Source organism: Rhinopithecus roxellana, chromosome 12 (assembly GCF_007565055.1).
Source record: "Rhinopithecus roxellana isolate Shanxi Qingling chromosome 12, ASM756505v1, whole genome shotgun sequence".
Classification (NCBI taxonomy): domain Eukaryota; kingdom Metazoa; phylum Chordata; class Mammalia; order Primates; family Cercopithecidae; genus Rhinopithecus; species Rhinopithecus roxellana.
In genome coordinates, this window is record NC_044560.1 from 1,832,446 (window position 1) to 1,936,490 (window position 104,045).

At 47.2% G+C, this 104,045-nt stretch overlaps 2 protein-coding genes and 2 long non-coding RNA genes across 6 annotated transcripts; 2 read left to right on the plus strand and 2 right to left on the minus strand.

The window, feature by feature from the left end:
• Positions 1 to 41,466: 41,466 nt before the first annotated feature.
• Positions 41,467 to 69,450, plus strand: LOC104663465 (neuroblastoma breakpoint family member 3-like). 2 transcript variants are annotated; one of them, XM_030912899.1, is made up of 24 exons: positions 41,467 to 41,608; positions 41,711 to 41,920; positions 43,145 to 43,247; positions 44,080 to 44,294; positions 45,359 to 45,431; positions 45,894 to 46,105; positions 47,158 to 47,367; positions 49,115 to 49,217; positions 50,045 to 50,259; positions 51,300 to 51,345; positions 51,834 to 52,045; positions 53,101 to 53,310; positions 55,059 to 55,161; positions 55,994 to 56,208; positions 57,268 to 57,340; positions 57,805 to 58,010; positions 59,308 to 59,359; positions 62,866 to 63,029; positions 63,809 to 63,860; positions 64,516 to 64,688; positions 65,396 to 65,447; positions 66,065 to 66,237; positions 66,943 to 66,994; positions 67,577 to 69,450. In XM_030912899.1, the coding sequence occupies exons 2-24, from the start codon at positions 41,746 to 41,748 to the stop codon at positions 67,818 to 67,820; spliced, it is 3,333 nt and encodes a 1,110-aa protein (XP_030768759.1). In that variant the 5' UTR covers positions 41,467 to 41,608; positions 41,711 to 41,745; the 3' UTR covers positions 67,821 to 69,450. The 2 variants fall into 2 exon arrangements, with proteins under 2 accessions (XP_030768759.1, XP_030768758.1); XM_030912898.1 differs by lacking the exon at positions 41,467 to 41,608 and having other exon boundaries at positions 41,660 to 41,920.
• Positions 41,713 to 44,085, minus strand: LOC115892162. Its single transcript, XR_004052043.1, has 3 exons — positions 43,568 to 44,085; positions 41,940 to 42,028; positions 41,713 to 41,850 (listed from the first exon to the last, which is right to left on the minus strand). It is a non-coding gene; the product is annotated as an uncharacterized LOC115892162 (long non-coding RNA).
• LOC115892161 lies at positions 52,688 to 82,976 on the minus strand. 2 transcript variants are annotated; one of them, XR_004052041.1, is made up of 3 exons: positions 81,740 to 82,976; positions 53,330 to 53,416; positions 52,688 to 53,186 (listed from the first exon to the last, which is right to left on the minus strand). It is a non-coding gene; the product is annotated as an uncharacterized LOC115892161 (long non-coding RNA). The 2 variants fall into 2 exon arrangements; XR_004052042.1 differs by lacking the exon at positions 81,740 to 82,976 and adding an exon at positions 55,488 to 55,998.
• A 16,278-nt stretch (positions 82,977 to 99,254) lies between these two features.
• Positions 99,255 to 102,707, plus strand: LOC104668916 (PRAME family member 18). The gene is made up of 3 exons (XM_010371716.2): positions 99,255 to 99,587; positions 99,974 to 100,552; positions 101,498 to 102,707. The coding sequence occupies exons 1-3, from the start codon at positions 99,301 to 99,303 to the stop codon at positions 102,069 to 102,071; spliced, it is 1,440 nt and encodes a 479-aa protein (XP_010370018.1). The 5' UTR covers positions 99,255 to 99,300; the 3' UTR covers positions 102,072 to 102,707.
• Positions 102,708 to 104,045: the final 1,338 nt, after the last annotated feature.

Sequence of the window (104,045 nt, forward strand, 5' to 3'; positions counted from 1 at the left end):
GGACTCCTAGGGACATGAGATTCAGAGCCAAAAGGCTTACAGCCAATTAAAGCATCCTAGGCCAGATTAGCATGGTGGTGGGCAGGCATGCATCAACCCTTAAAACCTTTTAAGCAACATAAGCCTAAAACCAAAGCCAAAAAGCAAGGTTACAAAACTGACTTATCTGTAAGTTCTATGCATTGAGCTACTGCAACCTTGGTTTTAGTTAGACTTGTAGCGATTAGCTATACAAAACATACTTTTTTTTTTTATAGTGTCTCGCTCTGTCACCAGGCTGGCGTGCAGTGGCCTGATCTCGTAATCTCGGCTCACTGCAACCTCTGCCTCCCGGGTTCAAGGAATCTCCTGCCTCAGCCTCCCAAGTAGCTGGAACTATAGGCACCCCCCCCCGGCCCACCACACCCAGCTAAGTTTTGTATTTTTAGTGGAGACAGGGTTTCACCATGTGGGCCAGGAGGGTCTTGATCTCTCGACCTCTTGATCTGCCCACCTCGGCTTCCCAAAGTGTTAGGATTACAGGTGTGAGCTACGGCGCCCGGCTGTGCCCATTCTTGAGTTGGAGAATTTGAAATAATTCTGTCCCTCAAAACCAGCCCTTACAATTTCATGCATCCACGTCTTCCACAATAATCCCTTGGCCTGGGGGGTGGGGCACTTCTGTAGTTTTAGAATCAGTACATTGGCAATGCAAAACAGATCGGGCCCAGTGGGATTCTAAAACAGGGAGAGTCCCAGGCTTTGTTAAATCATTTCTAGTTTTCAGAATAACGTGATTCTGGTTTTCTCAGAGGAAATGAAAGAATGAGAGGTAAATAACATTAATAATTTGAGGATCAAAAGTAAATTGGTGTGTCACAATGAAAAAGAAATCTATTTCATTAAAGAGCCAATTAAAAACAACATGAAGAAAATTATCACTCGGTTCTTCTTTAGAGACGTATTGCAGCCAGAAAATAATTCGGGATTTAGCCCAACTTGTAGGCAAATAATAAAAACTCAAAAACGAAAGTCAAGGTTGAAATCTAGGAACAAGTGTATTATAGTTTTCCTATGAAACATGTTTTTTTCCTCTCTAGCCTCCATTCCTGCCAAAGGAAAATTACAGTAAAAACAATTTGTGGGCCAGGCACGGTGGCTTATGCCTGTAATCCCAGCACTTTGGGAGGCCGAAGTGAGCGGATCACCTCCTGAGTTCGGGAGTTTGATACCAGCCTGGCCAACACACTGAAACCCCGTCTCTACTAATAATACAAAAATTAGACTGGGCACAGTGGCTCACACCTGTAATTCCAGCACTCTGGGAGGCCGTGGTGGGCAGATCATGCAGGGGCGTGAGCCACTATGCCGGGCCCCAATTAAACTCTTTCTTTACTGTGATGCCATGGTGTCAGTGAGCTGGTTTAGTCTGTGCAGTGGGCAGGAAGAATGTGTCCAGCAATGACAGCAGTAGACATTGTTGGGAGATGGTCACAGGCTTTTGTCATGAGGCCCAGTAGATGCTCCACAGGGAACTATTGAGTGGAGAATGTGTTTCTACCAGCACCTTAGCTTCCATTCTACAATCTGTAGTCTTGGGCAACATTACTGGTTCCCATTTAGCACATCCAGTTAATATTGCTTGAAGGGTGAATGTACATGCCTTGTGTTTCACAGTACTAGGTAGGAAAAAACTCTGCAGTCAGATACAATTTTTGGCTGGGTGTGGTGGCTCACACCTGTAATCCTAACATTTTGGGAGGCCGAGGAAGGCAGGTCACCTGAGGTCAGGAGATCCAGACCAGCCCGGCCAACATGGGGAAACCCTGTCTCTATTAAAAAAAAAAATACAAAACTTAGCTGAGCGTGGTGGTGGGTGCCAATCATCCCAGCCACTGGGGAGGCTGAGGCAGGAGAATCACCTCAACCCAGGAGGCGGAGGCTGCAGGGAGCCAAAATTGCACCACTGCACTCCAGCCTGGGCAACAGGAGCGAGACTACATCTCAAAAAATAATAATAATAATAAATAAATAAATTAGCCAGGTGTGGTGGTAGGTGCCTGTAATTGGGAGGCTGAGGCAGGAGAATTGCTTGAACCCAGGAGGCAGAAGTTGCAGTGAAAAGAGATCGTGCCACTGCACTCCAGCCTGGGTGACAGAGTGAGACTCCGTCTTAAAAAAAAAATATATATATATATATATATGTATATATATATATATATATATATATATATATATATATATCAACTCCTTTATTTTAACGTAATGGTCTCAGGAATCTTTTTTCTTCCTTACCCCCAGACCATGTTGCCCTTTCTAGTGAAAAAGGATTTGGGATCCCTGCAGGGGGTTGAGTCCAGGGACTGGAATCCTTTGTCAATCTTTTCTTATTTATCTATCTCAACATTGCCCCAGGTGATTGCGGTCAACTTCCTTCCTTCCTTCCTTCCTTCCTTCCTTCCTTCCTTCCTTCCTTCCTTCCTCCTTCCTTCCTTCCTTCTTTCCTCTCTCTCTTTTTTTTTTTTTTTTTTTTGAGAGGATCTCTTTTGCCCAGGCTGGAGTGCAGTGGCAAGGTCAGCTCACTGCAGCCTCAACCTCTTGGGCTCAGGCAATCCTTCGACCTCAGCCTCCTGATTAGCTGGGTCTACAGGCGTGTACCACCACGGCCATCTTGGTCAGCTTTCTCATTGTGATCTTTGCCTCCTCCTTTCTAAGAAATTTCAGGCCGGGCATGGTGGCTCACCCCTGTACCCCAGCACTTTGGAAATGTGAAGTGGGAAGACTGCTTGAGCTTGGGAGGTTGGGACGTCAATGTCATAGTGAGCCAAGATCTCGCCATTGTATTCCAGCGTAGGCATCAGAGTAAGACCCTGTCTCAAAAAAAAAAAAAAAAAAAAAAAGTAAAGAAGAGTAATTTCTCCAATGTTGGGTAAATACAGAAAACTGGATTGGGCTCCTTTGATGTTGAGGAACCATTAGGGGCTCCCTTTGGTCTGCTCAACCTTTAGGAGTGTTAAGACCTATGCTTTAATCTTATCAGTTTCCATTTTATTTATTTATGTTGTTGTTGTTGTTGTTGTTGTTTTTGAGACGGAGTCTCGCTCTGTCGCCCAGGCTGGAGTGCAGTGGCCGGATCTCAGCTCACTGCAAGCTCCACCTCCGGGGTTCACGCCATTCTCCTGCCTCAGCCTCCCGAGTAGCTGGGACTACAGGCGCCCGCCACCTCGCCCGGCTAGTTTTTTTGTATTTTTTTTAGTAGAGATGGGGTTTCACCGTGTTAGCCAGGATGGTCTCGATCTCCTGACCTCATGATCCGCCCGTCTCAGCCTCCCAAAGTGCTGGGATTACAGGCTTGAGCCACCGCGCCCGGCCATTTATGTTGTTTTTTAATCATGAGGGTTAAACTCGATTTTTTTTTTGTCTTGTCCAAATTCCTATCTAAGGGGTCTGGGGAGTCATGCCCTACATACAAATCATAAATTCTCATCAGATGGGTTTTATTTAACCCTATATATCATGAGTTACGCTGGGTGCGGTGGCTCACATCTGCAATCCCAGCACTTTGGGAGGCTGAGGAGGGTGGATCACCTGAGGTTGGGAGCTCGAGACCAGCCTGGGCAATATGGAGAAACCCTGTCTCTACTAAAAGTACAAAATTAGCCAGGTGTGGTGGCGCATGCCTGTAATCCCAGCTACTCGGGGGGCTGAGGCAGGAGAATTACTTGAACCTGGGAGGCGGAGGTTGTGGTGAGCCAAGATCACACCATTGCACTCCAGCCTGGGCAAGACAGAGCCAATTTATCAAGATGGGGGAACTACAATAGAGAAAAAGTTAATTAACATAGACCAGCTGTGTGGGAGAGCGAAATTTTATTACTCAAATCCGTCTCCCGGAGCATACAGGGATCAGAGCTTTTAAGGACAACTTGGTGGGTTAGGGAAAGCCAGTCATCGAGGAGTGCTTATTGATTGGGTCAGAAATGAAATCTTCGGGAGTCAAAACTGTCCTCTTGCACTGAGTCAGTTCCTGGGTGGGGGCCATAGGATCAGATGAGCCATTTTAGTGACGTGGGTGATGCCAGCTGATCCGTCAAGTGCAGGGTCTGCAAAATATCTCAAGCACCAATGTTAGGCTTTACAATGGTGATGTTATCCCCATGAGCACTTTGAGGAGGGCCAGAATCTAGTAGCCTCCAGCTGCGTGACTCCTAAACCATAATTATACCAGGCGCAGTGGCTCATGCCTGTAATCCCAGCCCTTTCGGAAGGCCAAGGTGGTTGGATTACCTGAGATCAGGAGTTTGAGATCAGCCTGGCCAGCTTGGTGAAACCCCATCTCTACTAAACATACAAAAAGTAGGTGGGCATGGTGGTGGGTGCCTGTAATCCCAGCTACTTGGGAGGCTGAGGCAGGAGAATCACTTGAGCGAGATCGTGCCACTCCAGCCTGGACAGCAGAGTCAGACTGTGTCTCTAAAAACAAACAAACAAACACCAAACAAATTATTGTGTTTCTTTTTTTTTTTCTTTTTTTTTTTCTTTTTGAGACAGAGTCTTGCTCTGTCTCCCAGGCTGGAGTGCAGTGGCACAATCTCAGCTCACTGCAACCTCTGTCTCCTGGCTTCAAGTGATTCTCCTGACTCAGCCTCCTGAGTAGGTGGGACATACCCTGCCTAGGCTGGGGTGCACTGGCACAATCTTGGGTCACTGCAACCTCCGCCTCCTGGCTTCAAGTGATTCTTATGCCTCAGCCTCCCGAGTACCTGAGATTACAGAAGTGTACCACCACACCTGGCTAATTTTTGTATTTTTAGTAGAGACGGGGCTTCACCATGTTGGCCAGGCTGGTCTTGAACTCCTGACCTCAAGTAATCCGCCCGCCTCGGCCCCCCTAAATGCTGGAATTACAGGTGTGAGCCGCCTCCCTCGGCCTAAAAAGCACAATTTCTTTGACCCATTTTCTTCTCCACTGTTTCTCGCCTTCCATTCACAAGAAAATTCCTCAAAATTTTTCCTTCACTTGTCTGCCATTCCTCTCCTTCTTCCGGCTCATAACCCAACTCCAATCAGCCTCTGCCCTCACCACTCCGTGGGAGGTGCACTTGCCAAGGTCGCCGTCACCTCTTTGTTGCTAGGTCCAGCGGTGCCCGTCGTATCATGGCAACAGAGGTGCTGCCTGCGGTTTCCCCAGCTCCCAGGAATCCACGCCCCCTCCCATCCCTCCAGCCACTCCTTTTCGGTCTCCTGGGCTTCTTCCGGCTCATCTCTGTCCTCCAGTGGCTGCCCTTGCTCAGGCCTTGAACCTTTTCTTTTTCCCTCCCCAGGACACCCCTCAGCTGCTAGGCTCCCCTCTTGGGTCCGGTGGGTTGGCAGACGGTTTCTGAAGCCTGTTCTCCCCAGTCCCGGAGGTGTCAGGGACCCCGGAGCCACCCAGCTTAGCCGTGCCTGTGTCCCTCTGCACTGAACCAGATTTCTGCCCATCTCGTAGCTCTGAACCGCGTCGCTATGCTGCAGACCCCACTCCCTCTACCTCTCCGCTGAACCCCGGAGCTGTTTATTCCCTGCCTGTGGGGCTCCACTACCAGGGTGGGGAACGTGTGCCTCAGATTCCCGGGTCAGACACTGAGCTTCCGGCTGCCCTCACCCCCAGCCCAGCTCTTCCCAGAGTGGCCCCCCACCCTCACAGGTGTCAGTCCCACTCCCCGGAGTCACACCAACTCCTCCCTTCCTCCCACGACCTGCCTCCCACATCCCGTCCATTACTGGGCCAGGGGCCCCATGCCTCTCCCTCTCCTCCCGGGCCCAGGCTCTTGTGCTGCTCCTCACAGCGTTCCCTGCGCCCACCTCGACCCCTGCCGGCAGACTCTATGTGGCCAGGGTGATCCTCCCAGAACATAAGTTCGATTATGTGATTGCTTTGCTCCAAACCTTCCTACGGCTTCCATTCCATTGAGAGCCAAAGTCCGATCTCAACAGTGGGTCCACAACCTTTCTAGCCACATCCCCCCGCCGAGCCCCTCACACACTGGCCCCTGCCACACTGTATCCCTGGGGGTCTGTGAACTCAGCAAACAGACTCACTCCCATCTCAGGGCTTCATGCATTCCCCTTCTCCTGCCCAAATTCAACTTCTGACCACCACGGTCTGCCTGAGCCCCCTCCCACGTTTGCCTCTTTATGCCAAGGTCACCTTCTCGTGGAGGTCTTCCCTGGACACCTCCCTTACATCGCAATTCCTGTCTCCCCCACGCTCCCTGGTCCCGCCCCTGGGCTGTTTCTCCCCAGCGCCTGTCACCTGCTCACACGCCTCCTCCTCCACCTACTCATCTCGCTTATGCTGTCTGCCCACCAAGATGCCGGCTCCGGGAAAGCAGGGAGATTTGTCTGCTGATTCCCAGCTGTGCCTGGCACCTAGTAGACACGGAACAGGTATTTGTTGAGTGAATGAATGAGTGGTTGGATGCCTCTGCGACCCAGCCTGCTGAAGGCGGGAGGAGAGAGAGCACTGGAGAGGCAGCCCGGGCTCCTGGTCTGCATTACTGCAGGTAGCACCGCCCAGGGCGCTGGAAACGGGGCTCGCACGTGGAACAAGGGCAGCTTTCTCCGGAGGGTGCAATGACCGCTGTGTCCAGTGGGGGTGCTCAGGGCAGCTACAGGTGCAGGGACAAGTGGCACCGCTGGCCACTCCCCTCCCTGGGAGGCCACCTGTCCCACTCCCCACCCTCTGGACTCCGAGTAGTGTTGAGCCGAGGTCAGGCTGTGTCTGTGCTAGCCGCCAGCTCTCCAGCCCGCAGCCACAGGCGGGAACTGTACACCGTTTGCTGAGCACCTTACAAGGAACTGCGGGCCACCAACACAGCCTCTGTGTCATTCCTCCCCAGGGGCCCAGCAGCACATCCCACCACCTTTGCCACCTCCCAGGGGAGGAGGGGTTGGTGAGGTTTCCCCACAGCCCCTGCTTTGCTTTTCAGGATGCGAGACACACAGGCAGAGCCAAATGGCCCAAAGTCCACCTTCTCCAGCTGCAGATGCCACTGTCCAATCAGGAGCGACTGCACATGCAATGCACACACACGCACACATATGCACACATGCACATGCACACACAGGCACACACACATGCACACCCACATGCACACATGTGCACACACCCACATGCACACACACACTTTTCCCTGAACTGTTCGAAAGTGCATTGCAGTCCCCCGAGCTCCACCCCTCAATACCTCAGCACTTATCTGAGAGTTTTGTCTGAACCACACCACCAGCATTGTACCTAAGATACTTAGCTCAGTATCACCGGATCCTCTATTAGGTGTTCCCAATCATTCCAAAATAACTCCTACAGCTTTACAAAAATCTGGGATCCATTCAAGGCTCACAAATGGCATTGGTTATTTCTCTCTCCTCTCTCTCAATCTAGAAGCAACCCCTCATATTTTATATTTTTGTTTTTTATGACACAGACCTTTTTTGAAAAGTTCAGGTCATCTGTCCTGCAGACAGTCCCTCGGTTTGGATTGGTCTGATTGTAGCTTTGGGATTCAATTTAGCTGAACCTTTTTGGGGAGCTCTTGTCCTTCCCATGCATCCAGGCAGGGGCAAAGAAGCAAGTTCGCCCATCGAGGGCAAGACCAGGTCTGGCCATTTTGTTAAGGTGGTGTCTGCCAGGGCACAGCTCTTTCTTTCTTTTCTTTTTCTTTTCTTTTCTTTTCTTTTTTTTTTTTTTTTTTGAGAAAGTCTCACTCTGTCACCAGGCTGGACTGCAACGGCATGATCTGGGCTCACTGCAACCTCTGCCTCCCGGGTTCAAATGATTCTCCTGCCTCAGCCTCCCGAGTAGCTGGGACTAAAGGTGTGTGCCACCATGCCTAGCTAATTCTTGTAATTTTAGTAGAGACGGGGTTTCACCATGTTGGCCAGGATGGTCTCGATCTCCTGACCTCGTGATCTGCCTGCCTCGGCCTCCCAAAGTGCTGGGATTACAGGCGTGAGCCACCGCACCCGGCTACCGCTCTTTCTTTTTTTCACAATTAACCAGGAATCACAGGGAGGGTTCTTGAAGGCTGTGTGAATACTCGGTTCCCCTATGACTCCCCAGTGGAGGTAAGTTTTCTCAACTGCAGTTTTTCTAGAAAGGCCAAATATGTTGCCAGTTTGGGTTCTGAATGCAGAGTTGGTGAGAGGACAGGAAGCCGAGTTTATTTAAACACAGAAAGGAATCCTGGGGGTCTTGAACTGTCATCAAAGCCACAGCCTCAGGAAGGCATCGCTGGTGAGACTCTTTCAGGGACTGATAGAAGGTCCACAGCACCCCTTTATGGGACTCTGGCTCTTCGGACAAGCCTGCGTCATGAGATTTAGGGCGGGCAGTTTCCTCCCCATGCTGCCCCATGCCCCTCTTCCTCTCTTTCTTTCCTTCTTTCTTTCCTTCCCTTTCTTCCCTTTCTTTCCTTCCTTTCCTTTCCTTTCCTTTCCTTTCCTTTCCTTTCCTTTCCTTTCCTTTCCTTTCCTTTCCTTTGTTTCCTTTCCTTTCTTCTCTCTCTCTCTCTCTCTCTCTCTCTCTCTTTCTTTCTTTCCTTTTTTGAGACAGGGTCTTGCTTTGTTGCTGGAGTGCAGTGGTGTGATCCCTGCTCACTGCAGCCCTGATCCATGGGGCTCAAGGGAGTCTTCGACCTCAGCCTCCCAATGAGCTGGGATCACAGATGTGCACCACCGCGCCTGGCTAATTTTTTTTTTTTTTTTTTTTTTTTTTTTGGAGGCGGAGTCTTGCTCTGTCACCCAGGCTGGAGTGCAGTGGCCGGATCTCAGCTCACTGCAAGCTCCGCCTCCCGGGTTCCCGCCATTCTCCTGCCTCAGCCTCCCGAGTAGCTGGGACTACAGGCGCCCGCCACCTCGCCCGGCTAGTTTTTTTTGTATTTTTAGTAGAGACAGGGTTTCACTGTGTTCGCCAGGATGGTCTCGATCTCCTGACCTTGTGATCCGCCCGTCTCGGCCTCCCAAAGTGCTGGGATTACAGGCTTGAGCCACCGCGCCCGGCCTTTTTTTTTTTCTTTAAATAGAGATGAGGACTTACTCTGCAGCCCAGGCTGGTCTCAAACTCCTGGGCTGAAGCCATCCTCCTGCCTCAGTCACCAAAAGGGTTGGGATTACAGGCTTGAGCCACTGCACTCGGCCAGGGCTGGCCGCGTTTTGAAAAAGGTGGACCCGTTCATGATTCTAGGCAAGGATACACAAGGAAGAACAGCCCCAGACTAAATGGAGAAATGTAGCAAAACTCCCTGGGGCACAGCCAACCAAGGCGCGGCCTCTCTTGGAGCCTCAGTTTCCTCATCTGCAGAATGGGGGGCCCAGGACCAAAATTTCTCTGCTGGAGCTAATGGTAAATGACTGTTATTTTGGGGGCAAATGTGCCCTGGGGGGTCTGAGTAGGAGCTTTGGGGGCACTGTCTCTGATTCCTTCAACCTCAGCATCAAAGATGGAATCTGGACCCTGTCAGAGCTACCTGCGCTGCTTGCATGAGCTGGGAAGAAGTCAGTGCACCCAGGTGAGAGCAGGAAATAAATGAATGGCTTAAGCCAAGAAACCACTAGGGAAGGTCAGGACTGAGCCTAGGAGTCAAGGACAGAGACACAAAAATAATAGAAGACACTTTCTGCTTTGACCTGGTGTGGGGACAACCTGTTATGGCTACCCACATGTTCTGGTTGATGGAGCTGGCACCTCATTTGCATACGGAGGGCATGAGGGTATGGGAGGTGGAGTTACTGACCCCCAATGCCTCACTTCTCCCAGCATCCATGTCCTTTGCTGTGTGACTTTGCTGCCTCTCCCAATACACACACACACACACTCCTACACATACACACAAACATATCTACTCACATACATACACATACACACACACACACCTACACACACGCCTACACAGACACATATACACACATAAACACACACACACCCCTACACACATATACACACATACACAAACATACACACACACCTACACAGATCCACACATATATGCACACATACACAAGCATACACAGCTATACACATACATACATATACACGCATACACACAAACACACTTGCATACACACACACCTATACACATTTGTACATATACACATACCTACACACACATACACACATTCCTACACACACACATACACACATACCTACACACACACACATACACACCTACCTAGACATGTACACACAGACATACATACACATACACACATACCTACACACGCACACACATATAGACATACACACATACATACACACATATACGCACATATGCAAAAAGACACACATACAGACGCACATACACACACACAGGCACACACACGTCGGGGGGTGAACTCCTGGTCTTGCCCTCCTGTGCAGCCATGTGACTTGCTTTGGCCACCGGATGGTGAGCAGATGCCTCAGTCACAGGAGACTTGCCCCTGGGCCTCTGCCATCATCATGGGACATGCACGCCCCAGTCCACCCTGCTACATATGGAAGAGCCACCCCACCTAGACCGGCAACCCCAGCTTCTCTGTGATGTGAACCCCATGAGTGTGTGATAAATACATGCTCGCTGTAGCCGCCAACAGCATCGTTATACAGAATTCGCCCTAGCACTTAACCCCAGGGCTCCAGGGAGCAAGTTCTGCCTTGATTTAATCTCCAGGGTCATACTTATAAACACTGAATTATAAGTCCAGTAGGTACCTGGAAACCTACTTCCAGTTCCTGCAAAAGGCATTAACTGTCTCTTTATTGTAGATTCTGGAGTACAAAACATTTGAGCTGGCCGGAACCTTCCTTTAGTGAGAAGTCTTGATCCAAAGTAAGTTATTTGAGGCTGGAGAGGATCTCTCTTTAAGCTGAAATTTTGCCAGTGCTGACTGCACATGCTCCTATCTTCTTTGGGAGCTGGTTGATGACGTTATTCCTTCCTCTTTGGGTGACCTGAGGTGATCATTCTGGGTTCCTAGGAAGGAGGTCAGGCCCAGTCAGTGGTTCGGATCTGGGCTTTGGATTTGGCGTTGGTGGGAGTCCTAACTCTGCCATGTGCTGGTCTATGACCTAGGGCAATTCTCTCAGTCTTCCCCTCGTTAGATTCTCCATCTGTAAAATGGGATGATGACGAGGGAGGACTCAGTGTGCTAACAGGTAGGGGTGTGCCACGGGGGCTTCAGGAGCTGGGACTAGCTTGTGCCCCGCCCTGGTGTCACATCAGGCACAGGTGCAGGGCAGGCTGTGGCCCCAGGTCCAGGTGTGCCTCCTGGGGAGTCACTGACCACAGCTGCTTCCTGGACATCTGTGCCATCTGCATGATGGCAGGTGAAGCTGCTCTTGTGTGGTGCGCCCCGGGCAGCGGTCTTACCAGGAAAATCAGGGTTTGAGGGTCAGCCCAGCCTTGCTACACCTGCTCTTCTGGCTGCTGGTCTCCTTGGCTGTCAGGAGGCTTCTCTGTCTTTTCCAGTTTCCCAGAAAAGGCTCATCTTTTTTTCTTTTTTTTTTTTGAGATGGAGTCTCTTCAGTCACCCAGGCTGGAGTGCAATGGTGTGATCTCGGCTCACTGCAGCCTCTGACTCCTGGGTTCAAGCAATTCTCCTGCCTCAGCCTCCCGAGTAGCTGGGACTACAGGTGTGCATTGCCACACCCAGCCAATTTTTTTGTATTTTTAGTACATGTTTTTGTATTTTTAGTACATGTTTTAGTCCATGTTGGCAAGGATAGTCTTGATCTCCTGACCTCGTGATCCGCTCGCTTTGGCCTCCCAAAGTGAAGGCTCATCTTCTAGAGATGTGACTAGCCACGCCCAAGTGTGAAGCCATGCCTCAGGATGTCATGGTGGGACCTGTGGCGCTTAGGCTTTCTGTGGCTGCATCCAAGTTCTGAATCATCCTGGAAGCTCTAACATTCTAAAAGGCTGGTCTGCAGATCCCCGAGGTCTTAAGAATGATCACCTTGTATTCCTTATCTATTTGGCAGGTGACTCAGACTCACAGCTTTCAAAAGGCCAACCCTAATACGATGGGGACCGTGGATACCAGGAGTCGGGATCCCTGAAGGCCATCCTGGAGGTCAGTGGCGCAATACCAACAATGGACTCTCCCCCAGATCACCTCTGTACCCATATCCCACAAGACTGCTGGGAGGTCAGCTCCTCCGGGCAGGGAGCTTCATCTCTTTCCTTCATGGATATGCTCCCGCACCCAGAGTGGCCACCAGCATGTGGTGATGAATAGTGAACATCATGGAAGGAATGGAGAGAGTGAGGCTGTTCTGGGCTGGGTGTGACGTCCTGGGTGTCTTCCGGAAGGCCTCGGGTCGAGGACTCCAGCACCTGCTTGTTGAACTGATGTTATTTTGCATGTTGCTTCTGGAACCCTGGAAGTCCCCCCAGCGAGTTAGGGCTGCCGCAGGCTGCTCACTCAGTAGCTGGCTGGGCCTGTCCCCTGCGGAGGCAGCAGGAGCCCACACATGCGTGCACACAAACACACACACACACACACACACACACACACACACACACACACACACTAATGTGTCCCCCAGTAGGCTTACGGCCTCCTCCCTCCATGAACACACGCTGTACCCATATCCTGCCCAGGGGAAGTGGAGGAGGCAAGTGAGAGGGGATGCAAGAAGCCATCACCAGGGAGCCCCTTGCCCTCCCCTCTGGGACAGTGACCTCAGGGTTGTGCAAGGGGTTGCAGGGTGGGCAAGGGGTCTGAGGGGTCTTTATCCCTCACCACTGCCCTGTGCTCAGCCCCAAGGATGAGGGGAAAGAGGAGGGACTGGGGACCCACGCCCTCCATGTTCAAGGCAGTAGCCTTCGCGCCTTCCACTCAGAGACGGGAATCCCCAGGCCAGGGCTTCCGGAAGAGAGCAGACAAGATGGGCAGGGCTCTCCCCAGGAGCTGCCAGCCCTGCCCCCTGCAGAGGGACAGAGGTGGCCCCACAGGGCTCTCCATCTGCTGGTGTCTCCCTCAACATCGCCCCAGGGATGGAAGCAGAAGCCAGTGGAGAATGTGCGGCAGTCAGACATCTCTGCTGGGTGCCAGGCCCACTCTGCCCAGCAGCAGCAACAGGAAGCAGTGAAGGGCAGGGCTGCATTGGGCAGAGTGTCTTTGGGGTCAGCTCACCCCAGGCTGAGGCCAATCCCTAGGGGGCACGTGGGGCTCAGAGCTCAGGGGCTCCGGCTGGCACAGTTAACTCTGGACATTACGGGGGCACCTAAGCTCTGCTCAGGGAGCTGGGGCTGCCCACCCATCAGACAGAAAACCCATCCTGGAAAACGTGATCCCTGAAGCACCCCTGGTACCTGCTCTTGAAGGGGAATGACCGGAGACAAGGCCATTTTCTGACCACTGCGGGGAACGGCAAGTCACACATCTGCTGCAAAGCACGCGCCTTGGGACCACAGCACCCAATAGGAAGTTGGTGCAGCTCATGCCCGAGCCAGGCACTGCTGCTGCAGGGCCCAGAAGCCTGGTTTGCCGGGACCAGGGCCCCGTGGGGTGCCGGGGCGTGGCCTCTGCTCTCAGGCAGGCCTAGCACGTGACCCAGGAGGGAGGTCCCGACACCTCTGACCTTCCTGGATGAGCAGCGGCCAGATGAGGCAGGAGGCAGGCGGAGGACAGGGAGCAGGTGGCTGTGAGGAGACAGCCCGGGCCTATCCCCATGCGGCCCCTCCAGAGTAGGAGGCAGACCTTCCCTGTCGGCCCAGGAGCCCCTTTCTCAGGGCAGGGTGTTCTGGTGATGTTGAAGAGTTTCCCTCACTGCTGCCCACTGTGTGCCGAGATCAGCTGGGTGCCGGGATGGGCTGTGTGCCGGGATGGGCTGTGTGCCGGGATCCGCTGTGTGCCGGGATCCGCTGTGTGCCGGGATGGGCTGGGTGCCGAGATTGGCTGTGTGCCTGGATTCGCTGGGTGCCGGGATAGGCTGTGTGCAGAGGTGGGCTGACACCTTTTTACCTGAGCTCCTTCATCTGATCTTCCCTGCCGGCCTGGGAAAGGGTACTGCTGCCTCCTATGCCACAGGTGACAACACGGAGGGTCCATGAGCCCTGCATTCAGGGCTGGCTGATTCCGAAGTGCGCTCTGCTGTGCACTGCTGAGAAGCCCAGGGCAGGCTCTGCCACTCCATCACATCATCTGTGTGCCAGGACACAGAGGGGGAAACCGCCTTGAGGGGACAGGTGGCCCTGGGGAGGACAGGCCAGAGGTAAGAGCACCCTCTGTGGGGGTTTTTCTCCCTCTCTGTGGCCTCTCCCTGCTCTGCCATTCCTTCTTGGGGAGGCCCCTCCTCTCTTTCACACCAGCTGCTGAGCCTGGGGCCAGGCTCTCTGGTGACTCACTCGGGGGACAGCCCAAGCTCTTCAGGGTTCCAGGCAAAGGGAGGACTCGGGTGGAACATTCCATCTCCCGTGGTGCCAGCCACCTGCACTGTGTTGAGTCCCTGGTCCCAGGCCACCCCCGTGTGATTCCAGGAGGGAGGCTGGCACCCCCTCTCCTGGCGTGGGGACACAGCTCTGAAGCCTACACCAGGGGTGCTGCTGTGTGTTCCTGGCAGGATAAAGATTAAGACCGTGGTTAGGGGAGGTAGAAAGAGGAAAAGGAAGGGAAAATAACATAGTTTGGGTGCTCAGTAAGAAAGCAGAGGTGTCCAGAGACAAACAGGAGGGAGAAAGGGGAAGGAGGAAGGCAAACAAATGGGAAAATGAAAAGAAAGAGAGAGGCGCCATGAGGGAGAGCTGGGGGACAGCGACCCGCGTTGAGCCAGCTCTGGGCCTCGCCCCCAGCCCTGGCAGTGACATGCTTTTTACAGATGGGGAAGTCGAGGTCCAAGAATGTTAAATAACATCCAAGGTCGCTTGGTGAAATTAGTGGCAAAGCTGGAACCAGAACCTGGGCGTATCCAGCTCCAAATCGGGGTTCTTTCCTCACACAGACCTTGACCTCCCACCCTGGAGCCCCCCATGGACCTCTGGCTCTGGACAGGTGACTGCTACTGCCTCCCAGAGCCAGAGAACAGCCATTATCCTCCTGGCCCTCAGCACGGAGACGTTGCCCTGACTTTGTGGGTCTCCAAACACAGACTGTATTCACGACTGTCACAGACCACAGCTGCGGATGCTGAACCTCACAAGCAGAGGTAAAAGCTGGAGGCTGCGGAAGTAACCTCACTGGCTGCCTTTGCAGTTTCAGACACACTGAACCAGCCCTCAAACCTCAGCTTCATTCCTGGCTCTTAAAAACAAATTGTGTTTTCAGATATTTGCCAACTCTTTTTTTTGTTGTTTTTAAAGTTTCTTTGGACCAGGAAGGCAGGTGACTGGTAAATGCTGAGTGGCAAAGTTAAAGATACTTTATTTAAAAGACACTATTGACTAGGTGCAGTGGCTCACACCTGTAACTCAGCACTTTGGGAGGTCAAGGTGAGAGGATTGCTTGAGGCCAGGAGTTAAGAGACCAGTCTGGGAAACATAGTGAGACCCAATCCCTAAAAAAATTTAAAAATTAGCCAGACGTGGTGTCTCATGTCTGCAATTCAAGAACTTTGGGACGCCGAGGCGGGTGGATCACCTGAGGTCAGGAGTTCGAGAGCAGCCTGACCAACATGGTGAAACCCTGTCTCTACTAAAAATACAAAAATTAGCTGGGCATGGTGGTGGGCACCTATAATCCCAGCTACTCAAGAGGCTGAGGCAGGAGAATCACTTGAACCCGAGAGGTGGAGGTTGCAGTGAGCTTAGATTGTGCCATTGCACTCCAGCCTGTGCGACAAGAGAGAAACTCACCATCTAAAAAAAAAAAAAAAAAAAAAGTTAGGCACGGCGGTGCATGCCAGTGGTCCCAACTATTTAGGAGGCTGAGGTGGGAGGATTCCTTGAGCCCAGGAGTTTGAGGTTACAGTGAGCTATGATCATGCTACTGGACTCCAGCCTGGGCAACAAAACAAGACCCAACTCTATAAATAAATAGATAGGTAGATAAAAATAGAAGGCACTTGCAACAGTAATAAGGCAACCCAGAGTGAGTGAAAATACTTGCAAATCACATATCTGATAAGGAATTAATATCCAGAATACACGGAGAACTAAAATTCAACAGAAAACCAAACAGCCCTATTACATAAATGGCAAAGGACTTGAATAGATACTTCTGCAAAAACAACACACAAATGGCTAATAAACACATTAAAAGATGCTCAACATCAGTACCCATTAGGGAAATGCAAATCAAAACCACAATGAGACACTACCTCGCAGCCATTAGGATGGCCGCTATAAAAAAGCCCAGAATAATAAGGGTTGGCAAGATGTGGAGAAATGGGGACCCTGTGCACTGTTGGTGGGGATGTAACATGGTACAGCCACTGTGGAAAACAGTATGGTTGTTCTTTGAAAACTAAATATCGAGTTACTATATGATCTAACAATTCCACTTCTGGGGATATACCCTAAATAATTGCAAACAGGGTCTCAAAGGGATATTTGTACCCGTGTGTTCATAGCAGCATGATTTGCTATAGCTAAACCATGGAAACAACCCATGTCCACTGATGGATAAAAAGATGCGCAAAGGCTGAACATGGTGGCTCATGTCTGTCATCCCAGCACTTTGGGAGGCTGAGGCGGGCAGATCACTTGAGGTCAGGAGTTTGAGACCAGCCTGGCCAACAAGGCAAAACCCCATCTCTACTAAAAATACAAAATTAGCTGGGTGTCATGGCAGGCACCTGTAATCCCAGCTGCTCAGGAGGCTGAGGCATGGGAATCACTTGAACTCAGGAGGCAGGGGTTGCAGTGAGCCAAGATTGCACCACTGCACTCCAGCCTGGGTGACAGAGCGAGACCCTGTCTCAAAAAAAAAAAAAAAAAAGAGAGAGAGATAAACAAATGTGGCACACACATGCAATGGAACATCCTTCAGTCATGCAAAGGAAGAAAATGCTGACATACGGTACCACATGGATGAGTCTCGAGAACATTCTGCTAGGTGAAATAAGCCAGTCACAAAATGATAAATACTGTACAATTCCAACTATCGGAGGTCCCTAGAGTAGTCACGCGCACAGAGACAGAAAGTAGAATGGTGGCTCCTGGGGGCAGGGGAGCGGGAATGGGGAGTTCCAGTTTAATGGGGACAGAATTGCAGTTTGGGAGAATAAAAAGGTTCTGGAGATGGATGGTGGTGATGGTAGTACATATATTATGAATGTACTTAATACCACTGAACTATACACTGAATACCGCTGAACTGTACAATCAATACTACCGAACTACACACTCAGTACCACCGAGCTACACACTCAATACACCCAGTGGCAACCTTCTTAACTGTGGTCCTGACCACATCCCTCCCTGCTTAAAACCACTCAATGCCCACTCAGTGCACGCTCAATGCCCAAGCTCCTGAGCACAGCCTGCAGTCCCCCCCACCCCCAGCCCCTGGCCTCTGCCGCACTCTGCACCCTTTCCACCTGTTGTAATCCCCACTCCCCAGAGCTTGCTGCCTCTCTGCCTGCCCCTCTCCCTGCCTCTGCCTGCTCACCCCACCTGTCCCTCAGCACTCAGCCTCTCCACAGGCCCTCCCACCACCCAGCTGGGCCTTCACACTCCTGGGCCCTGGCCTCCTCCAGCCCCCACAGGGGAGATGTCAGCCTCCCACTCTTCATCAGGGGGGGCCTCCTGAGCCTCTTCAAAATGCTGCCGAGCCCCAGGAGGCGTGGGGAAACGGCGCGGCTGCCCTTGGGAAGCGCCAGGACGCGTGGGGAAACGGCGCGGCTGCCCTTGGGAAGCGCCAGGACGCGTGGGGAAACGGCGAGGCTGCCCTTGGGAAGCGCCAGGACGCGTGGGGAAACGGCGCGGCTGCCCTTGGGAAGCGCCAGGACGCGTGGGGAAACGGCGCGGCTGCCCTTGGGAAGCGCCAGGACGCGTGGGGAAACGGCGAGGCTGCCTTTGGGAAGCGCCAGGACGCGTGGGGAAACGGCGCGGCTGCCCTTGGGAAGCGCCAGGACGCGTGGGGAAACGGCGCGGCTGCCCTTGGGAAGCGCCAGGACGCCTGGGGAAACGGCGAGGCTGCCTTTGGGAAGCGCTCCGGCTCACTGCACAGCGCTGGGCATGCGCAGGGCCCTGGAAATAGCCCTGGAATGGTGGAGGGAAGGGACCTACCCAGGGGCCTGAGCAGTGGACAGAAGCTGCAGTGTCCTGGCTCTGGGAGCCGAGGCTGCTCAGTGGCACCTTCCCAAGGGCAGGCCAGAGGCTAGGAGTCTGGGGCACCAGTGCTGGGGGCCCTGCTGTCAGACCCGCCTGCCCGCCCTTCCTACTCAGTACCTATAGGGCACCTCATTATGCAGGGCTGGCACCGGACACTGGGTCCTGCCTAGACCCCGCCCAGGGGCCTTACTCATACTTTCTCCGCCGCAGGGCCTCAGCTGGGCCAGCGCGATGACTCTGCTGACCAGGAGCTCTGGTGCCCCCTGGCAAGGGCGGTAGAAAGAGTCAGGGCTGCTGAGTCAGGAGGCGGGTGCTCATCCTGGCTTCATGGCTGCCCCTCTATGCGGCCCTGGGCCAATGCTCCACCCTCTCTGCACCCCAGTACCCCTTCTATAAAGGGGCAGCAAGAATCCAGCAGCCTGTGCCCTAAGACAGCACTTCCAGCCAGCTCAGGGTGCCAAGCTCAGCTCCTGGACCCCTGTGCACCCTGTCCAAGGGGCTGAAGCTGTCAGCTAGTCCCATTTCCTGGGAGGTGGAGTCACTCCAGGGGGCTCATCTTTGTCCAGCACAAGCTGCCATGGCTGAGTGCACTCCAGGGCTGGAGGAAGTGGCCTGGAACCTCCTTTCTGGATCTTAGTCAATGCTTTCAAATAAGGGGCCTAAGGACTTTTGCCTTGAAAGGGTGACCAGGGTCCAGGTGCTTCTGGAGCTCCTCCCACCCCTCAGTGTTCACCTTTAGAAGGGAGTTCTTGCTCAAAACAAGTCTTCAGTCAGGAGGAGGAGTTGCCTTCCTGGCCTTTCTCAGCCTTCTGTCTGCTTCTTCTTAGCTCACTAGAAGGAGTTCCTCTTGTCAGATTCCACTGGAAAATTAGGGCCCCTTTGCTGGACAAAGGCCCCCATCCACATGGCCGGGGAGCAGCCCCAACCCCACTGGGCCGCAGTAAAAGTTCTGAGAGATTGTGTGAGCCAGAGATTAGCCAAGGGGCTGCTCCCAAGGGAAAAGATGCCTTTCAAGGTGACTCCTACAGTCAGAGGCTGCTGGCCTGGGCCCTCCCAAATTCTTCTCCACACACACGGACAGCCCTTCTCCTTCAGCCGTACGCTCCCCATCTTCCCTGGAGCTGCCCATCCATCAGACAGGAATGCCTCCTCCAGGCTGGCTGGGAGGAATTAGGCTTTATGAACTCCAGGGGGTGGAAACCAGGCCGCAGCCAGCCTCCAATGCTGAACTGGAGGGAACTGCGAATGCCTGCTCAAAAATCTGCAGTGCATCAGAAATTATGTAAAACTACAACAAACTCCCCATAAATCTAGTAACACTCAGCTCTCTGGTGTTTCGGGGTTGGGGGTGGTGGAAGCAGAGCCACACACAATTACTCATTGTGCGCGTGCATTACTAGAACACTGATTCTGGGGTTATATTGCCTGGGTTTGAATCTAATCTTGGTCACTTACTGGTGATGTTACTCAAGGTGTCTGTGCCTTCATTTCCCCACCTGTAGAAATAGGGACAGGATAGTGGAAGGTACTGAGATTGAGCTGGGACCATCCCCATAGAGCTGCATGAGAGCCAGGAGGGCCGGGAAGTGCAGTGCCAGGAGGCAGGCGAGCTGAGGTGCAGCCTGGGCAAGGGCGCCAAGGAGTGCGAGGCCCTGTGGCGCTCCAAGGAGGAGCTTCGGGCCGCTGTGAAAAAGGCAGAGTGAGCACATCAGGTGGGGCGTCATGGGGGGACCAGCCCTGAGTCCCCATGGAATCCCATCCCTGAAATCTAACTTCAACCCCAAGGTTCTGGGGAAATTGCCCAGATACGGATCCTCTGTCTCCTAAGCAGAGCCTGGCAACTGGCTCATTTTAGGAAGGTTTCCTCCCTGTTGATTGGGGAAAGGGGCAGAGGGGCAGCGGGCAGGGTTGGGTCCAGACTCAGACCCACCCGCCTCATCACCCTGGAAACCAGGTCCCCTCCTGGAGTCACTGGTCTACCCCTCCCAGCCCAGGGCCTGGGCCCCAGCCCTGGAGGGCTCAGCTCTTGGGAGAGGCCGCATAGGCGGGCAGTGCCTGACCCTCTCCAGGAACTGGAGGAGGCAGCTTTTGTGTAGAGCCACTGACTACTGCCAGGACCCAGGACTGACCTCTGCCCTCTCCAGCCTGAAGCTTGCCAGTGAGGACAAGGAGCAGAAGCTGGCACTCCTAGAGGAGGCACGGACAGCCGTGGTCAAGGAGGCCGGGGAGCTGTGAACTGGGCTGCAGGAGCTGGAGCGCTCATGGCTGGAGGCTCGGCAGGAGCTGCAGGAGCTCCAGCATCAGGTACTCTCCCTGCGCCACCCCTTGCCCTGGGGCTTGCTGTGTGTCCTAGGGCCAGTAGCTCCCCCTTTCTGGAATCATGTTTCCCCCTATGTAAAACCAGGGCCTTGAACTCTGACTCGCCCTCTCACCTAACCTTCGTGTGAATGGATGGGCTTTGAGGAGTCCTTGAATCCCTGAAACTGTGCAAAAGTCTGCGTGCATTTGTGTGCACGCTCAGCCTCACGTTTCTCCAAGGAGAGGAGCTGGTGTCCTTGTCCAGTTCTCAAAGGAATCTGCGAACAACAAAAGGTACAGATTTCATGAACTAGGTCAGAGGTTGGCAAATTGTTTTTTGTAAAGAGCCCAAATGGTAAATATTTCCGGCTTTACCGGCCACACAGTCTCTGTTGCAGCTACTTGGCTCTGCCGGGGTAGTGAGAAAGCAGCCCCAAACAGCGCATGAACAGAGGGGTGTGGGTTCCAGTCAAACTTTGTTTAGGGACACTGAAATGTGAATTTTCTGTCACTTTCATGTGTCAAGAAATACTGTTCCTCCTTTAGAAAAGACTATTCAGGGCTTGGTTAGTTAGGAGGTTTCGTCTAAGAGAATGGGAAGGTGTGTAAGTGGTTCAGGCTGGGAAGTGACAGGGTCACATTATATTCTGAAAAAGCCACTCTGCCAGTTGTGTTGAGATTAGAGAGGCGATAAAGGGGATATGGGTAAACCACAAGAAACTAGGTCAGTAGTCCCTCCACCCCCACTCCCCACGTGAAGGTAGCCTAGACTAGGATGCTGATGGAAGAGACAGAAGAGGACACATTGAAGGAAAATTTGGAAGGTAAAAACCAGTAGGACTTGCTGATGGATGGAATATTGGAGGGGAGAGGTAGATTATCAGGGATGTATCTTTATTTGCTTATACAAGATAGATTCAGTTGCAATGAAATTGTTAATTGAAATTGATTTTAAATAATGGCATGACCTAAAGTTATGCAAACATTTGCCTTAGATAAAACACCAAGTTTTCAAAGTTTAGCTGGGTGGATGGCATGGCTTTATTTCCTATTGCTTGGTATTTCCAATTCTTGTTGAAAAAAAGGTTTTTCTTTTTCTCAAAGGCTTATTTCAGTGGAAGCCCATCTGCAAAATCTGTTATAAATTTAAATTTGAAAATGACTACAAGTGCCATTGACACGTTGGATTTCTTTTTTTGCGAGTGACCTAAGGCCACCTGTCGCGGGAGCTGGGGGCTGCCTTCTGAAGCCTGCGCATCTGCACCGCGAGCTCGGGCCTGGAAGTCAGACTCCGGGCTGTGCGGCAGCGCCAGGCCTGCAGTGCTAAGCACGGGGTCGCTTGGGGCCTCCCAGGGGGTGTGTCTCCTGCCTCTTCAACCTGGCAGGGGCTGTTCAAGTGGACCCGAAAAGCAGCGATTTGCAGAGTGGAGGGCTGGTGCTTTGAAAGAGAGGCGGAGGGGAGAGAGGGATTTCCCCATTCCCTGTGCACTGGGCCAATGCCCTCGGTTTCTCCTTTTCTCGGCCCGCGAGCCCCCTAACCGGCTGGAACCGTTATGCAGTAGAGAGGGCTGGGTCCCTTTAAAACCCCCCCACCCCCTCCGCCACCGAGCTGCGCCTTGGGTTCTGACGCCATCCTGAGGCGCCAGGCGCGGGCTGGCACCGGCGTGCTGGGCTGGCTGGCGGTTGAGACCGCTGCGATACTGGGAGGGGTAGGTGAGGGTCGCGAGGCTGCCTGAGCTTCTGAGTGAGCATGGCGCTTTTGGAACGTGGGACGGGCTACCTGCTGCGCCAGGAGCTGGGCGCGGCGGCACCGCTACCGGCTGCCCTCTGGTTGGGAAGTTACTGCAAAGTCCACCCAGCCTTTTCGAGGTGAGGACGCCCTGCCCGGCTGGGCGGGCGGTGAATCCGGGACCCGCGGGCGCACAGCTGGGTTGAGGCGGGGCCTTGGCAAGTTTTGTTGCGCGAGGCGTGGTGGGTGTGGGGGGTGCACGGCCGGGGCCTGAATTCCCTGAGCTCCATTCTTTCCCTGCGGCTGCCGCCGGCAGCCCACCTCTGGTGCGCGCTGGGGAAGAAACTCGCTGGCGGGTGTTCTGTGGCATCGCAGGCGGTGGAGGGACGGAGCAGCTTTGGGGGCACGTCCTCCTGTATCCCGTAGAGGACACTGACCCCGGACCCCGCCTTTGAGGCCAGAAATCGGTTCCCTCTGCTTGCAAAGTTGGAGTCTTTATTGGCCTCCGGGATTCTGCTCCTGGCGGTGTCTCCAGGCTGGCGATGGGCAAGCCAGGTGTGCCAGGTCCAGGATGCACATGAGGAGCGTTTGTGGCCATCATTGAATCACCTCGTGACTAGCGGGGCAAGCCTCAAATTAACCGTAGGATTTCCTACTGGATTGTGGGGTTGGTGGTTGCACTGCACAGAGTTGCTGTGATTTCCCTGTGTCTGCCTGTCTGTCTGTCTTTCTGGCTTCTTAGATCATCTCATTTGGCGTCCTTTCACTGAAGAGTCAACCCAGACGTTTGGCATGGTTTCCTTGCTTTCCTCCTGTGTTTTGCTGCTAGAGCTGCTTTGGAAAAGAAGTCTTTTCTCAAGTGGTATCTTTTCTTTGGGTTACAGTGTTGTTCATGCTTTCTTTTTGTTTTTAAATTTTATTAGTAAAACTTCACCAGTGAACCTGAAGCTATTTTTTTTCTATTCTGAAATGCTAGCTTTAAGATTTCTGAGAACTTTGTGTCAAAGAAATCTTTGAAAAGGTCCTGAAGTATATAGAAGAAGTTGATTATTTTAAAAGTGCGGGTGGTCCGGGCGCAGTAGAGACACCTGTAATCCCAGCACTTTGGGACCCCAGTGATAAAACTTTAGTATTACATATTGTTGAACATTTTCCCAAAATGGTCGAACCATTTAACAGGGATATTCTTGTTACCCCACGTCCTTGCTGATGCCTGGCAGTTAAAAATTATTTTGCCATTCTTGTAGGGGTGCAGTAATATATCAGTGTGGTTTCATTGAGATTGAGTGTCTTTTATTGGCATTTATATGTCCTGTTTTGTGAAGGGCCTGTTAAATCTTTTTATCTGGTTTTCATGGATATGCTTCTTTTTCTGTTGATTTGTAATACTTTATTCTGGATATGCGTCCTTTCTAGGATATATATGTATTTATTGCGTTTCCCTTTTTTCAATCTGTAGCTTGCCTTTTTACTCTTTTAATGGTGTTTTTTCATGAATGGAGATTCTCTTTTTTTGTTTGTTTTTGAGACAGGCTCTCACTGTGTTGCCCAGGCTGGAGTACAGTGGCACAATCACAGCTCACTGCAACCTTGACCTCCCAAGGCTTTCGTGATGCTCCTGCCTCAGCCCGGAAGTAGCTGGGACCTCCAGGGGAGCATCTCCACACTCAGCTCTTTTCTGTATTTTTAGTAGAGATGGGGTTTTGCCACGTTGCATAGGCTGGTCTGGAATTCCTAGGCTCACATGATACACCTGCCTCGGCCTCCCAAAGTGTTGGGATCATAGGCATGAGCCACTGCACCCGGCCTGAGATTCTTAATTTTAATGAAATTACACTTTATCAGTGTTTTCCTTTATGGTTACTGCTTTTTGTGTCCTGTTTAAGAAATCAACGCCTAACCTAAGAGTATGAACACATTTTTGTGTGTTAACCTTATAACAATTTTATTTTAGTTTTTGCATTTTTTTTTTTTCAGACAAGGCCTCACTCTATTGCCCAGGCTAGAGTGTGGTGGCAGCATCTCAGCTCACTGCAACCTCCACCTCCTGGCTCAAGCGATCCTCCCACCTCAGCCTCCTGAGTAGCTGTGACTGTAGGCGTGCGCCACCATGCCTGGCTAATTTTTGTATTTTTTTGTAGAGATGGGGATTCAACATGTTTCCCAGGTTGGTTTGAAATCTTGGGCTCAAGTAATATGCCCGCTTCAGCCTCCCAGAGTGCTGGGATTACAGGCGTGAGCCACCCCACTTGGCTATGATTCACTGTTTACTACATGGATGTGTCTGCTTGATCCAGCGCCATTTATTGAAAAGACCATCCTTTTCCTTCTGCACCGTGTGGCACTTTTTTTCATAAATCGAATGACTGTATTGTCATCTGATTTCTGAAATTTGTGTGGGTCTGTTTCTGTTTCTGGATCAACCTGGGTAACATAGTGAGATCCCATCTCTACAAAAAATAAAAATAATAAATAAACGAATAACATTTAAAAAATAAGTGCGTAGAGCTGATGGAGTCATAGGTGATAATTTAAAAATGATTGTCTGTTTCTTGGCTACATACGGGTGTTGGTCATTCAGATGTGTTGGGCGTTCGGGCAAAATGTTTTAAGTGAATTATATGGTGTTCAGAATGATTGCTAGATGTTCATTGTGAGTTGAATGAGATATTATTTGAGCCTCACAGAGCTACAGTTTTCACTCTTTTATTTATTTATTTGTGTTTTAAAAATTTTTGCGTCTTCCTGGCAAGGCAGTAACTCTTTCATACTGAATTGTTCTTAGGTGTACTTAGTTCCCAGGAACACTGTATGGATTGCACTGAAATAAGTGTTCAGCCATTGAAAGGGCTCATGTGATGTGATGTAAATAATAGTATTCTACATAATAGTTTGAGGACACATCGAATATATGTATTTTTTTTTTCTTGAGACAGTGTCTCGCTCTGTCACCCGGGCTGGAGTGCAGTGGTGTGATCCCGGCTGTCTACAGCCTTGACCTCTCAGGCTCACGCAGTCCTCCCACCTCAGCCTCCTTAGTAGCTGGGTCTACAGGAATGCACCACTATGCCCGGCTAATTTTCTATTTCTTTGTAGACAGGGTTTTCCTGTAGCGCCCCGACTGGTTTCCAATTCCTGGGCTCAAATGGTCCTCCCACCTTGGCACCCCGAAGTGTTGGGATTACAGGCATCAGCCATCACACCTGGCCATTTTAGTTGTAATAACTTTTATATTTTTCTAATTTAAAAGATTTACTAAAATGTCTTACAGCTATTATTTATGAATACAATATTCGTTGTTGTTATGATGATTGTGTTTAATCTTATTTTCAATATTAGCTTCTAGAAATTAGAGATTTTGTCTCTTTTATTCACCACTGTATTCTCAATACTTGACCTTGCCTGGCATGAAAGAGATACTGAATCAATATTTGTTAAATGAATGAATGAATGAACATACTAATACCATATTCAGCAATCTCCAAGTATCACAGTTTTCACCATCTAACAAATAGAATAGCTTGTATAGAGCAGAGTCACAGTCAACCTGCCATAAAAGGAAATGTCAATGAAAAATAAACCTTTGTATGTGTAGCTGCTAAGATTTTGGGGCTTTTGTTACTGTAGCATAACCTAGCGAAAGCTCAGCGAGACAGCATATAGAATATAGGTGTACAGATAGACCAGATAGAGCAGTAGATGAGATTCCAAAGATAGTTCAGTAAGCATTAACTAACTACACCCACACTCTCTTAATTCCCCAACAGAAATAATGGAATTCTCGTTCACTAAGATGTGCCTCAAATATTACTTACTTTGTGAAAACTTCCCTGGCTACTCAAGTATTTAGTCAGGGTTCTTTATTATTTTCCCCCCAGGCTGGAGTGCAGTGGTGCCATCATAGCTCACTAACCTCTAACTGAAGGCTCAAGGAATCCTCCGGCCTCAGCCTCCTGAGTAGCTGAGACTCCAAGTGTGCACCACCATGCTCGGCTAATATTTCAGTGTTCATTTCCAGAGACGGGGTCTTACTATGTTGCCCAGTCTGGTCAGGACTGTTGATTACATATGACAGAAACCCAACCAACTCGAGTTCTCCACCATCTTTCAAGCTTCTCTTTCCTGGGTCTTCCCAGTCTCCGTAAATGGCAGCTCCATCCTTCAAGCTGCTGAAGCCCCAAATCTCAATGTTAACCTTGATTTCTCTCTTTTATCTCACAGGCAATCTGAAGGCAAATCCTGTTTCGACTCAGGTGAGACCCAGGCTCTCACCAGCCAATTCTCCCTTCCTGTCCTCCTGAGGGTGTCTGGAGCTTCAGTGCTGTGTGCTCTTGGCCTCCATGCTGGGGTGCTACTGACTCCCACTGTCCAGCGCTTCCGGTGGACTCTCCGAGGCACCGATGCAGAAACTTCCCCATTCGGTGCACCAAGAGCAGCCTCACAGGGTGTGGGCCGACATGAAGAGCTGCCAGATCCAACAGGTGAAAATCCCGAGGCATTGCTGGCTCGATGGGGTCAGAGAGTCCTCTTTCTATGATGATTCAGATGTGAAGGGAAGATGCCAAGGTCCCTAAATATCACAGGGCCTTACCTGGCATGAAACAGACATGAAATAAGTATTTGTTAAATGAATGAACAAATATTCACAGCGTGTGCTGCCCACGATCTGCAGTGCCGTGGTCCGGTGGAAGTGATTTTACTTCAGGAGAGGACAGTGTTCTCTCCAGGACTTTTCCTGAGTAGCGAGATCTGCATCCCTCTCCTCGCTCTTCCCCTCTCACCCCCCATTGTCTGCCCCCTTTTCTCGCTGTTTCCACCCTGCTGTCCCCTTTCGCCTGCTTTCTCCTCTTTAGCTTTCTTGGCTCATCCCCTCCCTCTCCCCCTGCATCCCCCAGGCTCAGGCCCCTACTCTCTCCTGGATGGGGAGATGTGTCTGGTTTTAGGCAGTGCCCTCTAGATGTGTCCAGGATGGGGAAACATGGCTCAGTTGACAGTCTAATGGGTTAAAAGAGTGGCCACTTTTGAAGGCTTGTCCCATCTCCCCTTCCAGAATCCTGTAGGACTTAGAATTTATGGGCCACAGTGGAATTCTTGGTTCCCCAGGAGCTTGTGGTGGATGCCTTCTTTCCCTGAGCTTTCATGGGGTGACTATTAGGTAGCAGGCCCTGCTCTGGGCTAGAGGCCCCATAATGAATAAATCTCAGGTCACTACCCCACGGAACCCACCACTGCAGGCATTGAGAGGGGGAGAAAGAAAGGGGCATGGCCTGTTTGTGTCCTTCTCATGGGGCCGCCCACCAGGTCCCGGGGGAGTGGGAGCCAGTGCAAGGAGAGAAGTCCAGTGAGAAAGGCAAATGGATGACATCAGACCCAGGGGCTGAGGCCCCCAAATGCAGCCAGGTAGATTCTGGAGTCTCTGGCAACAGTGGGAGAGAGACAGAATGTGTTTCAGAGGAGGAGGAGGGGGTTGTACCCCATGGAAACAATATATGGTTTTACGGTAGTGCGTCTTTCTCTAATCACCAGTTAGCGTGTTCCTGTTAATGGAAAATATTGGTGGTGTAAGTTCCCCAATGTTCTCATCTTCGTGTAAATTTGTTCCCTCCCTCCCTTCCTTTTCCCTCCCTCCCTTTCTCCCTCCCTTCCTTCTTTCCTTACTTCCTTCCCTTCTCCCCTCCAACTCTTTTTCTCTCTTTATTCTTTCCCTCCCGCCCTCCCTCCCTCTGTCCCTTCCTTCCTCCTTCCCTCCCTCCCTTCTTTCCTTTCTTCCTTTCTTCTTTTCTTTTTCTTTCTCTCTCATGCTCTCTCTTTTTTTTTTTTCTTTTCATTCTCCCTACTTTTTTGAGTTGATCACACTGTATTGAAACCCACATTATTTAGCAGAATCTCTGGAGCTGCTTCTGTCTTGCAGGCGGGGAGCTCGTCCAGTAGCCCTTAGCTCCTCCCAGCCCCTCCTTTGATTTGTGGGTTCCACTGGGGCAGCTGCTGAATCTCAGCGGTTTCTAGTCTTCACCAAGGTCTGCCCACCCAGATGGTTTGTACCTGTCCTTACCACAAACCTGCACTATCTAGATTGCTGAGGCTGCTTCTCCCTAACTGATCTGCTGTTTTCCGGGGCACCCCAGGATTCGAGGTAAATGGCACAGGCCTGGAAATCTCCAACTGCTGTGACTCCAGGTTGGTGCACTTCAATGCCAACTACTAACCACACAATAACAGGATGCCACTAAAACCTTGATATGGGGCTGCTGCAACCTAATTTAAAAAATTAATAGACATTATTATTATTATTTTTTATTATTTTTTTTTTGAGATAGAGTCTCGCTCTGTCCCCCAGGCTGGAGTGCAGTAGCCGGATGTCGGCTCACTGCAAGCTCCGCCTCACGGGTTCACGCCATTCTCCTGTCTCAGCGTCCTGAGTCGCTGGGACTACAGGCATCCGCCACCTCACCTGGCTCGTTTTTTTGTATTTTTTAGTAGAGATGGGGTTTCACCGTGTTAGCCAGGTTGGTCTCAATCTCCTGACCTCATGATCCGCCCGCCTGGGCCTCCCGAAGTGCTGGGATTACAGGCTTGAGCCACTGCACCCGGCCAATAGACATTATTTTTTAGAATAGTTATAAGTTCACAGAAAAACTGAGTGGATAGTACAGAGAGTTCTCCTAGCCTCCCCTGTCCTCCAGCACGCAATTTCCCCTATAAGTATGTTGTATTAGTGTGTCCATTCGTTACAATTGATGAACCACTATTGATACATCATTATCAACTAAAGGCTATAGTTTACATTAGAGTTCATTCTTTGAGTTTCACAGATTATGGGTTTTGGCAATTACATAATGTCCTAAATCCCCAATACAGCATCATGTAAAATAGTTTCACTGCTGAAAATTCCCTGTGCTTCACCATTTCGTGCGTCCTCCTCTCTTCCAGTCCTGACAACCACTCATCATTTTACTACTTCTCTCTTTTTGACTTTCCAAGAATGTCCTAGAGTTGGAATCGTACAGTATGTAGGTTTCCAGACTAACTTCTTTGTAGCATTATGTATTTTAAGTTCCTCCATGTCTTTTCATGGCTTGATAGCTTGCATTTTAAAATCACTGAATCAGATTTCATTGTGGGCTACAACACAGTTTGCTTATTCCTTCACTTGGTGAAAGACATCTTGCGTACTTCCAAGTTTTGGCAATTATGAATAAAATTGCTGTACCTACTTATGTGCAGGATGCTGAGTGAACTTAAGTTTTCCAGAGTGACTGTACCCTTTTGATTTCTACTGGCTATGGAGAGTTCTGGTTGTTCCTCATCTTTGAGAGCATTTGGTGTGTTCACCTTTTTGCATTTTAGCCATTCTAATAGGTTGACACTGATATCTCATTGTTGTTTTAGTGTGCAATTCCCTAACGCCAAATGATTTTGAGCATCTTTTTCATATACTTATTTGCCATCTGTATATCTTATTAATGAGGTGTTCAGATCTTTCACCTATTTTTTTTCTTTTTCTTTTTTTTTTCCTTTCTTTTTTTTGCTTTGTGTTGTTTAGTTCTCAGAATTCTTCATATATTTTGGACAGCAGTTTTTCCATCAGATTATTTTGTAAATATTTTCTGCCAATCTGTGACTTGCTTTTTCCATTCTCTTAACAGTGTCTTTCACAGAGCAGAAGTTTTTCATTTTAACGAGGCTCAACTTCATTTTTTTCATTAGTAGATTGTGCTTTTGATTTTGTATCTAAGAAGCCATCATCAAACCCAAGATCCCCGAGACTTTCTCCGATGTTATCTCCTAGGATTCTTATGGTTTTGCACCTTACGTTTACATGTAAGTTTTATTTTATAAAGGGTATGACATGCATAGCGGGATTTATTTATATATTTTTTGTTTGTGGATATCCAGCTGTTGTAGCACCACTAGCTGGAAAGGGTAACTTCCCTGCTTTAAATTGTCTCCAAACCTTCATGGAAGATCAATGGACTGTAGGTAGGCCTGTTTCTGGGCTCTGTATTCTTTTCCATGGATCTATTTGTGTGTGCATTTTCTCTTTTCACCAACTTCACACTATTTGGGTTACTGTAGCTTAATGTAAGTCCTGAAGTTGGTAGTGCCAAACCTCAGGGGGGTTTTCAGAACTTCATCTTGAGAACCTGGTTGAGATCATTGTAGTAAAACTTGGAAATATGTGAGACTCCCCCTTAGTCTGGTTCTCAAGGAGTTTTTAATGCACTAACCAGGCACCCTCAGCTTCTAGTGATCCGTCAATACCATTTAAGTTCTTCTCCCACTTGCTGTCCCCAGTAGCTTCTCTTCCTGTGAGCTCTGACTCCTTGTGTGTTCGCCTGTCTTTCTCATTTTTAGGGTGGCAGTTTTCCCTGTGACTTCAATTCTCTGGTCCACCCTAGAAGGGTTGACTTTCAGTTCCTTCAGCTTTTAGCTAGCTGTGAGGACAAGTGATGACTGCCTAACTCTTTCCATGTTGGAGTAGAAACCCAAAAGTTCGTTTAAAGAATTACTTGTTAAAAAAGTCACCCATTGTCAACATACGACTCAATGATTTCAGCTGATTTATGGAATTGTGCAGCCATCAGCAGAGTTTCTACTTCAACACATTTTGTCGCTTCCCCAAATTCCCTTGAACCTCTTTGTAGTCATTTCCTAATCCCTGGTCCCCATGACTGGTCTGAATACAATGAGTATTTGGAAAGCAGACTTCATTCTATTTACATTTTCATGTGTTTAGAACCTTATATAGTGGACTATTGTGTTCATTTTGTGACAAGTAGAGAAGACATTGCATTCTAGGGACGGTTTTTTTGGGAAACATAATAGTAGTCCTGTTTATGGCTCTCCTTGAATTGGTTCATCTGTGTTGGTGACCGGTATTTGCTACTAGACCTTGTCTGGTGAGCAAAAGAAAAGCAATTTTTAAAAATCTATTAAAATTGAGATGATACATTTTCACATAATGATATGTGGAGTGAAGTAATGAACCATCTTTATTAATTAATTTACTTATTTTTGAGATGGAGTTTTTGCTCTATTCCTCGGGCTGGAATGCAATGGCGTGATCTCAGCTCACTGCAACCTCCACCTCCTGGGTTCAAGTGATTCTCCTGCCTCAGCCTCCTGAGTAGCTGGGATAACAGGCGCCTGCCACCATGTCTGCCTAATTTTTGTGTTTTTAGTAGAGACAAGCTTTCTCCGTGTTGGCCAGGTTGGTCTCTAACTCTTGACTTCAAGTGATCCACCTGCCTCGGCCTCCCAAAGTGCTAGGATTACAGACATGAGCCACGGCCTGACCTCAACCATTTTTATTCTTTCAGAAATGTGATTGATAACAGTAAAGCCGCGCTCCTCACGTGCCTGAAATACCCCTCATTGTCTTCTTCAGGTGACAAGGACTCTGGAACAGCCACATAAAGGTGAGAGCAATATGTTTTTTCATTGATTAATTGGTTGATTGATTTTTTTCTCTTAGAGGGAATCTATGTATCTGAAATTGAAATTCAAGAGGAGAGACAGACACCTGTACTAGTTTTCTCTTGCTGCCAATTATCACATTACCACAAACCAGTGGTTTGAAACCACAAAAGTCTGGAATGAAGTGGCTGGGTTCTCTGATCAGAGTCATGTGAGGCTAAAATCCAGGAATGGGCTGGCTGTGTTTTTTTCTAGAGCTCAAGCTGTTTTTCAAAGTTCAATACAGATATTGAAAGAGTTCCTATTCTTGTTTGTGGGCAACTGAGGGCCCTTTGTCTTTGCTGACTGTCAACCAGGAGACACTCTGACTCCAGAGGCCACCTGCTTTCTTCCTTACCTGTCTTTTCCATCATCAACCAATAATAACTCATGGAGTCTTTCTCAAGCTCCTACCTTCTCTGACTTCATCTTCTCCAACCAGCCCCAGAAAGTTGTTATGTATGGAGTGATGTATTTAGATCCAGTTCATGCAGGTAACCTCACCAGCTTAAAGTCATATAACTGGCATATAACAACACAATCACAGGAATGGTGTCTCATCACCTTAACGGGCTTTAGAGACAAGGGTGTGGCATGTTTGGGAACCGTTTCAGAAATTCCATCTACTGCAGTATTCACATTCCCCCAATTGCGAAATGCATTCACCCTCTCCCCTAAGGTTTCCGAATTTCATGTCATTAAAGCATTAGTTCAACATGAAAAATGTCATTAAGACCACATCAGATGAAAAGTTTAAAATCCCATTTAAAACATCCACACCAAGTGTGGATGAGGCTTCTGAGGGTGTCCATGAAGTACAGATCCTTGACATAATTCCCTTTCCTCCTTGACCTGTGAAACTGAACGAACAGCTTATCTGCCCCTAATGTGAAATGACGGGACAGACATGGAATAACAACTACAGTGATTCTAGTTCCAAATGAGGGAACAAGGAAGGGATAAAGAAGTCACTGACCCACAGTAGTTTGGAAATGGAGCTGGGCAAAATCCAGCAGGAAGTTTCTTAATTAGGATCCACAGCCTGGGACCAACCCGCTGTCCTGTGAGTCTTTGCCTCTGGGCTCTCTGCTCTGCATTTGTTGAGACCATGATTATTTATCTTTTTTCTCACACTCTTTTGTGTATGGCTCCTATTGCACTCAAAATGTTTTTGAGATTCATCTGTGTTGTTTTGTGTGTCAACAGTTTGTTCCTTTAGCCTTTCCATGGAATGAATGTATCACAGTTTATTGATCCATTCTTGTATTGACAGATGCTTGAATGTTTCCAGTTTTTCCTATTATGAATAAAAGTGCTATGAACATTCTTGTATAAATCGTTTTCTGGACATATGTTTTAATTTCCCTTGGATAAATGCTTAGGAATTACTGAGTCATAGAGTAGTAGGTAGTTGTTTAGTTCTGTAAGAAGATGCCAGACATTTTTCCCCAAAGTGTTTATACTATTGTACATTCCAAGCCTTAATATATGAAGGTGGGAAAGCTTTTGCTACTTTCAAAGAGGCCTGTCTATATACATGTAATTTTTTCTAACTGGAGACAGGCTGATGACTTCAGGGACATGAGCATGGGATACAGGACACCTGTCATCACCACCAGCGTGAAGTTGGGATTGAGGAAGGAGGTTAATCGTATAAGGAATCCTGGGACCAGCATAAGCTTCTGTCAGGGCACAGAGGGCACTGAAGTGAACAGGGCATGGGGGCCCTGGTGTCATAGTAAGAAAGTGTCTCATTGGTAAAACCTTTACCCTTGAGGAGGTAAATAAATTCCTTGTTCCTTCTTGGTTACCCTTGAAGATAAGGATGGCCAAACAAAATAATATCAGGTCTGCAGAAACTCAGATCTTGGTAAGATTTACTAGTAGGGCATCCAATGTTAATGCCAAGAAGCAGCCGCCAGTTGGGATCAAATGTGAGCCTGTGGATCAAGGTGCGTACTCAAACACAGGGAGCTTTTTCAAAGATGCTACCAGTAGTTTTCCAGGGCAGAGATGGGTCCTCTATCTTTCTTTCTAACCTAGCCCATATGCTTAGCTGAGAAGGTTTCTTCATATCACTTTAATTGATGATGTCCCTTGTTCAGCAATTTTCTAAACATTCTTCAGATAGGAATTTTATGGGCATTCTTGATTGCATTAAGCTTAAATTTAAAGCATCTTATGGTTTTATTGCAAAGTGTTGCCTTGTTTCCTTTTTAAGATGATACAATTTATAACATGGAAGTTTGCTGTCTGTCCCCTCCCTTTATGTACATATAAAATGAACAAACACGTGGCCATGAAACAGATGGTCGTAGAATTGGCTTAGTGGTTGTGAGTGCAGCAACTCAAGAGTGTCTTATCTGAAATCCCACCAGGAATGCCTGGACACAGTAGACAAAGTTTGTTCAACTGGATGCCTTAGGATACATGCTTCCAAAAACAAAGTAGCCAAAAAGAAACCAGAATAATAGAATATCAGAGCCAGAGGAACATTTGTTGGTAGTTCAGTACATCCTCCTTTTCAAGCTACAGGGGACACAGTGGAACAGAAGCAGGGATGGGCCTGCCTGCTGTGCCCAAAATTCACTGGAGATTGTTGCGGTGAAGAATTTCATTGATGATGAGGGAGAAATAAACCCCCGTCGGCTTCAATTCAGGCAGGTTTATTGAAAAGGTGAAGAAGCGTCTTGCAAAGCACAGCATGGCTGAGGCTTGTAGGCTCTGTCTGGGAAAATGAGCAGCCGACAGTGGCTGATGCTGCCCCTGACTCTGGGGCCGTGTGGTCTCTTCTTCCCTGAGAGCATCTCTTCTGTTCTCTTGTGTCTTCCCTCAGCCTGGCAGTCTCTGTGTACTCTCCAACACATAACTGGGCAAGGCTGTGCCAAACCCAATGCCACCTGGCACTTTAGGTCAAATTAGAAAGGCATGACATAAACTGGCCCTTTATAATACAGCTGTTGGAACAGCAGTTGAAAATACAGTATCTTGACTCCTGGTTTAGTACTTTATGCTGACTTTCTTTTCTGAATATGGGCACAGACTTTGGAATGTTAGTGTCACCTGGAATTATTAGCTAGTATTCTCCTTTTGTTTCCCCATAACATCCCCTCCTGTTTCCACAGATCCACTCTCCACTCATTTCCATCCTGTCTTATGCCACTTGGTGCTTGTCCCTTCTAGAATGCATCCTTGGCTCCCCTGCGTACACACTTCTAGTTAGGTTTAGCAACAGGGGGCACCTGATGGAGCCTGGAAGTGAGAGGAAGGTGAGGTCTGTGTTTCTTCCCTCTCCCTCCCTGCTCTGGCACTGAGTATCTGGCAATAGCTGCATCTGTCTGTTACTTCAGTGGTCACTCTGCCATAGCCCCAATTCTCAGTGGGTCCCATAGCATTATTTACCTTTGTTCCTTTAGCTCCCATCAAGGAAGATCCAGAGACATTCTCCTCACCAAGGCATTAAGAAATGCACAGATGGCCGGGCGCGGTGGCTCAAGCCTGTAATCCCAGCACTTTGGGAGGCCGAGACGGGCGGATCATGAGGTCAGGAGATCGAGACCATCCCGGCTAACACGGTGAAACCCCGTCTCTACTAAAAAATACAAAAAAAAAAAAAAAAAAAAAAGCACAGATGAGGGGAACAGTGGCGTGACTGTCAAGTTCCTGTGGTACCCACCGTCTGCAAACTGGAGGTCATGGCGGGAGATGCTGCATGGATTTGCCCTCGCTGCTGTCAGGGAAGAACAGGGTTCTGGAAGAGTAGAGGACAGGCCGTGGGACTTGGCCATCTAGAGTTTCTGGGGAAGAACTTGCTCTCTAGTTTCCTCAGGTTGTCAGCTGAGTTCAGTTCCTTGTGACTGTAGAACTGAGATCTGTTTTCTTGCTGACTCTCAGCCAGGGGCCTCTCGCTGCTCCTGGAGGCCTCCCATGTTCCCAATACATGCTTCCTCCAGCCAGAAGAGGAGAATCACCCTGCATGGAAACCCTCCTGCCCTTCACATCTCTCCGGGAAGACCTCAGTCCCTCCAAGGAACTCACCTTCATTAGGTCAAGCTTATAAGATCATCTCTCTGTATTAAATTTGACTGATCTGAGATCTCGATTACATCTGCTAACTTGTTTTTGCCATAAATTGTAACACAATCCCAGGAGTGATATCTCATCACTGGCTTTTGTCTACACTCAGGAAGAAGTGATTATATGAGAACAAAGATCACTCGTGGTCATCTTAGGATTCTACCATAATATTATAAAGACATAGTAATTAAAAGAGTATAATAGATTTCTGCTTGTTTCTGTTAGAATAAATCATATCAGACTAATCCTGCCTCCATAAACAACCATAAAATTGTTTTCAGACAGTGGACAACAGGCAGAACAACAGGAAACTTAAGGGGGAAGCCCTAAGATTTCCTAGTTCTTTAGGGAGAATTTTTCAGCAGCTGCATCGTGGGCTAGAGTCCACTCAGAGCAGGACAGCCCCACTGAGGTGAGAAGGCAGAGATCAGAGTTCCAGTCCACTGAAGCAACTGCAGTCTGTGGGGCAGGGCAGCAATGAGGAGACAGCTGTTCAGAGGGGCAGCTGTCGAAGTCCATGAGGGGTTCCATGTGCATACTTATCAAGGACGGGACTGTACCTGCACAAGGAAAAGACAAACAGATTTAACAGAGGGGTGACTGCTATGAAATTGAGTTTGGACCAGAGGTACTTGAGGTGGAGGAGGGTTGGGGAATGGATGATGGAGTTTGTGCCATCCAGGGTGGGAAGAACTCACGCACACCTCATTAGCACCCGGGTATCCAACTGAGACACTAGAATGACTGTGCTTTAGGAATAAGTGTCACACTTTACAGTAAGGCCTATTCTAGATGGATAAAGGGATTTCATTAAAATAAAAACTTATATGCTTCAAAGGATACTGTCAAGGAAGTGAAAAGATAATCCACATAATGGGAGAACTATTTCCAAATTATGTATTTGACACAGGTCTAGTACCTAGAGTATATAAGGAATTCATATAACTGAGCAAAAAATGACAAACAACCAAATTGAACAGTGGGAAAAAAGCTGTGAGTGGAGGTTTCTCTAAGGAAACACACAAATGGCCAAGAAGCACATGCTCAGATGTTCAGTGTTTTTCATCATTAGGAAAATGTAAATTTAAACCAAAATGAGATACCACTTCACACCCACTACTGTGACTTAGGGAAAAAATAAAGACAATACATGTTTGGAAAGTTATGGAGAATATGGAATTCTCATATATTACTGCTGGGAATGTGAAATGGCAGAGCTCCTGAATTTAGTGAACAGTGTGTGAGTTCCTCAAAAAGTTTAACAAAACAAAAAGTTAAAGTGACATATGATGCAGCAATTGCACTCCTAGGCTTATAACCAAGAAAATGAAAAACAGGTGTTGACTCAAAAACTTGTACAAAGCTGTTCATAGCAGCATTACTCTTAATAGTTAAAATGGAAACATCTTAAATCACCATCAGTTGATGAATAAACAAAATGTGGTGTAACCATATAGTGGCATATTCTTGGGCCATAAAAGTTCATGTACTGATGCAGGTTACGAAGGATGAAACATGAGAACAATATGCTAAGAAACAGATGGAAAAGGCCACAGTTTGTGATTCCATATAGAGGAAGTGCCCAGAGCAAGTACATCTGTATCTAGAGAAAGTAGATTAGTGGTTGTCAGAGACAGCAAGAAGGGGGGAATTGAAGAGTGACTGCCCGTAGGTCAGTCAGGCATGGTTTTTGGCATTATGAAAATATTCTGGAATGAGGTAGTGGTGATGGTTGTGAAACTTTTGGAATATGGTAAAAGACTGAAATGCATGCTTAAAATGGTGAATTTTGTGATATATGAATTATACTATAGAAATAATAACAGTAATAAAGCAAGGTATCTTTCCACATCTCCATGTCCTGTATTTTCATTAAAAAAAAAAAAGGCGGGGAGGGGGGGAAGCATTTCAGGCCAGGCTCAGTGGCTCACTCCTGTTATCCCAGCACTTTTGGAGGCCTTGGTGGGAGGATCACTTGAGGCCAGAAGTTCAAAACCAGCCTGAGCAACATAGCAAGACCTTGTCTCTATGAAAAATAAAAAATTAGCCAGAAATGGTGATGTGTGCCTAGAGTTCCAACTACTTGGAAACCTGAGATAGGAGGATCGCTTGAGCCTAGGATTTCGAGGTTGCAGTGATCTATAATCACCAGTGCACTCCAGCCTGGGTGATAGAACAAGACCCTGTCTCAAAAAGGAAAGAAAAAGAAAAAAAAAAAAAGCATCTCACTTTAGTAGTAAGTGACCAGAATGTGATGCTGGCAACATGTTGTGAGGAAATGTATTAGATGAAAGAAGTTAAATTCCAGAAGTTTTCCTTTTTTCAGAAATGAGGTATGAGGGAGAGAAACACGTACTTGGAAGGAACTGACCCAGCTGGATTGGAAAATGTGAGAAGGGGGTGGGGAAGAGGCTGCTCCACCTGAGGTCTGGCTCCAGGACTTACAGCAAGGGGAACTTGGGCAAGTTACAGACTCTCTGTGCCTCAGTTTCTTCATCAGCAAAACAGAAAGAATCATCTCATCAACTGTAAGGTCAGTGCTATCAGTGGGTCCCCAAATTCAGTGCACATCTGCGTCGTGTTAACAAACACATTCCAGGCCCCACCTGAGCCCTCTGAATCAGAATCCCTGCAAAGAGGACAATGAACTTGTATTTGCACTGAGTTTCCCAGCTGTTTCTTACTTTGATGAAGTTGGGGATAGGACCCATTGAGCTGCATCACATCATTCCAAAGCCAATACACAACAGCAGAACAAGAATATTTTCAATGCAGTCTCTAAAGCAGAGGAGAAACTGTTGAGGGAACCTAGAAGTAAAGGAGAAGGACATCTGGCTTGCTGGGCTCCATTTAAACTTTTATTTTGAGTACAGCAGAGCCACGAGCTCTTCGGGACACATGCCTGAGGCAGTGACAGTCCAACTTTGGAAGAGTGGGAGCCCTAGTTTGAAATTCAAGCATGCTTTGTGTAGAAATTAAGTTGACCTCTTTTTGCACAGCAACATGGCCAATCTTGCCTAAGCTGCTCCCCTTACTAGGAAAGGAATCATACTGCTAGGAATTCAAACTTCAGCAGTCATGGGTAAGTAAGGAAGTCTTATAAATCTATTCTAGCCACCTAACAAGAAACCCGAAATTTAGCAAGCTCTTTCAATTTCAGGACAGTTGTGTTCACTAGATCAGAGGCATGAAGAACAGACCCCTAAAAAGGGAAAGTGTTCCTTTCAGTTTTAGGACATCACTGGAACATTAGGGAAGTGGAAACACAGCTGCCTGCTCTAGAGTATGGGTTGCCTTTGTGTCTGGAATGTGTCTGATGTCCTGATCCCTGTGTCCATTTCAGGGAGCCTTGGGAGGAGCCTGAGTCACTGATGGAATTGGACAGTGCATGGAGATGCTTCAGCAGGACGTGGGTAAGTGCAGGGGCAAGTCCAGGTCATACTGAGAGAGAATGAGTGGTGTTGATGGGGACAGACAAAGGTAAAATCCAAGGTTTGTGCTTCATCTTCAAAAACTCAAACTAATAACAAACTTGGCCTTATGAGAAATCATAAGTGTTTTTCTATTTCCAAGAGAATTTAATCTCAAAACAGGAATCAGAAGAATATTAAGTCCAGGGCATAAAACCTAAACCATTGCTCATATTTATTCTTTCTAAATAGAGCAAAGTGTAAAATCATCTCCATAAAACATACACTGTGGTTATAAAAAGGCAAAAGTCTTAGTGAGAATCATTAGTATTCCATAGCAGAGTGAATTAAACACAGCCAAGGGAAGACCCAAGTCTCATACTTCTCTTGTATATTCCAAACTTTCAGGAAAATTCCAGGTGATAGAGGTTATTTCCCATAATGTTAAAGCAAGGTTTCAGACACTTGAGAATTTTGGTCCCAGTACTCTAGGAGGGGACACTTCTGTCCTGAAAAAATAATCCAGGTATGTTTACTCTTCCTGTGACTCATTCTGGTCATTCTTCCAGCATCACAAAGACCAAAAAATGGAAATATGTCCAAATACATGCTTTGCTATCCCTCTTCTTCAGGTTTCTTACCTGTTACGTATGGATAATAGCATTATCTTAAGGATTATGGTGAAGATACAACGTCCAAATATGAGCAGTTTTGAGCAAAATGCCTTGTACGAATTGGTCAGTGAATATCTACTAAATAATTATGGGAATATTTACTGAATTATATGGATCCTAGGAATAATGACTGAATAATGACTGTGATTGCTTTTATTGGCAGTGCTGAAAACTCATCCCTGTGTGACCTCAAGTAAGCCATGTAACTTTGTGAACCTGCAGTTTTATCATTTTTAAAATGAAGAAACTTGACAGATTTTCATTATGACACAGAACGTCAGGTCTCCCAGACCCCGGAAAATACATTTACTTAAAGCTGTTGATACATCTCAAAGCAGTATCCTTACAGTGTCATTGGAGGACAGTGCGGGCTGCAGTGAGGCACGCCTTCAAATGGGATTGATCCAGTCCTCGTTCCTTCACTTCCACATGAATGCTGAACAGCCCAGGATCACACCCAGTGCACCCACAGCTCAGGCAAGTCCAGCAGCCAATCCTAGGAGACCTGGGCTACAGAACAGTCTCCCAAGTTCCAGGCTCACAAAAGCTTGGTGGGGATGGAAGCTGAGAAAGTGAGGAGGTGGCTCGGGATTGCTCTTTCCTACTAATTCCTCTCATGTCAAACTCCCCTTCTGCTGCACCACTGAGGATCACCAACCAACCCTGACCACAACCTTGATCTTGCCATGTTCTGTTAGTGAAATGAAACCAAAAATGAATGATGTGAGTCCAACTCAACAAAATATATATCAAAACATATTCCATAAGAACCGCTCATGGCCCTGTTCTTTCCTGTATATGGGAAAACAGAAGGGAAACAACCAAACAGCATCAGGTTTAGGAAACTTCCTAAGATAGATGGTCACACAGGCTTTCAGCAGGTCTCTATATACATGAGTTTGATCACTTCATCCCTTGAAAAGAGCCCTTGAGGCACTCGAATGACATCCGCAATTCACAAGTATGAAATGTGGTGCTCAGTGCCATTAAAATACAAATCAACCCACATAGAGGAAGAGTTTTGGACATAGGGATGTCAAACTGGTCTAGAGTGTAGTGAAAAGCCAAGATGGTGCCCCAGTAAGAAAAAAGAAATCAGCGTAACAATGAGATGCAGCAAGAAGAATACTGAGACAGGAAAGAAAACATTTTTAAAAAATGAATTATTCATTCACTTTCTAGTGGATACAGAAAAAACTGCAGAAGATGCAGAGGATATCAGTGCAGGCTAAAAGTTTCATATCTTACAGTTGTAGAAAAGGTTAAGATCTGTTTTAACTTAGAGCAGGTGGGGTGACTTCATGACTATCATTAAGAAAATATAACCTGTTGGGAAACTGTTTCTGCCTTGATGATGATGTGCAGACGAGATAAACAGTGAGGAATGTGCTTAGATGTATTGGGAAAGAGATGGGTCTGTGGCATTGTCACAAAGGTACGTGAATATTGAGAGTGAATGCTGAAGGAATGAGCCCATTGGTGGTGACCCTCAGGTGAGACCAGGGTGCCTGTGTTTCAGTCAAGCCGGGGCAATTGGAATGCAGGCTCCTAAGATTCCATGACACCCCCACCTTCTAATTCTGTTATTGCAACTGCAGACCGTTACCTGGCACGCTGGCCACAATCTTCCTCACTCTTGTGAGACTCTGAGCGACTGGCAGTGCCTTAGCTGTGAACTCAGACACCTGGAACCTTGTTTTTGTGGTTAAGGATCCTAAAGTGCTGTGGGGACTGATCTCGTTTTTCTCAACAGTAAGTTAAGAATTTCAGTTACTGACATCCCTCAGTCCTGATTCAACCTATTTGATTTCACCAGTTTTTAACCCATCATGTGTTTGGGTTTCTTCTCCCCAGTCCCTGACTCCACGTCTTCTGCCACAAACATCAGCATGGTGGTATCTGCGGGCCCTTGGTCCAATAAGAAGGCGGAGATGAACACTCTAGAAATCAACGAGAAATTGCGCTCCCAGCGGACGGAGAACAAACATCAGTTCCTAAACACCAAGGAGAAATATCTTGTAACTCAACTGGCCTACTTTCTGGCCAAGGGGCAGAACACTTACAGTAAGTTCCATAGGCTCACCATCACGAAAGTGATAAATGATGTCCTGTCTTCTCTCTGAGAAACTGAATTCTCTCTCCATCAGAAGTAATGTAATCCTTTCTGTCCTTCTACGAAATTAGAAATGGGTATTTTCACATTTTGTTAAAATTGGAAGACAGAGGTACCAAAGTATTTTGAAACTTTCCATGTTTGCAGTCAGGTGGGGATGGGCCTAGAGTTAAAATCTCAGTTATGGTTTCAGACACAGGCACAGAATGACCTATTTTCTCCAAGAGGCTAAATCATGTTTTCAAGAATCCTCTCTGTACCATATAAGATCCGGCAGACAAATAACATCTATTCTGTTGTTCTAAATGTCTCGGGCTAGTGAACTTTTATTCAAGCTTCTGTTGAGGCCCAATAGGCAAAGCTCTGTTCTAGGGACCCTGAGGGAAATTTGGTGATAGTACACAGTACCCGCTGTGAGGGGCGTCAAGAGGAGTCTGCTCCTAATAGAACCTGTGGTATCTATAACCGACAGCATCAAGAGCAGGGAGTAGGGGCTGTGGAAGGTGGCTCAGTCTTGTTATCCCAGCACTTTGGGAGGCTGAGGCAGCTGGATCACAAGGTCAGGAGATTGAGACCAGCCTGGGCAACATGGAGAAACCCCGTCTCTACGAAAATTATAAAAATTAGCTGAGCGTGGTGGTGGGCACGTGTAATTCCAGCTACTCAGGAGGCTGAGGCAGGAGAATCCTTTGAACCCAGGAGGCAGAGGTTGCAGTGAGCCAAGATCATGCCATTGCACTCCAGCCTGGGCGACAGGACCAGACTCCTCAAAAAATAAACAAACAAACAAAGGCAGAGAGTACCCTGGTGTGAGGGAAGTCTTACTTCCTGGGGAACAGGCTTTTGTTCCTAAAGAGGAAGAAAGTTCGCACCCAAGGATATGTGGAAGTAGCAGTGCAGTGTGCAGAACAGGAACCCTGGGCCTGTCACCTGGGCTCCATCCAAGTAGCTTGTCCTGTCTGTCCCTCAGTTTCTCTTTCTTCGTCTCTAAATTTTAGAGGATGAGATGTCATAAAGTCGGGAGACTAAAGAGTAAAGAGGTGGAATTCCCTGCGTAGAGCCTGATGCTGGGAACAGTTATGTCCTTGGGATGGACCTGGCTCCTGCCCTGTAGGCAGTGACCACCGCTGTGTGTTCAGCTTTTCAGTGAGGCCAGTCTGTCTGTCTTTTCTCAGAGTATGAAGAGTGCAAAGACCTCCTAAAATCTATGCTGCGGGATGAGCTTCAGTTCAAGGAGGAGAAGCTTGCAGAGCAGCTCAGGCAAGCGGAGGAGCTCAGGTGAGGGGGCCCTATGTGGGCAGGTGTGTGAATCTCTGAAGCAGAGCAGCTCGGTGGGTTGAAGTAAGAGCTAAGCTGGGTCTGGGGAAGAGCAGGAATTGCCATGGCAGGCTCACAACACACAAAGATTTATGAAACAGAGAACAAGGATAATAATAAGTTATGGGTTGCAGTTGTTTCTCAGAGCCTTGATTTCTCTTTTTGAAAGAAGTAATTGTTGAGGTGAAATTTGCATAACACAAAATTAACTAAGGGAGTGGGAACCACCCAGCACAGCATTGAGTGTAATCAAAATGGTGCACCATCACCACCCCACTTACCCTTAGTCAGAATCACCTCCTGACTGACTGACTGCGGCTTCTTATCCTTTCACTCAATCAATGTTGCCTTCTGGAACCTGTCATTGTTTTCTTCTTTCATCTTTTCAATTGGCCCCGTCTGCACCGGGCCTCATTTCTGTCCATGGCTTTGTATCTAGTGACTGTGAGACGCACTATGTGTATTTTCACATGGAAATGTCCATGGCCAGAGTGAGGAACTGAAAGGATAGATGTCTTTTTGAAAGCGAATAAGGAAGACACCTACTTTTGTTTACAGAAGGGAAAGATGAATGGAACATCGTGGAGGATCCTACAGGAGTCCTCTCTGATATACAGGAAACCTGTAAACTATATTTTCTTCTTTCTCTTGACCTCAGACATTTCTTTAAACATGTGCTGACCTTCTCCTTGGAGGTCTCCTGAGGACATTGTCTCAGAAATCTCTGTTGCAATATTCGAACTGACCACTCACCCTTTTCCACTGTTAAATTTTCTCTACTATCTCACCTTAGGAAATATAAAGTCCTGGTTCACTCTCAGGAACGAGAGTTGAGCTTGTTAAGGGAGAAGTTGCGGGAAGGGAGAGGTGCCTCCCGCGCATTGAATCAGCATCTCCAGGCCCTCCTCACTCCAGATGAGCCGCTCAACTCTCAGGGCCGGGACCTCCGAGGACAGCTGGCGGAGGGCTGTAGGCTGGCACAGCACCTCGTCCAAAAGCTTACCCCAGGTAAAGTTTCCATAGGACCTGATGACCCAAAACCCCCGACTTATGAGAGATTCCAGACCTCTGTACTTTCACACTGACAGTTGTATCGGTGGTGTTTTTTTCCACTAAATATATGTGGCCATGACATGACCAGGACTTCCTGGGTGAGTTCAGAGATGGGAAACCCTGCAACCCGTGGGGTTGGAGGTCACAGTATTGCGAATGTCCCTCTTTCCTTGATGGAAGATGGTGTTTGGAGCCAGAGGCAACATCTCTATAGTTGTAAAGGAGAGGAAGGAGGCTGTGACAGGAGGGTGCCTATTAGAGTGAAAAGAGTTCTGGACTAAGAATGAAGGTTCCCAGGCTGTGTCTTTGGCAATGTTCTTAGTAACTGTCGGTGATTGAGTGATTTTTCCCTTGTGAGATTCTCTCTCTCCATCTGCAGAGGCAGGCACATTGTCTCTTGCAAGTTTCTGAAGCATCCAAATGTGGGAACACTTACGACTGCTTTTGAAAATGAGATAAAGCCCCTCGGCATGTGGTGTTGGAGAAGACACTTGATGTGGGGGCATTTGGTGGTAGGAAGTGCTTCAGACTGGAGCACTCCCCATGGAAAGCATGTCCGTTATGAATAACACACGAGAGGCCACATAGAGGGCCTGTGAAGTCTCCTGATGCATAGACGACTGTGGGGCAAGTTTGACCTATCCTAAGAGAAAGAATTAGGTTCGAAATGCGAACTGTGACAGGACACCAAGCCTGTACCTGGGAATCAGATTTGTGATGGGATGATGGAGACAGCTGCCAAAGTCCAGAGAGAGGCTGGGCAAGTCCCCCAGTGATATGGGGAGCAAAGTGTCTTTTCAATGTTTGGCCACATCTTGATGGTGGCTCTCCAGATCAGAAATGCATTGCCTGATGGATCAGGAAACCATGGCAGGGCATTTTTTAAAAGATAAAACATGAGAGCTTTTAGTTGAATGGTGACCCATGCCTCGATGTCCATCTCTCTGTGCACATTGGGCTGACTATGCTTGCAGAGTGTGAAGTGGGAAATATCTGAATGAACACTTCTGCATTTACAGAAAATGATGAAGATGAGGATGAAGATGTTAACGTTGAGGAGGCTGAGAAAGTACAGGAATCATGTGCCCCCAGGTAACCGTGAATAATTAGGAGCAAGTAATGGGTTTTGACATATGAAAAAGGTCTAGGAGGCACACCCTGTCTCTGGCATCTATGATGGGCCAAAAGCCTGCATTCCCTTGGCCACAGTATGTGAAATTCAACCCAACTTAGACTCAGGGTGTGGCAGCTGTTGTGTTTTTCTGTGTGTGGCGAGTGTCATGTCTGTACTGTACAGGGATAGCTGAGTCTTCTTCTTTCTCAGATCCTATCTGTCCAGTGCAATGAATACCAGTTGCTCTCTTCCTCTCTGTCTCCCATGGCAGCCATGCTCTGTTGCAGAGAGAAGACGATTGCCTGTTCCCTCTTAAAGGGAGCCTCCTGTTTGCTTTCTGTGACCACTCTCCTAATGCCTCCTGTCAAAACTGGCTAGGACTCCCTGGGGTCCAATCCCTCTGTGTTTAATCTTCTGGCATCTCTATCTCACCTCATCAGGGAGGTGCGGAAGGCAGAAGAAAAGGAAGTCCCTGAGGACTCAGTGGAGGACTGTGCCGGCACTTCTTCAAATAGCTGTGGCCCTTCTGAGTCCAACCAGCCTCACAAGAACTGCAGAGTCACATTTGAGGAAGACCAAGTGGACTCGACTCTGCTTATAGACCGTGAATCGTCTCCTGATGGACGGCAGGATGCTCTAAACCCTGTCCCAGGTAGCCTCTGTTTTCCTTGTGTGTCATACCTTGTCTAGGCTACGGAAGATCCATTCTGAGTACAGGCTGTATAGGTACATATTGGTTTACTCAGAAACTTGGATGGAGCTAGGTGCAGTGACTGACACATATATTCGCAGCACTTTGGGAGGCCCAAGTGGGAGGATCATTTGAGTTCATGAGTTCAAGACCAGGCTGGAGAATATGGTGAAACCCATCTTTACAAGGAATACAAAACATTAGCCAGGCATGTTCCTTTGCCCCTATAGTCCCAACTTCTCAGGAGGCTTCGGTGCGAGGATTGGCTCAGATGATCCTCCCACTGTCATTAACTTTTCGCAGGCTAGACTCTCTCGTTTTCATTGGCTTGTCTTAGCTGTTAATAAGAAGTCTCTGGCCAGGGTCGCTGGCTCACATCTGTAATCCCAGTACTTTGGGAAGGCGAGGTGGGTGGATCACCTGAGGTCAGGAGTTGGAAAGCAGCCTGGCCAACATGGCCAAATTGCATCTCTACGAAAAATTCAAAAAAATAGCTGGCATGGTGGTTGACGCCTGTAATCCCTGCTACTTGGGAGGCTGACGCACGAGAATCACTTGAACCCAGGAGGCAGAGGTTGTAGGGAGCTGAGATGGTGCCACTGCACTCCAGCCTGGGCAACACAGTGAGACTCCCTCTCAAACAAAACATAAGAAACCAAACCAAACCAAACAACCAATCAAACAAAAATTTAATGAAACAAAAAACTGTCTCTTGAGCTACACAGAAACATTGGCCCCTCATGAGGTAAAAAGGTGAGAGCCCATCCTTGCTTTATAGAAACTTGTAAGCAAGAAAATGGTGGAAGTGTTTGTGTCCTGGTTTCAAGGTGACTGCGTAGCTCAGACAAGTTGACTTACAGGAGATCAAGAGTGGAGATGAGAAGAGTGAAAGCAGGGAAACAGCATCTTCAAATCAGTGGACAAGGCTGTCAGTGACATCCCTCAGTCCTGATTCAACCTATTTGATTTCACCAGTTATTAACCCATCATGTGTTTGGGTTTTTTCTCCCCAGTCCCTGGCTCCAGCTCTTCTGCCACAAACGTCAGCATGGTGGTATCTTCGGGCCCTTGCCCCAGTGAGAAGTCAGAGATGAACACTCTAGAAATCAACGAGAAATTGCGCCCCCAGCGGGCAGAGAACAAACGTCAGTTTCTAAACACCAAGGAGAAATGTCTTGTAACTCAATTGGCCTACTTTCTGGCCAAGGGGCAGAACAGTTACAGTAAGTTCCATAGGCTCACCATCACAAAAGTGATGAATGATGTCCTGTCTTCTCTCAGAAACTGAATTCTCTCTCCATCAGAAGTAATTTAATCCTTCCTGTACTTCTAGGAAAATAGAAATGGGTATTTTCACATTTTGTTAAAGTTGGAAGAGAGAGGTACTAAAGTATTTCGAAACATCCATGTTTGCAGTCAATTGGGGATGGGACTAGAGTTAAAATCTCAGTTACGGTTTCAGACACAGGCACAGAATGACCTGTTTTCTCCAAGAGGCTAAATCATGTTTTCAGGAATCCTCTCTGTACCATATAAGATCCGGCAGACAAATAACATCTAGTCTGTTGTTCTAAATGTCTCGGGCTAGTGAACTTTTATTCAGTTCAAGCTTCTGTTGAGGCCCAATAGGCAAAGCTCTGTTCTAGGGACCCTGAGGGAAATTTGGTGATAATACACAGTACCCGCTGTGAGGGGCGTCAAGAGGAGTCTGTTCCTAATAGAACCTGTGGTATCTATAACCGACAGCATCAAGAGCAGGGAGTAGGGGCCGTGCAAGGTGGCTCAGTCCGGTAATCCCAGCACTTTGGGAGGCTGAGGCGGGTGGATCACGAGGTCAGGAGTTTGATTCCATCCTGGGTAACGTGGAGAGACCCCGTATCTACTAAGATTTCAAAAATTAGCTGGGCGTGGTGGCGGAGGCCTGTAATCCCAGCTACTCGGGAGGCTGAGTCTGGAGAATCCTTTGAACCCAGGAGGCAGAGGTTGCAGTGAGCCAAGATCATGCCATTGCACTTCAGCCTGGGCGACAGGGCAAGACTCATCAAAAAAGAAACAAACAAAAAAGGCAGAGAGTAGCCTGGTGGGAGGGAAGTCCTGTTTCTTGGGGCACAGGCTTTTGTTCCTAAAGAGGAAGAAAGATGCATCCAAGAATGTGTGGAAGTAGCAGTGCAGTGTGCAGAGCAGGAACACTGGGCCTGTCTCCTGGGCTCCATCCAAGTTGCTTGTCCTGTGTGTCCCTCCGTTTCTCATCTGTTCATACGGTACTACAGTAGTACCTACCTCTGTAAATTGCTGCAATGGATTACATGAGCTATTTCTTGTCAATCTAGAACATTTATTGGCACAGAGTAAACACTATTTTATTAGTTCTTCATTTTACTGTTTCTAAATTAACACAAACTTTGTTAGTATTTGGGCATATTTCCTTCATAGTCTTGTGGTCTTATGTCTCATACTTTATGTTTCTATTATGATTGTTAAAATCATATCTGCAGATATGATTTAAAAATGAAAGATTTTTAAGATCTTTGACATATTTATCCTTGAAATTCCCATTAAAAAGGAAACCATCAGTCCCATAGTCCTAGGGGCCTTCCCGACTGTCCAAGAAATCTCTACTTCATGCCCCAGTGCAGTGTTTTGGAGAGGCTGCAAGGCTTGGGAAAGTGGCCCCGCATTCAGAGTCAGACCTCAGGGGCTGTGAATTCTGACTCCACTTCATTGTGGTTGAATCATCTTGTCAACTTCCTTGATGTGCCCTTGAGTTTCTCTTTCTTTGTCTGTAAATTTTGAAGGATTAGATGCCAGAAAGTTGGGAGACTGAAGAGTAAAGAGGTGGAAATCCCTGCCTAGAGCCTGGTACTGGGGACAGTTATGTCCTTGGGATGGCCCTGGCTCCTGCCCTGTAGGCAGTGGCCACCGCTGTGTGTCCAGCTTTTCACTGAGGCCGGTGTGTCTGTCTTTTCTCAGACTATGAAGAGTGCAAAGACCTCCTAAAATCTACGCTGCGGGATGAGCTTCAGTTTAAGCAGGAGAAGCTTGCAGAGCAGCTCGGGCAAGCTGAGGAGCTCAGGTGAGGGGGCCCTATGCATGCAGGTGGGCAGGCATGTAAATCTCTGAACTACAGCCACTCGGCAGGGCGAAATAAGGGCTAAGCTGGGTCTGGGGAAGGGTAGGAATTGCCATGGCAGGCTCACAACACACAAAGATTTATGAAACAGAGAACAAGGATAATAATAAGTTATGGGTTGCAGTTGTTTCTGAGAGTCTTGGTTTCTCTTTTTCTAAGAAGTATTTGTTGAGGTGAAATATGCATAACACAAAAATAACTAAAGGAGTGGGAACCACCCAGCAGCAGTGTACTGAAAATGGTGCGCCATCACCACCCCACTCACCCTTAGTCAGAATCACCTCCTGATGGACTGCGGCTTCTCATCCTTTCACTCAATCAATGTTGCCTTCTGGAGCCTGTCATTCTTTTCTTCTTTCATCTTTTCAATTGGCCCCGTCTTCACCTGGCCTCATTTCTGTCCATGGCTTTGCATCTAGTGACTGCGAGATGCACTATGTGTATTTTCACATGGAAATGTCCATGGCCAGAGTGAGGAACTGAAAGGATGAATGTCTTTTTGAAATTGAATAAGGAAGACACCTACTTTTGTTTATAGAAGGGCAAGATGAATGGAACATCGTCGAGGATCTTACAGGAGCCCTCTCTGATATAGAGGAAGCCTGTAAACCATTTTTTGTTCTTTCTCTTGGCCACAGACATTTCTTTAAACATGTGCTGACCTTCTTGGAGTCTCCTTGAGGACATTGTCTCAGAAATCTCTGTCACAATATTCGATCTTATCACTCACCCCTTTCCACTGTTAAATTTTCTCTACTGTCTCACCTTAGGAAATATAAAGTCCTGGTTCACTCTCAGGAACGAGAGCTGAGCCAGTTAAGGGAGAAGTTGCAGGAAGGGAGAGATGCCTCTCGCGCATTGAATCAGCATCTCCAGGCCCTCCTCACTCCGGATGAGCCAGCCAACTCCCAGGGGCGGGACCTCCGAGAACAGCTGGCCGAGGGCTGTAGGCGGGCACAGCACCTCGTCCAAAAGCTCACCCCAGGTAAAGTCTCCATAGGACCTGATGATCCAAAACCCCAGGCTTATGAGAGACTGCCAGACCTCCGTACTTTCACAATAATCATTGTATCGGTGGTGTTTTTTTCCACTAAACATATGTGGCCCTTCCAGGACTTCCTGCATGATATCAGAGATGGGAAACCCATGGGTTTGGAGGTCACAGTATTGCAAATGTCCCTCCTTCCTTGGTGGAGATGGTCTTTGGAGTAAGAGGCAGCATCTCTCTAGTTGTAAAGGAGAGGAAGGAGGCTGTGACAGGAGGGTTCTTGTTAGAGTGAAAAGAGCTGTAGACTTAGAGTGAAGGTTCCCAGGCTGTCTTCTTGGCAATGTTCTTAGTAACTGTCGGTGAGTGAGTAATTTATCCTTTTGAGTATCTCTGTGTCCATCGGAGAAGGCAGGCAAATTGTCTCTTGCAAGGGTCTGAAGCATCTAAATGTGGGAACACTTACGACTGCTTTTGAAAATGAGATAAAGCCCCTCGCCGTGTGGTGTTGAAGAAGGCACTTGACATGGGGGCATTTGGTGGTAGGAAGTGCTTCAGACTGGAGCACTCCCCATGGAGAGCATGTCCCTGAATAACACAGCAGAAGCCACATGGAGGGCCTGTGAAGTCTCCTGAGGCATAGAGGACTGTGGGGCAAGTTTGTCGTCTCCTAAGGGAAAGAATTAGGTTTGAAATGCGAACTGTGACACAACAAGTCTGTGCCTGGGAATCAGATCCGTGGTGGGATGCGGGAGAGAGCTTCCAAAGTCCAGAGAGGCTGCGCAAGTCCCCAGTGATATGGGGAGCAAAGGGTCTTTTCAGTATTTGGTGACATCTTGATGGTGGCCCTCCAGATCAGAAATGCATTGCCTGATGGATCAGGAAACCATGCCTGGGCATTTTGTTAAAGATAAAACATGAGAGCTTTCAGTTGAATGGTGACCCATGCCTAGATGTCCATGTCTCTGTGCACATTGGAGTGACTGTGCCTGCAGAGTGTGAAGTGCGAAATATCTGAACGAACACTTCTGTATTTACAGAAAATGATGAAGCTGAGGATGAAGATGTTAACGTTGAGGACACTGAGTAAGTACAGGAATCAGGTGCCCCAGGTAACACTGAATAATCAGGTGCAAGTAATGGGTTTTAACATATGAAAAAGGTCTAGGAGGCACACCCTGTCTCTGGCATCTACAATGGGCCACAAGCCTGCATTTCCTTGGCCACAGTATGTGAAATTCAACCCAGCTTAGACTCAGGGTGTGGCAGCTGTTGTGTTTCTCTGTGTGTGGTGAGTGTCGTGTCTGTACCGTACAGGGATAGCTGAGTCTTCATCCTCCTCAGCTCCTATCTATCCAGTGAGAAGAACACCGGTTGCTCTCTTCCTCTCTGTCTCCCATGGCAGCCATGCTCTGTTGCAGAGAGAAGACGATTGCCTGTTCCCTCTTAAAGGGAGCCTCCTGTTTGCTTTCTGTGACCACTGTCTTAATGCCTCCTGTCAAAACCTGCTAGGTCTCCCTGGGGTCCAATCCCTCTGTATTTAATCTTCTGGCATCTCTATCTCACCTCATCAGGGAGGTGCGGAAGGCAGAAGAAAAGGAAGTCCCTGAGGACTCAGTGGAGGACTGTGCCGGCACTTCTTCAAATAGCTGTGGCCCTTCTGAGTCCAACCAGCCTCACCAGAACTGCAGAGTCACATTTGAGGAAGACCAAGTGGACTCGACTCTGCTTATAGACCGTGAATCGTCTCCTGATGGACGGCAGGATGCTCTAAACCTTCTCCCAGGTAGCCTCTGTTTTCCTTGTGTCTCATACCTTGTCTAGGCTACGGAAGATCCATTCATTGTGAGGACAGGCTATATACGTACATATTGGTTTACTCAGAAACTACGATGGAGCTAGGGGCGGTGACTCACACATATATTCGCAGCACTTTGGGAGGCCCAAGTGGGAGGATCATTTGAGTTCAGGAGTTCAAGAGCAGGCTGGAGAATATGGTGAAACCCATCTTTACAAAGAATACAAAACATTAGCCAGGCATGTTCCTTTGCCCTTATACTCCCAACTGCTCAGGAGGCTTAGGTGTGAGGATTGGCTCAGATGATCCTCCCACCCTCATTCACTTTTCTCAGGCTAGACTCTGTCTCCTTTTCGTTGGCTTGTCTTAGCTGTTAATAAGAAGTCTCTGGCCAGGGTCGCTGGGCTCACATCTGTAATCCCAGCACTTTGGGAGGGCGAGGTGGGTGGATCACCTGAGGTCAGGAGTTCGAAAGCAGCCTGGCCAACATGGCGAAATTGTATCTCTACTAAAAATTCAAAAAAATAGCTGGCATGGTGGTTGGTGCCTGTAATCCCAGCTATTTGGGAGGCTGACGCACGAGAATCACTTGAACCCAGGAGGCAGAGGTTGCAGTGAGCTGAGATCCTGCCACTGCACTCCAGCCTGGGCAACACAGTGAGACTCCTTCTCAAACAAAACATAAAAAACCAAAACCAACCAACCAATCAAACAAAAAAATTAACGAAACAAAAAACAGTCTCGAGCTACACAGAAACATTGGCCACTCATGGGGTAAAAAGTTCAGAGCCCAGCCTTGCTTTATAGAAACTTGTAAGCAAGAAAAGGGTGGAAGTGTTTGTGTTCTGGTTTCAAGGTGACTGCGTAGCTCAGACAAGTTGACTTACAGGAGATCAAGAGTGGAGATGAGAAGAGTGAAAGCAGGGAAACAGCATCTTCAAATCAGTGGACAAGGCTGTCAGTGACATCCCTCAGTCCTGATTCAACTTATTTGATTTCACCAGCTATTAACCCATCATGTGTTTGGGTTTTTTTCTCCCCAGTCCCTGGCTCCAGCTCTTCTGCCACAAACGTCAGCATGGTGGTATCTTCGGGCCCTTGGTCCAGTGAGAAGTCAGAGATGAACACTCTAGAAATCAAGGAGAAATTGTGCCCCCAGCGGGCAGAGAACAAACGTCAGTTTCTAAACACCAAGGAGAAATTTCTTGTAACTCAACTGGCCTACTTTCTGGCCAAGGGGCAGAACAGTTACAGTAAGTTCCATAGGCTTACCATCACAAAAGTGATGAATGATGTCCTGTCTTCTCTCAGAAACTGAATTCTCTCTCCATCAGAAGTAATTTAATCCTTCCTGTACTTCTAGGAAAATAGAAATGGGTATTTTCACATTTTGTTAAAGTTGGAAGAGAGAGGTACTAAAGTATTTCGAAACATCCATGTTTGCAGTCAATTGGGGATGGGTCTAGAGTTAAAATCTCAGTTACGGTTTCAGACACAGGCACAGAATGACCTATTTTCTCCAAGAGGCTAAATCATGTTTTCAAGAATCCTCTCTGTACCATATAAGATCTGGCAGACAAATAACATCTAGTCTGTTCTAAATGTCTCGGGCTAGTGAACTTTTATTCAGTTCAGGCTTCTGTTGAGGCCCAATAGGCAAAGCTCTGTTCTAGGGACCCTGAGGGAAATTTGGTGATAGTACACAGTACCCGCTGTGAGGGGCGTCAAGAGGAGTCTGCTCCTAATAGAACCTGTGGTATCTATAACCGACAGCATCAAGAGCAGGGAGTAGGGGCCGTGCAAGGTGGCTCAGTCCGGTAATCCCAGCACTTTGGGAGGCTGAGGTGGGTGGATCACGAGGTCAGGAGTTTGATTCCATCCTGGGTAACGTGGAGAGACCCTGTATCTATCAAAATTACAAAAATTAGCTGGGCGTGGTGGCGGGCACGTGTAATCCCAGCTACTCGGGAGGCTGAGGCTGGAGAATCCTTTGAACCCAGGAGGCAGAGGTTGCAGTGAGCCAAGATCATGCCATTGCACTTCAGCCTGGGCGACAGGGCAAGACTCATCAAAAAAGAAACAAACAAAAAAGGCAGAGAGTAGCCTGGTGGGAGGGAAGTCCTGTTTCTTGGGGCACAGGCTTTTGTTCCTAAAGAGGAAGAAAGATGCACCAAGAATGTGTGGAAGTAGCAGTGCAGTGTGCAGAGCAGGAACACTGGGCCTGTCTCCTGGGCTCCATCCAAGTTGCTTGTCCTGTCTGTCCCTCCGTTTCCTCATCTGTTCATAGGGTACTACAGTAATACCTACCTCTGTAAATTGCTGCAGTGAATTATATGAGCTATTTCTTATCAATCTCCTAGAACATTTATGGGCACAGAGTAAACACTACCTATTAGTTCTTCATTCTAGTGTTTCTAAATTAACACAAACTTTGTGAGTATTGGGCGTATTTCCTTCATAGTCTTGTGGGCTTATGTCTCATGCTTTATGTTTCTGTTATGATTGTTAAAATCATATCTGCAGATATGATTTAAAAATCAAAGATTTTTAAGATCTTTGACATATTTGTCCTTGAAATTCCCAGTCAAAGGGAAACCATCAGTCCCATAGTCCTAGGGGCCTTCCCGACTGTCCAAGAAATCTCTACTTCATGCCCCAGTGCAGTGTTTTGGAGGAGAGGCTGCAAGGCTTGGGAAAGTGGCCCCGCATTCAGAGTCAGACCTCAGGGGCTGTGAATTCTGACTCCACTTCATTGTGGTTGAATCATCTTGTCAACTTCCTTGATGTGCCCTTGAGTTTCTCTTTCTTTGTCTGTAAATTTTGAAGGATTAGATGCCAGAAAGTTGGGAGACTGAGGAGTAAAGAGGTGGAAATCCCTGCCTAGAGCCTGGTACTGGGGACAGTTATGTCCTTGGGATGGCCCTGGCTCCTGCCCTGTAGACAGTGGCCACCGCTGTGTGTCCAGCTTTTCACTGAGGCCGGTGTATCTGTCTTTTCTCAGACTATGAAGAGTGCAAAGACCTCCTAAAATCTATGCTGCGGGATGAGCTTCAGTTCAAGGAGGAGAAGCTTGCAGAGCAGCTCGGGCAAGCTGAGGAGCTCAGGTGAGGGGACGCTATGCATGCAGGTGGGCAGGTGTGTAAATCTCTGAAGTACAGCCACTCGGCGGGGCGAAATAAGGGCTAAGCTGGGTCTGGGGAAGGGTAGGAATTGCCATGGCAGGCTCACAACACACAAAGATTTATGAAACAGAGAACAAGGATAACGATAAGTTATGGGTTGCAGTTGTTTCTGAGAGTCCTGGTTTCTCTTTTTCCAAGAAGTAATTGTTGAGGTGAAATATGCATAACACAAAAATAACTAAGGGAGTGGGAACCACCCAGCAGCATTCAGTGTACTGAAAATGGTGCACCATCACCACCCCACTTACCCTTAGTCAGAATCACCTCCTGACTGACTGCAGCTTCTCATCCTTTCACTCAATCAATGTTGCCTTCTGGAGCCTGTCATTCTTTTCTTCTTTCATCTTTTCAATTGGCCCCGTCTGCACCTGGCCTCATTTCTGTCCATGGCTTTGCATCTAGTGACTGTAAGATGCACTATGTGTATTTTCACATGGAAATGTCCATGGCCAGAGTGAGGAACTGAAAGGATGAATGTCTTTTTGAAATTGAATAAGGAAGACACCTACTTTTGTTTATAGAAGGGCAAGATGAATGGAACATCGTCGAGGATCTTACAGGAGCCCTCTCTGATATAGAGGAAGCCTGTAAACCATTTTTTGTTCTTTCTCTTGGCCACAGACATTTCTTTAAACATGTGCTGACCTTCTTGGAGGTCTCCTTGAGGACATTGTCTCAGAAATCTCTGTCACAATATTCGATCTTATCACTCACCCCTTTCCACTGTTAAATTTTCTCTACTATCTCACCGTAGGCAATATAAAGTCCTGGTTCACTCTCAGGAACGAGAGCTGAGCAAGTTAAGGGAGAAGTTGCGGGAAGGGAGAGATGCCTCTCGCGCATTGAATCAGCATCTCCAGGCCCTCCTCACTCCGGATGAGCCGGCCAACTCCCAGGGGCGGGACCTCCGAGAACAGCTGGCCGAGGGCTGTAGGCTGGCACAGCACCTCGTCCGAAAGCTCACCCTAGGTAAGGTTTCCATAGGACGTGATGACCCAAAACCCCAGGCTTATGCGAGACTCCAGACCTCTGTACTTTTACACTGACAGTTGTATCGGTGGTGTTTTTTTCCACTAAACATACGTGGCCATGACATGACCAGGACTTCTTGAGTGAGAACAGAGATGGGAAACCCTGCAACCCATGGGTTTGGAGTTCACAGTATTGCGAATGTCTCTCCTTCCTTGATGGAAGATGGTGTTTGGAGCCAGAGGCAACATCTCTCTAGTTGTAAAGGAGAGGAAGGAGGCTGTGACAGGAGGGTGCTTGTTAGAGTGAGAAGAGCTCTGGACTAAGAATGAAGGTTCCCCGGCTGTCTCTTTGGCAGTGTTCTTAGTAACTGTCGTAGAGTGAGTGATTTTTCCCTCGTGAGATTCTCTCTCTCCATCTGCAAAAGCAGGCAAATGGTCTCTTGCAAGGTTCTGAAGCATCCAAATGTGGGATCACTTATGACTGCTTTTGAAAATGAGATAAAGTCCCTCGCCATGTGGTATTGGAGAAGACACTTGATGTGGGGGCATTTGGTGGTAGGAAGTGCTTCAGACTGGAGCACTCCCCATAGAGAGAATGTCCCTGAATAGCACAGCAGAAGGCACATGGAGGGCCTGTGAAGTCTCCTGATACTTAGAGGACTGTGGGGCAAGTTTGTCCTCTCCTAAGAGAAAGAATTAGGTTCAAAATGCGAACTGTGACAGGACACCAAGCCTGTACCTGGGAATCAGATCTGTGTTGGGTTGATGGAGACAGCTGCCAAAGTCCAGAGAGAGGCTGCACAAGTCCCCAGTGATATGGGGAGCAAAGGTCTTTTCAATATTTGGCCACATCTTGATGGTGGCCCTCCAGATCAGAAATGCATTGCCTGATGGAACAGGAAATCATGCCAGGGCATTTTCTTAAAGATAAACCATGAGAGCTTTCAGTTGAATGGTGTCCCATGCCTAGATGTCTATGTCTCTGTGCACATTGGGCTGACTGTGCTTGCAGAGTGTGAAGTGGGAAATACCTGAACGAACACTTCTGTATTTACAGAAAATGATGAAGCTGAGGATGAAGATGTTAACGTTGAGGAGACTGAGAAAGTACAGGAACCATGTGCCCCCAGGTAACACTGAATAATCAGGAGCAAGTAATGGGTGGTAACATATGAAAAACGTCTAGGAGGCACACCCTCTCTGGCATGTAGGATGGACAAAAAGCCTGCATTCCCTTGGCCACAGTATGTGAAATTCAATCCAACTTAGACTCAGGGTGTGGCAGCTGTTGTGTTTCTCTGTGTGTGGTGAGTGTCGTGTCTGTACCGTACAGGGATAGCTGAGTCTTCATCCTCCTCAGCTCCTATCTGTCCAGTGCAATGAACACCAGTTGCTCTCTTCCTCTCTGTCTCCCATGGCAGCCATGCTCTGTTGCAGAGAGAAGAGGATTGCCTGTTCCCTCTTAAAGGGAACCTCCTGTTTGCTTTCTGTGAGCACTGTCTTAATGCCTCCTGTGAAAACTGGCTAGGACTCCCTGGGGTCCAATCCCTCTGTGTTTAATCTTCTGACATCTCTATCCCACCTGGCTCATCAGGGAGGTGCAGAAGGCTGAAGAGAAGGAAGAATCTGAGGACTCACTGGACGAATATGCCATCGCTTGTTCAAATAGCCACGGTCCTTGTGAGTCCAACCAGCCTCACAGCAACACCAAAATCACATTTGAGGAAGACCAAGTCAACTCATGTCTCATTGACTCATCCTCTCATGATGAATGGGAGGATGCTGTATTCATTATCCCAGGTAGCCTCTATTTTCCTTGTGTCTCATACCTCTTTCTGTGCTGAGGAAGTATAACCCCGAAGACAGACTCTATATACACAAGTTGGTTTAAATAAAAATCTACGATGGGATTCTAAACACAGATATCAGGGAGGTTTTCTGTCCTTCTCAGCTCATGTCATGCCTTTGTCTCGCGGTCCCCAGTGTGAAGTTACTGGACCCCAGGCAAGTGTGACAACCTCATAGTCACCTGAATGCAGGAGGTGCATGGGAGGTAACTGTGAGGCTTCCTAGCTTCGATTCAGTATCTCTTGTCACCTGTGATTAAGTCATGTGTCCCCAATGTCCATGGAGTTTCTATGCCTTTTGAAGAAGACTGGCAGCCTTGCCTTTTTATTTGGATATATTGTTCCCCAGGCTTCACGACTCTCAGCTTTAATCTTGATCTCTTTTAAGTCAGCTTGGTTAGCTGCACAGTCACACTGAAATGTGGACGGAAACTTTTCTTGTTTAGTTTGCTGATACAGTTCCATAAAGCAAGGCTGGACCCTGGTTCTCCACCCCATCAATGCAATAGCTGATCCAATGTTTCTTTGTAGCATCATAGATTGTTGTTGTTGGTGGTGGTGGTGGGTTTTTTTTTGGCAATGGAGTCTTTCTCTGTCACCCAGGCTGGAGTGCAGTGTCACCATCTTGGCTTGCTGCAACCTTCGCCTCCCAGATTCAAGTGATTCTCCTGCCTCAGCATCTTGAGTAGCTGGTACCACAGGTGCACACAACCACATCTGACTAATTTTTGTCTTTTTAGTAGAGATGGGATTTCCCCATATTGGCCAGGTTCATCTTGAACTCATGACCTGAAATGATTCACCTGCCTTGGCCTCCCAAATCACAGATTCTTTTTAAAGCAAGAGTTGTTAGAATGTGTCTATCAGTTGAGTTTCATGTACAGATGCCTCTGAACATTTAATGTCCATGGTACCTGGTGATATAAGTCAGTATTGCAGCCACACTTCTAGAAAATTGTTTGACTAATTTTTGGAGATTTTGAGGGAAAAATTTTTTCTTTGCATAGACTCAGGCAGGGAATATGGCATTATGGTCTATCCACAGAGGGAAATTTTGGCCTGTGGGTCTGGAAAGCAGGGTCATCTACTTCTCACCAGACTTAATCTAGACCACCCTAGAATATTTATGTCAGAATCCATGTTCTTGCCCTGAGAATAGTTAGGTCCTTGTGCTATGACTGGGCAGTGATTTGGTCATATGTGAAGTGTGAATTGCTTAATGTGACCTGCTTCTCTGAATTTATTTACAGAAAATGAAAGTGATCATGAAGAAGAGGAAGAAAAAGGGCCAGTGTCTCCCAGGTAATGCTGTGGAATTGTGAGCTGTTAATTCAGTAGTGACACCTGGAGATTGTAGATTTAGGGAAAACGAGGAAGCGATGAATAGAACGATTTCTTTCATTCACTCAGCTACAAATTGTCCTTATTAACAATGTAGTGCATTATTTGTGGCACTTGTATTGGTTTTAATTTCATAGTCCTCTCAAGATAGGTACTTGCAATCAGTTGAGCCAGGTGAACTAGCCAAACAGGGATATCTTGTTCATCTTTTCAAAAAACCAGCTCCTGGATTCATTGATTTATTTATTTATTTATTTATTTATTTATTTTTTGAGATAGAGTCTCGCTCTGTCACCCAGGCTGGAGTGCAGCGGCCTGATCTCAGCTCACTGCAAGCTCCACCTCCCAGGTTTACACCATTCTCCTGCCTCAGCCTCCTGAGTATCTGGGACTACAGGCGCCCACCACCTCTCTCGGCTAGTTTTTTGTACTTTTTAATAGAGACCAGGTTTCACCGTGGTAGCCAGGATGGTCTCGATCTCCTAACCTCATGATTCGCCCGTCTCGGCCTCCCAAAGTGCTGGGATTACAGGCTTGAGCCACCGCGCCTGGCCCATTGATTTTTTTGAAGGTTTTTTTGTGTCTCTGTCTCCTTCAGTTCTGCTCTGATCTTAGTTATTTCTTGCCTTCTGCTAGCTTTTGAATTTGTTTGCTCTTGCTTCTCTAGTTGTTTTAATTGTGATTTTAGGGTGTTGATTTTAGATCTTTCCTTTCTCTTGTGGGCATTTAGTACTAGAAATTTCCCTCTCCATACTGCTTTCAATGTGTCCCAGAGATTCTGGTATGTTGTGTCGTTGTTCTCAATGGTTTCAAAGAACATCTTTATTTCTGCCTTCATTTCATTATTTACCCGGTAGTCATTCAGGAGCAGGTTGTTCAGTTTCCATGCAGTTGTTCAGTTTTGAGTGGGTTTCTTAATCCTGAGCTCTAATTTGATTGCACTGTGTTCTGAGAGACAGTTTGTTGTGATTTCTGTTCTTTTACATTTGCTGAGGAGTGCTTGACTTCCAACTACGTGGTCAATTTTGGAATAAGTGTGATGCGATGCTGAGAAGAATGTATATTCTGTTGATTTGGGATGGAGAGTTCTGTAGATGTCTATTAGGTCTGCTTGGTGCAGAGCTGAGTCTGAGTTCTGGATATCCTTGTTAACGTTCTGTCTCATTGATCTGTGTAATATGGACAGTGGGGTGTTAAAGTCTCCCATTATTGTTGTCTGGGAGTCTAAGTGTCTTTTTAGGTCTCTCAGGACTTGCTCTATGAATCTAGGTGCTCCTGTATTGGGTGCATGTATCTTTAGGATAGTTAGCTCTTCTTGTTGAATCGATCCCTTTACCATTATATAATGGCCTTCTTTGTCTCTTTTGATCTTTGATGGTTTAAAGTCTGTTTTGTCAGAGACTAGGATTGCAACCCCTGCTCTTTTTGCTTTCCATTTGCTTGGTAGGTGTTCCTCCATCCCTTTATTTTGAGCCTATGCGTGTCTCTGCACGTGAGATGGGTCTCCTGAATACAGCACACTGATGGGTCTTGAGTCTTTATCCAATTTTCCAGTCTGTGTCTTTTAATTGGGGCATTTAGCCCATTTACATTGAAGGTTAATGTTGTCATGTGTGAATTTGATCCTGTCATTAAGATGTTAGCTGGTTATTTTGCCTGTTAGTTGATGCAGTTTCTTCCTAGCATCAATGGTCTTTACAATTTGACATGTTTTTGCAGTGGCTGGTACTGGTTATTCCTTTCCATGTTTAGTGCTTCCTTCAGGAGCTCTTGTAAGGCAGGCCTGGTGGTGACAAAATCTCTCAGCATTTGATTGTCTGTAAAGGATTTGATTTGTCTTTCACTTATGAAGCTTAGGTTGGCTTGGATATGAGATTCTGGGTTGAAAATTCTTTCTTTAAGAATGTTAAGTATTGGCCCCCACTCTCTTCTGGCTTGTAGAGATTTTGCAGACAGACGTGCTGTTAATCTGATGGGCTACCCTTTGTGGGTAACCTGACCTTTCTCTCTGGCTGCCCTTCCATTTTTTCCTTCATTTCCACCTTGGTAAATCTGACAATTATGTGTCTTGGGGTTGCTCTTCTCGAGGAGTATCTTTATGGTGTTCTCTGTATTTCCTGAATTTGAATGTTGGCCTGCCTTGCTAGGTTGGGGAAATTCTCCTGGATAATATCCTGAAGAGTGTTTTCCAGCTTGGTTCCATTCTCCCCATCACTTTCAGGTACACCAATCAAATGTAGATTTGTTCTTTTCACATAGTCCCGTATTTCTTGGCAGCTTTGTTTGTTTCTTTTTACTCTTTTTTCTCTAAACCTTTCTTCTCACTTCATTTCGTCGATTTGATCTTCAATCACTGATACCCTTTCTTCCACTTGATGGAATCATCTGCTGAAGCTTGTGGATGTGTCATGCAGTTCTCATGCCATGGTTTTCAGCTCCATCAGGTCATTTCAGGTCTTCTCTACACTGTTTATTCTAGTTAGCCATTCGTCTAATCTTTTTTCAAGGTTTTTAGCTTCTTGCAATGTTTTCGCAAATCCTCCTTTAACTCTGAGAAGTTTGTTATTACCAACTTTCTGAAGCCTACTTCAGTCAACTCTTCAAAGTCATTCTCTGTCCTTTTTTGTTCCATTGCTGGCGAGGATCTCTGACCCTTTGGAGGAGAAGGGGCGCTGTGGTTTTTAAAATTTTCAGCTTTACCGCTCCAGTTTCTCCACACTTTGTGGTTTTATCTCCCTTTGGTTTGATGCTGGTGACCTACAGATGGGGTTTTGGTGTGGATGTCCTTTGTGTTGAAGTGGATGCTATTCCTTTCTGTTTGTTAGTTTTCTTGTTAACAGTGAGGTCCCTCAGCTGCAGGTCTGGTGGAGTTTGCTGGAGGTCCGCTCCAGACCGTCAAACAGGGATTTCTTGGTGTCACCTGTTCTCTCCCATGCGTTTAAATCCAGGGAGGGAATGTATATATGCTTTCTGCTTATGTTTTGTTAGTATGTTTTCCAGTATTTGTGCCAGAAAAGAAACTGAAAAAATAAACATATTATATCAAAATATTGGGAAAATGGGGCCCTTAGCACACAAGATCTGTGTCTGCACTGCCGTAAGAGCTCTGTTCACTTGAATGCTGCATGGAAAATTCAACACAATTTATGCAAAGTAGTTGAAATCCTGTGTTAGTCTCTGTGCTGCAAGTCATGACGGTAGTTTACAGGGAGAGTCTGGGTGCCCTGCATTGGCTCATCTGTGGCAATTGTACTGAGCACATGCTGCCCATTTTTGATCATTCCCCAGGGCAGTCACCCTCTGCCCTGCATTTAGAAGGATACTTTTATTTCTGTCAAAGGAAAAATGGCTTTGGTTTCTGTGACCACTCCATTCTGCCTCCCATCAGATCATCTGGGAGGTTTTGTTGTCTAAAAAATCTCTGTTGGTGAAATCTTCTGTCATCCCTGTCCTGCCTGTCTCATCAGGAATCTGCAGGAGTCTGAAGAGGAGGAAGCTCCCCAGGAATCCTGGGATGAAGGTTATTTGACTCTCTCAATTCCTCCTGACATGTCTGCCTCATACCAGTCTTACAGGAGCACCTTTCACTCCTTAGAGGAACAACAAGTCGACTTGGCTCTTGACGTGGGCAGTGAGTATCCATTGTGAAGGTGATAAGGCTCCAGTTCATGTCCCAAATAGACCCCGTAATCTTGGGGCTTTCCGCCCCTGGTTGGGCTGAAAGTTGCCATTACTGTGGGTTTAACCTATATATCAATGTAGATTTCAATCACTCTGGAGTCGAGTCTGAAGCACAGGCATGGCATGGTTCAGTGAGCTTTAATATCTTCACTGAATTTATCCCCATTTTCTGTGTCTTCTCGGTTGGCTTGTTTTAGCTCATCTGTCCATCTTCTTGTTGTTATGTTTTCTAGATAAATGACTGGCTTTTCACCCACAAAAGCCGTAATAGCTGATGCTTCTGTGTAGAACCAGGGTCTCATTGTAACTCAAGAGCTGGTATATTACACCCCTGCATGAAATCTCAGTGTCCACATCTCATAAACTATCAAATCCTGGGTATTTGATGTGAGAAACCTGAATATTGCAGTATCTCTCCTACGAGGTGTTAGAACTATTTGCCTAAAATCTATTGGGAAAGTCATTGCTCATTTGTGTACACAAACCTAGGACAGATCACACTGGGAAGATAACATTCCAAAACAGGGGAATTTTGCCCAAGGCTCCTGAAAGGAACCAAGTCAGTTCTCTCAAGACTTGACCTCAGGCCTGCGGTTATGTTTCTCTCAAAGTCTTCTGTTCCCACACTGAGAAGACTGATGTCCCTGTGTTAGGATTGGACAGAGGAATGTTTCTGTGTGCAAGGAAGAACTGCTTCATGTAAGAGGCCCCATCTGAATTTATTTGCAGGACACTGGTGTGATGAAGTGAAAAAGGAGGACCAAGAGGCCACAGGTCCCAGGTGAGTCTGAGAAATTGTGGACAGTTAATTTGCTGTTGACACCTAGAGACGCCAAGTGCAGGGAAAACAGTACATGCTGAAAATAGTGATTTTGCCTTATCAGACAAGTCTGAATTACACCTACTAATATTGCTTTTGGTTTTCATTACAGTAAATATTTAGGTTTCCATTTCTTCCTACCCTTGTCATTTACTAACCTACTGAAGGTTGACCATACCTCAAAAGCTGTATTCTCATGGTGACTGCAGGGAAACTTGAGCACATTTTATGCAAAATTATTGAGCCCACTGTTTTCATGATCACTGTTCGCTGTTCGTCCTGAGGGCACAAATACAGAGTGTTCTTTGACTGCCTCATCAGTGTGTCACCTGGCCGATTCACTGAGCTCTTGCTCTGTCTCTGTCTCTCTCTCTCTCTGTCTCTCTTTGTCTCTGTGTGTGTGTGTGTGTATGTGTGTGTGTGTGTGTTTCTTTCTCTTTCATCCTTTTCTACCTGGCCCTGATTGTGCCAACATAAAGGCAATAATCTGTTACCTCATTAATAGAGCTGTCCTTTTTCGTTTCAAACACTTCCTTATGTTACCTATGAAATCTAGCTGGGGCTGTGTGGTTTCTGATTCCCCCTGGCTTATTCTTTACTTTTCCTACTTTTCCAGGCTCAACACGGAACTGCTGGATGAGAAAGAGCCTGAAGTCTTGCAGGACTCACTGGATAGATTTTATTCAACTCCTTGTGGGTATCTTGAACTGCCTGACTTATGCCAGCCCTACAGAAATGCGTTTTCCTCGTTGGAAGAACAGCACTTTGGCTTGGCTCTTGACATGGACAGTGAGTACCTTACTATGAAGGTGATAATAAGGCTCCACCTGGTCTTCCAGATAGGGTGATATTCCTGTTCCAAGTGGCCCTTCCTGACCCGAGAGATGTCATTGCTGCCGGCAGGACCTATGGACGCATATAGGTTGTAATGCACCTGTAGTTTCAGTTGGAAGCCCAGATATGAAATGGGTCAGTGAGCGTGGCTCTATTCCTAGTCTCCAGTCATGTCTGTGGCAACCTGAACCCACTCTCAGCACATTGGACCCAGGCAGATGTAAAAAATTCACAGAACTATGATTCGGACTCAAGGGTTTGTAGATTTCTTCCTTTATTCTAATTTCAGTGTCTTGCGACCACGAACGAGTTGGGAATTTGATGAGACAGGGCTGAATACAGCAGTTTTCCTCCTAGAAATCATCTGGGGCATTTTCTTTGAATTGATGGGAACAATAAGGCATAACTGTTTGCACAAACTTGGGATAAATGATTTTGGGATAACTGTCTACCAGAATAGGGACATTTGACCCTTGGTTCTGAGATGTAAATCCAAGAATCTCTATCATGACCGGCTTTGAGGCCTCCTGCAGTGTATCTCTCACATTATCCTGTTCTCATGCTGAGGAGCCTGTGGTCCCTGTGTGGGGATTAGACAGTGGACTGTTATGGATGTAGGTGAATTGGCTTATTTTGCCTGTCCCTGTCTGATTTTATTGCAGGAATTACAAAGGACCAAGAAGAGGAAGAAGACCAAGGCCCACCATGCCCCAGGTAACTCTGAGCAATTGACAACAGCTCATTCTGTGTTGACACCTGGAGACTCCTGGTTCAGGGAAAACAGAGCGGGCCAACATTATTGATTACATCTTTTCAACCAAGCCTGAATCATTCCTACTAACATTGCTGTTGCTTTTTATTGCCGTAGATGTTTAGGTTTCCATTTCTTCCTCCCCTTATCATTTACTAACCTACTGTAGGTGGACCACACTTCAAAAGCTGTATTGTCATGGTGACTGCATGGAAACTTGAGCACAATTGATGGAAAATTATTGATCACAGCCTTTTCATGATCACTGTATGCTGTGTGTCCTGAGGGCACTGACAGAGTGTCCTGTTACTCCCTTATCAGTGTGTCACCTGGACAATTCACCAAGTGCGCGCTCTCTCTGTCTCTCTCTCTGCCTCTGTCTGCCTGTCTGTCTTTCTCTTTCATCCTTTTCCATTTGGCCCTGTTCTGTCCCAACATGAAGGCAATAATTTGTTACCTCATTCAATGATCTATCATTTTTCTTTCTTGACCACTTCCTTATGCTACCCATGAAATCTAGTTGGGGCTCTGTTGTGTCTGATTTCTCCTGACTTATTCTTTACTTTTTCTACTTTTCCAGGCTCAGCAGAGAGCTGCTGGATGTAGTCGAGCCTGAAGTCTTGCAGGACTCACTGGATAGATGTTATTCGACTCCTTACAGTTATCTTGAGCGTCCCGATTCATGCCATCCCCACGGAGGCGCCCTTTACTCATTGGAGGAACAACACGTTGGCTTTTCTCTTGGCGTGGATGGTGAGTACCTTTCTCTGAAGCTTATATGGATCCACTGAGTCTTCCGTATAGAGATCATATTCTCGCTCCAAGTGGCCGTTACTGAGCTGAGAGATGTCATTGCTGCAGTGAGGACCTATAGGCACATGTAGGTTCAATGAAACTCTAGTTCCACCTGGAAGCCCAGACATGAGATGGGTCAGTGAGCATGGCTCTCTCCCTAGTCTCAGGCCATGCCTGTGGCACTCTGATTCTACTCTCAAGACATTGGACCTGGGCAGATGTGACAAATTCAGAGAACTACGATTTTGACTCAAGGGTTTGTAGATTTCCTTTCTCACTCTAATTTCAGTGTCTAAAATCCTCACCACCATGAACAATCTTGAGTATATGATGAGACAGCGCTGAATATTGCAGTTTTTCTCCTAGAAATCGTTTGAGCGCATTTGCTTTAAATTGATTGGAAAAATACGGCATAACCATTTGCATAAACTTGGGACAAATGATATTGGGATAACGATCTACCAGAAAAGGGACATTTTACCCTTAGTTTCTGGGACAAAAACCAAGGAATCTCTATCATGACCAGCCTTCAGGCCTCCTGAAATATATCTCCCACAGTGTCCTATTCTTATGCTGAGGAGCCTGAGGTCCCTGTGTAAGGATTAGACAGTGGATTGTTATGTGTGTAGGGGAATCAGCTTCATGTGTCTGAATTTATTGCAGAAATTGAAAAGTACCAAGGAGAGGAAGAAGATCAAAACCCACCATGCCCCAGGTAACTTTCAGCAATTGTGGACGCCTAATTCTTTTTTAATACCTGGAGACAACAGATCCACGGGAAAGCAGTGCGTTTGGTTTCATGTTTTTAACGAAAGCTGAATTACTCCTACTGACATTGCTGTTGGTTTTCATTGCAGTAGATGTTTAGGTTTCCATGTCTTCCTCCCCTTATCATTTACTAACGTACCATAGGTTGACCATACCTCAAAAGCTGTACTCTCATGGCGACTACATCAAATTTTAATCACATTTTATGGAAAACTATTGAGCTCACTCTTCATAATCACTGTTTGCTGTGTGTCATAAGGGCACGAACTCAGAGTGTCCTTTTACTCCCTTATCAGTGTGTCACCTGGCCAATTCAGTCAGTTCGCTCTCTCTCTCTGTCTTTCTCTTTCATTGTTTTCTACCTGGCCCTGTTCTATCCCAACATAAAGGCAACAATGGTTTACCTCATTAAAAGGATCTATCCTTTTCCTTTTTTAACCACTTCCCGATGTTACCCCTGAAATCTAGTTGGGGCTCTGTGGTGTCTGATTTCCCCTGGCTGCTTCTTTAGTTTTGTCTCCTTTTCCAGGCTCAACGAGGTGCTGATGGAAGCAGGAGAGCCTGAAGTCTTGCAGGACTCACTGAGTGGATGTTATTCGACTCCTTCAAGTTACTTTCAACTACCTGACTCATTCCAGCACTACACAAGTGCTTTTTACTCACTTGAGGAACAGCACGTCAGCTTGGCCCTTGACGTGGACAATGGGTTTTCTAATTTGACGGTGATAAGGTTCCACCTGGGCTTCCAGATGGGAGTCATATTCCCACACTAAGCAGCCCTTACTAAGCTGAGAGATGTCATTGCCACAGGCAGGACTTACAGGCACCTGCAGGTTTGAATGAAACTGTAGTTCCATTTGGAATCCCAGACATAGGATAGGAAAGTGGGCAGAACTCTATTCCATTCTCAGACCATGCAGTGGCAACCTATACTCAGTCTGAAGACACTGGACCCAAGTTAGTTGTGACACTGTGACACGTTCACAGAACTCTGCAGCACATGCCGCGAGTGATCTGTCAGATCTTCTAATTTGAACCAGGTATCTCTGGGTAACTACAAAGTTCCTCAGGGATTTCATTTACAGGCATGTCTCTGAGCTTCTATGCTTGCTCAAGGTCAGTGTCATCTTTGTGTTTAACTCATCCAAAGGTGTTACCCTGGTTTCAATGAACCTCCCCCCATTCTTTGTATCTTCAGTGTTGGTTTGTTTTAGCTGATCCATCTGTAACACAGGAGGGATCCTTGGCTGAGGATTGTATTTCAGAACCACTGACTGCTCTTGACAATTGTTAACCCACTAGGCTCCTTTGGTTAGAGAAGCCACAGTCCTTCAGCCTCCAATTGCTATCAATACGTAGGAAGACCACAGCTAGATGGACAAACAGCGTGGAGAGCCCTTAGCCCTGCTCCTCTCAATTCCATCCTGTAAAGAACAGGAGCCAGGAGCCGCTGGCAGGAGACAGCATGTCACCCGGGACTCTGCCGGTGCAGAATATGAACAATGCCATGTTCTTGCAGAAAACACTTAGCCTGAGTTTCATAGGAGGTAATCACCAGACAACTGCAGAATGTAGAACACTGAGCAGGACAACTGGCCAGTCTCCTTCACACAGTCCATGTCACCACAAATCACACAACAAAAAGGAGAAGAGATATTTTGGGTTCGAAAAAAGTAAAAAGATACGGTAGCTACATTTCTTTATTTTTGAACCCCAAATATTTCCTCATCTTTTTGTTGTTGTCATTGATTGTGGTGACATGAACTCGTTTGTAGAGGACAGGTCAGCTGTCTGGCTCAATGATCTACATTCTGAAGTTGTCTGAAAATGTCTTCATGATTCAATTCAGCCTAAACGTTTTGCCAGGAACACTGCAGAGTCAATACTGTGAGTTTCCAACCTCAGCCTATCTACCTGCGGGCATAGAAGGTCTAGTTTGTCCACCACCATTATCGTGACATCAGGACTGGTTACTTGGTTAAGGAGGGGTCTAGGAGATCTGTTGCTTTTAGAGACACCTTACTTATAATGAAGTATTTGGGAAAGTGGTTTGTAAAGGTATAAACGTCATGTATTCCAGTGATCATCCTCTAAACATTTTATCATTTATTAATCATCCCTGCCTGTGTCTATTATTATATTCATATCTCTACACTGGAAATTTTCTGTCTCAATTTTTATTCTGCCTCTCTTTTTGCTAGTGTCTGCTGTTGAAAAAAAAAAAAAACATTCTCTGCCTGAGTTTTAATTTTTGTCCAAAGTTATTTTAATCTATACAATTAAAAACTTTTGCCTATCACTCTGGACTGTTGGATTGTTTTTTACATTCAGTGTTAGAATCTTTTATTATGCTGATTGGTTTTGGTGGGTACTGATACAAATTAATAAAAAGATTTTCATTTCTCTGTTTATTTTTTAATCTCTTCCACATTGTAGGCTATGTTTATCATATGTAGCAGAATATATTTACTACATTTCTTGACTCTAATTATTTTATTCTTTGTGTGTGTGTGTGTGTGTCTGTGTGTCTGTGTGTGCCCTTTGGCATTTAGGAAGGGTTGCATAGCTCAGGTTTAATATTGCACTAAAAATGTTTTTGATAGTTTTCCCCCCTTTGAACTAGACACACTTCTAATATTTGGTTTATACGTTTTTTTTTTTTTTTTTTTTTTTGAGGAGGAGTCTCGCTCTGTCGCCCAGGCTGGAGTGCAGTGGCTTGATCTCGGCTCACTGCAAGCTTCGCCTCCCGGGTTCCCGCCATTCTCCCGCCTCAGCCTCCGAGTAGCTGGGACTACAGGCGCCCGCCACCTCGCCTGGCTAGTTTTTTGTATTTTTAGTAGAGACGGGGTTTCACCGTGTTAGCCAGGAGGGGGTTTATACGTTTTAAATCATGACTTTCAACGTCAAAGATTTCCATAAGACAGCAAATTACATATGCATTATCTTTTTTCTACCTCCCTTACCTGCCACTTCTGGTTTTTTTTTTTTTATTTTTTATTTTTATTTTTATTTTTATTTTTTTATTTATTTTTTTTTTGAGACAAAGTCTCGTTCTGTCACCCAGGCTGGAGTGCTGTGGCCGGATCTCAGCTCCCTGCAAGCTCCGCCTCCCGGGTTCATGCCATTCTCCTGCCTCAGCCTCCCGAGTAGCTGGGACTACAGGCGGCTGCCACCTCGCCCGGCTAGTTTTTTGTAGCTTTTAGTAGAGATGGGGTTTCACCGTGTTAGCCAGGATGGTCTCGATCTCCTGACCTCGTGATCCGCCCGTCTCGGCCTCCCAAAGTGCTGGGATTACAGGCTTGAGCCACCGCGCCCGGCCTATTTTTATTTTTTAGTAGAGACGGGGTTTCACCGTGTTAGCCAGGATGGTCTTGATCTCCTGACCTTGTGATCCACCCGCCTCAGCCACCCAAAGTGCTGGGATTACAGGCGTGAGCCACCGCACCCAGCCTGCCACTTCTCATAATAGTAATTGAACGTAAACATACACTAGTGACATTCTGTGATTGTCTTCTTGGCCCCACCTTGGTTTTTGGTTAGATCCACAATTAAATATATATATATATATATATATATATTATTATACTTTAAGTAGTATAGTACTTTAAGTTCTAGGGTACATGTGCATAACGTGCAGGTTTGTTACATATGTATATTTGTGCCATGTTGGTATGCTGCACCCATCAACTCGTCAGCACCCATCAATTCATCATTTATATCATGTATAACTCCCCAATGCAATCCCCCCCCCAAATATATTAATGCTCATGAGCTATTCAAAAGTGAATGTCACAGTCATCACTTGCTGAGTGGTACTCATCCTTAACAGAGTCCTCATGAGGGAATCAGGTCTCGCTGAGCTTAGCATGTTTAATCATCTTATCTCACGGTCTTGATGCATGGATCGCATGACTGGATATAAGGTGCTCGCCCAAAATGATTTTTCTTGAGTTTTTAGGAGATATTGTCTTCCCTGGGGGACATACACGGTGTATGTTCTCATTGTGGGATTCTATTTTGTTCTACCAGGACCTCTAATTTCTGCCAGTTACTTCGTTCATGTGTTCTCTTCACCACGAGTCTCCAGAGGGTGCTTCCTCTGTCCAGGCCTCCCCATCTCCCAGCAATTCTGCGTTTCCAAGATTGGCGCCTCTGGTCCTCTGCACGGTGAAGCCCCTTCCTTTCAATTCCCCAGTAGCCAGTGCTCTAATCCACCAGGTCTCAGGCATGGTCTGTTTCTCCACACGCTCTTTCTGAGGATAGTTTTTCCTGTGTTCTGTCATGAACAGGCCCGCCCTGCTGTTCTGGCCTCGATTTGCATAGTGTTTCCTGCTCTCTCTGCAGTTGTGTGGCTCTCAGACCTAGCTAAAGACAATCTCCTGAGGGCCAAGTGTTCCCTAGCCCAGGTGTTTAGGGCCAGGGTTACGGGTGGGATTTTTGACTCTCTAAGTTAACCCCTAGGGCTTTGAAGTGTCCGTTGAGAAATTCAGCGGTCATCATCCTAGGTGGACTTGCTCTCTCCTATCCTCCTACTTCTGCTATGCTTTTCTAGTATTATAGTTTATATTTAGTTGCATAATCCATTTTGAGTTAGTTTTTGAGTGACTTTGAGGTTCAGGTGAATTTTTTTCCTTTGGGGATATGCATGTCCAGTTGTTTCTACAAAATTTGACAAGGGAGCGCCTTCTCCACTGAATCATATTTGGACCTTTGTCAATCCATTGGCTGGTTGAGACCGGTGAGAGGACTGTCCTGGTGTTTGGACAGAGAGACTGGGCATGAAGTCGGGTGGTTCTTAAGGGAAAAATTAAGGAAGGCCCATTTTTGTATGCGGCATAGGAAAGCCCCAAGCACAATTGGGGTACCCTCTACCAGCATGTTGCAGCACACTCATCTCTGCTGTCTCCACCTCTCCTGCTGCAAAAGCTTGGGTGTGCACAGACACTGAGGTCGAGTGGTGTCTTTGGGCACTTTTGAGCATTGACACCGAAGCTCCAGCATCACATCTTAGAATATCAAGCAGCCGGGTGGATCGCCTGAGGCCAGGAGCTCATGCCCAGCCTGACTAGCATGGTGAAACCCCATCTCTGCTAAATACAAAACAAATTGGCCAGGCATGGTGGCGCATGCCTGTAATGTGAGCTACTGGGGAGGCTGAGACAGGAGAATCGCTTGTGTACCTGGGAGGTGGAGGTTGCAGTGAGCTGAGATCACACAATTGCACTCCAGCCTGGGCACGAGAGCAAAACTCCGTCCCCCAAAAAATAAATAAATAAAAATAAAAGAATATCAAGCAGCCAAAGAAGCAGGAAAACATGACACATAATGAAGAATCTAATGATCTAGTTGAAATTGAGACACATGTTGGAAATAGAAGAAAAGGATATTAGAACAGTTAGTATAATTTTAATTAAATGGAGAGGTTGAAGATTTTTAAAATCAAATTCTCTAGATGAAAACTATGATTTACAGTCTGAAATGGAGGAAGGCACTGGACTAAACACTGCAGAAAGGAAGATTATCGAACTAGAAGGGATGGAAGTTGAAACTGACATAAATGAAACACACAGTAGCATATGACTTGAAAACACAAAGCCCATGAGGATAAACACTTTCCACACCCTCCAGAGGGCTAAATGGAATCCCTGATGGGCGTGTAGTGGAGAAGAGAGACGAAGATACTTAAAACATATTGGATGGAAGATTCAGAAGCTCCATGGGAAGCACAAACTTCAAATATTACAGAAATACAACTATTCTAAGAACAAGAAACATGAAGAAAACTTCACCAAGGAACACCTTAATCAAATCCATCAAAACCAGTGACAAAAAGGAAATCCTAAAAGTAATCAAAGGTGAAAGAACATGTGACATACAGAGCACTGCCTAGAAGGATGGCATAAGATTGCTCATAGGAAACTCTACAAACAAGAAGTTTGCAATAAAGCACTTAGAAAAACTGTCGCCTACAATTCTACACCTGGTCAAATTATCTTTCAAATATACACATGAGATAAACTATTTTTGAACAGAAAACAAAACGATCTCAATTTGCAGATGGTGTGATCCTATGGATAGAACATCCCAAATAATAATTGCAAATGTAAACACACATACATGCTCAGACACCACACACACACACACACACACACACACACACACCACAGAGTTAATAAGTGAATTTAGCAAACATTCAGCAAACAATCCATTGTGTTAGCAATGAACAATCCGAGAAGAAAACTGACAAAACAAGGAATTCATTTCTATTAGCATCTATAATAGTAATATACACCTGGGAATAAATTTGTTCAAGAAGGTGCAGTACTTGTGCACAGACAACTCCTGAACATTGCTCAAGGTCACGTGATCCTGCACCCACCGGCAAAGGGATGGTCTGGGCTCAAAACACAGCCCCGCCCGTCCACAGCAACCCATGATTTGGTGCAAAACCTGACAGCCGAGTGGCAGATTGGCTTTTTTGCCCACCCTTCTTTTTCCCCGGAACAGTGACCCGCCGTCACCAGGAAGCCAGCTTCCTTGGAAGAAAAGCAAAGGAAGGCAGGGGATTCCCAAACAACCTCCCTCCCTGGAGTCCAGGCAGCGTAGGTCTAGGTCCCCCTAATAACGGAGGTCTCCTCTGAGTGAGCGATGTGAGCACATGAGCAGACCTGCCGGCAAAAGGGGACCAGCCTGGATTAACAGCACTTCGGGAGGCCGAGGCAGGGGCACAGGAGTTCGAGACCAGCCTGGGCAACACAGAGACATTTTTTTTTTTGGAGAGACCCAGTCTCTCCAAAAAAATTAAAAAATAAAAAAAAATTAGCTGGACTTGGTTGAGCCTGGGAGGTCGAGGCTGTGGTGAGCCATGATCGTGCCACTGCACTCCAGCCTGGGTGATGGAGTAAGATCCTCTTTCAACTAATCCAAAATGAAAACCAAAAACAAGGACAGAAGATGCAGAGAAGATCCAGCACCATGCTAACCTCAGAGGAGGCGGCGGGGGTTGGTGACGATCCCCTGGAGTTTTTTTCTTAAAGACCCTCATTCAGTCGACTCACGGTGGATCACGCCTATAATCCCAGAACTTTGGGAGGCCGAGGCTGGTTGCCTGGCTTTGGGGTGATTGAATCCCTGCAGCACTGGGGGGCTGGAGCGTTCTCAAGGGCAGCCTCTCTTTCAGCCCATTAGCAGCTCATGCATTTTGCTCTTAGATGACTCAGAGGCAAGAAATCAAATCATCTCACTAAAGTCACTAAAAAACTGTCATTAAACTACTAAAGATGCTGTGCTTTCGATCAGAGTACAGTGCATTTCTTCATTCACTGAACCCTGGCTGAGCCCTCCTGCTGTGGGAGGCTGCCCCTACAAGAAACGGAGCTCCTGCCCCCAGGTTCTCCTGAGTAGCTGAGGGACGTGGACAGGAAACCAGGCCTGCAGAGTGGAGGGTTCTGCTGAGAACAGAGTCATCACCACAGCCCGTCCCCAGGGAGCCCCCCATGGAGGCTGCATAAGCAAACGTGGCCCATGGGAGGCAGGATGTCCTCACACAGGCTTGAAGAAGGGGCTGGGGCCTGGGATGCCTGTGCCTTTCACAGGGCATGTAGTCCACCCCACACCTCAGTCTCTTGGGTTTAGCTGCTGAGTTAACTTCCAGGAATCCGGAACCACAAACTCAACTCGGGTTGGAAACAGTGCGGGGACTGAGTCACTGGTTCCATGAACTTGGGGTGGGGTCTGAGAATCTGCATTTCTCACAAGTCTGAGGTAACGCTGATGTTGAAGGCCCAGGGACCATACTTTGAAGACCCCTGGCCTGGAGAGGCGAGGTCGAGGGCCAGGAGTCTAAGCAGGCCAGAGCCAGCCTGCTGCCTATTTTTGTAAATCAAGTTTTGTTGGAACACCTCCATACCCGCTTGTTTACGGATCCTCTCAGGCTGCTTGTGAGCTCCAAGGCCAGGGCTGCGGAGCTGCAAGAGAGACTGGCTGGCTGGCAAAGCCTACATTATTTACTATCTGGTCCTTTACAGAAAGAGTCTGTGGGCACCTGCTCTACGCCATCCTCTCTCCCAGGTTCAGGGGACACCTTGCCACTCCTCCCTTCCACCTCACCCTCAGCTGACACTGCTGCTTCCCAGACCCGAGAAAATACAAGCAACCAGAAGTCACCTTCCCCACACAGGGACACGATCTATGCTCAAAGGCGCCTTCCTTCCCGTGGCTACACAGTGAACCGGCCCCACAGTGTCCATGGCCACGTGGCCGCTCCTAGCCCCACATCCACTCAAGGGCATCCCAAGCCCATTCCTCCTTCTTCAGGAGGCACTGCCAGCTGCACCCAATGAGTTATTATTTCTCTCATCTCCAAATAAAACAAAAAGCACAGTTGCTTTTTTTGTGTGAGACACAGTCTCACTCTGTCGCCTAGGCTGGAGTACAGTGGCGCAATGTCGGGTCACTGCAACCTCCGCCTCCTGGCTTCAAGTGATTCTCATGCCTCAGCCTCCTGAGTACCTGAGATTACAGAAGTGTACCGCCACAGCTGGCTAATTTTTATATTTTTAGTAGAGACGGGGTTTCACCATGTTGGCCAGGCTGGTCTTGAACTCCTGACCTCAAGTGATCCGCCCACCTCAGCCCCCCTAAATGCTCGTTTTACAGGTGTGAGCCACCTCACTCGGCCTAAAAGGCACAATTTCTTTGACCCACTTTCTTCTCCACTGTTTCTCGCCTTCCGTTCACAAGAAAATTCCTCAAAATTTTTCCTTCACTTGCCTGCGATTCGTCTCCTTCTTCCGCCTCATAAACCGACTCCAATGAGCCTCTGCCCTCACCACTCCATGGGAGCTGCACTTGCCAAGGTCGCGGTCACCTCTTTGTTGCTAGGTCCAGCCGTGCCCGTTGTCAGGGCGACAGAGGTGCTGCCTGCAGTTTCCCCAGCATATTAAAACGTATGTCCAGAAAACGATTTATACAATAATGTTCATAGCACTTTTATTCATAATAGGAAAAACTGGAAACATTCAAGCATCTGTCAATACAAGAATGGATCAATAAACTGTGATACGTTCATTCCATGGAAAGCCTAAAGGAACAAACTGTTGACACACAAAACAACATGGAAGAATCTCAAAAACATTTTGAGTGCAATAGGAGCCATACACAAAAGAGTGTGAGTAAAAAGATAAATAATCATGGTCTCAAGAAATGCAGAGCAGAGAGCCCAGAGGCAAAGACTCACAGGACAGCGGATCGGTCCCAAACTGTGGATCCTAATTAAGAAACTCCTGCTGGATTTTGCCCAACTCCATTTCCAAACTATTGTGGGTCAGTGACTTCTTTATCCCTTCCTTGTTCCCTCATTTGGAACTAGAATCACTGTAGTTGTTATTCCATGTCTGTCCCGTCATTTCACATTAGGGGCAGATAAGCTGTTCGTTCAGTTTCACAGGTCGACGGAGGAAAGGGAATTATGTCAAGGATCTGTACTTCATGGACACCCTCAGAAGCCTCATCCACACCTGGTGTGGATGTTTTAAATGAGATTTTAAACTTTTCATCTGATGTGGTCTTAATGACATTTTTCATGTTGAACTAATGCTTTAATGACACAAAATTGGGAAACCTTAGGGGAGAGGGTGAATGCATTTCGCAGTTGGGGGAATGTGAATATTGCGGTAGATGGAATTTCTGAAATGGTCCCCAAACATGCCACACCCTTGTCTCTAAAGCCCGTTAAGGTGATGAGACACCATTCCTGTGATTGTGTTGTTATATGCCAGTTATATGACTTTAAGCTGGTGAGGTTACCTGCATGAACTGGATCTAATCACATCACTCCATACATGACAACTTTCTGGGACTGGTTGGAGAAGATGAAGTCAGAGAAGGTAGGAGCTTGAGAAAGACTCCATGAGTTATTATTGGTTGATGATGGAAAAGACAGGTAAGGAGGAAAGCAGGTGGCCTCTGGAGTCAGAGTGTCTCCTGGTTGACAGTCAACAAAGACAAAGGGCCCTCAGTTCCCCACAAACAAGAATAGGAACTCTTTCAGTATCTGTATTGAACTTTGAAAAGTAGCTTGAGCTCTAGGAAAAAACACAGCCAGCCCATTCCTGGATTTTAGCCTCACATGACTCTGATCAGAGAACCCAGCCACTTCATTCCAGACTTTTGTGGTTTCAAACCACTGGTTTGTGGTAATGTGATAATTGGCAGCAAGAGAAAACTAGTACAGGTGTCTGTCTCTCCTCTTGAATTTCAATTTCAGATACATGGATGCTAACCCCTCTAAGAGAAAAAAATCAATCAACCAATCAATGAAAAAAAATATTGCCCTCAGCTTTATGTGGCTGTTCCAGAGCCCTTGTCACCTGAAGAAGACAATGAGGGGTATTTCAGGCACCGTGAAGAGTGGTGCGGCTTTACTGATATCAATCACATTTCTGAAAGAATAAAAATGGTTGAGGTAAGGCCATGGCTCATGTCTGTAATCTTAGCACTTTGGGAGGCCAAGGCAGGTGGATCACTTGAAGTCAAGAGTTAGAGACCAACCTGGCCAACATGAAGAAAGCTTGTCTCTACTAAAATCACAAAAATTAGCCAGGCATGGTGGCGGGCGCCTTGACATTGTTACTGCCTTGACAGAAAGATGCAAAAATTTTTAAAAGACAAATAAATAGAGTGAAAACTGTAGCTCTGTGAGGCTCAAATAATATCTCATTCAAGTCACAATGAACATTCTCATTCAAGTCACAATGAACATTCTCATTCAAGTCACAACGAACATCTAGCAATCAGTTCTGAACACCATATAATTCACTTAATACATTTTGCCCGAAAGCCCAACACATCTTAATGACCAACACCCATATGGAGCCAAGAAACAGACAATCATTTTTAAATTATCACCTATGACTCCATCAGCTCTACACATTTATTTTTTAAATGTTATTCACTTATTTATTATTTTTATTTTTTGTAGAGATGGGATCTCACTATGTTACCCAGGTTGATCCAGAAACAGAAACAGACCCACACTAATTTCAGAAATCAGATGACAATAGTCATTCGATTTATGAAAAAAAGTGCCACACGGTGCAGAAGGAAAAGGATGGTCTTTTCAATTAATGGCGCTGGATCAAGCAGATACTTCCATGTAGTAAATAGTGAATCATAGCCAAGTGGGGTGGCTCACGCCTGTAATCCCAGCACTCTGGGAGGCTGAAGCGGGCAGATTACTTGAGCCCAAGATTTCAAACCAACCTGGGAAACATGTTGAATCCCCATCTCTACAAAAAATAGGAAAATTAGGCAGGCATGGTGGCCCATGCCTACACTCGCAGCTACTCAGGAGGCTGAGGTGGGAGGATCGCTTGAGCCAGGAGGTGGAGGTTGCAGTGAGCTGAGATGCTGCCACCACACTCTAGCCTGGGCAATAGAGTGAGGCCCTGTCTGGGAAAAAAAAAAAAAAAAAAATGCAAAAACTAAAATAAAATTGTTATAAGGTTAACACACAAAAATGTGTTCATACTCTTAGGTTAGGCGTTGATTTCTTAAACAGGACACAAAAAGCAGTAACCATAAAGGAAAAGATTGATAAAGTGTAATTTCATTAAAATTAAGAATCTCAGGCCGGGTGCAGTGGCTCATGCCTATGATCCCAACACTTTGGGAGGCTGAGGCAGGTGTATCATGTGAGCCTAGGAATTCCAGACCAGCCTATGCAACGTGGCAAAACCCCATCTCTACTAAAAATACAGAAAAGAGCTGAGTGTGGAGATGCTCCCCTGGAGGTCCCAGCTACTTCCGGGCTGAGGCAGGAGCATCACGTAAGCCTTGGGAGGTCAAGGTTGCAGTGAGCTGTGACTGTGCCACTGTGCTCCAGCCTGGGCAACACAGTGAGAGCCTGTCTCAAAAACAAACAAAAAAAGAAATCTCCATTCATGAAAAAACACCACTAAAAGAGTAAAAAGGCAAGCTACAGATTGAAAAAAGGGAAACGCAGTAAATACATATACATCCTAGAAAGGACGCATATCCAGAGTAAAGCATTACAAATCAACAGAAAAAGAAGCATATCAATGAAAACGATAAAAAGATTTAACAGGCCCTTCAGAAAACAGGACATATAAATGCCAATAAAAGATACTCAATGTCAATGAAACCACACTGATATATTACTGTACTCCTACAAGAATGGCAAAATAATTTTTAAATGCCAGGCATCAGCAAGGACGTGGGGTAACAAGAATATCCCTGTTAAATGGTTCAACCACTTTGGGAAAATGTTCAACAATATGTAATACTAAAGTTTTATCATTCATATACATCTGAAACCAACAATGTCACTCCTACAAATATGCCCCAGTCTATTAATGCTCTATTTCTTGATCTGTGGTGGTTCACTTGGTAAAAATTCACTACCTTTTGGATTTTTCTTTTCTTTTTGTTTTTGGTTTTGAGACAGGGTCTCATTCTGCCATCCAGGTCGGAGTGCAATGCCATGATCATGGCTCACTGCAATCTCAGCCTCCCAGGCTCTGGTGATCCTCCCACCTCAGCCTACTGGGTTGGGATCCCACCACACACAGCTAACTTTTGTATTTTTAGTAGAGACAGGGTTTTGCCACATCGCCCAGGCTGGTCTGGAAATCCTGGACTCAAGTGATCTACCCACCCTGGCGTCCCCAAAGTGCTGGGATTACAGGTGTCTCTACTGCGCCCGGACCACCCGCACTTTTAAAATAGTGAACTTCTGTATACTTCAGGACCTTTTCAAAGACTTATTTGACACAAAGTTCTCAGAAATCTTAAAGCTAGCATTTCAGAATAGAAAAAAAATAGCTTCCGGTTCACTGGTGAAGTTTTACTAATAAAATTTAAAAACAAAAAGAAAGGATGAACAACACTGTAACCCAAAGAAAAGATACCACTTGAGAAAAGACTTCTTTTCCAAAGCAGCTCTAGCAGCAAAACGACAGGAGGAAAGCAAGGAAACCATGTCAAACGTCTGGGTTAACTATTCAGTGAAAGGACGCCAAATGAGATGATCTAAGAAGCCAGAAAGACAGACACAGAGAAATCACAGCAACTCTTTGCAGTGCAAACACCAACCCCACAATCCATCCAACCGGAAATCCTGCGGTTAATTTGAGGCTTGCCCCGCTAGTCATGAGGTGATTCGGTGATGGCCACAAACGCTCCTCATGTGCATCCTGGACCTGGCACACCTGGCTTGCCCATCGCCAGCCTGGAGACACCGCCAGGAGCAGAATCCCCGAGGCCAATAAGGACTCCAACTTTGCAAGCAGAGGGAACCGATTTCTGGACTTGAAGGTGGGGTCCAGGGTCAGTGTCCTCTACGGGATACAGGAGGACGTGCCCCCGAAGCTGCTCCGTCCCTCCACTGCCTGTCCCTCCACTGCCTGCGATGCCACAGAACACCCGCCAGCAAGTTTCTTCCCCAGAGTGCACCAGAGGTGGGCTGCCGGCGGCAGCCGCAGGGGAAGAATTGAGCTCAGGGAACTCAGGCCCCGGCCGTGCACCCCCCACACCCACCACCCCTCACGCAACAAAACTTGCCACAGCCGCGCCTCGACCCAGCTGTGCGCCTGCGGGTCCCGAATTCACCGCGGGCCCCTCCGGGCGCGGCGCCCTCACCTCGGAAAGGCTGGGTGGACTTCGCCATAACTTCCCATCCAGAGGGCAGCCGGCAGCCGCGTCGCCGCGCCTCGGTCCAGCTCCTGGCGCAGCAGGTTGCCAGTCCCGCGTTCCAAAAGCGCCATGCTCACGCAGAAGCTCAGGCAGCCTCGCGACCCTCACCTACCCCTCCCAGTACCACCGCGGTCTCAACCACCACCCAGCCCCCCGCGGGCGCCCAGCCCTCGCCTGGCGCCTCAGGATGGCGTCAGAACCCAAGGCGCAGGCGCGGCGGGGTCTTAAAGGGACAGGGCCGCCTCTATTGCAGAAGGGTTCCAGCAGGTTAGGGGCCTTCCGGGCCCAGAAAAGGAGTAAGGGAGGGGATGGACCTAGTGCAGCGGCGATGGGGAAATCCCTCTCTCCCCTCCGCCTCTCTTTCAAAGCACCAGCCCTCCACTCTGCAAATGGCTGATTTTCGCGTCCGCTTGAACAGCCCCTGCCAGGTTGAAGAGGCAGGAGACATACCCTCTCCGAGGCCAGAAGCCACCCCGCGCTTAGCACTGCAGGCCTTGCGCTGCCGCACCACCCGGAGTCTGACTTCCAGGCCCCGCACGCGGTGCAGAGGCGCAGGCTTCAGAAGGCAGCCCCCAGCTACCCTGAGAGGTTGCTTTAGGTCACTCGCAAAAACAATAACCAACGTGTCAATGGCACTTGTAGTTATTTTCCAATTTAAATTTATAACAGATTTTGCAGATGGGCTTCCACTGAAATAAGCCTTGGAGAAAAAGAAAAACCTTCTTTTAACAAGAATTGGAAATACCAAGAAATAGGAAATAAAGCCATGCCGTCCACCCAGCTAAACTTTGAAAACTTGGTGTTTTATCTAAGGCAAATATTTGCATAACTTTAGGTCATGCCATTATTTAAAATCAATTTCAATTAACAATTTCATTGCAACCGAATCTATCTTATATAAGCAAACAAAGATACATCCCAGATAATCTACTTCTTCCCTCCTATATTCCATCCATCAGCAAGTCCTACCGGTTTTTACCTTCCAAATTTTCCTTGAATGTGTCCTCTTCTGTCTCTTCCATCAGCACCCTAGTCTAGGCTACCTTCACGTGGGGAGTGGGGGTGGAGGGACTACTGACCTAGTTTCTTGTGGTTTACGCATATCCCCTTTATCGCCTCTCTAATCTCAACACAACTGGCAGAGTGGCTTTTTCAGAATATAATGTGACCCTGTCACTTCCCAGCCTGAACCACTTAAACACCTTCCCATTCTCTTAGACGAAACCTCCTAACTAACCAAGCCCTGAATAGTCTTTTCTAAAGGAGGAACAGTATTTCTTGACACATGAAAGTGACAGAAAATTCACATTTCAGTGTCCCTAAACAAAGTTTGACTGGAACCCACACCCCTCTGTTCATGTGCTGTTTGGGGCTGCTTTCTCACTACCCCGGCAGAGCCAAGTAGCTGCAACAGAGACTGTGTGGCCGGTCAAGCCGGAAATATTTACCATTTGGGCTCTTTACAAAAAACAATTTGCCAACCTCTGACCTAGTTCATGAAATCTGTACCTTTTGTTGTTCGCAGATTCCTTTGAGAACTGGACAAGGACACCAGCTCCTCTCCTTGGAGAAACGTGAGCCTGAGCGTGCACACAAATGCTCGCAGACTTTTGCACAGATTCAGGGATTCAAGGACTCCTCAAAGCCCATCCATTCACATGAAGGTTAGGTGAGAGGGCGAGTCAGAGTTCAAGGCCCTGGTTTTACATAGGGGGAAACATGATTCCAGAAAGGGGGAGCTACTGGCCCTAGGACACACAGCAAGCCCCAGGGCAAGGGGTGGCGCAGGGAGAGTACCTGATGCTGGAGCTCCTGCAGCTCCTGCCGAGCCTCCAGCCACGAGCGCTCCAGCTCCTGCAGCCCAGTTCACAGCTCCCCGGCCTCCTTGACCACGGCTGTCCGTGCCTCCTCTAGGAGTGCCAGCTTCTGCTCCTTGTCCTCACTGGCAAGCTTCAGGCTGGAGAGGGCAGAGGTCAGCCCTGGGTCCTGGCAGTAGTCAGTGGCTCTACACAAAAGCTGCCTCCTCCAGTTCCTGGAGAGGGTCAGGCACTGCCTGCCTATGCGGCCTCTGCCAAGAGCTGAGCCCTCCAGGGCTGGGGCCCAGGCCCTCGGCTGGGAGGGGTAGACCAGTGACTCCAGGAGGGGACCTGGTTTCCAGGGTGATGAGGCGGGTGGGTCTGAGTCTGGACCCAACCCTGCCCGCTGCCCCTCTGCCCTTTTCCCCAGTCAACAGGGAGGAAACCTTCCCAAAATGAGCCAGTTGCCAGGCTCTGCTTAGGAGACAGAGGATCCATATCTGGGCAATTTTGCCAGAACCTTGGGGTTGAAGTTAGATTTCAGGGATGGGATTCCATGAGGACTCAGGGCTGGTCCCCCCACGACGCCCCACCTGATGTGCTCACTCTGCCTTTTTCACAGCGGCCCGAAGCTCCTCCTTGGAGCGCCACAGGGCCTCGCACTCCTTGGCGCCCTTGCCCAGGCTGCACCTCAGCTCGCCTGCCTCCTGGCACTGCACCTCCGGGCCCTCCTGGCTCTCATGCAGCTCTATGCGGATGGTCCCAGCTCAATCTCAATACCTTCCACTATCCTGTCCCTATTTCTACAGGTGGGGAAATGAAGGCACAGACACCCTGGGTAGCATCATCAGTAAGTGACCAAGATTAAATTCAAACCCAGGCAATATAACCCCAGAGTCAGTGTTCTAGTAATGCACGCGCACAACGAGTAATTGTGTGTGGCTCTGCTTCCACCACCCCCAACCCCGAAACACCAGAGAGCTGAGTGTTATTAGATTTATGGGGAGTTTGTTGGAGTTTTACATAATTTTCTGATGCGCTGCAGATTTTTGAACAGGCATTCACAGTTCCCTCCAGTTCAGCATTGGAGGCTGGCTGCGGCCTGGTTTCCACCCCCTGGAGTTCATAAAGCCTAATTCCTCCCAGCCAGCCTGGAGGAGGCATTCCTGTCTGATGGATGCGCAGCTCCAGGGAAGATGGGGAGCGTATGGCTGAAGGAGAAGGGCTGTCCGTGTGTGTGGAGAAGAATTTGGGAGGGCCCAGGACAGCAGCCTCTGACTGTAGGAGCCACCTTGAAAGGCATCTTTTCCCTTGGGAGCACCCCCTTGACTAATCTCTGGCTCACAGAATCTCTCAGAACTTTTACTGCGGCCCAGTGGGGTTGGGGCTGCTCCCCGGCCATGTGGATGGGGGCCTTTGTCCAGCAAAGGGGCCCTAATTTTCCAGTGGAATCTGATAAGAGGAACGCCTTCTAGTGAGCTAAGAAGAAGCAGACAGAAGGCTGAGAAAGGCCAGGAAGGCAACTCCTCCTCCTGACTGAAGACTTGTTTTGAGCAAGAACTCCCTTCTAAAGGTGAACACTGAGGGGTGGGAGGAGCTCCAGAAGCACCTGGACCCTGGTCACCCTTTCAAGGCAAAAGTCCTTAGGACCCTTATATGAAAGCATTGGCCGGGCGCGGTGGCTCAAGCCTGTAATCCCAGCACTTTGGGAGGCCGAGATGGGCGGATCACGAGGTCAGGAGATTGAGACCATCCTGGCTAACACGGTGAAACCTCGTCTCTACTAAAAATACAAAAAACTAGCCGGGCGAGGTGGCAGGCGCCTGTAGTCCCAGCTACTCCGGAGGCTGAGGCAGGAGAATGGCATAAACCCGGGAGGCGGAGCTTGCAGTGAGCTGAGATCCGGCCACTGCACTCCAGCCCGGGCGACAGAGCAAGACTCCGTCTCAAAAAAAAAAAAAAAAAAAAAAGAAAGCATTGACTAAGCCCCTGAAAGGAGGTTCCAGGCCACTTCCTCCAGCCCTGGAGTGCACTCAGCCATGGCAGCTTGTGCAGGACAAAGATGAGCCCCCTGGAGTGACTCCGCCTCCCTGGAAATGGGACCAGCTGACAGGTTCAGCCCCTTGGACAGGGTGCACAGGGGTCCAGGAGCTGAGCCAGGCACCCTGAGCTGGCTGGAAGTGCTGGTCTTAGGGCACAGGCTGCTAGATTCTTGCTGCCCCTTTATAGAAGGGGTACTGGGGTGCAGAGCGGGTGGGGCATTGGCCCAGGGCCGCATAGAGGGGCAGCCATGAAGCCAGGATGAGCACCCGCCTCCTGACTCATCAGCCCTGACTCTTTCTACCGTCCTTGCCAGGGGCACCAGAGCTCCTGGTCAGCAGAGTCATTGCGTTGGCCCAGTTGAGGCCCTGTGGCAGAGAAAGCATGAGTAGGCCCCTGGGGCAGGGTCTAGGCAGGACCCAGTGTCCGGTGCCAGCCCTGCATAGTGAGGTGCCCCGTAGGTACTGAGTAGGAAGGGCAGGCAGGCGGGTCTGACAGCAGGGTCCCCAGCACTGGTGCCCCAGACTCCTAGCCTCTGGCCTGCCCTTGGGAAGGTGCCACTGAGCAGCCTCGGCTCCCAGAGCCAGGACACTGCAGCTTCTGTCCACTGCTTAGGCCCCTGGCTAGGTCCTTCCCCTCCACCATTCCAGGGCTATTTCCAGGGCCCTGTGCATGCCCAGCGCTGTGCAGTGAGCCGGAGCGCTTCCCAAGGGTAGCCGTGCCGTTTCCCACGCGTCCTGGGGCTCGGCAGCATGTTGAAGAGGTTCACGAGGCCCTCCTGATGAAGAGGGGGAGGCTGACATCTCCCCTGTGGGGGCTCGAGGAGGCCAGGGCACAGGAGTGTGAAGGCCCCGCTGGGTGGTGGGAGGGCCTGTGGAGAGGCTGAGAGCTGAGGGACAGGTGGGGTGAGCAGGCAGAGGCAGGGAGAGGGGCAGGCAGAGAGGCAGCAAGCTCTGGGGAGTGGGGATTACAACAGGTGGAAAGGGTGCAGACTGCTGCAGAGGCCAGGGGCTGGGGGTGGGGGGACTGCAGGCTGTGTTCAGGAGCTTGGGCATTGAGCGTGCACTGAGTGGGCACTGAGTGGTTTTAAGCAGGGAGGGATGTGGTCAGGACCACAGTTAAGAAGGTTGCCACTGGGTGTGGCCTGAGCTCAGGAGGGCCCTGGGCTGCCTGCCTCGAGGTTCCAGGCAGGAGCACTGAGGCCAGCCTGGTCCAAACTTCCCCACAGGGTACTTGGCTCAAAGGACGACATGTGAGGAAGCTCAGTCTTGTGGTCCAGCCCTTGGTGGGCTGGGCTGTCACCCACCAGGGGGCCTCCCTTGCCACACAGACCCCTCTATCCCTCCTGAGCCTCATCCCCAACCTTGAGGCTGGGAGCAGATCCCTGAATCCGAGCACCCAGGGGACTCCCAGGATTAGCATCACTGCGGGTGCTCCGAGCCTCAGTCTGGACCCTCCCAGGCACAGGGACCTTCACCTTTCCTCCCAGCCACAGAAAGAATATTTCAGTCTCCCCCCCCCCCCCCGCCCCCGCCGCTGTCTATGCTGACTAACAGCTGCTTCCTCCCTCCAGCCCAGCTCCAGGGACAGTTCTGCTTCTGAGTGAGCCACTGAGCCACCCCCACATGCCACCATGCCCGGCTAATTTTTGTATTTTTAGTAGAGACGGGGTTTCACCATATTAGCCAGGATGGTCTCGATCTCCTGACCTCATGATCCACCCACCTCACCCTTCCAAAGTGCTGGGATTGCAGGCGTGAGCCACCACGCCTGGCTAAAATATGAATACTCTCTTGGCCAACAGTTATCCCACTAGTACTATGGCACTCTTGTCCCTCCGTCAGAACACATGAGTTACTACCCTGTGATTCAGAAGCTGTAGGTTTCATACATTGAAAAATTTTACCCTCATTGCTCACCTCCATCCTGTTGCATGCATGTGTTACACAATATTGAAAGTAATTTTTGTATTATACTCACTTCAATCACCAAAAGTTTAAGGTTGGCTGTTGATGTCATCTTTTAACAGTGTTTTGTGATCTTCAGCCATGGAATTATGTATACTGGAAGAAACATCAGGAAAAAAATCTGCTGTTGAAACATGTTGGAATAAATCTTATCAGTCACTAGTGACCAAAACACAGCAGAAAAAATTCAGGGAGTCAATTCTTGTGTTGATATTTTGCAACTAAAGAATCAGTTCAGACCAGACGTGGTGGCTCATGCCTATAATTCCACTGCTTTGAGAAGCAAAACCAGGGGAATCCTATGAGACTAGGAGTTCAAGACCAGCCTGGGCAACACAGAGAGACCCCATTTCTTTCTCTTTTTCTTCTTTTTTTCTTTTTCTTTCTTTTTTTTTTTTTTTTGAGATGGAGTCTCGCTCTGTTGGAGACCCCATTGCTATGAAAAAATTTTTTAAAAAATTAGCTGGTTGTGGTGGTGCATTCCTCTTGTCCTAGCTAGTCAGGAAGCTGAGACAGAAGGATTGTGTGAGCCAGGAGTTCAAGGTTACAGTGAGCTGTGGTTGTGCCACTGCACTCCAACCTCTGCAACAGAGTGAGAGCCTATCTCTCATTACAGTAACAATAACTAAGAATAATTTCACAATTGTAAGGCTACCCAAATAGAAGGTATTAGTATCCTCAGGAATCCTCTGGGCTTCTGATATTTGGAGCAGACAGCTCACCTAAGACATTCAGAATAAGCAGATGATTTTAGACAGTGAAAAGTCTCCACACAAGACATTGGGACAGGACCCTTGTCTAATCGCCTGCCCCGTGCCTTCCACCTTGTTCTCCTCATTTTTCTCCTCCTTTTCCTTAGTATTTGCTTATTCTTTAAGGAGTCTTCTCATTTTTTGTAGACCTGGTAGTTTTCAACCCATATTCATGATTTTTATAGTTGCTGCATAGAATAAATCATCAGACTATTGTTTTGAGCCTGGCTGTTGGTAAGTTAAGGCTCATTCCTCCATCATCTCTCTTCTTTCTTACCCAAGATGAATAATCTAGTTAGGAATCACAGGAACTCCCTCATTTGATGCCATTTGGAGGTTCAAGCCCCACAAACTCCTTTCTGTGAGTGAGAACCCTCATTCTGCCTCCACCACCAAACCACCGTAGAAACCCTGAGCCAGTCTCCTTTCTTGTTGTATTTCGTCATTTTGCACATTCCCGAGATACGAGCACTAATCTTGGCAGACACATCCAGAGGTAATTAACCTTTCCATACTGACACGGGGAACGCGCGGCACCCCCAGATCTGACATCCACACTACATGTTAGTTGAGATCCCTTGGCCTTTGCCTTGTCTCAGCTAGAACTGATGCTGTGAGCTTGGTGCCACGATTCCTAACCACAGGACACACCTGTTCCCTGAATGCGCTCCAGGACACAGCTGTACATGCCTGGTGTGGTTGATTAACCCCTGATATGTTGTGAAATCATGACATTACTTTGTTGTATTCTAGTTTTTCCCTAAAAATATAGGTAGTCATAGGGTTCCTTCAAGTGTATATGTTGGATTCTTTAATTTTTTATATATATTTAATTAAATCTTTAATTCAGTGTTGAGAAATTTAAAATGTTTTCAGTCTATTGAGCGAAGTCCTTAATGCCCTTGTTCGGTGATTTTCTTTTTTCATTTCTCATATGTTTTATTCATCTCTGTCTAACTCATTTTCTACCAAATGATATGTGTTTACATTTGTAATATTTTAATGAGGTAAAATGAGCAAATAATAGCCATCCAATAACGTGTACAATTTCAAAATAGGGACATAATCATTACCTTACTCGACATAGAAACAATCAGTTACCCTCAAAATTTCCTCTTGTTTTCCTAGAACTCCTGCTTCCTCCACCTTCCCTTCTCCCACCACGTCCAGAGTCAACTACTGGTTTTCTTTATGTTACATTAGTTTTCATTTTATAGAATTTATAAAAGCGGAATAATATGTATGGGCTTATGTTTGTTTGTCTTATCTCACTCATCATACGTACTTGTGAATTTACCCTTGCTATTGAGCATATCCAGCAGTACCTGATTGTAACAGCAGGTGTTTTTCCAGTGAATGAATTTACCACAATTTGATTACGCTGCTGATTGATATTTGGACTGCTTTCAGTATCTGGGTATTATTTTAAAAGCTGCTACTCTTCTTAGAGAAATGCACAGCTGACAAACACAACTTTTTTCTTCTTACAGCAGTATGAACAGCAGCTAAACTGGAAAAGCTGCAGTTTAATCAGTTGTCTTCAATACATCACGAAATTGAAGTTACAGAATTCTCTCTCTCTCTCTCTCTCTCTCTCTCTCTGTGTGTGTGTGTGTAAGAGAGAAAGAGAGAGAGACTTTGTGAGTGAGAGGAAAGGAGGGAAAAAGGGAGACAGAAGAGAAAGAGATCCTACATAACTGACCATAATTTATGAGGAGCTCAAACAAATACAGGGACTCAGAGTCTTATTGGAAAAGGTCTACATAAGATGGAGAGGATGACTTGATGCACCTACATATGGTATATATTTACATAAGTGCCATTTTCTAATAATACAAAGAACCACGTACATGAGAATAAACATAGTGGCGGGTGTCCAGTGGTGAAATACGGTGGTGATGCCAAACCCCATCTCCAGCACCTTTTCCCCCTCATTGCACCTGCCTCGATGTGTGTCCTGAGCGCCCCCTGGTGTCCCAAGTGCCTCCTGCTGTTCCCGAGCTCCCCTGCAGGGAGGTTTGTCTGAGCTCACAATGTCTTCCCCTCGCTGTGTCTTTTGTGTAAAATCCATGGTTGTGTACTCGTTGCTCAGGTAGCTCAGCTGTAGGAAAATCTGTTTTTTGGATGTGGATCTGGAGATGGTGACTGGACTCTTGAGGAGTGGGTTGGAATGTGAACTCCATCATGACCTGTGTACCTGATTCACTCCTGTCCCTTCCCTGGGGGGCTGATGGATCCAGCTCCAGCAGAAAGCACTGGTTGTAATGGGGAATGCAGAGATGGCACAGGTGAGGGACAGGGTCTGTGAGGGCTTCAACAGGCCAGGAGTGCACCGGGAACCATAGTTGTCAGCATGCACAGGTTCTGAACAGCATGTTGAAATTCACAAATATGTACATTTTGATGAAAATGAGGAACTCCCTGTTTTGCGATTTGTGGGTCTCCTGGAGCAAATAGTAGATTCTGAAGTTAGAGTTAGACGAAAATATGATCACATTTTTTTTCTTCAAACTTTCAACCAAATAAGAAAGACAAACTGCTGACAGAAGAATCGGCATTGGATGATTACCTCTATCTATGAAGCTGGTGATTTTCAGAATCAGATTGACCTGTGATGGCCTAAATGTGTGCTACTCCTGAATCCACAATTAGACCTGAGCAGCAATCACAGGCCATGGAGGTCGCCTCACATGGGGAAACATCTGACTCTGCATAGCTGCACATGGTGGTCTCCGCAGGCACTTATTGTACAGGAACAGCTCCTCCATCAGACTCAGAGTGAGGACAATCTGCTCTTTATCTGGGAGAGGGGAGGGTTAGTGTGTGAAAAGAAGCAAACTAACTCTAATCAATATCTCTGTACTTGGACAGAAACCAAAGTTTACAAGAAACCATGAACTTGGGGTAAAGTAGGAAATTCCAATTGTTTGCAGGCTGTATGCTTGCTTCTCCATGTCATCTAAGAGAACCAAGGAAAATCATGTTTTCTTATGTACATATCCAAAAACGGTGTTTCCACCCTGAGAACCCACCTCCTATACCTCCAACGTCAGAGAGCACCTGCACCAGGCACCCGGAACAGCTCTCTGACATCATAACCCAGTTTTTGACACAGAAACACATCCTGGAGCTCCTCCCAAACAATGACTGTGCATAGTGAAGATGCTAATGCGTGGCTGCTGCTGGACACATGGGGGATTCCTGATGGACAGCTATGCTCTGGGAAGAACCAATGGCCTTGATGGACTTAGCTTGAACCACAGTGTTGTTAGGAATCCCTATCAGACCCCCACCCTTCTCCAGCACTTGTTGTGAGATTGGCATAGTGGACTGACCGTGTCTACAGCCGCACCCGGCCTCCAGGGTACACACCTACAAACCACGCCCAGCAAATTTTTGTGTTTTTGGTAGAGACAGGGCTTTACCTTGTTGGCCAGCAATAGGGAAATGATACAGAACAGCTGGACTCCCAGCTAAACCCACCCAGAAGTCTGGAACCTCGGCCCTAAGTGAAAACAGCTAACCCCATTTTTCTGTCCAAATGATTATCTTTTTGGCCTTCCCCAGACCCTATCCTGGGCCCATAAAAAGACCAGCTGGCAGAGCAAGCGGCTGTTGCAAGTGGTTGGGGATGCAAGATGCTGAGCATTGGAATACAAGTGGCTGAACGTTGGGGATACAAGCTGATGAGCATTAAAGCCTAGAGAGAGATGCAGCTGACTTCAGGTGGTATGGCTTCAGGGAAAGATCACCTTCTTGCTGCACCATCCCCTTTCTAACTCCCCTTTTCACTGAGAGCCACATTTATCGCCCAATAAAATCCTTGACATATGCTACTCTTTAAATAGTTAATGTGACCTGGTTCTTCCTTTACACTGAATAAGAACTTGGGTGTTAAAAAGGGCAGGTGTGGGAAGCTGTCACCCTGACCCTACACTGAGCAGTTCACGCTTAGCCATCCACAGACTGCACTCTAGTTCCTGCGCATGAAGAAGGTCAACAATCCTGTCTCATGAACACACTTTACTGGACAGGTTATCGAATGCTTAAAGAAGATTTTACAAATTTAATGGCACTACCATTGCCCTTGTTATCCTCAGCCTTCTGCAAAGGTTAAATGAACACATGTTATCTTGAAACTAAAATTAGCTAAATCAGGCCGGGCAGGGTGGCTCATGTCTGTAATCCCAGCACTTTGGGAGGCCGAGGCGGGTGGATCACTTGTGGTCAAGAGTTCGAGACCAGCCTGGCCATCATGGTGAAACCCCATTCTCTACTAAAAATACAAAAATTAGCTGGGCATGGTGGTGCATGTCTGTATTCCCAGCTACTAGGGAGGCTGAGACTTGAACCCGGGAGGCAGAGGTTGCAGTGAGCCAAGATGGCACCTTTGTACTCCAGCCTGGGCAACAGAGGAAGACTCTGTCTCAAAAATAAATAAATAAATAAATAAAAATAAAATAAAATTAGCTGCATCTACAGGGAAGACTAGATTACCCTAAACAAAAGTTTTACCACTGATCTTTTTTTTTTTTTGATGGAGTCTCGCTCTGTCACCAGGCTGGAGTGCAGTTGTGTGATCTCTGCTCACTGTAACCTCTGCCTCCCGGGTTCAAGCGATTCTCCTGCCTTAGTCTCCCAAGTAGCTGTAACTACCAGTGTGTGCCACTATGCTGGGCTAATTTTTGTATTTTTAGTAGAGACGGGATTTCACCATGTTGGCCAGGCTGGCCTCGAACTCTTTACCTCAAATGATCCTCCCACCTTGGCCTTCCAAAGTGCTGGGATTACAGGTGTGAGCCACTGTGCCTGGCCTCAAACTGAACATTTTCTAAGTTCTACTGTGCAAAGTTTAGCTTCTTTCACTAAGCAAAGCAATTGCTGGCTATGTATACATTTTTTTAAAAAATCTTTATTTTTGTTTTTGTTTTTCGAGACGGGGTCTTGTTTTGCAACCCAGGGCTGGAGTGCAGTGGCATGATCACAGTTTATTGCAGCCTTGACCTGCCAGGCTCAATCAATCCTCCAAATCAGCCTCCCAAATAGCTAGGATTACAGGCATGTGCTGCCATGCCTGGCTAGGTTTTGTGTTTTTTTTTATTTTTTGTAGAGACAGAGTTTCACCATGCTGCCCTGGCTGGTCACTAACTCCTGGCCTCTGGGCTCAAGCAATCTGCCTGACTCGGCCTCCAAAAGTGCTGGGATTACAGGTGTGAGCTACCAAGCAAGACCTGGAAATTGATTTCTGTGCATAGAAAACCTTAGTGCAATTGGGTTAAACTAGGCGGTGTTCCAGACTCCCTCTGTAATCAGACTCTTTGGTTTGACACACATTATGGAGATTGGAAGCCTATGTGTAAGGGAAATAGATACAGAATTAGAACATGACCACTACTTAGGAGGCTGCAGCAGAAGGATCACTTGAGTCCAGGAGTTCAAGGCTGCTATGAGCTATGATTGTGCCACTGAGCTCTAGCCTGGGCAACAGAGTGAAGAAGGCCTTATCTCAAAAAACAAAACAAAATAAAACAACAACAACAACAAAAAAGCAACAGGCAGGGGTAGTGGTTCATGCCTGTAATCCCGGCACTTTTGGAGGCTGAAGAGGGCGGATCACTTGAGGTCAGGAGTTCAAGACCAGCCTGGTCAACATGGTGAAACCCCATCTCTACAAGAAAAATTGATGGGTGTGGTGTACAAGAAAAATTAGCTGGGTGTGGTGACAGGCACCTGTAATCCAAGCTACTTGGGAGGCTGAGCCACGAAAATAGCTTGAACCCAGGAGGTACAGGTTGCAGTGAGCTGAGATGGTAACACTACACTCCAGCCTGGGCAACAGAGTGAGACTCTGTCTAAAACAAAGCAAAACAACAAAACAAAACATGATCATGATCATGTTACCCTCATGTTGTTACGTAATCAACACCTGAGGTCAGGAGTTCAAGACCAGCCTGGCCAATGTAGTGAAACCCTGTTTCTACAAAAAATACAAAAAAAAAAAAAAAAAAAAAAAAAAAATCAGCTGGGCATTATGGTGAGTGCCTGTAATTCCAGCTACTTGGGAGGCTGAGGCAGGAGAATCGCTGGAACCTGGGAGACAGAGGTTGCAGTGAGCCGAGATCGTGCCATTGCACTCCAGCCTGGGTGACATAGCAAGACTCTGTCTCAAAAAAAAAAACTAAAAAACAAAAAACTAGACATTGGTTTAATGGAAACATGAGAGGCAAAGGAATGTCTCTACAGTTCTACTATTTGAAATAAATAATAGTTTTTTTTGTTTCCTTGTCTTGTTTTTGTTTTTTTTGAGACAGAGTCTCACTCTGTCACCCAGGCTGGAGTGCAATGGCACAATCTTGGCTCACTGCAACCCCTGCCTCCTGGGTTCAAGCAGTTCTCCTGCCTCAGCCTCCAAGGAGCTAGGATTACAGGAGCTCTCCACCACACCTGGCTAATTTTTTGTATTTTTAGTAGTGAAGAAGTTTTGCCATGTTGGCCAGGCTGGTCTGAAACTCCTGAGCCCAAGTGATCCACCCACCTTGGCCTCCCAAAGTGCTGAGATTACAGGCATGAGCCACTGCACCCGGCCAATAGTTTGGTTTATTAGATGCATCAATAATCAGGGCATTTTGTAGAGGAAGCTACTTATCCTTGAATGGAGATAGCATGCAATGGTTACTTCATGTAATTCATTAAAATACTTTTTCTTCCTATATTTATTTATTTATTTGTATTTATTTATTTATTTTTTGAGATGGAGTTTCACTCTTGTTGCCCAGGCTGGAGTGCATTGGTGTGATCTCGGCTCACTGCAACCTCTGCCTCCTGGTTCAAGCGATTCTCCTGCCTCAGCCTCCCTAGTAGCTGGGATTACAGGCATATGCCACCACGCCCGGCTAATTTTGTATTTTTAGTAGAGATGGGATTTCTCCATGTTGGTCAGGCTGGTCTTGAACTCCTGACCTCAGGTGATCTGCCCGCCTCGGCCTCCCAAAGTGCTGGGATTACAGGAGTGAGCCACCAAGCACAGTCTTATTTATTTGTTTATTTATTTATTTATTTGTAAGACAGGTTCTAACTCTGTCACCCAGGCTGGAGTGCAGTGGCAGATCTCAGCTCACTGCCTCCTGGGCTCAAGTGATCCTTCTACCTCAGCTCCCCAAGTCAGTGAGAGTACTGGTGCATGCCACCATGCACAGCTAATTTTTGTATTTTTTGTAGAGATGAGGTTTTGCCACATTGCCCAGGCTGGTCTTGAACTCCTAGACTCAACAATCTGCCCACTTTGGCTTTCCAAAATGTTGGGATTACTGGTGTTAACCACCATACTTGCTCCTCCATCCCAATTTAAACCACCATCACGCAATCTGGTGTCAATGGAAATTAAGAATGTTGAGGAGAAATAATTTGATAAAAGTTTATTGGAAGCTGAATGTGAGAATTGACCCAAGAACCCACAGCAACAAAGTGGGTGTGTTCCAAAGTCTGTTACAAGTTGGAATGCTTTCATGAGAGAGTGTAGAAGGCAATGGGACTCCTCATGGCTGAGCTGTCCTTCTTCAATGATGGCTACAATACAGAGGTTACAATCATTGGCCAAGGTTGACAATGAACAGGCCAAAATGCTTGATGATGCACAAGACAATCAGTCAAACTTCATGATCAAAATCAAATCAGTGTCCTTCTCAATGTCAGAAGGTGAAGCCTTCGTGAGTACTTGAAGAGTCTGAGAAACTCATGATCAGCATATTTATGCAGGGACAGGATATAAGCCTTGCATCCTAAGTCCTTCCCCAGATAGTTGACTTGGAAGCCTGCCAACTGTGATCTGTAGGTTTTCGTTTTTGTTTTTGTTTTTCTTTTCTTTTTTTTTTGAGATGGAGTCTCACTCTGTAACCCATGCTGGAGTGCAATGGTGCAGTCTTGGCTCACTGCAACGTCCACCTCCCTGGTTCAAGCAATTCTCCTGCCTCAGCCTCCCAAGCAGCTGGGATTACAGGCATGCACCAACACACCTGGCTAATATATATATACACACACACATATATATACACACACACACACATATATACACACACACATATATACACACACATATATACACACACACGTATATACACACACACATATATACACACACACATATATACATACACACACATATGTATAGATGGGGTTTCACTGTGTTAGCCAGGATGGTCTCGATCTCCTGACCTCGTGATTCACCTGCCTTGGCTTCCCAAAGTGCTAGGATTACAAGCGTGAGCCACCGTGCCTGGCTGAAACATTTTACAATTTTGTTTTGTTTTGCTTTTTGAGATGGAGTCTCTCTCTGTCACCTAGGCTGCAGTGCAGTGGCACAATCTTGGCTCGCTGTAACCTCTGTCTCCCGAGTTTAAGCGATTCTCCTGCCTCAGCCTCCTGAGTAGCTGGGACTACAGGTGCCCACCACCACGCCTGGCTAATTTTGTATTTTTAGTAGAGACAGGGTTTCACCATGTTGGTCAGCATGGTCTTGATCTCCTGACTTTGTGATCCACACGCCTGGGCCTGCCAAAGCGCTGGGATTACAGGCGAGAGCTACCACGCCCAGCCCATTTCGATCATTTTGATGGGGCCAAAGATTTCCCCAACATTAATCTTTATAGGTTTTGTTTTTCTGTCTAATGTCAGGAAAGCTTCCCTGTCTCACACTCAGGACAAAGAAGGTCACATACTGGTAATTTCCATCGGTGCCTGTTAAGGTTAGAGTGGAATTCAATAATTCATTCATTAATGCACTCCACAAACAGAAATGAGTGGTAGTAATATGTGACCTTGGTAGTCCTGAGTGGAAGACAGGGAAGGGTTCAACCTATTCCTGAGATTAGACAGAAAAACAAAACCTGAAAGTATTAGGGTTGGGAGTTTTTTGGTCACATCAAAATCATCAAAATGAGTTCTTGACTTCCACCCTAATTACAGTGCTTTCAGTTTCATGATTGGATATCTGATTCCATTCAGTATTCTGCTGAAAGCCTAAACTTCAATCAGACTTAACTGGGTGGAGCTCAGAAATCCAATCTGGCATCACTCTCTAATAAGAAGCTGGAAGTTGATAAGGGAGGTGGGATTAGGAAGGTCCAAGAAAGGTGCCGCGGGTGTGGTGGCTCACGCCTGTAATTCCAGCGCTTTAGGAGGCCGAGGCGGGCGGATCATGAGATCAGAAGTTCCCAAGACCACCCTGGCCAATATGGTGAAACCCCGTCTCTACTAAAAACACAAAATTAGCTGGGCGTAGTGGCGCTTGCCTGTAATTCCAGCTACTTTGGAGGCTGAGGCAGGAGAATCACTTGAACCTGGGAGGTGGAGGTTGCAGTGAGCTGAGATCACACCATTGCACTCCAGGCTGGGCAGCAAGAGCGACACTCCATCTCAAAAAAAAAAAAAAAAAAAAAAAGAACGAAAGAAAAAAAACAGATCCAAGAAACCTTTGAACATCCACAGAAGAGACCCCAAGCTGTGGTGCCTGGCGTTATTGCTTGGTTCTCCAAGAGGTCCCAGCAGACTGCAAAGTGAGTCGAGATCTGGTAAGTCAGGAACCTCCACAAGGGCACTCTTATGGCCCACAGTCAGCCAGTAGAGATGGCGACATGCAGGTCAAGGCGGCACAGAGAATTTTCCTGCCCGTTTTTCAGATAAACAGATGTAGGCTTTAATTTTTTCTCTAATGCAGTTTTATCTCTTCATTCCAAATATTTTATTTGTGTTTTAGTTGATGTCATTTCAAAGTTCTTTTTTTTTTTTTTTTTTTTTTTTCTGAGATGGAGTCTTGCTCTGTTGCTCAGGCTAGAGTGCAATGGTGCAGTCTTGGCACACTGCAACCTCCGCCTCCCGGGTTTAAGCGATTCTCCTGCCTTAGCCTTCTGAGTAGCTGGGGTTATAGGCACTCACCACCATGCCTGGCTAATTTTTGTATTTTTAGTAGAGACAGGGTTTCACCATGTTGGCCAAGCTGGTCTCGAACACCTGACCTTGTGATCTGCCCACCTCGGCCTCCCAAAGTGCTGACATTATAGGCATGAGCCACTGCGCCCAACCTCAAAGTTCCTAATCAAGCAGTTAAAAAAGAATGAAATTGACTGAAGTCTTTTTTTTTTCTTCTTTGAGACAGTGTCATGCTGTGTCACCCACGATGGAGTGCAGTGTTGCAATATTGCAATTTTGATTCACTGCCACCTCTGTCTTCTGGGCCCAAGCAATCCTCCTCTCTCAGCCTTCTGAGTAACTGAAACTTTAGGCATGCACCAGCATAACTGGCTAATTTTTTGTTGTCGTTTTTTTTTTTTTGAGACGGGGTCTCACTCTGTTGCTCAGGTTCGAGTGCAGAGGTACGATCTTGGCTCACTGCAACTTCTGTTTCCCGGGTTCAAGTGATTCTTCTACTTCAGCCTCCTGAGTAACTGAGACTACAGGTGTGCACCACCATGCCTGGCTAATTTTTGTATTTTTAATAGGGACAGGGTTTCACTATGTTGGCCAGGCTGGTCTTGAACTCCCAAACTCAGGTGATCTGCCTGCCTCAGCCTCCCAAAGTGCTGATATTACAGGTGTGAGCCACTGTGCCGGACCTTTTTTTTTTTTTTTTTTTAATAGTGGTGGGGTCTTAGTTTGTTACCTAGGCTGGTCTGGGACACCTAGATTCAAGCAAACCTCCTACTTCGCCTTCTAAAGTCTTGGGATTACTGGCATGAGCCAGCATGACTGGTCTCATGCACCATTTTCAAGAATGGAGTCTTTGTTCTGAATGTGGGATCCATTTGTTTCTCTAGACTCCATTCCAAAGTTGGTATTATTTTATTTATTTATTTATTTATTTATTTATTTATTTATTTAAGCCAGACTGTTGCTCTTCTGCCCAGGCTGGGGGTGCAGTGGCACAGTCTCAGATCACTGTAACTTCTGCTTCCCAGACACAAGCCATCCTTCCACCTCAGCCTGCAGAGTAACTGGAACTACAGGTGTGCACTACAACATCCAGCTATTTTTTGTGTTTTTTGGAGAGACAGGGTCTTACTATGTAGCCCAAGCTGGTCAGCCACTCCTGGGCTTAAGTGATTGTTCTGCCTTGGCTTCCCGAAGTGTTGGAATTACAGTTCTGAGCCTCCATACATTGCCCCTCATTACTCTTAGAGAGAACATAATGGCATCTAATTTAAAAAATCCCTTTAGTCTCTCCCAGCCAAGTTCATTGTGGGAACTGAGACTGCAGGCTGTTTGGGGTCACAGGAGACTCCCATTACCATTGTTTTACTGTTTTATTGTTTTGTTTTGTTTTTCTTTTTGAGATTGAGTCTTACTCTATTGCCCAGGCTGGAGTGCAGTGGCGCTATCTAGGCTCACCGCAACCTCCGCCTCCTGGGTTCAAGCGATTCTTGTGCCTCAGCCTCCCAAGTAGCTGGGATTACAGGCACCCACCACCATGCCTGGCTACTTTTTGTATTTTTAGCAGAGACTGGGTTTCACCTTGTTGGCCAGGCTGGCCAAACAACTCCTAACTCCTAACTCCTGACCTCAAGTGAGCCGCCCACCTTGGCCTCCAAAGTGCTGGGACTACAGTTGTGAGCCACTAAGCCCAGCCACATGACCATTGTTTTAGACCCTTAAATTGAGAAGACATTTTTTTCTCAAAAAAGAAGCTGAGCTTTGGAGATCCTTGGTAACACTTCCCAGAGCTAATAAAGTTGTGGGGAGCAATGAATGAAAATTCATGAAGTAGGAGTGGTCTTGCCTGCTCCTTGGAGGTTGGAAGACACTCTTCCTGGTACCAGAAGGGCAGAACTATGTCTCTGTGGCCAATTATTGCAGAATGGAATTGGGGTAAACTAAGGACCCTTTCACACCTGCCAGAGTAGTGACTTCTGCCCTAGGAGAAGTCAGGGTGTGAGAGGACTGGCCTGACAAGTTTGTCTTTTCTCTGGATTTGTTTTCTTGCAGATTTGTATCAGGATGAACCTCCGGACCCCACCCAGACTACTGGAGCTGGCAGGGCAGAGCCTGCTGAGGGAAGAGGCCTTGGCCATCTCCGTCCTGGAGGAGCTGCCCAGGGAGCTCTTCCCCCTACTGTTCGTAGAGGCCTTCATTAGGAGACGCTGTGAGGTTCTGAAGGTGATGGTGCAGGCCTGGCCCTTCCCCCGCCTCCCTCTTGGGTCCCTGATGAAGACGCCTGATCTGGAGATCTTACATTATGTAGTGGATGGGATTGATTGCCTGCTTGCCCAAAAGATTCGCCCCAGGTGAGTGACCCAGGTGAAGAGGGCCCAGGTGTCCAGGGAATAAACAGCTGGGTCAGAAAAATTGGGAGCCTGAGGGTGGCCCGGGGGCTTCTGATGGTGCCAGTGAAAAAGCTGGGAAAGTTCTTGGCCATGGCCCAGCTCCTCTGGGAAAGGACTGCTCACCATGCAGGGTCCACTGAGGAAACAGGAACCTGCTTCCTCCCAGTGGAAGGTGAAGGCACTAGAAGTGGGGACCAGGCAGAATCCAAGGGGGAAAGGGATGGAGAAGAGACAGAAGGAGAGGCACTGAGGACAAAAGCAGCTGACGTCCTGGATGTGGAGTGAAAGCCCAGGTCAGGGGTGGGTCCTTGCCTACATTCTGAGCTTTTCCCCCATGTGACTCACAGGAGGTGGAAACTGCAAGTGCTGGATTTGCGGGATGTTGATGAGAATTTCTGGACCGTATGGTCTGGAGCCAGGCCCCTGTCCTGCTCCTCAAAGGCCATGAGTAAGACGCAGACAGTGGAGGACTGTCCGAGGACGGGAGAGAAGCAGCCCTTGAAGGTGTTCATGAATGTTTGCTTCAAGGAAAAATCCCTGGATGAAGACCTGAGCTTCCTCTCTGGGTGGGTCCAGCACAGAAGAGGTTCAGTACACCTGTGCTGTACTAAGGTGGTGAATTATTCAACATGCATTCTAAATTTCAGAAACATATTGGAAACAGTATACCCAGACAGTACCCATGTGTTGGAAATTTGGAACATGTGCTGGTCATGTTTGATAGAGTTTCGCTGTTACCTGAGCCAGATGAGGAATCTTCGCAAACTCTTTGTCTCCGATGGCTGTCATTATTACCTGCCAAGCCCTGACAGCAAAGAACAGTTAGTTGCTAAATTCAGCTCTGTGTTCCGCAGGCTGGACTACCTCCAGACGCTTTATATAAGAAGGGTCTGCTTCTTCAAAGGTTACCTGGACCAGTTGATGAGGTGAGGAAGGATGGTGAGCTTTCTCTGTGGGCCATAGCACAGCCTTTTTTGGTTACAGTAAACACTAGTGGGCATCTACTGTGTGCCAGCCACTGGCGATGTCACAGGGAAGGGGACACTAGAATGCATTGTCCTGTTTGGTGCTCTATATCCTGAAGTGGGTATCACAGGATCGCTCCAGTAAGGGCAGAGGGATGACCAGGGGTAGATGCTACAGAGAGGGACATCGTGTAGGGAGCTGGTTAGTGGGGGGTTCAGCTCTAGTGAGGGTGCTTTTGTGAATTCCTTGTTAGGAAGTGAGTTTAAAGTTAATATGATTAAAAAAAAAAGAAGCAACAGAAAGGAGGGTATAAAAGAAGAGAAAGTGCATCAACCTGTGCATTTCACAGAAGATGCTCTGTCCTCACAGCTTAGTGAACGTGAATTATCCTGTCTCTAATTCTCTGTAAAAGGTTGTTTTGAACTCCAGGAAAGGTAATTGACATGGGAAATGCATACTTCTGGGATGGAGGTGAGGGAGCAGGCATGAGAGTGGTACAAAGAGATAGGTGGTTTGCAGATGTGGCCATGTCAGGAAACCTCTGAAGGCAGGCAGCCCTAACTGATGTCCCTAGACCTTGCTCAGGTCAATTCTTTGGGCCTGTCTTCCACTGAGCTCCTGTGGCCCAGAGATGAAGTTTTCTGCTGGAAGATGAAGAAAAGAGACGTTAGAGATTTTGTGGCCTTGAACTAATCACACGAGTGATGATGAAAGGACTGAGCCTAAAATGGGACTGCCCCTGAATGATCAGAGTCCTCACCAGGCAGCACCTTGCAGGAGGACCGTGATTAGATGATGAGAACAAACTTGTGTTTGGGTGAACCAGGCTCTTCCCTTGAGGTTATTTCCCACCACCCTCCTCTAACTGGTATCATTGCCCAGAACTAACTTCTAGCTCTCCCCAGGTGCCTCAAGAGCCCGTTGGAGACCTTGGCATTAACTTATGGCTTCCTAGAGGAAGAGGACTTGAAGTGTCTGCCCCAGTACCCAAGTCTCAGTCAACTGAAGCAGCTGAATCTGAGTCACGGTGTGCTGCGCTTCATCCGTCTTGAGCCCGTCCGAGCTCTGCTAGAGAAAGTTGCTGCCACTCTTCAGACCCTCTTCTTAGTGGACTGTGGGATTGGGAACTCCAAACTCAGGGTCATCCTGCCTGCCCTGAGTCGCTGCTCCAACCTCACCACTTTCTGCTTTCACGACAATGACACCTCCATGGATACTCTGAAGGACCTGCTACGTCACACAGGCAGGCTGAGCAAGTTGAGCCTGGAAACATATCCTGCCCCTCGGGAGAGTCTTGACAACAGGGGTCGTGTCGTTTGGGAGCTCCTCACCCCACTTCAGGCTGAGCTGATGCGTACACTGAGGGAAGTAAGGCAGCCCAACAGAATCTTCTTCGGTCCCATCTCCCGCCCTTGCTGTGGCACGTCGCCCACTGAGCAACTGGAGCTCAGTTTTTGCTTCTGGAGAAGCCCTGCCTAGTGGGGTGGAGGTATAAAAAGCTTTTTCTCCAGGCACTTGGAAACTAGAATCTGGGACATAGATGCCTTTTCTTTTTCTTTTTCCTTATTTTACAAGTTTTATTTAAAAATTTGAGACAGGGTTTCCCCATGTTGTCCAGGCTGTTCTCAAACTCTTAGACTCAAGCGAGCCTCCTGCTTGGCCTCCCAAGATTCTGGGATTACAGGCAAGAGCCGCTGTGCCAGTTCTATAGGTGCGTTATAAACGGAGCAGAGAATCCTTTGTTTCAGGCATGTGCTTCCTGTGAGTGGAAAAAACAAACAAACAAAAAAACAAAAACCAGTAGGGGGCAGCACTGGGAAAAAGGTTGAATGGAGTCAATGAGACTCAGGGACCTGTGTCCTAGACGTTCAGAAATAGAACCTGAAGTTCTAGAGTGAGGGAGTTATCTCAGCAAGGATGGATACAAAGAGATTTCGGAAGTAAAGAGAACCTAAATGGAAAGTCTCTGCTGTCCTTCATGATTGATTAGCCTGTATTAGCGATTTATACATCAGAAATCTTTAGCTACTGATGAATTTAAAAAAGAGATGCTAGTTCATCTGTGATTTAGGTTCATCTGCAGGAAATAAAGGAATCCAAATAAACTTCGTTTTGTTGTTGTTTTTCTTTTCCTTTTTTTTGTTTTTGTTTTTGTCTTTTTTTGTTTTAGAGATTCGCTCTTGTTGCCTAAGTTGGAGAGAAATGGCGTGATCTTGGCTCACCGCACCTCCACCTCCCGCGTTCAAGCGATTCTCCTGCCTTAGTCTCCCGAGTAGCTGCGATCACAGGCAGGCACCACAATGCCTGGCTAATTTTGTATTTTTAATAGAAACAGGGTTTTTCATGTTGGTCAGATTGGTCTTGAACTCCCTACCTCAAGTAATCTGCCCACCTTGGCCTCCCAAAGTGCTAGGACTACAGGCATGAGCCACCGAGCCTGACCTGGTTTTTTTTTTTAGATGGAGTCTTGCTCTGTCACCTAGGCTGGAGTGCAGTGGTGCGATCTTGGCTCACTGCAACCTCCAACTCCTGGGTTCAAGGGAATTTGTACTTTTGGTAGAGATGGGGTCTCCCCATGTTGGCCTGACTGGTCTCAAACTCCTAACCCCAAGTGACCTCAAGGAAGCCTCCCAAAGTGCTAGGATTACAGGCGTGAACCACCGTGCCTGGCCTAAACTTTGGTTACTTTGATTCATTTATGCCCATTCTTTACCTCTCCAGTCACCTGTTCCTTACTTTCTCCTGTGGTTGTTCACGGGGTTCATCCACAAAAGATGCATGCCTGGGACCTGGACCGTTCTGTGTGGGCAGTGATGATGAGCCATTGAGTCAACCCTCTTCTGCACCCTGGATACTGAGACCCTGTTCACTCCTCATGGGCAGATCCGGGAGAATCTGTTCCTGATCATTGGCCATGTCAGGAAAGGGCTTCACTGCACAAAGGTGCGGCCCCTGCCTTGGAAGGGAATGGCCACAGTGTGTATTAGCGGGAGCCTCATGGCATCACCAACCTTTGCCTGTCCTCATGGTGGCTGGTGGGTTTTACTGAATTAACGTAATTGTGTCTGGTAAAGATGTCCAATTTCTCTTAGAAAAATGCTAAAATCATTTAGGTAGATAATACATTCTAAACATTTCTAGCCCACATCAATAGAAATATGCATCCTTTTGGAAATTAAGTCATTTCAGTGAGAGACCTTCCTGTAACACCTTATCAAAAAACAGGAAAACCAGGGCACTGACCTGTCCTCATGGTGACTAGTGGGGTTTACTGAATTAAAGTAACTGTGTCCAGTAAAGATTCCAATTTCTCTTTCAGAATACTGCTAAAATCATTTAGGTGGATAATACATTCTAAATATTTCCAGCCCACATTAATGGAAATAGACATCCTTTTGGAAACTAACTCATTTCAATGAGAGATCTTCCTATCACCTCCCTTCTCTCCTTATC

Bases quoted from the DNA above. Each gene is read 5' to 3' on its own strand.
- LOC104668916 (XM_010371716.2), top strand. From the start codon at position 99,301: ATGAACCTCCGGACCCCACCCAGACTACTGGAGCTGGCAGGGCAGAGC. The intron at 99,588-99,973 runs GTGAGTGACCCA...TGTGACTCACAG, and splicing joins GCCCAAAAGATTCGCCCCAG to GAGGTGGAAACTGCAAGTGC. The intron at 100,553-101,497 runs GTGAGGAAGGAT...AGCTCTCCCCAG, and splicing joins TACCTGGACCAGTTGATGAG to GTGCCTCAAGAGCCCGTTGG.
- LOC104663465 (XM_030912898.1), top strand. From the start codon at position 41,686: ATGTGTTTGGGTTTCTTCTCCCCAGTCCCTGACTCCACGTCTTCTGCC. The intron at 45,432-45,893 runs GTAACCGTGAAT...TCACCTCATCAG, and splicing joins CAGGAATCATGTGCCCCCAG to GGAGGTGCGGAAGGCAGAAG. The intron at 46,106-47,157 runs GTAGCCTCTGTT...TTTTCTCCCCAG, and splicing joins TGCTCTAAACCCTGTCCCAG to TCCCTGGCTCCAGCTCTTCT.